The sequence below is a fragment of the Xenopus tropicalis genome, chromosome 7, assembly GCF_000004195.4.
Source record: "Xenopus tropicalis strain Nigerian chromosome 7, UCB_Xtro_10.0, whole genome shotgun sequence".
Lineage (NCBI taxonomy): Eukaryota > Metazoa > Chordata > Amphibia > Anura > Pipidae > Xenopus > Xenopus tropicalis.
In genome coordinates this window covers 49,904,930-50,013,518 of record NC_030683.2, presented here as the reverse complement: position 1 = coordinate 50,013,518, position 108,589 = coordinate 49,904,930, and the positions used below count along the sequence as shown (strand labels likewise).

General features: G+C 38.4%; 3 protein-coding genes and 1 long non-coding RNA gene across 10 annotated transcripts; 2 read left to right on the top strand and 2 right to left on the bottom strand.

Moving 5' to 3' along the window:
• Positions 1 to 224: 224 nt before the first annotated feature.
• Positions 225 to 22,654, bottom strand: bms1 (BMS1, ribosome biogenesis factor). Of its 3 annotated transcripts, XM_031905126.1 has the most exons (24): positions 22,543 to 22,654; positions 21,667 to 21,810; positions 21,285 to 21,466; positions 20,749 to 20,939; positions 19,619 to 19,698; positions 18,402 to 18,590; positions 18,119 to 18,261; positions 17,355 to 17,476; positions 17,045 to 17,241; positions 16,167 to 16,306; positions 15,311 to 15,975; positions 15,083 to 15,184; positions 14,096 to 14,256; positions 13,701 to 13,782; positions 12,492 to 12,574; positions 11,561 to 11,746; positions 10,240 to 10,428; positions 8,978 to 9,158; positions 7,412 to 7,470; positions 3,475 to 3,597; positions 3,146 to 3,293; positions 2,386 to 2,561; positions 1,937 to 2,098; positions 225 to 932 (listed from the first exon to the last, which is right to left on the bottom strand). In XM_031905126.1, the coding sequence occupies exons 3-24, from the start codon at positions 21,458 to 21,460 to the stop codon at positions 705 to 707; spliced, it is 3,783 nt and encodes a 1,260-aa protein (XP_031760986.1). In that variant the 5' UTR covers positions 21,461 to 21,466; positions 21,667 to 21,810; positions 22,543 to 22,654; the 3' UTR covers positions 225 to 704.
• Positions 22,655 to 28,240: 5,586 nt separating this feature from the next.
• Positions 28,241 to 32,001, bottom strand: homeobox100496651-provisional (pituitary homeobox 3-like [provisional]). The gene is made up of 3 exons (XM_002941764.5): positions 31,917 to 32,001; positions 30,804 to 30,988; positions 28,241 to 29,204 (listed from the first exon to the last, which is right to left on the bottom strand). Exons 1-3 carry the CDS (start codon positions 31,942 to 31,944, stop codon positions 28,650 to 28,652), a joined length of 768 nt encoding a protein of 255 aa, XP_002941810.1. The 5' UTR covers positions 31,945 to 32,001; the 3' UTR covers positions 28,241 to 28,649.
• Positions 32,002 to 43,797: 11,796 nt separating this feature from the next.
• On the top strand, positions 43,798 to 68,933 carry syt15 (synaptotagmin 15). Of its 5 annotated transcripts, none has more exons than XM_031906254.1 (8): positions 43,799 to 43,962; positions 49,297 to 49,498; positions 51,573 to 51,715; positions 53,243 to 53,538; positions 55,094 to 55,264; positions 57,701 to 57,821; positions 63,235 to 63,417; positions 68,572 to 68,933. In XM_031906254.1, exons 1-8 carry the CDS (start codon positions 43,956 to 43,958, stop codon positions 68,706 to 68,708), a joined length of 1,260 nt encoding a protein of 419 aa, XP_031762114.1. In that variant the 5' UTR covers positions 43,799 to 43,955; the 3' UTR covers positions 68,709 to 68,933. The 5 variants fall into 5 exon arrangements, with proteins under 5 accessions (XP_031762116.1, XP_031762114.1, XP_002941809.1 ...); XM_002941763.5 differs by having other exon boundaries at positions 49,294 to 49,498; XM_031906255.1 differs by lacking the exon at positions 68,572 to 68,933 and adding an exon at positions 63,676 to 63,828 and having other exon boundaries at positions 49,294 to 49,498.
• Positions 68,934 to 87,687: 18,754 nt separating this feature from the next.
• On the top strand, positions 87,688 to 98,874 carry LOC100496187. Its single transcript, XR_208801.2, has 3 exons — positions 87,688 to 87,896; positions 96,531 to 96,605; positions 97,733 to 98,874. It is a non-coding gene; the product is annotated as a potential lncRNA loc100496187 [provisional] (long non-coding RNA).
• The last annotated feature ends 9,715 nt before the right edge of the window (positions 98,875 to 108,589 follow it).

Below are 108,589 nucleotides of genomic sequence, written 5' to 3'. Positions count from 1 at the left end.
GGTGTTGTACCCCTAATACTGTAGGTGGAGTAGCATTTAGAAAATGGGGGGCGCTAAGAAGAAGAAGCGGAAGAATAAGCTGAAGTTGAACAGTAAGTTGGGTTTTTCAACCCAACATAATAAAGAGCTGTCACACAAACATTTATTAGTCTCTTTCACAAAGAAAATAATTAGATATGTTATTCTGCTCAGTAACTGGATAAAACCACAGGAAAGACTGCATGTGGAAGATAATAAAATAAATTTATTTAAGGGTTCTGTTCTGTACAAACTGTTTGCAGGTCCCTTAGCAAAGAGGATACTGGTAACACACACAATTCTTCACAGATTTCAGAAGTTGGTATTTTGCATGTATTTATTATAAAAAAAAATAAAATAAAATGATAGTACACAGTACTGGTACCCTCTCTCAATTTTCTTTCCACAACCTGCTATCCACAGGAAGGTTACACAGTAAGTTATTTACCTTGAAGATGGGAGCTGCTTTCTAGCATTCTATTAGTAAACAAAACTTAATCCTATTTGTAATACCCTGCTTTAGCATTACATATATCCTTTCTAAATATTGCAGTACTGCAGTGGGTCTGGGAAAATCTTCATAAAATTGGCAGTAACTGACATGAAGGCAGTAAAATTGTCTATAACCAGGGGATGTTAAAGCAGCCATATTTTCACATCACTGTGACAAATGAAGTTATAAGCAGTTATCTTGTTTCTTCGCTGCCCTTAAGACTTGACTTTTGTTTTTTCTTTTCCTTCTGTCCAATTGCTCTGAAAAGCTTCTTCTTGGCATCTTTTTGCCTTTTGATTTTTTCTTCTTCTTCTTTTTGTTTGTCCCGGAAGAAGTTTGTGCGCTGCTGCCGATGATTTTGCTTGGCCTTAGCTTTCTTGTAGTTATTAACTGTTCCAAGGGCATTCAGAAGAGCGGAAATCTATGGGATAAAACAACGTTAGCACTTGAGAAAACCCCAAAAGGCACACATTTTACTAATATATAACTGCCCTCATGCTTCCTTTGCATATCACAATTCTTAAGGTAACAAATGAATGATGGATTAGTTTGTATGTATGTTAAATGAATCTATAGCTCAAAATTTTAACAAAATGTTTTGCTGCAAGGCTCTACTTTTCATCCTACTTTTTCAATCAAACCCTAATAATGTATACTTTCCTCGCCTTTAGCTAGCTATTAACAAGTAATTATTTTTGTCTTTATTTGGAATTAAACAAAACTTCAAACAAGTGAATCACTGTCTAAGTTTGCCACACGTAAAGTGATAAATAGAAATAAATAGTAGCATAACATATTTTTTTTTATTTATATAGCACAGACATATTCCGTAGTACTTTACAGAGATTATATACCATTCACTCACTTTCCCAGTGGAGCTTATCTAAGGTCGCTATCACATTCATACACAATGGTACATTTTATCAGGAGCCAATAACCCATCTATAAAGGTGGCCATACACAACATCACCAAATAAGAGGCTCTTCTGCCAAAATGCCCATCTAAGGTGGCCAAATTATTGAATTAAAACAACAGGTCCTGGCTTGGAGTCAAGTTTTGGTTGCATAAAACCAGGTGTACTGTCAAACAGAGCCTTCTGTAAGCTGCTAGCCACATAGGGGTTACCAAACAGCCAATCACAGACCATATTTGGCATCCCAGGAACTTTTTTCAGCTTGTGTTGCTCCCCAAAGCTTTTTAAATTTGAGAGTGGCTTAAGAATAAAAAAGGTTGGGGACAACAGCTCCAGAGACTTGTTCTATTGCATTTTTGCAACCAGGAAGGATCTGTTTCCTTTCTGAGGCAAACTGGACAGATCAATATAATTTTTATTGATCAACTTATGAACTTATTATATTTTTTCAATGGCAACTCATATCTATAAATATGTATGTATATAGAATGCTGGAAGAACTGACACCCACCTTTCTCTCATGTGGCTCTCTTATGACAGCAGGCCGCACCTGGTCCCTTGTAACTTTACCCTTCTTTTCCATAAATTTGGGCTTGCTCTTGAATGGGAGTGCTTTCTGTAGAGCTTTGGGGATGTGGAGAGGGTTAAAGTGTCTTACTTGTCTTTTAATGGGCTGGAAAAGAGAATGAAATTGTTGGTTCAGTATACATACTTGCTGGCTTTCTCCTCTGTGCTGGGAATTACATAAAACCACAGATGTAAAAAAATAAAACGCACAAAATTAAAACTATTAATAAGCACTGCAGTATATTTTGCAACATGGTTTTAAGGTTATCCAGCTTTTATTGGTTTAACTTCAGCAACATCAGCTTACAATATCTAAAAGTATTTGTCCAGTAATATTAAACCACACACAAAAAAAAAAAAAAAAAAAAAAAAACATTCCGCCAAAATATACACCTTGTAAAGAGAATCCTTTCGAGGCTTCTGACGGACACCAAGTTCATGCTTTAACTGTCCAACTGTTTTCATACCAGTCCATGTATCTTTTTGTCCTACTGGCTTCAGCAGGGAGGTAACAGGGTTATAAAATGCTGGTACAGAAACTGGATACCATGTACGCAGAAAAACAATGTCTATAAAGAGACAAACACATTTTAGGATGAAGAAATTATGTTAGATATATAGATGATAATGAATTTATGTACATCTGGATTGCAATAATAAAAAGTCTATGTTGTAAATCTACTGGGCCTGATATTAGAAGTCTATTAAGATCTCAAAAGAAACAGAACCCTGAAACTGAGGTGGTTTCTGCAAAGCTGAACTAAATAGGCCTGGAAACCAAACTGGCATTATATGTGTGTACCACGGATAATTTCTTATAAAGACATTACAAGGATGAACATCTTACAAAACATGCAAGGGACTTATAATGTCACACCCAACAGATATTTGTGTGTATTATATCCCTCTGTATTTTATCCTATTTAACAAGGAACGTGACCGATAAACAATGTTCACAATGACAGGTTTTTCTATGTACTAACTTCTAGATACCAAATACTGCATGGAAAATGCTCCATGCAACGAGAAGTCACAAACAACTGAAAACATTTAGTTTCTTGTTTTCTTCTGTTTATGGTCCAAATAAGTACATAAAAAGAGTGAAAAGTGTAATTATCAAACATTTTAGTCCATGGTAACAGTCGTTGCTCACCACTCATGAGCAGCTTGTCTTCAAAGGTAGCCCGAAATGCTCCCTCAGGGGATCGCAGAGCCTTTTTAATCTGTCCTCTGATACCACTAACAGTCCGGACAGAGGCTCCTTCAAACTTTGCCACCTCAAGTGTGGAACTGAACATTCCCTGAAAGTAATAGACAAGGGTAAGCTGCTTTGTGATAGGTATGGTTCTGCAAATAAACATATACATTTGCTCTACCACAAAACTTATTACATATACAGACATGAATGAAATAAACTTTTTTTTTTTTTTCTTTTACAACGTTATTTGGCTGATGAAATTATCATTAAATAAAATGTCACACCTTGACAAAGGCTGTATTCTTGAATATTTTGCAAGGGTATCCAATCAACTTTAGCTTCTTCACTACTGTGATGGATTTATCTAGGTCAAGAACAACACCAGTAGCAGCTATTCGAAAATCCGCCTGTGAGAAGCAAAAACATTTTTTACTTTTAGTTTCTGCCTTAACAACAAAAAGAGACAGTTCATTAAACCTAACAAATGAGTAAAACTAAGAAATAGGAGCAAATAGAAGAGAAATAGGAGATTTTAGATTTGCTCTAATCTGAACATGCAAAATGCAGTTCAGATTTGGTTTAGTTATTTAGCCAATTTGGCATTTAGTGAGATCCAGATATTCTGGATTCTGTGCATACTTAACCTACATATTTTTCTTTAATAATATTACATCTTAATTCCCTTCAATAAAAATATACGTGGAGCTACGTTTAAACAGAACATTACACCATGTCAATAACTCTAGATGCAGTCACCAAACTGCAGAATTTAGAATGTCACGTCATTTAGGGGTATATTTAACATGTTGTGTAAAAAGTGGAGTAAAACATTACCAGTAATGTTGCTTACAGCAGCCAATCAGATGCTTTGCTTTGGTTTTCTAACTGTTGAAATCTAATTTCTGATTGGTTGCCCTGGGAAACTTCACCCCTAAGAATGGCTAGTCATGTGGTACAGGCACTTAGAAAAGACTAACAGGTTTGGTGTATCGGCAATTGTCTTAATCACAAAAGTGAAAGCTATTTGCAAAACTAAACATCTTAAACTGTAAATCAAAGGTTTCTTGAGTGTGTATCCACATAATTCAAGCAGACAGGAAAATAGATCCTCCGTTAAGTCATTTTTCTGCTAAAAAGTGCTACTTTCAATCAATTCTATCAGAATTCCAGCATTTAACAATGCATTTATAGAGGAACAGATAGTTTTAAGTGAGAGGCAAGGTCAACCAAAAAAGAGCAGTGTCACTTTCCCACCATTGCTAATTTGTAACCCTAGCAAAGTAAATTGAATTTTTCCTTAAATGCAGAATTAATTTGAGATTCTAGATGAATAAAGTAAACAAAGTGTAACTGGATAGACCAAGGGTGACTGGTTGGCCAGCAAAACCAAAATGCACAAACAGTCCATGTTTTTTTTAAAAACAATGTTGGCTTTTTAGCAGCTTGCTAAAGAAAATGTCTTAATATTCTTTAATATACTAAAGTGGGTGAGTAGAAAGGATCTATTTAATAGGATAAGTGTAGGACATATCCACTGATTTAAAAGTATGGGCATGCTATCAGTCTCACAAAACCATTTCAAGGAAAATAAGAGTAATAGCCTCTGAGCAAAGGTAGTCTGCCATAAATCAGAGCAGCTCTATTGTTTGTTTTCTTTACACCACCTTGCTATTTAACAAAACAATAGTATGCACTGTGGAGTATCTACTTCAGAAGCAGCCCAGCTAGTAAATGCCTACCTAAGGTACAAGTGATCAATTTATCTGTTGGTTGTTGGTGAGACCTCTCAATCAGTTCTATTGACTTTTGACTCTTTCCAAAACCACAAAATCTACACCACTGAATGTTCATCAGGACTAGCTTTTACAATGTTGCACATGTTGGCAGGGATGGGGTAGCATTTATGGGCCCAGCATATTATAATAAAAATGCAAAAAAGTCTGTCAAGAAAAAAAATTATGAATTTTCTAGCAGAGATATAACTCAGCCTAAAGTCGTAAATCATTAACAAGCAGAAACACTATGTATGTTACATTTACGTGTAAAAACTAAATCCTCCCTCCACAACTACTGACACATGGGTCACTCAGGAGGAAATTCAAAAGAGACTTGAACAGGTAAAGGTAAACAAAGGTCCAGGACCGGATGGGACTCATCCCAGGGTATTAAATGAGCTGAGCGCTGTGATTGCCAAGCCTCTTCACTTAATTTTTCAGGATACGTTGAGGTCTGGCATGGTACCGAGAGACTGGCGAATTTTTAATGTGGTGCCGTTATTTAAAAAGGGCTCCCATTCTCAGCCTGAAAACTATAGGCCTGTTAGTCTAACATCAGTAGCAGGAAAACTTTTGGAAGGGGTAATAAGGGATAGGGTACTTGAATACACTGCAGTTCACAGTTTGTGCCAGCATGGTTTTATGCGTAACAGATCTTGCCAGACTAATTTAGTCGCCTTTTATGAGGAGGTGAGTAGGAACCTTGATGCTGGAATGGCAGTTGATGTCATCTACTTGGACTTAGCTAAAGCGTTTGATACAGTACCTCACAGAAGGTTAATAATCAAATTAGGGAATATTGGCCTAGAACATAATATTTGTAATTGGATAGAGAACTGGCTGAAGGATAGATTACAAAGAGTGGTGGTAAATGGAACATTTTCTAATTGGACCAGTGTGGTTAGTGGAGTACCGCAGGGGTCAGTCCTTGGTCCTTTGCTTTTTAACTTGTTTATTAATGACCTGGAGGAGGGCATAGACAGTACTGTTTCTATTTTTGCTGATGACACAAAATTGTGCAAAACTATAAGTTCCATGCAGGATGCTGCCACTTTGCAGAGCGATTTGACAAAATTGAAAAACTGGGCAGCAAACTGGGAAATGAGGTTCAATGTTGATAAGTGCAAAGTTATGCATTTTGGTAGAAATAATATAAACACAAACTATCTACTGAATGGTAGTGTGTTGGGGGTATCCTTAATGGAGAAGGATCTAGGGGTTTTTGTAGATAACAAGTTGTCTAATTCCAGGCAGTGTCATTCTGTGGCTACTAAAGCAAATAAAGTGCTGTCTTGTATAAAAAAAAAAAGGCATTGACTCATGGGATGAGAACATAATTTTGCCTCTTTATAGGTCCCTGGTAAGGCCTCACCTTGAGTATGCAGTGCAGTTTTGGGCTCCAGTCCTTAAGAGGGATATTAATGAGCTGGAGAGAGTGCAGAGACGTGCAACTAAACTGGTTAAGGGGATGGAAGATTTAAACTATGAGGTTAGACTGTCGAGGTTGGGGTTGTTTTTTCTGGAAAAGAGGCGCTTGCGAGGGGACATGATTACTCTGTACAAGTACATTAGAGGGGATTATAGGCAGATGGGGGATGTTCTTTTTTCCCATAAAAACAATCAACGCGCCAGAGGTCACCCCTTTAGATTAGAGGAACGGAGCTTCCATTTGAAGCAGCGTAGGTGGTTTTTCACGGTGAGGGCAGTGAGGTTGTGGAATGCCCTTCCTAGAGATGTGGTAATGGCAGATTCTGTTAATGCCTTTAAGAGGGGCCTGGATGAGTTCTTGAACAAGCAGAATATCTAAGGCTATTGTGATACCAATATCTAGTTAGTATTAGTGGTTGTATATATAGTTTATGTATGCGAGTATATAGATTGGTAGGTGTGGGTTGTGTGTGCTGGGTTTACTTGGATGGGTTGAACTTTATGGTCTTTTTTCAACCCTATGTAACTGGTTCAGCCAAGAACAGAATTTAATAGATAAGGAGAAGGAAAGTCATATTGGCATTTTACTGCCAAAAGATTAGTCACATTAGTGCCACCTAGAATGCTATATGTATTCTGCAGAAAGCTTTATTATACCAGAGTAAATAGCCCTAGAAGCTACCTATGTTTGCTTCCATGCTATAGATCACACATTCTGGTGGAAGGGGGAGCAGGAGAAGGGAGAGAGTTGAGCAGACTCCAGCCCCCGGAATGAAGGATTTTTCTGAGAGAGGAAGTCTGATACTGAAGAACATGTTTACATAAAAGACAAGAAATCCTGTGTTTCTTTTGATAGAGAACTCAGTGCAGCTTTTCTGTGAGTGCTTATGGCTGTATTTACATAGGCCTTTCTGATAAAGCTTATTTAGTTTTTACCGTGCCGTCTCCTTTAAAAGACAATAATTTAAAAGTAAATTAATTTAGGAATGTATATTATATATGCAAACAAACAACTCACAGTGGTGCCACTAACAGACTGAACAGCGAGGAAACCAGTCCCTTGGGGTGTGATAGGACCTGGAGGGAAATAACATGATGAAATAGCATTATCTGATGAGAACCGCTGTTGTATATTTGTGGCATAATCACCTGTTGACTTGCACACAAAATAGCTACATAAAATATACAAAATAATAACACACAATAATATACCAGCACTGAAAGTAACATACTTTGTAATATTTTTTTATGTCTTCGTTATTGGTCTCTGTGGCTAAATACGAACAGGGAAACTTGCAATCCGGTAAAGAAGAACATTTTTTTAATAAAATGACTGGTCGCCAAAATAACATAATTCATGTGAAACACAGAACCTCATCACACAACAAATAGTGAAAATTATGTATGTAGGTAACATTATAAACAACATTTTTAAGCTGGCTTTGTTTGAGGAGTTGAAATGCTGTTGCCAATGTTTGTCAGGTGGTATCTGTCACCACAAAAGAAGTGACATGTGCGTAGGATGTATGACTGCCAGGGTTCTTCCTGAAATCATCATAGTGGTTGAGTATTCTTGAGCGCAATAGACCTAAGTGTCAGGTTTATGATAAAAAGGCACTAACAAAGTAAGAAGAGAAACCAAAACACAGCAGTTTTAGGTTATACAAATTGCATACCAGTATAGGTTTTCCTTTGTACTAGACCTCCTGCCTGACTCCTTTTGCACACTGCTTCTAATCGTGTTTCAGAGGGCAAGGACCCCTACAGTGAGAGATTACTAACAGGGACAATTGCTATTTAATCCAAAGGAAGGAAAAAACCCTTCTGAAGCCTCTCCAGTTTGCCTCAAAGAGGGAAAAAATCATTCCTAACTGCAAGATTGCAATCGTACTAGTTCAGGTATGGAACCGGTTTTCCAGAATGCTCGGGAGTCTATGGGAGATGGTCTTTCCGTAATTCTGAATTTTCTGGATAATGTGTTTCCGGATAAGGGATCCCATACATGTACTATACCAGATGAAAGAACAGGTGAGAAAATCAGGCCTGGCTAAAACTGAACTAATCTCTCTCAGTAAACGAAGGTGTATACCATCAGGTTCTGGTGCTTTGTTCACATTAATTTTCAGTAAACCTTTATGTACCACACAACCTGCATCAACCATTGACTAGATTGAGCTAAGCCATGAGTGTCCCTATCAGGCAGGTTTGGAAGCTCCGACACTTCTATTGTATACACTGAAGAACTGATTCCGTTATAACCATGTTACCCAAACTTTTTATTAAATTTTGTTCAGCAGCTATCGAGTTTATAGTTTCAGCAGCTAACTCCAAATTACCTTAGCAACCAGTGAGTGGTTTGAATGAGAGACTGGTATATGAATAGAAGGAAGGATAGTGCCACCCAGTGGTGAACCTGCTTATAAAACTTTTTTGTCTTGAGGAAAAATATACATGGTTTTCCTAGAAAAATTGCCCAGGAAATACAAAAAGTGTGACAGCACAAAATGTTCAAAAATCATCAGGCATTTCATGCAAATGAAGTCAGACTAAAAGATTAAAAGGATAAATCATTAATATTTCTTACCCCAAATTGTAGCCCCACAGTGCATGTGCTCAGGGGTGTACTTGAGCAGCCTGTGGCGTCCATTATGGTCTTCAATGTAATACAAAGGTATTGTCTGGAAGCGCCTCCACCCAAGAGAGAAGATCAAGGGATCTTTAGTCTTAAGTATCCTTTTGTGCCAGCGGTGCTTTTTCAAGCGCATCTAAGGGCACCAAAAATTAAATCCAAAGTGAAGATGATAAATATTTGCATACATAAAAAACACATACATAAACAAACACAGGTGTGTACACTTTTTATAATATATACATGCACACACACCCTACAAATAATTATTTCTATTATTATACTTTATTTATATACATACACACCATTCCTTTCAAGAAGGTCAATATCACAACTGCACACATACACAGTCATTTATTAATCAGGAGTCAGTTAACATTCTTTTATCTTCTTGGAGTGTTGGGAAGAAACCAAGTTACCACCCAAGCACTGGGAGAGCATACAAACGTGGAAGGTGTCAAACCTAGCCACCATGCTGCCCATACTGTGAAAAATTCCAGGGCTCAGAATTGCAGAAAACAAGGTAAATATTACTAACTGCAAATTGCCCAAGAATACTGCTGTCTATCCATACTAAAAGTTAATTTTAAAGGTAAGCAATCCAAAAATGGATTTAGTCTCATTTAATTTTCTATATAGGTTTCTGAGGTATCTGCATTATCATGCTAGTACCATGCTGAACCCTAGGATTAAGTGAATACAGGAAGCACATAGACAGGGTCACTGCCATTATGACCTTCAGAATCGAAAGCCTGATATTAGCAGTCTAAAACTGCTACTATCTCAGAAGCAATTAAGTTACTCGGAGGACCAACCTGAATAAGTTAGCAAATTAAATAATTTTTGTCAACTGCACTGTCATCTGGTTAGAACATGCTGGTATTGCTTATGTTTAGGTTTTCCAGTTTAAAGTGGACATAAAAAATGCATGGGAATTGACAAAATAAAAATCAGTAATATCTGTTTTTATAAATGTCCCCTTTAAAGTAGTTGAAAAGGAGAAGCCATTCAGTGCCTCCACTCTAACATAGATTTGCCTCTATTTAAAATAATATATGTTGTGTTAAAGCCCCTAGAAAATGCAGATTCACATCCATATACCAAATAATTAATAATAGGGTTCTATCACCAGAAGAAAATGTATATCCTTTTACGGGCGTAAAGCAAAGTCCTAATGCTGTGTCATAGGGTAGTAAAGTCAATCAAATGTAACATACCTGGATGTATCCAACATTTCCTTCACTGTTGCCAAGTCCACCAAGGATCAGCGGATAGCAAGGGTCAAAATTCACCACAAACTCACACGGAACATTTTCAATCTCAACTCGAACATACATGCCAGGCCGGAAACCTTCATACTGTACACGGATATCATCCTCCTGGTCTTCAAATTCTGCACGGTTTAACTAGAAGACAATAGAGTAGCTTAAAACAGTAAGATTATCAGATTCAGAAAAATAAGATGGCACAGGTAGAAAATAAACAGTAAGTAGACCAACTACTCCGTGTGTGGCCATGTGGGGAAAAAAAAAGCATTCCAACTTCATTTACACCCTGCACAATAACATCACCCAGGACTGACTTTCTATATATATATATATATATATATATATATATATATATATATATATATATATATATATATATATATATATATATATATATATATATAAAAGCTTAAAGGAGAAAGAAAGGTAAAAACTAAGTAAGCTTTACCAGAAAGGTCTACATGTAAATACAGCCATAAGCACTCACATAAATGCTGCACTGAGTTCTCTGTCAAAAGATTTGTTGTGTCTGTTTTCCTGTGCCAGAGACATGCAGCTCTCTCCTGCTCCCCCCTTCCTCAAGAATGCTAAGAACCCCTCCCCCACCTTAGGAATGTGGATCTGAGCCAATCAGCGGGAAGCTTCCTCATAGTCTTACAAACTGAGCATGTACACTGGTCTGGGTCTCGGTGCAGGAGCGAGGCATTATGGGAACTTTCTTTACACAGCTCAGCGTTTTCTTTTACGGTTTGGCTTCTGATCATCGGAACAGGTGAAATATGGGGAGACTTAAGGGCACTATTGAGAGAACTGAAGGTATGCTTACAGCTTGAGATTAACCCTTTATTAGCCTTTCCTTCTCCTTTAAATAGAAGTCAATCCAACATCATTATATATGTCCTCTCTTAATAACTCTATGAGAATGTAAAACCCACCAAACTCCCACAGCTTCCTAAATATCACATTGCAGAGATCACCAAAAAAGCAGATAACCAGTAAGCAAGTATACTATTTAAAATTCTAGTTCATGTTGTCATAGACTGTGCACAGGAATTCATCAGTATGTTGATGTTTAGAAGGCTCACATTTGGTTTACAGTAAACCAAAATACTTATATACAACCATATTAAATTCACTGGGAACATCATAGAAGTATCAACTGCAACAGAGGGGTTTTCCTTTAAAATATAAATCAGTTCATCAGTTCATGTATATATTTTAAAATAAGCTCACATTTTAAGCATGACCAATGCCTGCATTAGGTGCTTACCTCTGCTTGCTTCTGCATCTCTCCTTTCAAGTCATCAAAATATGTAGCATCTGCATCTCCCTCATCGTATTCAGAGTTAAATCTCTCCTTCAGCTTCCGTTTCTTTTCCAGACGCTGCTTTTTTTCATCTTCCTCTGCAGGTGACTGCGTAGTTTCTTTATTATTCTTTTCATCCATATCTTCCATCTGTGGATTAAGACAAAGTTTACTGCAGCCATAGCTTTGATTTTAGTCATGAATGACAGATTATCATAAAGTGTTTCTAGAGACAAACCAAGGTGGCAAACTGCTGGAAAAATACAGTGGTTGTGGTATAGTCTACTAAAGGTACAAAAATGCAGGGGCTCATTTATAAACATTGGGCACATTTCACCTGGGCAGTAATTCATAGCTTTTTATAGCTTTTCTTTCATAGAACAATGAATGCAAAAATCTGATTGCCATGGGTAACTGCCCTGGTGCAATTTTCCCCATGTTTATAAATGACCCCTGCAGTCACCAGCACTGCTGGGGAAATTTGTTCCATTCTGTTGAGGACAGAGGGAAGTTGTGAGCTGCAATGTCGGGGATTCTACTTTTCTGGACATTAGCTATGATCGAGGGTATACTGGGGTGATTTTGAACTAATCTACTCTAGAGACACAAAGATGATGTGATATAGTACAGTATAGTATAAAGAATGGGTATGGATAATGTTAACAGCAACAGATAAGACTAAGGTGTGACTGTTACAGCACTTAATATAAGTAAATCAGTTGTTAGAAAAGAATATCAGATGAAGTATGAGAAGATCATTCTCTTAGCAATCACATTCACCAAGTATTTGCCTTTCAACCAAGGTGTGGGGGAGAAAAAATGCAGAAAATAATCATTAACATTCAAACTGAAGCAAGAGATTGCCTTAACCAATATGCTGCAATATAATAAATACCTCCTCATCTTCAGATTCAGATTCAGGATTTCCTTTGTGCACTTCCCCTGTTTCCAGGTCTTCAAAGTCACCATATGCCTCCTCTATAGAATAATAAGAGATTATTTTTCCTGACAGAACCTCAAGAGAAAGAGCTCTGATTATATGTTGGGATATGTAACATTTGTATGTCGTACCTGCATTTTAACAGGGGTAAAAAAAAAAAAAAAAAGTATCCCAAGGAAAGATGTTACACCTTCCCTATGGATATTAAGAATGGGTGAATAAAACCTAGTTTATATTTAAAATATGGCATAAAATCTAATTTAGTTTAATATTATTATATGTCTAAAAACAATGCCATGGGATAGTATTAGGATAAACAGGCTATAAATAGGCCTTGTCAGTCACTAAAATATGTATGCATAAGTGTACATACTGTACTCTATCTAGAAGGAAGATGCAACATGTTTTTTCTTTGGGATACTCCTCTTTGGCCCTTCTACAGGACTTTTGCTGTCTGTACTCCTTTAGTAAAGCACAAGTGATATGGGCCTGTTATCACATTTTCCTGACCCCAAAACAAAAGTTTTTCCTTCTGCTATCAATTAGCTTGCATACATATAAAGAGTGACTACAATGTTATTGCACAAACAGTAGCACAAGTTACTGTTCCAACAACATTTATTTATAAGTTATACAAAAGGCAACTTGTAGTTTTATGGAAAAGTGCATGAGGATACCCTAAAGTTATTGTTTACCTACAACTCCCACATGACCTGCCAGCTCACTTGGCATGTATGTTTCAAATTGTTGGGGCTTTGTGCTAAATAACTTTATTGATGCTGCTCATAAAAAGCAAGTAATATGTGGCTTCTTTAATGATTTTCTCATTAGTGACTCAGGCGAGACAGAAAATGTCAGACAATGTAAGGGTTGATTGGGTTACATTTTTAGACCTTCTTAAGTCTTTTCCAGGTTTTCTTCGGGTAGGAAAGATGGGCAGGCGGGGGTTAAACATAAGATGTCAGTCAAAAATGGTTGGACCACTCCCACTCCTCAGAACACAAGCGGTCTGTCAGTACTGAGCCAAGTTAAGCAGATTCCCATTCATTATGGTTACCTTTTAAATTTGCCATGTATTTATATGTAGATGTCACACAATGTCTTTTAATATTTAAAACAATAAGCAAAGCAGTATCGGTTACTTTAGTATAAAGACACACATACCATCTTCCTGTAGCAATTTCTCTGCATCTTTATCTGCCTCCCATTTACCAGTAACAAAACAATCCCGGATACAGTCCATAACCTGGAAATTACACAGAATAAAAGTACAGAATTACAGAAAAGAGCAATCCCATATGATTAACATCTTGGGCCTGGTTGCTATAGGTGCTATATACTACACAAATTGGTAATTTTTCCAGATATTAGAGACTTTTTTTTGGTTCTTACACTATGTTAAGGGGAAATGAAAGCTTAATTAATTCTTAACACAGTAGAAATTATTATATATATATATCACGTAAGAAAAACTTCTCTTTTTGCTAGGGGGACAGGGTTATTTAGGAAATAAACACCATGCATGTTATGTACTTAAGGCAGAATCTGCTCTTACGTACCTCAGTATTATCCCAGTCTTGGGGATTGTCAACCAAGAATTTTGAGCAGTCCACTGAATTAGCAGCCTGTCTGGATTCTTTGTCAGGGCGACTGACATGGAACAAGCCACCTATTTGTTCTTCATCGTTTTCATCCTCCTTATCGTCTTGCACTTCAGCCACTGTTGAGAATACAGATGTCATTAAAAGAAAATAAGAGAGCCCGCTGGTACTTAAATAACCAAGTACAGTTCATACTAGTATATAACTGCACATTTATGCTGGAAACAGTTGTTCATATAATTTCCTGACAGTTCCATTACACGCTATGGTAGCATGCGCGTTACTGATAACAGAACAGCTACAAATTTCTGACACCAGCATATCCCTGTGATATTATAATTTATATAGTAAAGGAATTTGACAGTGAAGGCTAGGTAGGATGGGAATCCTTGCTGCAGTACACAACTGCTAAAGAGGGTACCAGAGAGGATTAGCTAAGTGGAGAATTGGAAGAGTGAAGAGTAGAAGTGACAAAGGGGGCAGAGAAAGGGAGAGTTGAGTAGAAAAATGGGAGTAGAGAAATGAAACAAAGGAAACAGTGCAAAGCCCTCTATTCTGATATTATAATTAGAGCAGTAGGAGTAAGCTTCTGCACCTATACCTAAGGATATTAAAAACTTTTGCGGGATGGCTGAATTCCTGTCAGTGAGACCATGAATTGTCAAACAATATAATATTCTGCTTTGAATATATAGGAAATCTGAACTGTAGAACTGGAACCTCAATAACTCTCCTCTATAACTTGAGTTCCACAGACTCTAAAATCTGTGGCAAGTAAAGGAGTGAACTTAAAAATAAAACTTAGTGAACTTAGAAAGACTTACAAAACAATTAAAACATTACATGGTGTGGGTACTTTCAGTTTAAGTTATACATCTTTTATTACTGAACATAAAACTGGAAAATCTTGGGTTGAAGCACACCTTACACATGATAACTACATACCTGTGCCATACACCAGCTTGCGGAGATTAGGAACAGATTGCTGTTGGCGTGAAAAAGCTTCTGCTGCTTTCTTTTTCAAATCATCCTTCCACTTTAAAGCACCTAAACAAAAGCATTAAAACAACTTATTATTACAAAATGTTCAGCAAACCTAGGCACCTGAAGGACATTTTTAACTCAGTGAATAGCACACACTAAGCAAAATAAGAACTGCTATACACTACTTACCCATTGTATTAGAGGCAATGTCTTCTTCAAACAATTCTTCATCCTCTTTTAGTAACTCTTCCTCATCACCAGTCTCTTCTTCACTTGTTTCCCCTGAATCTACAGCATTCTGTTCATCTTCGGAATCCATGTCCACGGCATCAGATGAATTGCCATTGTCATCTGTACAGTTACCGCTATCCAAAGTAGGGGTTGCTTTTCTTTCTTTGATCTTTGCCTGATTTGGTTTTGTGGAGGCCAGCTGAACTAGACTTGTATCATTTTCTTCTTCTTCTTCTTCACTTTCTGATGTCTCTTCCTCGCTTTCACTCTCTTCATCCTCGTCATCTTCTAAGCCACAATCTTCTTCTGAACTCTTTTCAAGTTCATCATCACTATCAGCAAATGCTGGCATCTCTACTGCAAGTGGTATATTAGTCTTTTCTAACTTTGGCCTTTTAGAAGCTTTTGGAATTTTTGATAAAGTATCTTCTTCCAGTTCACTTTCTATCAGCTCTTCTTCATCTTCTGACTCCTCATCTTTATTTTCATCAACTTCATTTTCCTCATCTTCCCCCTCATCATCTGAAGAAACTTCCTCACCCTTGTCACCTTTAAAAACTGCCTTGCGTCGAATCCTGCCAGTTTTAGTATCCAAAACTTTCTCCTCTGAGGGCATCACAAATCTTAATAAAAATACCAACAGATGGAGTAATGAAACCATCCATTTATTAATGGCAAGCAACACATACTGTATGTGCATATACAAAAAATATTACTTTAACTACAAAACATTTCCTTTTAGTAGAAGTCATTTATCCAATACTAGATGTTTGTTTGTGCATATAAGAAATTAACAGCATGAGACAAGACTTACTCTTTCTTTTCCACATCTTCCAGGCCCAGTGGTTTGGAGTCAGTAAACAGAGACACTTTGCTTGAGGACATTTTTGAATCAATTGTTGCATTTGTGGAAATAAGGCTCTGCACCAGCTCATGTGAGGGCTTTGCTGCACGCTGCAATCAGTAATAGTAAGAATGTAGTATGAACTAAATTTATATTAATGGATATATAATATATTATTGGTGACATAAACCTAGCTGAATTTCAAAGGAAAGCTTTCTGGAATCGAACATTTGTTACTGTGATAATTACTAAAAGCCTGCAACATACAAGTATTACAAGTATACACAAGAATATATTAATTTTGCAGACATTAAAGAAATCCCAAAACACACTTACTTACGTAAGTAACTGTGGCATTACACTGAAAACCGGAGTTTACCAAAGACCTGTGGTTCCCTGTGCCCCAAAATAAATTTTTCAAGAAAAGCTACAGATATTTTTAAACAAAAAGTAACATATTCTAAAGTTTAGACTAAGGTGTCAATTTATCAATTGCTGGTAACTTTTACTAAGCAGTATTGATACATCAATCAATATAACAATGTATTTATTCATTCCAGCACAGAAAATAATTGTCCTAATCTTTTCTTTGCTTTTCACTGGGGAATATGGACTGTTGATAGTAGATGGTGAAACTGAAAAATTACTACCTAGTCATTTGACTGATCAAAGCTTTGATCAAATTTTCCTGATGGTCCAAAAAAAGCAGGTGAGTGTTGAATGCAACAATGCAACATGTGGGTGAGGCACTGCTCTCATAGACTGTCGGTATTGGTATGTTTAGAGCATAAACTACATGCTGTCAGCACCACACAAAAGTAAAGTAAATCATTGCTTAATTTTGTTACCTGCTGAGCTTGTTGGACATGATGAGGTCCAAGGTCAATGTAAACAGCATCTTTATCATACAGAACTCCTCCCACTCCCGAAAGTGGTGCATATATCAGTTTCTCCTTCTCATTCAGAGATCGCTTTTTTTGCTGGTCAGGTAGTGGGCAAGGATCAGGTAGAAAATTCACTTCACTCAAGGCAAAATCTCCCACACCTGCAAAAAGATTATAGGATTTAAATCATCATTCTTTACTGATCTACAAATATTAAAGATTTGTTATTCTACTAAAAACAGCTGAAGCATAAACAATATTTTGTTAAATATACCTGGTATGTGAACTTGGCTTTTGTTCTTTAGATATGCTCCTCGCAGGTAGCCATAAAGCGTCACTTTCCTGTCACATTTTGGATCTTGTCTAATATCTTCTGGATTTGTCAGATCTTCCATTCTATTAGAAATTTATTTAAAAAAGTAAAACAGTTACAAATGAGCCAACAGTTATTGCAAGATTATTCTCACCATAGGTGGTACACCAGATAAGACCACACAAGAATACAGCGAAGACTAGAAATAGGCCAAATGGGAATGGCAATTTTTTTTTTTTTAAATCATCCTTAATAAATAATGAAGACCACTTGAAAAGTTGCTTAGAACACATTCTTGTATAACATACTTGTTAATATGAAGCTTAATCTCACCTTTAAAATGCTATAGAGAAAGTGATTGCAGCAAGTATCTATACAGCACTGTGCCTATAACTTTTAAATGAAGCGCAATATGCAGCCAGCACTGTTAAAAGCAAGCAATTCTTATACTTTACTGCATTAACCAGGTATAGTATTCAGGGCACTCTTTGCAGCCAGTGCCTTTTTTGTACAAGTAAAGCACAATAGTAAAGTGTGAAACAGTGTATAATAGTAGACCCATGCCTGCCCACCACAACTATAACAACATGAATGCATCTTCCATGGCATTTACAAATAATTTGGACACAAGTTAAAGTCTTGATGACAGCATTTGAAAAAGTCAGTATGAAATATATGTAATTAAATATTTGCATGGGTCAAAGCTTAATTAATTTGAGTCTTACCGGTCTGCAAGGATGTATGGATGGGAAGTTTGCCACAACAGAGGGCGGAATTTCATGACAGAAATAAACCTCCCCAGATTGCGGATTTCCTGTTTCTGGTACTCTGCGTACACCATGCCTGATAGGTAGAAAAGCTTTGCTCCCTGGAAAACATAATGTATTATTTAAAAACAACTGATAGCATACTTGGGGGGGGGTGGGGGAAGACATTTTTCTAATACATAATGAATTAATAGACCCCCATAATAGAATATTCAGATTAATTTGATTACATGCCACTCACTTGGTAAACTTCCGTCCAAAACCGATGTTTTAGTCTTTTCTTGACTTTGCGAAGTTGCTTATTGTTTTTGAATGAGTCAAGGTGAGTGAGAACCCCCATTATTTTGGGGAAACCATGAACCTGGCATATATTCAGGAATTCAAATGTTTCCATCTCAAAGCCAAAACTTGCATCTATCAGCATTAGCACCTGGATGACAGGCAGACAGGGAAGCAAATTACACAACAGCCATGAAGATCACATGACAATGAAACTTATGTATTATAATAAATAAAGCATCACCTGTTGTAAAAAACAAGCATATTAAAATATACCTTGTTCTATGGCCTGTATAACAACACTTGGCTTTGTGCCTTTATAAGATCACAGAACACCTTGGTGACATATCATTTTTACTGCCAAATTGTTTTGTAAATTAATATCCCAGGTCCTCTAGTCTATAAAACATACCTACCCCTACTGGAAACAACTTCTTTATATAAAACTTGTTCTCAATTCTCAATGAATGTACTTCCAATTTACTCACTGCTCTCTGTAATCTGTTCAGTAACTTACTTTTTACTTTAATCATCCCATCTGTTTAAAAAACAACTGTTTTATTTTCTCACTATTCATCCAACTCCTTTATGGTAGGCTACCTCTGCTTTAGTCCCTAATTTCCATTTACCCCTGGTGCAAATCTCTTCATCCCTTTGTATAAACCTTTGTTTTAAAATGTTGTCAAATTGAGTGAAAGAATAAACAGTGTCAAGGTAGAAATGCAAAAGCATAAAATAAGTCTTTATTTCTTAGAGCGCCAAAATGATGCTGTGCAGGCCACTGTAACCCTATTCTGTTAATGAAGGTGGTTTTACTTCAATTGATTCTGGTGGGAACAAAGGTGTTACATGTTCCTTGTTATTACACTATTACGCTTTTGTCCGATATAGTCTGATGTAGCATTATTTGATTTAGATTTAAATCGTGAAATCCATGCTCCTTATTATATTATTACTTTGGTCACCAGTAATTCCAGTTAAATTGGTTTTAGATTCCCTTTTAGAGTGCATACACATTTAAAAAATGAAAAAAAAAAGTTGAAGAACTGATTTCAGAGTGTCATGGCACAAAATCCAAACAGTGCCAATGTTTCTTTTGAGGAAATTGCAAAATAATTAAAATAAATATTTGATTGAACAATGAATGGGAACCCAAATCTCTTCATAACACTCCCTTACCAAGTCAGCAACTTTAGCCAGATCTATCATAGTGTTAATGTCACAGCCACATTCTATAATGGTTAGGCGGCGTTTCTTTCCTGAAAAAAAAAGGTTAAAAATTCTAAACAGACAAAAATAAGAGATAAAAGGAAGGCAAAATGATGGAACAAACTTGTATTATGGCAGGAACTCTAGGTACAGGATCCGAGTAAAAACTAGACAAGGCACACGCATATGTTTAACAGCTATATTCCGGTAAGTAACCGCCTAAGATGGTCCAGTATCACTGCTGCTTGCACACTGCATGCAATGTAAAGGCCCTTATATAAACCATTACAGCATGCCCTGCCCATTTATTTTTATTTTTTCACAGCAACATGTGGAAACATTTAAATAAAATTATATTTCCCGGATTTATTAAATCAGCCCTTTAGAGCTCATATATATATTTTACCCACCTGTAATGCCAAATATTAAATCTGTTAACAGATAACTCTCGCTAACGCTAAAATCATTGCATGACTACATAGCTGCAAACAATTCAGACAACAATGAAACTAGCACTCTTGGCATTCTTATAATTTCATTTTAAATGGAAGCATATTGCCTGCATAGACTTTAGGTTAGAATCAGACCAAAGGAGTCTATGACAAGAGCATGCTAGGATACTGCCCAAAAAGCCACTGGCATCAGGGTAATTTCTGGGATGAAAACACCTTTACCATAGCTTACTAGAGTACACTCTTTTTGCCATCAAGAATAATTAAAGGGAATGATCTATACAAAATAGGGACACTATTGATGTTTGCATGTGAAAAATTGCACTATTTATTGGGCCTTTATCTGTGAATTATTAATTATAATTCACATGCTTTAAAAGATTTTAAAATTCAGATGCACAGGTTCTATTTAAATTTACATGCCCTGTTTTTGCTAGGCAGCTGTATTATGCCAGCAGCACATGGGTAAGTGCCAAATTAAAGCCTCTGTGATACAGAAAGGTTCATTATTCTGGGTCTAGATTGTTTGTATCTTGTTGCATTTGTTGGGCCTAGGACTATGACACTTCCACACTGCATACAGATCACATTTGATTTTAAACTTAAGCTACTATTTAATGTTTAAAATGTTATACTTATGCCTCTAACCTGATACAATAGTGACAGGTCCACGTATCTCACTTAGCTTCTGTTTGGTAAAGTTCCTAATCAGGCAACGGATCAAGGTACTCTTCCCAACTTTAGGAGGTCCAACAACCACCACAACCACGGGAGGAGGCTCTAACGGTGTTCGGTCTACTACTGGAATATGATGCTTTTTGGTCTTGATATCCTGAGTCCTGGTTAAAACAAAACCATATATAATGAATGGGGAGAAAGAAAGCTACAAGCAAACTAACAAATTTATAACCCTGAATAAACAGAAAGGTGTGTGTAGAGCATGGTCCATTATCCCAAAAAAAGCCTTTTTCATTTTGTGAATTCCTGCTTACACAGGGAAGTTTAGCCCTACATAGAATGCAAAAGTATATTTACTACAGTGAATTACAAATAAAAAAACACAAATTAGTAGTAATTTTAACTATTTAATGCAAAGTAGTAAACTGTGGTAGCACAAAATACAAGGAAATGCACCAATATACAGAACAAGCATATTTAAATGTTTCACAAAAAACTGTTCCTACCTATGAAAAGTTCGTGCCATCCGCACAGCAGAGCGCACAGCAAAAGCTTTAGGGTTCCGTTTTCTGGCATCTTCCTCTGTACCAGCTGCTCCATCATTTTGTTGTTTTTGCTTCTTCTTGTTTGCCTTTGGCCCACTGTTTTTCTTACGGTGCTTCTTTTGATCTTTCTCCTCCATGTTTAACTTGAAATGGAATGAAAAATATCTGTTCTAAACTGGTGTTTGGGAGGCCTGCAAATGTACCCACATTTCTACTTTATTTGATAATCTATTTTTTCAATAATAAGACTCATGTACATCTGCAAGGATAGCTATGGTCCACACAACTTGAACCTAAAACCACTTTCACTGATGTACATTCACCCAAAGTTGTAACGTCATACTGTTGGCTGTGTGCCGCTCAGGTCCTTCCTGCCTTCTGTTTAGAATCAAGTGCTGCTGCCCTTAATGACACAGGGGAACTCTGGAGCATCAATAGGCACAATTGTCAAATGTGCCCAGCGTAAATAGGCACAGCACACTTGCACCTAAAGAATCAGAAGCAGACATCACTGGCATGCCAAACACCGCAAATGACACCAGATAGACTTTGGTGCAATATCAGCAGCTTTGCAAAAAAAAAAAAAAAAAAAAGTGCTCTCAGTTGCATTAATTTTGGCTAATCGGGCACAAATTGTGGTAGGCATAGATAATTTGCCAGAGTTTGGAATTCTGGGAAAAAAAACATGACTATTGTACTCAAAGATGTACTTAAACATGAATTGATTTATAATAACGGTACCCCTGTTTATGCCTTGTAAAGCACTGCATTCAATGATAGTGCTATAATAAAGACATACATACATGATACTACGCACTATTATAAAATTATTATTTAGCACAGACAATACCCACTATTATACAATTATTATTATTTAACACATTTAATACAGACTATTACATTTTAGCTTGGATACTACACACTATAACTATTTAGTGTGGATACTAGCAGATATTACACTATTAATGTTTTCATGGATATTACCCTCTGATACTCAGTTACTATTTATCATGGATACTACCCATTACTATACTATTATTGTTTAGCACGGCTAAAAACCACTGTTACCCCAGCTTAGAATGTATGTTGCCACTACTACACGATCGTTGCGAATACTGTTGTTGTGAGCGCCTTCTTATTAACTGTACTCAGCAAATGCTAAACAGCAATACAGAACTACTAACACTGTTCCACTACTTTCATTTAGCAAAATCATTACCTGATACAGCCCCACACTACAGTCAAATCATTTACTCCACATGGCACTCGGATCCGCCGGAAGTGTACAAGCCTAGCGCAATCCGTCAGGAAACAGAACAGAAGCGGAACCTAAAGTGCGCACGTAGTGGTTTATACTCCTTCCGGTACAGTTTAGCAGTGTGCCGATTCCGATGCTGCGCAAGTTATGCCATTACAACATGTTGAAAGGGTTAGCTTGTCACCCTTGCTGCGTCTGTCCATATCCCCTGTATTGGACTAAAATGAGAACAGTATATACATACACGATGACTTAAATCTATTGCAGAATGTTAATAAGAAAACCCAGTATTTTTTCTTCTTTTGCACAAAGTTTCGGAGTTTGGGACGTGTTGTATATTTAATGATGGGATCAGACGCTGCATTCTGTTTTTATAAGAAAAAAAGGTTTACTGGCAGCGCAGCCAGTCTATTCTGACGTTGAAAGATGATTTTTTAGATACTTGAGTGCAAAGCAAATGCAGAGGAAAAAGCTGCCTCATCCTTGCATTAAATGTATATATACAAGGGTGGCTGTTATTTACAGGCCCCCATCAGCCTCCTCCCCTGCTACTTATTTCTGATTTTGAAACCTGGCTCTCTTTTTTTCCTCTCTACTGACGGCCCTGCAATTATTCTTGGGGATTTCAACTCCCACATTGATGATCCCTCACAACCCTGGCCCTCACGTTTTCTCCGTCTAACCTCCTCCTTTGAACTCCAGCAGTGGACAAACGCTCCGACTCATAAGGATGGCCACTTTCTGGATTTAGTCTTTACCAAAAACCTGTCCCTTTCTGATTTTAACAGTGTCCCCTTCTCTGACCATCACCTGGATACATTTCTCTCACTCTTCCCCCGCTGTAATAATTCGAAATACACTTGATGTAGATCTCCCAGCCATAGCTCGCTCTTTCAGGTCCAGTCTCTCTTCCTTTAATGAGATTTCTGACCCTGATACCCTGGTTAGCGAGTACAACAGTATACTAGCCTCCACCATTGATTCATTTGCACCCCTTCAGCCTAAGCGTACTCGGGTTTAAAACCCCCGCCCCTGGCTGAATATACACACCAAATTCCTACACTCCTGTGCGAGTTCTGCGGAAAGTATGTGGAGGAAATCCCGTACACAAGCGGACTTTATTCATTATAAATTCCTATTGACCTGCCTCAACTCTGCCTTGTCGAGGCTAAACAGGAATACTACAATACCCTTATAAACAATAATAAATCCAACCCGCAACGCCTGTTTTCTATATTCAATACCCTTCTGCGTCCCTCGCAGACTCCATAAACTCACTTTATGCACTCTCCCTTGGACTTTGCTGATTTCATGAACAAAGTGGAGTCTATCCGCAATCAAATTCCACCCTCTATTAATACCAACCAGCTCCTCCTTCCTCTGCCCCCTTCTGCTTGTCTTAGCTCTTTTGGTCCTGTAACTGTCTCTGAAGTCTCCCGGCTTCTATTACCGGCTCCCCTCACCACTTGATCTCTAGACCGCATGCCTTCTCTGATTAAACACAGTGCTGCTGGCTCTTACTCACATCTTCAACTCTTCTCTGACTTCTGGAAGTTTCCCCTCCTCTTTCAAACAGGCCTGTGTCAAGTCTCTCCTTAAAAAGGCCACGCTGTACCCATCCTGCCTCTCTAACTACTGTCCTGTCTCGCTTCTACTGCTTGGCTCCAAAATCTTAGAGCGTATTGTAGTGCTGGGCGGTATGACCAAAAATTTATATCACGGTATTTTTCAAAATTATATCGGTATCACGGTATTTGACGGTATTTTTTTTCCCCCATGCATGATTAGGTGACCACCCCAAACACCCGCCACCCGCACCCCCCGCCACCCCAAACACCCCCCCATCCGCACGCACCCCCCCCACCCCCCCCATCCGCACGCACCCCCCCATCCGCACGCAACACCCCCACCCCCCATCCGCTCGCACCCCCCCACCCCAAACACCCCCCCATCCGCACACACCCCCCCACCCCAAACACCCCCCCATCCGCACACCCCCCCCACCCCAAACACCCCCCCATCCGCACACACCCCCCACCCCAAACACCCCCCATCCGCACACACCCCCCCCACCCCACCCCAAACACCCCCCCATCCCCTTCACATAAATATAACCCCCCATCCCACCCCCCCAAACACAACCCCATCTCCTTCACATAAGTATAACCCACCCACCCCCACCCCAAACACCCCCCCATCCCCTTCACATAAATATAACCCCCCATCCCACCCCCCCCCAAACACAACCCCATCCCCTTCACATAAGTATAACCCACCCACCCCCACCCCAAACACCCCCCATCCCCTTCACATAAATATAACCCCCCACCCCACCCCCCCAAACACAACCCCATCCCCTCCAAACACAACCCCATCCCCTTCACATAAAATATAATTACTGGCCAGGCACCCCCCCCCGACAGCTCACATTGGTATCCGACTCTGAATGCGTCCTAGCGATGGCGCTTTTGTAGAGTGTGCGCGCTGACGTCACGTGCGCGCTGACGTCACGTGCGCGCTGACGTCACGTGCGCACCCGGAAGTATTCAGCACACCGGTATGTAGAAAATTCATATCGGTTTCAAAAAAAAAAACGGTGATCGGTTTTTACCGGTATACCGCCCAGCACTAGCGTATTGTCTTCTCCCATATTACTAACTTTCTTAATGCCCATAATCTATTGGACCCGCTGCAATCTGGCTTTCGCCCTGCGCACTCTACTGAGACGGCCATGTGCAGAGTTACGAATGATCTCCAGGTTGCCAAAGCCAAAGGTCACTTTTCTATACTAATCCTCCTAGATCTATTTGATACGGTCGACCACTCCCTCCTGATGCAAATTCTGCATTCGATTGGTATCCGTAGTCAGGCTGCATCTTGGATCTCTTCTTACCTTTCTAACCGTTCATTCACTGCTATGCTAACAAAACCTCATCTCCAGTTCCTCTTAATGTGGGGGTACCCCAAGGCTCTGTACTTGAGCTGTTGTTGTTCTCCCTCTACACGCTATCTTTGGGAAATCTTATCTGTTCATTTGGCTTTAAATATCATCTGTATGCTGATGATATCCAAATTTACTTTTCGACCCCTTCGTTAACAGTTGAAACTGATACTCAAACTCAAACTGAACCTAACAAAAACTGAACTAATGATCTCTCTGCCTAAGCCTGGTCCTACCATCCCCCTTTTCTATCTCTATTCATGGCACCCTCATCAACCCCGTCGATTTGGTACATTGTTTGGGTGTGATCTTTGACTCCTGTCTCTCCTTCTCTGACCATATTAACACCACTGTCAAAACCTGTCACTTTTTCTTGCGCAATATTGCCAAAATCCGTCCCTTTCTTTCTACTGCAACAGCTAGGCTGCTCATGCATGCTCTCATACTATCCCGACTGGACTACTGTAACCTGCTACTAACCGGCCTCCCTAACTCCCATCTTTCCCCCTACAGTCTATATTAAATACTGCTGCCAGAATTCTCCTCCTCTCATCCAGCAGAGTTCAGGCCCTTCCCCTGCTAAAGTCCTTATCGTGGCTTCCTATTAAACAAAGAATATTTTACAAACTCCTTCTCTTAACCTTTAAAGCCCTCCATTCTTCTGCTCCTCACTACATCTCTTCTCTTGTGTCTCTGTACATTCCTGGCCGACTCCTTTGTTCCTCGCAGAGCAATCGTTTGTTTGCGCCCCCCGGTACTACTGCTGTTTCTCACCTTAAACCTTTTTGCCTTGCTGCCCCTTACATTTGGAATGCCCTCCCTGATTTCCTCCGAAGAGAATCCTCCCTCAGTCTTTTTAAAACTAAACTTAAAGACTACCTTTTGGAGCACTCACCCAGCACCTGATCTGGAAACTAGGACTTATATTGTAGTGTCACCCACTGTGACCTACAGCACTTATATTTGCCTACTTGTGTCTGTAAGTTACCCTCCCATATAGATTGTAAGCTCTATGGGGCAGGGACCTCCATCCTCTTGTGTCTTTAACTCTTATCTTATTGCAACTGTATCCTTTATTTATTTGTGTTTATTGTAATACTTTGTATTTATCTATTATCTTAATAACCTCATTTGTATTAATGTATTATTCTGTACAGCACTGCGTACATAAGTAGCGCTTTGTAAATCAAGATATACATACATACATAAAGTACTTTGAGCAAAACCAAGTAACATAATGTCTGCTTACTTAAAATATTCAGTTATTACCAGGTTGGCAAAATAAGATAGAGATGAAATACTGACAGAAACATGGTCTGCTGAGGCTATATCCATGCCAAGAAAGGCTGCTAAGCAAGTCCAGGCTAGTTCAAGCCTAAATGAATGGGAAGTGTATAATTTGTAGACAAGAATGGAGCTTTATTGGAATCTGATAACCTGAAAGCCCCTCTATCTGCATTTTAATTATCCTGATAAATAAATCAATTACATGTATTTCATGACTATATTTAAAAGTTATTTTACTTTAAATACTTTGCACAAAATATACTACTATTTGTGAGCGCAGATTATCTACTTTATTTGCTTGTATTGTGCTCTTTGTTTGAATTATGTGGTCATACCTTCATTTTACCCTTTAAAAATGTTTTGTTTAGTGATCACATTTTTCCTTTTAAAAGGCTTTTCATGCCAGCTTTTCCTCTACAGTAAAGGTAGTCCTACATGGACAGATCTGCTCATTTGCTCCTGGGCCTGATTTGGCCACCAATATGCTAGGCCTAGTCGGGCTAATAAAGTCAATTAAGTCACCTAATAGGTCATATGGAGGCCATAGCATGAGGACTGCATCTACACACCAACACAGCAGTGGTTAACCTGCAGAGCTGTGCACCCATTCAGAGGATAGTATGGTTTCAAGTTGCCCATGACATACTTCATGGGCAGTTTTAAGGTACCCTGCATTTCACAGTGCATCCTGAGCAATGGGTAATATTTTGCGGTCATACAGCCCAGCTGCAAGGACACAATCCTGAAACTCCTTTTTGATTCTCAAGACTTTGTTCTACCCCACAGTTAACTCCCTAAAACTCCCTTCTACAGAGCCTGCTACAACTATGTTTGTAAGAGGGTATAAAAACCCTCCAATCCTTATGTGCTTTATTCTGACTATCTTCTGTTCAGAATCCACATTCTGTATCAATAAACTTCAATTCTACCTCCAGAGAATTCCTGTCTTTTAAAATTCCACAACAGTATTCATTAGATGGGATTTTCAGATTGATATCTGCTCAATTTTTAGGCAGATTGCAGTTGGCCAGGTCCATCGATGGGCCCCATGTGTGGGCAAATAAGCTTCTGACTTGTATTGAAGGGGCCTAAATTGGCAGCTCAAATGTGCCCCTGTATGGCCATCTTAACATAAAACACCCTTTTTAGATCTGCAAATAAAATATTGATTGGTCTATAGGTGTTAGAGCACTATGAATTACATCTTACCCCTATTTATTTTTTTAATACTAAAACTATTATTTTAAACAATACATTTGCTATCTGCTATGTAAATGTGGGTCCAATAGCCCTAATGCTAAAGCTTTCTCCCATGGCTACAAAACAACTTGTTTAAATAAACTGAAATCTGGAACAAACATTTTTTCCCGTGCAAGGGATCTATATTATTATAGCACAGCAAAACTAATAGGGAGAAAAATTAGCAAAAAATGAATGTAAAAATATCTTTATTTATAAAACTTCAATATATTCTGCAGTATCACTATATGGGTAATACCACAGCCTTTTCTAAACTGTGACACCAGTTATTGTTAGATAATGTTCTTGCACTATAGACTGCAAAGTTTTGGTGCTATCAATAATATCTTTCAATATGAATAAGAGATTAGACACATACCTACCCCCATATGTAATAAAAGCCACAATGTCTACACAGGTGCATTAACCCTTAGCAACCAGTAAGATATTTGCTTTTAAACAGGTAACCAATGCTACCCACTGGTTGATTCGGGTGACTAGACCTGTACAAACCTTTTCACTTATTTGCACTAATGTTACTTTTACCTAACATACATTATTAGAATAAGCTCTAGGTGAAAAATTGTAAGTACTCTCTTCTTTATTGCACTGAATGACAGTTTTTATCACCAATTAAATCATCTGCCACCTCTGTCCAGCAAGGCTGAAATTCTTCCAACATCTGTTCCAAGGACCATTCTTGCATCATGCCATAAGAAACAGACTCTGCTGGACTGACAAACACTGACTTTTGTACATAATCTTTTGAATGCAGAAAGCTGGCAGAAGGTCTAGATATGTGCTGGATAAATACTTGACATTGCTGTGTTCTGCTATCAGATAATATTGGTGGATATACTGAGGACAGATGGTTCAATGGTGCCGGCACAGGTTTTGACCACTGAAGTGGAAGAGGCAAACCAAGTGCATTGGGTTTGGAGGAGCAGGTGTAAGCGTATGAGGTATCAGAGTAATCTCCAAAGCCAAATTCCTGCTTTTCATAATGTCCATTGTTCTTAGAAATCCACTCAGCCTGGGATGTTGTGTTGGTTTTAAAAATAGTATTGCATTGATGCCATTCATTTGTGCTATGTACATTTTCTCTTTCCTGTACACTTTTCTTGTTCTTCCTGGCTCTCCTGTTTTGGAACCAGACCTGAAATGCAAAAGTGGATCATGGTGTTACTATAGAATTTAATTTTCCAGCAACAATTGTTTATAGAATCCAAGAGACTTGTGATATTTCTCACAATTATACTGAATACAGTTTAATTATAATGTAGCAGGTCTGTCAGGTTTTGTCTGTATTCCTTGGTCTGGTTTTGCTGAATATAAAAGGGGATGATTTGTGTGTCTTTGTTCATTTGAAAAATATAAATTAGACACTTTTAAGATTAAGATTAATAAAGGGCAGTCCTTGGAAAAATCATTATATGTTATACATGCTGTGAATCCATGACATACATCAGTGCAAAATATCCTCTAGTGGCCAAAAAGGAAAATACAACAAAGAAAGTTCACCCAGCACACCATTACCTCCTCCAAAGATTCTTACTCGGTGCACAGCCCAGATAGTCGGCACTCCCAGCACAGTCCAGCAAAAAATAGTTGACTGGCACAACGAGTGTAATGCAAGCGGGGCTGCTATTTTTTGAATAAACACGCAGGGGCTAAGCCCCACTTGCATTACACTCGTTGTGCTGGTCAAAAAGGAAAATAACCATAACATATAATTCTGCACCAATGCTTTTTTAAGTTACATTTTTTTTCTTTATTACAATCCATTAAAACTACTGGTACCCACTAGGAAACTAGAAGAAATTACTGCCCTGATACACAATAAGGTTCATCAATACCATAACACTTGGAAACCATGGCTGAACCTGCTAAAATGAGAAAATAGAACTGAAACATGACAAACCCCTAAGATTAGGAACCAAAACACTGACAAAATGTATATGATGTAATGGTTATATATTGTACTTTAATACCTTTGCATAGCAAAACTTGCTGTTAACCCTGTCTAGAAGTACTTGACAATGAATATTGTAACAAAACGTTGAACCCCCCCTCCCTCTTCTCTTTTCTGTATCCCCCCCTCCTTTTTTTTGAAATGCAAAATCAATAAAAGAAAGAAACTACTGGTACCCAATGTATATAACGCGTTTCATGCTTACCCAGCATAGGCTCCAAGGAAAAAGAATCATTATATATATATATATATATATATATATATATATATATAGATATATAGATATACACAGTGCAAAATAAAATTCAATCAAGAGTTTATGAACAATACATATCACATGGTTAATCATAGTATACAAATAATCCAGTACTTAACTTGCATTGGTGCAGAATTATGTGTAACTTGTAATTTAGTGCATTCTAGCTTTCTGTGCAGCCTTTGGTCTAATCATGTTTACTTTATTTGCTTTGGTCTAATCATGTTTACTTTTATCTCCGAGATCATTAAGAAATAATTAAAGGATATTATCAATAATTATAAATTGTTTTAAACTATGGGATTATATATATATATATATGCATTATATATGGAATTATATATTTAAACATGGACCTGGAACACATATATTTTTAATTATCATACACAGAGGAACAAGGAAGAGTCATTTTGCATGCTACATCTAGTAGAGCAGTATGTTTTAAGCATCTTAGCTTTCTAAAAATTTGTAAATGGCTACAGGTCTCATAACTATTACTTATTTCACATTCCAGCGCCATAACATACCTGGATTCGGGATTCATGTATGCCAGTTATTTGTGACAGTCTTTCTCTTACTGTGATTCCAGGATATGGGTCTTTATTAAATGTGCTAAGCAAGAGGTCAAGGTGGGTTTGGCTGTATACAGTCCTTCTCCTTCTTGTCTTTCCATGGAGGCGGTTGAAACTACCTCTTTCTTGGGTATCATTGTCTGCAAAATAATAGGACTTTTGTCACAAAATATATATTCTTTTGTAATTATCTGTCTGGCTGCTTGTCTGAACCTTACAGAAGGGCATTAACATTTGTGAAGGATGTGTAGTAACGTGGAAATATTTTGCCCATTCCAGAAATCCATAGCAATAAACTAAGCTTTTTTTTTATAAAGTTGGTGGAATGATGGATGGTTGCACTGGGTGCTATAGCTTACTGATAAGAAGCATATTTTGCCCTTGTAGCCACATTAATTATGGATTAGAACACCACACAGCTATTGCTGTCAGCAAGCAGGCCGTGCTGTGAAACATTTAAAAAAATAAGAAAACAAATAAAATACTACCAAAATTACATGATCTGCACTCCTTATGCCCCAAAAGTCATCATTTACATAATAATTAGTAACGGTCTCACTAGTCGGTACTATACAGTAGTTATGTGTATCTCTTTAAATTCTATTACTAGTTGTATTATGATGCGGAGTAAATGTAATGTTAATATTTGTAGCCATACATCATATATCTTGTATTAACTATTAACTGCAAAAAAAACATTAAAAGATCAAACAATATTAATAAGCCATTACACCCCTTTATAACTAGTATTTAGCTTCCAGTAAACTGACAGTGACCAGACCTTCATTTCCAGTTTACATATAGAATCTGTGGTGCATGCCTATACTTTGCAATACAACAATGCAATTCATTTGCAACAGATGTATTTATTTGTGCCTTAGCAGAGGTAGGTGATATACAGAGAAAGAATGTTTTGGGCACACAAAAATTGATAAATGGAAGATAATCACAGCTTATAAATAAGTTAAGTTTACATTTTAAATATCCCTATCAGTCTAGGTCTCCAACAAAGGAAATATCTGCATACATAATGCCATCAAGTTATATAGAATATGTTTGGCTTTTTACCTTGGATTTTCTCTCTGCCCACATCCATCTCCAGCTTCTTCGCCAAGCTTTCTGTGTAAATGCTCTTCAATGGTAACCTTTCAGTACTGACATGTGGAACATGATGCTGCTTTTATAGCCATTAGACTCCAGGGTCTCCACTATGCAAATGTATTATATGTGTAAAAGTGAAATGTGTCTGCTCCTGTATTATTCTAATGGACTGCAATCTTACCAAGTGACATTGACACTGAGCCCCCAAATGCCTTTTGTTCCTTAAGTTAGTCAATACACAATTTGGACTCTTTGAAATGCCCAGCACTGTACAATCCTGCAGACATTTATATTGTAATACACATCACCATTGTCTTAAAAAGAAAACAACAACAACTCATCTTGCAGATGCTTATTTTGTTATACTTATTTTTTACTGGTGAATCCAGCTTTTTTTCCGTAAAACCCCAAATTACCACAATGGCAGTTGTGATTAATCAATACATCTATGTTGCTTATTATTAAAATGCTACTTATAATTTAGAAGAAATAAACAGAAAATGCAAATAAAAAGTGACATTAATAAATAAATAGTGACATTGCACTACTTGTATTAATTATGTTTTTAGACAATTGTAGAGCTTTACTGAGAGAAATATGTTAATGTGATATAGTATGTTTCAAAGCCGGAGAAACAAAAAAACACTACTGTGCACTGTGTGCTGCAGGTGTGTCTCAATGTAGTCTGGGGCTGCAAGTTTGGGCTTGCGTGCAGGTTTACATGGCAGACACAAAATAATTATATAATACTTTTATATTATTTTAATTAGTTTCTTAAATGGTGCACTTAGGAGCAGCACAAGGCTGCTTTTGCTAATATCAAATTCTGACAACAAAACAAAAAACTAAATTACACAGGATATTCTGTAGGATGGAGTTGGATCACAATGCACCCTTTTCTTTTCATAGAAATACAGTGAATGTCGGATGCAGGAACAAAAATCACCATCTTATTTGAATTACAGCTGTAGGGATGTAAGGTCATACAAAATCTTGTGCTGTTGAATGACAAGGTTTTTATCTGACCCACCCAAGTACATGTGGTTTTAGATAATTTGCCTGCACCATTTTTTCCATACTAAAAATGCCTCCTTGGAATGTCTAAGGTCATTCCATAGCTTCCTAGGAAAATAGCAGGAAATGCCAGCTCAAGTAATTTTCACCTAAAAACACACTCAAGTCTTTTATACAATTCCCATATACAGCAAATGGGGCAACTAGATCTTATTTTTAAACATTTTTAGAATGCACAAATATTGTGAGGAAATATATCTTATCTGATCATTAGATCTTAAAGTGAGCAACTTGCCTGCTCTTAATCAGATATTGCTATACTGGAAAAAAAATTGCCTGGTCTCCTTCAACAGTCCCAGCTGTCCTCCTATGAGAGCCTATGCAAACTGCCTGAAACAATTTTGTGTGGCTCCTCAGTGAATGAGGACTGCTGCGTCAGGCCTAAACATAAGCTTTCAGGTAGAAGATTATACTTTTCACACTAACATCATTTTTTTATATTAACATCTAAAGTATTTCTGAAAAGACAAAATACTGACAATATTGCAGACATCACAACCAATTCAGCAGGAAGTGTGTAAGAAAAATTGACAAATGTGCATTTTTAAAATCAAAAGTATGAATTTGTCACTGTGGAAAGAAAAGTCTGACACTTACTTGACAGAGACCTCTAGGGCAATAGGGGCAATTTTGTTCACTTTAGCATCTGCAATATTGGGGGCTTTGCTTGGGGTCTTTGCCACAGTAGTCTGCAGATTTAAATGTTTTCCTTTTTCCTTTGCAAGATTAGTTTTAGAATAAGGGTGGTGTGTGCTTAATGCAAAAAACAGATGCAAAAGTGGCTTATTTTTTGCCAGCTATGCATCTTGTTAGCCCTGATTTGTGGCTGCTGCTCACAGAATCGTATTGCACTGCCTCATTGGGTCACAAAGACTGTCTGCATACAAGTGGAGTGTGACATAGAATCCCCTGGCAATTTTTTTGCATGTGAACCTTGGATACTAGGGAAACATTTGAGCCCTGTATTTCTTTCCTGCATAGAGTATATGTTAAATACAAAGCTGCCTTGCAATAAATGTGTAACCAGGAGACATGGCAAAAGTATGTAGCATTCCTGCAGAAATTTAGGTCTAATGATTAGGTGTCTAGTCTTTTTTATTTCCTTATAGTTTATGTTACAGTTTTGTTTATTAATGCATATATGGACCTATTTCTAAAACTCATGAAAATAAATTGCATGTTTATTAAGCTGTACATGTTCTATTTTCTGGTATCTTTTCAAAATCAACCCCATATTGCATTAGTCTGACAAATGCTACTTAGTTTGTTAATTCCTGTATCTTAGCATTATTATTCAAATGCACAAAAACCCTGTCACACTTGAAAACCCCAAAGAAAATGTACCACCTCTAATGAGGTAATTAAAAATAACAATAAATGATTGGGAACAATAACAGAGGTGATTTAAATCTGAGACTTTTTTGATACAAGTCTCAACTTGCCTTCCAGTAAAGTCTATGGGAATACTAGTAAGTAAGACAGATGAAGAAAACTGTAATTTATTGAGGTTGGCGATCTATTAGAGACCTGCCCCCGTGAATACAATCACTAACCTCTGAGCCGAACTATGTTTCTAATAGTGCTGTGTTGACATATTAGGGCAGATTTATCAAAATGTGAGTTTAGAGCTTAATACATAAAAATTTGCCCACATTCTATTCATTCCTATGGGATTTTTAGAAGCTTATTAATCAAATCATGAGTTATAACTTTCACCCATTGATAAATACCCTTCTAAAAATCCCATAGGAATGAATAGAACATGGGTGAGTTTTGATGAATTAAGCTCTAAACTTGCATTTTGATAAATCTACCCCATTGTGTCTCTTAGCTTTGTCTGTCCAGGACTGTGTGCATTTGCAATAGAGTGTATCCTGACTCATTAGGGCTCATTTACAATGCCCCACTCAGTGTGCAAAGTGCAAAAAAAAAAGCTATTTTTGCACTTTGCACATAGTGTGGGGAATAGTGGAAATAGACATAGGACTCTATGCTCTGTTTAGGAGAGCAAAGGCCTGTGGAATGTTGCCTGAATAAAGTACTGCCTTTATTCAAAATTAGTTCAAAATTAATAAAAGAAATTGGCTATCCAATATCTGTATTAAGTAAGGTCTTTTCTAGTTTAGGATGAAGAGCAGTGCATTCTTCTATTCTATGTGACATCTGGGGACAGTGCAAAACATCATATTGGGGCCTAGTGTTTTTTTATGAGAAATAACCATCTGCATTGTGTAAATAGGCACAGGTCTCTGGCCTTGGATCAAGCACCTTCAAGAGGGAGGATGGGGGGGGGGGAGGCATGTAAGCCCAGAGACAGGCGGTAAGAAAAAGGGCTAGCTGTGCCTGCAGAGCGCAGCTTACCCCAGGCTCTAGCACTTGTGCCCTGAGATAAAGTAAATGGCCCCTAAAATTCAGAAGATTTGTTTGTAGAAGTAAGTCAGTAAATACCCAGTTGTTCGGTCAAGTATAATTAAAAACTCTTATACAGCAGAACCACAATTTTACATACCAAGATTTACGAAATTCCGGATTCCTGGAATTGTTTTTTCATGGTCTCATACAGACAAGCAGCGTATTTTTCGTATTTTATGTTTGCACACAATTTACGCCATTTTAATTCTGCCCCCGCTACCCCCCAGAAATATAAAATTGGGGGTTCTACTGTACCTTTGATCCATCATCATTTATGGTATGATTGTGTTCATATGTGTTGACCACAAGATGGTGCTGTTTTGTATAAAATCATTGTGAATTGAGCGTTGTACTTTCTGTCCTCTATTAAAATCTGTACATAAACTAATTAAATATAATATAGTATTTATTTGGTTCTTTAAAAATTTAGAGCTACATTTACAAAATATTATTGGATTTACCATGACGTGGTATGGTGGCTTGGCAATTTTAGCACAACTTGAAAACTGACAGAACACAATTGTTTAGGGCACTTCCCTTAAATGAGCAGATCTTTCCGTGATATGCCCTTCTTGCATCTGCAATACTGAATTGATCTGATTGTTTATGCGCCAATGCACTCCTCATCCCAACAGGATTTTTAAACCCGTGCAATCAACATCTAGCCCATTTTCAGCCAGACAGGCCTATTGGAGGGCCCCATACATGTGCTGATAAGACCATTGGCAGCTTTTATAGACCCGTGTATAGCCACCTTTAGTCATTAAGGGGCATATTTATTATGCTGTGTAAAACTAATTCTCCGAAAAAAACGGAGTAAAAAGCTGTGTAAAATAAATAAGATAAATAAGGAAAAGATCGCCATCTGAATGCCAGATATTACGCCAGATATTACGTTTTCAACAGAGCTCTTAAAGCAGCAGTGATTGCAGCTATATACACAAAATTTAAAAATGCAATAGTTTACAGTATGGTGTATGTCTACCTACATTGTTACATAGTTACATAGGGTTGAAAAAAGACCATCAAGTTCAACCCATCCAAGTAAACCCAGCACCCACAAACCTATACTTACCAATCTATACACTCACATACATAAACCATATATACCAACATCAGTACTAACTGTAGATTTTACAATAGCATTGGATACTATGCTTGTTCAAGAAATCATCCAGGCCCCTCTTATATGCATTAACAGAATCTGCCATTATAACATCACTAGGAAGGGCATTCTCCAACCTCACTGCCCTCACCGTGAAAAACCACTTACACTGCTTCAAATTAAAGTTCTGTTCCTCCAATCTAAAGGGGTGGCCTCTGGTGCACTGATTGTTTTTATGGGAATAAAAAACATCCCCATCTGTCTATAATCCCCTCTAATGTACAGAGTAATCATGTCCCTTAGCAAGCACCGTATTTCCAGAGAAAACAACCTCATTTAGCATTTACTTCAGCATGCCACCAGTCTGTAGTCAGATTTATTATTCAATGACCCTTTTTCTCTTACGTCTAGGGGGACACAGGAACAGTGGGGTAAAGGGCCCCTCCTACCAGGAGGCAGGACACTGCAGTGATGTCAGAACTGTTGCTTCTCCCTCTCTCCTTTTACCCCCTTGCTTAGCCAATAGGACTAGGAATAGTTTTTCAAGTGTCCTCATCACAGGAGGTTAGGACTAGCCTCTACAGAGGTTCTGCACAAGGACCACATCGATCAGCGAATAGCGCTGACAACAGGGGTGAGACCAAAGCCAGTAACACTTCTTTACTGTATGTGTCAGCCCACTCCGTGGGACATCCCTCTCTGTATAACCACAAAATTCTAAGGTTACCGGACGTCTGTCCAGGCAGTTCCATTTAGCAGAGCTAGGTGTCCCTAACAAGCCGAGGAGACAAGTGCCATACACCAGCTTTCCTCCATGAGGTAAGCAGGCTTCTCCCTAGCTTCCCGGTCTTCATCCATTACACGGCGCCCGGTAGTTTGCGCATGCACACCTATGACGTCACAAGTTCGCGCCTCACTGGGTGTGCACTCATGTCGGAAGGGGGGGGACTGCAATTTCGCGCCTCACTGACACGCTGCTACTCTCCATTTGGCGCGCTCTATCCTCCAACTACCATGACCGTTTATTAGCAGACAAACAGTCCTTGCTAATAACTTTAGGAGATTTTTTTTAGAAGTCCCCTAAACTGATTAACATAATAAGTTCACTCCCAAATAACAAGGTGCCTCTGCCCTTTTCTTTCTGACTTGGCAATTTTATTATCATAACCTTGTAACTGAAAAAGCTTGTTTTTTTTAAATGTGTGCACTTGCACAGACAAATGAAACAGAGTACCTAGACATGTGCCTGCACCTGAGCGTATTTCATTCATTCGGGCGCGGGTGCAGGCACAGGTAGGAGGCGTATGGCGCTATTTTTGGCAAGCGATTATCGGCTTTCCGAAAATATACACCAAACGCCACATCTGGCATTAGCCTAAAGCAATCCCCTCTTTTGTAGTAGAAGTGGCCAGATTAGTCACACTTCCATTCTGCTTATATTTTAGTTTGCTTTGGTGTGCTACCAAAACTCCCCACTTTGAAAACTTTAAATAATGAAAAAAAAATTAATTCTGATCCATTTTCCAATGTTGAACACAATTTCAGTGATTTCAGTGTTATTTTTAGATGTACTGGCTACTAAATGCAGTTTATGTCCAGATATGTCCATGCTATTCTCTCCAATGCTGGAGACTTTAGACTTAATTCTACTAGATACTGTATATCATGACCTGGATGAATGAGAATCTTCATAGACATACTGGCTCCAGCTGTTTTACAGAAGCATGCAATTAAAATAGCTGTGATCCACGAGGGACAAACAGATACTGCTTTTAAGCATTTAGAAATTACATTTACAAATGTAAAATCATGAAATATGTGTTATTAATGTATAATGGAAAGTTGCTTAAATTTTATTTGCTTTCTCTAGAAAAACATTTTTTTTTTTTTTACTGTGAAGATTTTCATTCATCCAGGTCCTGATATTGCTCACATGCTGAGTAATCATTGCAGACATTTCATTACTTACTACTGAAGAAGCTGCTCGGATGAGTACTGTAACATCTTCATGATTACTCGGCAAGTCCAGTTGCTCCTTATTTACTTATACAGGTATGGGACCTGTTATCCAGAATGCTCGGGACCTGGGGTTTTCCAGATAATGGATCTTTCCGTAATTTGGATCTCTATAACTTAAGTCTGCTGTAAATCATTTAAATATTGAATAAACCCACTAGGATTGTTTTGCCTCCAATAAGGATTCATTATGTCTTATTTTGGATCAAGTACAGGGTACTGTTTTATTATTACAGAGAAAATTTTTTTTTTTTTTTTAAATTAGAATTATTTGCTTATAATGGAGTCTATGGGAGATTGCCTTTCCGTAATTAGGAACTTTCTGGATAACGGGTTTCCGGGTAAGGGATCCCATACCTGTACTAGATATTTGTTTTTTTTGTTTTCCTAAATCTAATAAATTTGCATATCGAATGCTTGTTTATTTGTTAATGTGGTAAACTTGTGTGATTAAAAGAACTTTAATACCTCAAATTTTCTAGTTTACAAACTCAAATAAAACTCGAATATCTCAAATTGAAAATATGGCTTGATTTTGCCTCGGACAACTCCTATTGACTTTTTATAGAAACTCACAAGCTTTACATTCTAGTTTGTCTTAATAAATACCAGACATTCACGTTTTTGAATCATAACTAAAATTCAAGTTTTTTTAGGACACATGGGAATATTAGTCACTGGCGGTTAAATCTCAGCTACCACCAGGGGTGATTCTGGGCATATCGCGCTCTCTGCACTAGAAGTGCCGAATTTCCGGTTTAAAAAACGGAAATTCGGCTCTAAAAGTTACCAGGAGCGGCTTTTTGCCGCCCCTGGTAACTGGGGTGCTTCTGCCGCCTGAGGCGAGTTTCTCAACTCGCCTAATGGCAGAAGCGCCCCTGGCTACCACTGGCGACTAATCTTCCCAAAATGCCTTCCCACCGGCAATAAAGTGAACCAACGGTGGGAAGGCACACACGTCACTTTGTTTTCCGAGTTGCACAAAGATTGTGAAACTGAGAAGCTGATTTAACCATCCCAGGTTCATCTAATTTACTAGTTATATATCAGACTATAGATTATTAGTTGGAATCTTGAGCTCCTATTAAAGAATGTTCTATGCACTGTTCCATTCAGACACCTATATTTAGCCAGGTACAAATCACTTCCTTGTAGAATTCCTCTCATTAGTAGAAAGTTTCCATGCTGCATGTGAAACCAGAGCTTTGAAGGCTTTTTGTTGTGTAAAATGCCTCCTAGCACTCATCTGTCAAGACTTTTTGATTTGGATTAGGCACAAAAGAATATTGATGAGAGCATACAGGTGAGCATAACTGAGACAACAGAGCCATAAAAAATTCAGTATGGCATTTTAACTGCATCATGTAAATTGCCTGTCTAAACAGGTGCGGCTGAGACAAGAGGCTCCTAAAGAGACAGCGGAAGTAAGGCTAGCGCCACATGGGGCTGATTCTTGTCCTGTGGATAAACTAGGGTTGCCACCCTTATTTTTGCTATAAATACTGGCCTTTAGGTTGAGGGCGGGTGACATCACCTTGCATGAAGAAATGAGTGAGCTAGGCAGGGAAATAGGTGAAAAGGGCAGGGGAATGGTAACATGGGGTGGGGAAATGGGCGGGGCAGAGGTTGACCTCTATATAAAAGGGGGTGATCTGCTGTGGAAAGAGTCAGGGAAGGGAGGGATTATAGGTAGGGTTTCTGGCATTTATATTGCCGGTGAATTTGTAATGCCGGCACTGGCCGTAGCTGGTTTCCTGTGCCTACACCCAGGGCCATTGTGTTGGCCCTGGTACAAGCACATAGAGTGGGTTTTGGCCCAAAATGCATACTTTGTGTTCTGTACCATAATCCACTTCATGTGGCTGCACCAGGGTTGACGTATTGGTTCCGGTGCAAGCACAGAAAAAGGCTTATACCAGTGTAGAGGCTGATTCTTGGCATGTGTTTATCCACAGGCCTAGAGTCTGCCCCATGGGCATTAGCCTAAAAGAACATGGATTCCTTGTGGCTTGAATAAAAATAAGTAAAGAAATGCTTTTTTTGTGAACACACTTACCGGGCTCAATATAAAAATCAAGAACCATAATTGATCTGTTTATTGGTTGCTGGCTGCTGGACTTTGCTGAAACCAGCAAGTAGATTGCATTTTACATTTACTGATAGAGAGAGGCACTTAAGAAACAAAAAATACAAGAAATTGAAAAACAATGCTAGATGCAAACTGTTAATTTTAAGATAAACAGCCCATTGGATAGCATAAAGGGATACTGATTGAGGCATTATGTGCCTGAGCATTATAAGGGTAAGAACCCACGGAGCATGTTACTCGCCAGCCACAGATCTCTGCCATCACAGGTGAGTAACCGCTAAGAAAAGGCTTTCCACTGGCAACATAGAAGTTGCAGATGGAAAGCCCTTTGCATTGCTTCGGTTTCTGAAGTTGCGTGAAGTTGCCTGCAGGAGGACACTTCTTCACAACTTTGGAAACCGAAGCGATGTGAAGGGATTTCCATTGGTGACTTCTATTGTTGCAGATGGAAAGCCTTTTTCGGAGCGGTTACTCGCCCGCGATAGCATAGATCTATCACCTGCCAGTAACTTGCTCAGTAGGTTCTTACCCTAAGAAATTATAGAAAGGTGTGCCTGCCTATGGCTGCCTTGTATCAGATGGCTAAAGAACAAATTCTACAGGTGCTCAGTGAATGAATCCTAACATGCACATGAATCCTAACATGCACATCCTAAAACGCTTGCCGAAAATACCGCCATATGCCTCCTACCTGTGCCTGCACCCGAATGAATGAGATACGCTCGGGTGCAGGCACATGTAGCTGAAATATGCATAAAAAAGCAAGACTTTGCATTCTCTTGTGTTTTTATGTGGATAACGGCTACATGTGCCTGCAGTCGAGTGTATCTCATTCGTTCGAGTGCAAGCACAGGTAGGAGATGTATGGCGGTATTTTCGGCAAGCGGTTTTCCGCTTGCCGAAAATATACGCCCTACGCCTGGTGTGACATTAGCCTTATGGCTCCATCACTTGCATTTGTGCAATTAATAAATAAGGCCCCGGGTGCACTTATTCTATTTCTCTGGATGGAGGTTATTGTAAGCTTTCTAAATGCAAGTCAATCTGTATGTTAGCAAGTGGCTTCTGTGGAACTGTAAGCCACCATTACTGATAATCTTGTAAGTTCACAACTATTTGCATCTCAAGCATTTTGCCACACTACTCCTAGGGGCACATTTACTAATCCACGAACGTCCGAAAAGCGTCCGAATGCGTTTTTTTCGTAATGATCGTTATTTTGCGTTTTTTTCGGAAATTGTCGCGACTTTTTCGTAGCCGTTACAACTTTTTCGCAAATTGTCGCGACTTTTTCGTAGCCATCGCACCGAGTACGAAAGTTTCGGATTCATTCAAGCTTCAGTATCGTGACTTTCCTTGGGCCAGGTTGGAGCTGCAGAGTGCCATTGAGCCCTATGGGAGACTTTCCTTGGGCCAGGTTGGAGCTGCAGAGTGCCATTGAGTCCTATGGGAGGCTTCCAAAATCATGCAAAGTCTGAAAGTTTTGCCGCCATTTACGAGCGTAATCGTAACGGCTACGAAAAAGTCAAGACAATTCGCGCAAGTCGTAACAGCTACGAAAAAGTTGCGACAATTTATGATAAGAAAATCGCAAAAAATACGAAAAAGTCGCAAAATGTTTGTTTCCAATCCGAATTTTTCCCATTCGGATTCGTGGATTAGTAAATCAGCCCCATAGTATTCTCTTTAGAACTCAAATTTGTTTTAGTCGCACTTTAAGTCACAATAGGATAAGAAGACCCTGCAGCTGGAGTGGATGTATATGTACTGGGAATGTGCATTAGGCTGGTGGAGAAGAGGTCCCAGATTTATTTATTTATTTTGGTGGGGTCCCTGGGAGGTTAATTTACTCTTCTGCTTTGATCCCATTTTTATAAAAAATAATTACAGAAAGGTTTTCAAATGTTTAACTAAAATTTTCTCCAGTTTGTAATACATGTGTGACCTCCTCCTGCTTGCTTGCATGTTTTATAGATGTTTTGCCCTTAATCTTGTATGCCCAACACCTAACCCTGTTCTCCCTGGCCTTCTTATTGTGACATTCTCCTACTTTATCCAAATTGCCATCTGGAAAGTCATTCTCTAAATGTCACTTTTTTCTTATCTCTCCATTAAATGGACAATCAAAACAATACACTCAAAATTAATTTATTTTCCCATTAAAAATATACTAAGGTTTACGGTATATAAAGATGTGGTCAATGCTTTTACTAAAACTGTTTAATACAGTGTGATACATTTCATTACCCAAGTACCGTAATCTGAATATTTTTAGTTCTTTGCAATAGTTACTTTTTATTTGTAGCATTGAGGGCTCTTAGGGTTTTCAACTGTCTAAAGTTCTCTTGATGATGATAGGGAAGAAATCCTGTGAGTGCCGTCAATTTTGCCTTTGCTATATATATTTCTGTATATGTAAGTTTATCAATAGGTCTGTTTATGTATGTATATATATCTCTGTATATTTGATTGTATTGATAGGTGCGTTATGTATACATAAGGTATATATATATGCACTGGAGGTCATTTTAAGGGGTTAAACTTGATGGACTATTGTCTTTTTTCAACCCAAATTAACTAACTGTGTAACTATACAGCTTGGATAATATGTGTATTGTAGAAATGCCCTGGCATTTCAAATACACAGAATCCCCAACAGCTCACCACCAGTCTAATAAAAACTGATCCTCTATAGTCTATAGCATCTTACAGCAGGCATTTGCCAAAATCCACAGGTTGCCAGTCTGGACCTGGAAAGAATATGTATAAAATGTGGTGCCAGTATCCACTTCCTCTCACTGTATATAATCTACACCCCCTTCTGACATCAACACCCACCTTGTGACATCACTACCCTGCCTCCCTGTCTGACTTTTGGAATGGTAAAAGTGTCACCCCTAGTTTTCAGTGTCAGTACACATTGATTCGATCTATCAGCACCGGGCCCCCTGAATAATGACTATGTAAATGAATTATCTGAAGCTGCATATAAATGTGAGACGGCAGCTTACCTCTGAAATAAAAAACCTTATTGCATTTAGTACAGGCTGTCATTTCAGTCAACTGGTCAATGTGAAATGTAAAAAAGCTTCTTTGCTTTGAAAGGGCGGGGCTTCCCCAGCACAGTGTATTTGATTTCTGGAGGAGGTGAGTGGCTGCAGTGTGTCTGAAGCGCTGCCTCTAACACTCTCATGAATTTTGGAGCAAGGGTGAGGAAGGAACAAAGAGTTTTTAATGGAATGACACACTGAGTTCTCCTAAATAACATTTACAGAAGAGAATATTCAGCTTCTCACTGTGGGATCCAGTCATGTCTGGTGAGTTATAGCTTTCACCTGAGGGAAAGGCAGCTTTTTGGCTTCAGGGTACTGGGAGTTGTAGTGCTGTAACAGCTGGAGTGTCTCTTATATCCCACCTTGATAGCAGGGCAGTTGTGGGGGTTAGATCTGTCTCAACAAATAGATATTTTGTGTAAATTCTAATTTCAGAATTATGTTATATTTTCAGTATTGTGCTATATTTCAATTGTTCATTAGTTAGATTTCCAGGAATAGCTTAGAACTTGCACATATGGGTATAAGGGTGTAATGAGAGCTGCATTCCTATGTGTTATGGCATGTATCACATTTCTGTACTGTATTGTCCTGTGCTGCTGCACTTGTTTGGTGACATTGTCAAAATTGTGGGGAAAAAATCTACTTTTTCTGTAATAACTTCAGGGCTAGTAAAATGTTCATTTGCTTGAATTGGCAGATTTGTATATTTTTGTAGAGCAAATTATCATTTTAGAAATGAACCATGAAAATGACAGCAATATCGCAAACATTAAGCATAGTTTTCCATTTTTATCATATGAGATACATAACTGTAAAATGAGGAAAGCAATGTGTAGGGGTATTTTGCTTAAGGTATGAACCAACCATTATTATTAGTTAATTTATATGTATGATGTACAGTGTAAAAGGCAAAGCTCACCTTCATATTAACTTTTATGGGGAAATGTAATAAAAGTCATAAATAGTTAAAATTTGCATTAATAAGAAAATGTGCATTTTGCAATGTACCATTCTTCATTATACAGTTACTTCATTTCAAATTTTTTTACACATAAGGTATTTTTTAGACTGGCACTTTTTTTGGTTCAAAAATACCACTTGTAGTTAGAACATTTGCAGTGTTTTTGTACTTTTGGAGGGGTCACTAAATGTTGACAAAAGATATTTATTAAATTCATTCAAAAGAAAAATGTTTGCACATTGAAAATATTGAGTGAGTGTAATAAATGGCACTACTAAAGCAATAAACATTATTTACTGTTATTTACAGTAATTTTCTTTTCCTGAATAGCAACACGACTGTGTGCACAAAAGGGCAGCAAATGACAATAGCCACTTAAAAAACATTTTCCTTACTAGCTTCCCCTGTGAATGTCTTGGATAAAAGGAAGACTCCCCTGTAATTAAGAGCAGGGAAAATTTAAAATTATGCTTACTGCTATGTTACAGTCCAGGAAAAGAAAACTATGGTAAGGAAAACAGGACTTTCCCTTTTCCTGTTCTTTTACATGGTAGTAGGACCAGAGGAACCTAACTCAACTGTCCCTCATCTAGAAAAAGAGCGCCAATAATTTATCTAGACACAGCAGCCTAAAACACAGATTTTTCCAAAAGCTGCTTGGTTTGCAAAAAAAACTTGATGAAGGTAGGTATGGACCAGGCAGTTGCTTTGCATAGTTCCTCTAGTGAAGTCTGAGCCATTTATGTCCAGGACTTTGCCAGCATCCTGGTAGAATGAGCCTAGTATAGGTATAGGATCCCTTATCTGGAAACCTATTATCCAGAAAGCTCAGAATAACAGGAACGCCATCTCCCATAGACTCCATTTAAAGTAAATAATTCTGATATTCATTTCCTCTGTAATAATAAAATAGCACATTGTACTTGATCCTAAATTAGCTACATAACCCCATATTGGTGCAATACAATCCTGTTGGGTTTATTTAATGTTTAAATTATTTTTAGCAGACTTAAGATATGGGGATCCAAATTATGGAAAGATCCCTTATTTACAAAACCACAAGTCGCAAGCATATCAGATATTGGATTCTCTAAACGAGCTAACACTGCACTAACCTTATAAATGTCTCCAATACTAACCTTAGGCTAAAGTCAGATAAGAAAATACCGCCATCCGCCTCCTACCTGTGCCTGCACCGGAATGAATAAGATACGCTCCGGTGCAGACACATGTAGACGAAGTATGCATAAAGACGCAAGACTTTTCAGCTAGTCATTTTGGATGTCTAAAAGCACACCTTAAGACCTATGTCACACGGGGGTGATTCTCTGCAAGCTTGCTGAGAATCAACCCTTCCACTTGAAAAAGTTGTGTCTGCACCCACAAAGCATTAAATCCGCATAGGTGCAGAAACACGCTGCATATTTCTGCCTGAAACTGCATACTCGGGTAGTTTCAAGCAGAAATACGCTGCGTGTGCCTGCACACTGACACAAGCTTTTCAAAGCCAAGAAGCAGCCCCCGTGTGGCATAGCCCTTAGTCCGGTGAAATGATTAAAAGAGTTTCTGACAAATTTTGACTCTCTCTAAATAATCTTTGATCCAACATCCAACTTGTGCCATCTTTCTCCCACCAGTCACTGAGGGGATGCAGATAGAGATAGCTCTTGAGTTCTATGAAAACCTGATACCAGCTTTGGTAAATGAATCATCTAGTAAACTCATAGTTATGTGGAGAAAGCAAATTAGTACAAGAACTGTATAAAGCCTGGTCTCCCAAACCCTGTTGCTGAAGAAGTAATTGTCAACCAACAGAAACTTTCAGCTTAATTCTTAACTTAGTATTTAATCCTTTTTAAATTTGAAAAAATCTTACAAATTAGGGTTTTGTGCTAGTATTACTCTAATTGCTGCTATAGCTGAACTGAAATCCTTTTTGAATCCTTCCAGTAAGAATCCCTCTGTAGCTTGAGATCTCCATGGAGGTAAAATTATATTTGTTTACACCATTTATTCCAAACTTTAAACTATACATTTTCTCGGTCTCTGTCCATTTCCCTCTTAATCCCCCCCCACAGGGGCCCCCCTAACCCCTCACAGGGTCCCCCACCCGATGTCCTCCCCTGAGTTCGTGTAAATTTAATGCATCAGGGGAGGAACGGTCGAGCAAGATGGAGCACCGGCAAGGGTCGGGTCTGGGCCGCCGGGGCCCACCGGGATTTTTCCCAGTGTCCCGGTGGCTCAGTCCGACCCTGGATCTACTTTGGAACCACTGAAGATCTCGCTTGCAACAATTTCTTAGGCTGCAACCACCATCTTAGGTTAGCCCCTTTTGCACCCTGTGGCCACCGCTAACTCCATCTCTGCCTCTGCAGATTTAAAATCCTCCCCGCCTGCCTGACCTCTGTTTCTAAAGCACAGTGCTATTAATAGCGACAATAGTAGGGACTGGGACGGCAGGAAAGTAAAATGTCTGTTGAGACCTTCTATTTGCCCAGTCACCATTGCAGGTGTGGCACAGGTGGCATGTCGCCCCTACAATCCCGCCGCCCTAGGCCTCGGCCTTTTTGGCCTTTCCACAAATCCAGGCCTGTGTTTTCCTGGAGACTGTACATTATTTGGCATATTATGTATGGTTGTGATACTGCTGCCAAAAAAAAAAAACAGACGAGCCTTAGTGTTTTGTTGGAGTTGACCATCCAGTTATGCTCTCAAGTATTTTTCTGCACCTCTTATCACAGGTTTTGGTTATTCTGCTTAAATTAGAACAATTACTGTATATACTCAAGTATAAGCCTAGTTTTTCAGCACCCAAAATGTGCTGAAAAAAGTAACCCTGGGCTTATACTCGAGTCGGGTGCCATGGTTCCCTCTAGACTAGCACCCTCTCTCCTTTGTGTGCAAATAAGGCCACCCGCAACCAGACCCTCCAGTGCCCTGGCCTAGGCTCCCACTAGCAATATGTATTTCCCCTTACATCTCCTCCGGGACCGGGTCTGCTGCCAGTTTGCCAATGTGCAATGAGCGTGGGGTAGTACTCATATTGTTTTTGTTGACCCTCTTCTCCGCTTACAGAGCTAGTTTACTGTTTTTATTTTTTTAAATAAATATTGAATAACATATACCCCACTGATGCCTCAATTAATGTAATTTTATTGGTATTTATTTTGATTATTAAAACTTAGCAGTAGCTGCTGAATTTCCCGCCCTAGGCTTATACTCGAGTCAATAAGTTTTTCCAGTTTTCTTAGGTAAAATTAGGTACCTCGGCTTATATTCGGATCGGCTTATATTCGAGTATATACGGTAATAGGAAGCTGGCTTGGACCTTTGTAAAGGTTCTGGGGGATAGCACAATCATAAAAAAAATGCAATTGATGTTTTTTACTTTGAATTGTGTGAACTCCAGGTATGACTAATAAGAAATCTGCCCAGTGTATTGTTCACCTAAAGATAAGTCATCTCCACTTCTGACTGGGGTTCTAAATTTGATTCTGGTCTGAGCATTACATGCAAGGCATTTGTATTTTTTCCCATGCTTGTCTGTGTTTCCTCCATGCAGACATACAGGCATATTGTCTTCTGATGAAATTGGCAAATTGGGACTTGTATTAGTAGTTGTATACTGCTAAATCTGTAAGCAGTAACCTAGACCTTCAACAGAAATGACCCTGGTGTGTGTCAATATGATTGAGACCTTAGATTGTAAGCTTAACTTGGGACAGGGACACATAATAAATAATAAAATACTCTGTTGCATGCTACATACTCTGTATAGTTGCAGTGCGCTACTGTGCTACTGATAATCTGTGTGGCATTTTGTTACCTACTCCAGTAATTTGCACCCTATGACTTGAACCATTGAAATTTAGAAACAGACAGGCCAAGACACACTCAGAACTTAACCACATGGAATCTCTGTTTTAGAACAGAACTTGCAATTTCTATCCCTAATCTAGTCACAGATTAATCTCCAATCTACACTTTAGTGTTATTATTATTTCTTGTTATTCACATCTTTCCAATACACTAAGGGGGTGATTTATCAATGGTCAAGCTTGATTCTTTTTCTCAATTTGAATTTTATTGCACTTAAAAAACTCAAACTCGAATGTCTAGTATTTATTAGGTGCAAAAAACATGAAAACTCGAATGTAAAAATTTGCCATTTAAAAGCTTGTGAGTTTCTATAGAAATCAATGGGAATTGTCATAGGCCAAGTCAAGCCATATTCTCAACCTCAAAAATTTTCCTTATTAATAAATATGCAACCTCTTGATATGCCAATTTATTCGATTTAGAAAGACAAACTCAAATTCACAAACTTAAAAACTGATAAATAAGCCCATTCATTTTTCAGTATGCCGCCTCCAAGCAACCAGAATTTAAAAAACCAAAAAGAATAAAAAGACACCTTGCATATTGTTTTAAAATACCTCTGCCTACATCATACTAAAAGTTATTTTTAAGATGACCTTCCCTTTTAAATTATGTTTTAGCAATTCCTTTTCTTTGGGGTGGGGGAAATTTTGAAAATACTTCCTTCTCTACAAAAGAAACCTTAACCTGCCTAAAATATTGAGCAACTTATGAGTGTAACTATGTTCTCCTGTGCCTGTTTCTTATATTAGAAGAAGTGGCTGCAGTGGCTGGAGGAGTCATTGGTGTTGTTGCCATTTTGCTTCTCATCGGAATAGGAGTATATATTTTAAGGAAAAGATTTTGCTTCTCCAGTCAATATGAAGAGTTTTTCAATCAAGTTCCACCTACACACACAGAAGTTATTGCAGTGGACAAGGATTCTATGTCGTTGGGGACCCATAACAAAGATGCTGTGTAAGAAGTTCCCAATAATCCAATTGTAATGTGAGAATAATGTATGTATTGTACTAGCAAACATGGTTACAAAAATTCTGAATAGTACACTAATATATTACAGTCCCGTGTAATATATTCCAAATCACCTGCATACAAGTTTAACTAAAATAAAAGCACTATTATCTAAGTATTAAGGTAGAACTAAAACAGGATACATATTAAATGGCCCATATGAACTTAGTTGAGAAGCAAATTTTCTCTTACAGAATTAAATATTCACACTGTTAAATGAAAAACAGCAGATAGTGGTCTGCAGCAATGACACCTGTAATGCGTCCATAGCACACTCATTAGTTTTTTATACTGCGTACCTGGGATTGTACAGTAGCACCAGGTACAGGCCAGTGACAATGAAGCACTGAATATAAAAAGGACACCTTTAAGAAGAGAGCATGGGCTTGCCTTGCTGACTAGTAGTAAAGAGATCCAAGTGAGGTATGAGTGGAACCATCTAGGTGCCAGCTGCCAAGTTAAAAACTTTAAATGTTTTCAGTAATAACTCCCTAATGTTGGAGATTAAAGAATGAATGCATCAGACTGCCAGGCTGGGTGCAAAACCAGGAGACTCCCTGTAAATTAGACAGTTGACATTTCTGCATACTACTTTATACCAGAAGTTTGAAACTCAAAGTTATTTTGGGGCTCCTGACTTTGCTCCTGATCTCACTGCCATTTGTCTCTTGGTTTTATATTGTACTATTTGTAGAAAATATGTTACTATCCATAGGGGGGTTGGGGGAGGCAGTATCAACCATTTTGTTGGAGGTCAGAACCAAAATCAAATCTCTTCCTACTTCAGAAGTTACAGAATTGGAACATGTTTTTATTTTGTTATAATCTGTAGGTCCAGTGGCTACTATTGTGTCATTCAAAGCTAATATCTTCTACAATGTGTAAAGGTCCCATACACGGGATGATTCTAGCTGCCGATATTGGTCGGCCGTGTATGAGCACTAACGACGGACCTGCCCGACCGACATCTGGCCTGAAATTGGCCAGATCTCGATCAGACAGGTTAAAAAATCTAGTCGGATCGGGGACCGCATGGGCTCGTTGATGCGGTCCCCGGACCGACTTTGCCTATACCCGTCGCTATAATTTGATCGTTTGGCACCAGGGCCAAACCGCAGGTGGGGGATATCGGGAGAAGATCTGCTTGCTTGGCGACATCGCCAAGCGAGCAGATCTGAAGGTGTATGGGCACCTTAAGTCACCCTTTCAGATTATTTTCATCAGACAAAGAACAGAGTTCCACTAGCAACTGACAGTTGTACACTTCCTTTAAAGTGATCACTGTTCCTATCACTCCCTTTGTCTCACATTCACTCGAGAACCCTCTGGGAAACCATAGAAATGCAGATCTTTTTATAAAGTCCAGCTGTAATTTATTAACTGTGTGTAGTTCTTATCTGGAAATAAGTATAAGATTAGAAATCAGGGCTTTTCAACTGCAAGATAAGCTTTATTAAGGATAACGGCAGAACAGCATTTTCTTGCTTCATGGGAGGGGGACAAAACACTAGGAAATGACCCTCTATTCAAAGTCAGTAGTAAAAGTCTGAACTGAGTGACATGTCTATGTTTATGACAGATGTATATCACTTGAAAATACAGCATCTATCAATAAACATGACCCAGTACTTGGCAGCAATTCCACATTACTTTAAATTAAGTGGGCTTGTTTAAATTTGTAGTAATATTCTCGGTAAAAAAAATGCTAGAAATCACCTTTCTGGTACAAAACTCTAAAACTAAATCATTGCCCCCTTAGTCCCTATGTTATCAGTGTTGGACTCTTACTTCCTTTCTTCCATGGCTTCTGCACTTTGTTGGTGAAAGATTTTTCTTCCACTCAAAGTCTTAACACTTGTGGCATTTGCAATTGCAAAAAACTGTACAATTATTGACCCTTTATTTTTGTAAATATATAGACCTCTCTAAGCATCTTTAAAATCTGGTGCTCTTGGACAGAAAATCTATACTTACTATCCTGTTACCTATCCTGTTTGACCATTGTATTTTTTTTCCTTAGAATGAAACATGTGCCTTTCATTGTGCCACCCAAGTTCCGCGGCCGAGACTGGATTGGTTTGGGAAATGGAGAACGTATTCAGGATGACAGTGAGCCTTATACTGCACCTGATTTCCTCCCACGTTCATCCTTTTGCTCTTTGGGTAATGAATGCATACACTCAATTGTAAAAGTTGCCTGTTCCTTGTTACCTCTAATGATTGTGAACTAGCATTGGGGAAGACCAATGAAAAGCTTAAAAGATTAATTTCATTCCTTCCAGTGTTTGATGTTGATAGGGTTGTCCCAATGGAAATTTGCACTTGGTTTCATTAACACTTCTGTGTCTGAGATTTTTTTTTTAAAGTTATTTTGAAATAACACATAACAAAATAACAATTTCTTAAAAATCAAGTTTAGCCGCTGGAGTCACAGTATTAGTGTATTCTGAAGGCTTTCCTGAGCAGGATTAAGTAGAATATTAGGGTCATTGGTGTAATAAAGCTTAGCAAATTAAAAGATACAACTTCATTAAAGTTTAGACTCCATAGCAGTTTAAGGGCAATAGCACATGAGACAATTTTGAGCAATTAGTCACTTGGGTGTTATGTAGATCTGTGGGAGAAGGACTATTCCCCCAGAGCTACAGAATTCGCAAATGAAAAAATGGATTCTCAAAAAATTGCAAAAAATGTACTACGTACTAAACTGAACTATTTCAGAAATGAAAAATTTTAAATGAATGTAATATAGTTTGGAAGTTAATGCAAAGCCAATTCTCCACACAGGATATCACACAGGGAGAAAACAACCAGTAAAATTGTATGACACTGCTGGTACTCTATTTATTTCTGCATGTTTTGTAGACTGCAGCTGCTCATTGAGTTACCCAGAGACTGCAGAATATAAATCACAGAAGAGCAGGTCATCCAAAGGGATTTAGAAGTATGTATTGCAAATTTTATAAAGGCAAAATCCCATAACTTTGACTAAAGCCTGATAGATAGATAGATAGATAGATAGATAGATAGATAGATAGATAGATGATAGATAGATAGATATAATTTGCAGTATATTTATACAGGTATCGAACCCCTTTTTCGGAAACCCATTATCCAAAAAGTTCTGAATTATGGAAAGGTCATCTCCCATAGACTTCATAATAAGCAAATAATTCACATTTTTAAAAATGATTTCCTTTTTCTCTGTAATAATAAAACTGTACCTCTACTTGATCCCAACTAAGATATAATTAACCCTTATTGGGGACAAAACAATCTTATTGGGTTTAATTACTGTTTAAAACATTTTTTAAATAGACTAAAGGTAGGAGATCCGAATTACAGAAAGATCCCCTTATCCTGAAAACCCCCAGGTCCCGAGCATTCTGGATAACGGGTCCCATACCTGTACTGTGCCTTGGTGCCAACAAAACTTTTAATTTACAAAAATAGAAAAAAAACTAAAAACTTTTATATAAATAAATATACACACACATACACACACACACAAACATATGCAGTTTAAATATTTATTCATAGTTATGTTTCTGACAAAGACACTAAGTTCATGGGAATTTTACAGTCTGCTACACATGCTGATGTTTATAGATAAATCAAGTAAATGCAAAGTAAACTGGGGAAATCCCTTTTGCATAAAAAATTTATATACCGGTATCTTTTTTTTTACAGGAGGGGCATACGTTGTTGGTTCCATTAACCCTGCTTTGTACAAATTCCCAGAAGAAAATGAAGAAACTGATTTTCCAGAAGGAAACATTGGGCGTATTTGGTTTGCGGTAGAATATGAACTAGAGACAGAGAGGCTTGTGGTGTCCCTCATGAAAGTGAGAAATTTACAGTTTGGGTCAGATTCCTGTAATCCGTTTGTGAAGATCCATCTGCTTCCTGATGAGAGGCGCCATCTGCAGTCTAAAACAAAGCGTAAAACTGTGAACCCACAATTTGATGAAACGTTTGTCTTTCAGGTAAGGAAAGGTCTCAGGCACAAATGCAGTGTGCTTCTTATAATAATTTGCAGTTTCATCTCAGAATGACCTGGTCATGGGTGACAATTGCCCTTAGGCCTTTACCACCCCCTCTCATTGCCATGTAAATTGGCACACATTCAATTTAATAACCTTTAATAACCTTTTAAATGTACCAATTAAAAGGAGATTGATAACGTGTTTACAATAATGTTCGTATTAGCTACCTAGAAATACAGTCGGTCAGGACTGAAAAGGATATTAATAAATAGAAAAAGTGATAATTGATTATTTGTATTGCTCCTAAGAGCAGTTATCATGGAAATAAACAAAAATTTAACTGGCATTGTTCATAAAAAGCTCTCTGTGTTGGTAGCTGAAGCCTCCCACTATCAACCAGCTTCAAGGGGCCGAAAACTTTTCTGAAAGTAAAAAAATTATCTACACTGTGCTTAATGTTTTTTTCAGTCCTATGGGTGAGAAATTCCCAGCTGTTCATATTTGCTTATCTTTTGCTTGATAGGACCAGTAAAATATAACTAGTCATTCATTTTTTCCATGAAGCTACTTGGGTAAAGCAGTCCATATAGTTGGAACTGGGTTGTATGTGCCATGTACAGGTATGGGATCCCTTATTCGGAAACCCGTTATCCAGAAAGCTCTGAATTACGGAAAGCCCGTCTCCCATAGACTCCATTTTAATCAAATAATTCAGAATTTTAAAACTGATTTCCTTTTTCTCTGTAATAATAAAACAGTACCTTGTAATTGATCTCAACTAAGATATAAATAATCCTTATTGGATGCAAAACAATCCTATTGGGTTTAATTAATGTTTTATTGATTTTTTAGTAGACTTAAGGTATGGAGATCCAAATTACAGAAAGACCCCTTATCCAGAATACCCTTGGTCCCGAGCATTCTGGATAACGGGTCCTATACCTGTACTAGCTTGTCTGCTACAGCTTATTATATAATCAATGGAAAAGTAGGTAAAGTTAAACAGCTAATGTTTATTGTCAAACAAGCGATTGTTTTTGTCAGCAGCCTTCACCCTGAGTTATGGGACCTCCAAGTGTTGTTTTTATGGTAAAAGTATGTTTTAGCTGTTAATGCCAATGTGCTTAAGCCTGTAGAAACCACTCCATGCTGTTCACCCTCTAATAATTGTGCAGGTTAATATTGAAAGTCAGCATGTCTCTTCTTCCCACAAACCATGTATATTTATATTGTACATGACTTGTACATTACTCTTATTACTTTTTAGCAATGTAATTCCATCATGATTCTTTGTAAGCAGATAGTCCTGAAGACCCAATGGTCATATTACATGTACAACTGTATATTCTATGCTACATCCTTATTACCCTAATATGTTGACAAAACAGTGTGATAAACAGGTTGGACCAGTATCTAAGTTAAGCTGACATTATTTTAAGGGTTTTAACTATATTTTTAACCAAAATATGTATTCTGTCCAGAAAGAAAGTTCTCATATGTCATTATTGTGTGTGCCTACATATCAAAGTTTGATGTAACGCGTGACTTTGTGCAGGTTTCAGGTAAAACTGTACATCAGAGGACTTTGAGATTTTCCATTTATCATGTGGATAAAATAAAGAAACACCACCTTCTTGGACAGGTGGTCTTTCCCTTGAAAAATGAGTCATTAACAGATGATGAGAATGTGGTAATCTGGAGAGATCTGGAACTTGAAAACCTGGAGGTGAGAAAATAATATTGTATGCTATACTCTATATATTTTCCATTAAAAAAAAAAACTAATTTCCTGAAAGACATGTATTTAGAAGGAAGGGGCCCAATAGTTTGTAATAGTCCTTTAAAAGTCTTGTTTTTTCCCTGCACCTAGGTGCAGTAACCTATAGCAACCAATAGAATGTTTTTCTTTGTTATACAGGTTACCAGCAATTGATACCTGCTCATGGGTTTCTATAGGTGACGGGCTGTGGTCAACTGTAACAAGCCCCTCAACCCTCATTAAAAAATAATTGAGAATAGCTGTTATATCTGGCATTTGTAATACTTATACGGTAAATAGAAAAGATAAAAGAGTTATGGTTAAGGGTGGTGGAACCTGAAATGCATAAGGCATTAGAGCTAAAGGTTCCCAGCTTCATATCACTATAGCAACTATATTGCTTTACCATACGGGTGCTCAGCAACTAGAAAGTGGTTCTCTATGTACACAAGTGGAGTCATAATAAGTACAAAATTATGTGTTTCCCCAGAACATTCTTCTGCTCTCCATAATTTGTTGTGTGTGTTTGCCTAAAAATTTGTGTGCACAATATCTCTTTCTTTATTTTGTGGGTGGAACAACATTTTTGGAGCTCTCCACAGCACTATAAATTTTTATTTTATAGCTTATCTTTTTATTTAGCTTCCATTATGACAACTGTCTTGTTAGCCCATGATGTTTAAAATGGGTTCCCATCACCCTCCCTCCCTTAAGTACATTAACATTGCTTCTCACATATCTAATTCTAAACCAATTTGTCAGTCACCAGGATGATTTTCATACTTAAGGGCCGATTCACTAAAGGTCCATAAAACGAGCAATATTTATAGCATGAATTAAAAATTTTATCACTTCTTATTTTTTGCGACCTAATGCTCAATTCACTAATTAAGAAGCGATGTTCTTGACGTTATTTATCTTGCGATGACATATTTTCAAGCGATATATTACGCTGCGTGCGATATTTTACGCAGCACGCAATATATTACGCACGCAACCATTACTTTCTGAAAATGACCATTTCCCTGAAAACTGGAGGATGCATCACTCTAGGGCCAACACATACTTGAAAAAATACGACTGCAAACTCCATGTTGTGTTTCCAAAAGCTCATGAACTGCAATTTTCTTTAAGCACCGCCTACCCCAAGTAGGTGTTAATATTCGCACAGATTAACGCAATATTTTGCGCGTTTAATGCTTCATATGTATTTGTGAATCATGCGTCAGTACTATTTCTATTCGCTAATTAATGCAATGCGTTAGAAATAACGCATTGCGATGATGCGTTTTTTTGCTTATGCGATATGTGGATTAAAGCATGTGAAATGACTTTGATGAATCAAAGTAATTATTGCATGCTTTTTAACGGAAAAAACGATGCAATAAGCGTTATTGACCTTTAGTGAATCGCCCCCTTAGTCGGGTTTCCCAGAGAAAAAAGTTAAGAAACACTAGACTACATAATAGTAAAAGTTAATTTTAAGGTGAACAATCCCCTTTACCTCCCCCAGTTCAGGTATGGGACCTGTTATCCAGAATGCTCAGGACATAAGGGATCTTTCCATAATTTGGACCTCCATACCTTAAGGCTACCAACAAATCATTTAAACATTAAACAGACTCACTAGTTTTGTTTTGCCTTCATTAAGGATCCGAATGACAGGATTCCGAATAACAGATCCTATACCTGAACTTTAGCCTCCCCGAAACCCTAATGCCCAAGGTCTGACACACAAATATAGATTTCCCTGGAATTTTGTTGCCAGTCAAGGGAGATTCAAAACAACCATTTTGAATCTCTGTCTGTATTGCCAAAGATGTTATTTAATGGAGCTAAACTGCACAAAGCCTAGTTGAAAAGTATAATCTTAAGTAACTATTAATATATGTGATATTTCTTCTTTTTGCAGATGTTTAGCTGATGAAATGACTACAGTGTACACAAGTCCATAGCTTTTATCAATATCATGTTTATTATCTTTGTTTTCGTATAGCACCACTTTATTGGTACTGTCTGTCTGACATAAAGAGAGATAAGATAACCTGCCAACGTGCTCTTGATTGTACATTTGTAAAATACAGCCTCTCTAGAACTACTGGCTCTGCTTCATAAAAATTGTTCTGGGCAGATCAGATATTATTATGTTAGATTGCATGCACACACTTTTACCATAGAGCAAGACAAGCTACCTTGTAATATACATTTTCTATTTTTTCTGTACTGAGAGCATACATCATTTTATTTTTTAAAATTGGTGGTCAGACCTGGGCTACACCACCAGTCTATCCCAAGTTTAAGATGTAGTTTCAAATATGTGTTCTGCCAAATGAGTGGTAGCTACAGACTTATAGCAGGACATAGAAATTTCTAATTAGTTCTGTTCTAATTATTTTTGCTAAGCCACCATCAGAATATGGAAACATCCAGTTCTCTCTTAGCTACAATGATTACCTGGGTCGCCTGACTGTTGTGCTGCTTCGAGCAAAGGGCTTACAGTTTCTGGAAGAACGTGGCGTAATAAGTAAGGGATTTTTAATATTACTCCGCAATAGTGGCTATTTATTAACATATCATGAGCTGTGTGTTCAAAAAAAAGCAAATTAACTTTTTATGAATAATATTATATAGAGATCTGTATCATTTTTAGCAGTTATAGAACTATAAAATATAAAATTAATAGTTTTGTCACTTGCAGTTTTACCTTTCACCTGTTTTGCCTGAACAGCCAATTTTATGCACACTTCGCTGGAATGATTGCAGGAGTTGTATTTGCTTTGGCTATAAATATTCCAGAAGTAGCATTTTTTGAAACGGCAGTGCTGACAGAAAGATGTCAGATATTTGGCTTTTTTTTCTATAGATGGCGATAAAACAGTCCTGTAGTTAAGATTTCCTCTGTGGATAAAACATTATTAGAAATGAAATAATTCTTAAATAGAAGTAATTTTACTTTAATCAAGTTAACACAAAAATTGTTGGAAGAAGGAAAAGCATGGGGGGGGAGATATTCATAGGGAACTAATGTTTGCTGTGCAAGGAGACCTCAGAGTTGCAGAGACTTGCAAATTTGCAGATAGTATAGTCCAAATCAGAATTCTTTATGCTCTGTGTGCAGGACCAAGCAGCTGGCTTGCGTGCAACAAATGGGGGTGCTAATTTGTATCTATATCATAAGCAAATGACATTGCAATTAAATTAGAATGAAAAAAACTGAATTGAGAATAAAAAACATGGAGATTTGCACCAGCAGGGGGAGCATTTTGCCACCTGTTCACAGAGTTTGAAATGTGCCATTGTGTACTGCAATTGTAAAAAAAATTCATTTTGAAGGTTTATAAAAATAGAGAGTAGATAGTTAATTTGTGATACATAAATACAGCAGACAAAACTTGACAGAAACATGTTTTTTCGGTTCCAGTATTTTGCTGAAACTCAAGCCTTTGGGAAACTCACTCAGGGTTTTGGGGAAAAAAACAGTGTTAGTTGAGTTTTTTTTCCCTGAGTGGGCTTTCTTAAATTGGAAAAAGTTTAGCAGCTTTTAGGTGCCAAACTTTTTCTTATGTAAGAAAGCCCGGGGGGAAAAAAAGTGCTGCACTTTTTGTGATTCAAGAATACCTGCTCGGGGGGAAAAAACCTCAACTAACAAGGTCTTTTTGCCTGAAACGTTGTGTGAGTTCCTTAACTAACCTGGGGTTTCCTATAACAATGCTCAATCCCAAAGGCAATTATACATCTAGCCCCTTTCTAAACATGAACAAGAATACTTATCCCTAATATTCTGTATAGATTATAATAATACAACAGTAAAGTTATTATAGGGATACAAGACTAGGCATTACTGGATCATCATACACCAGTAGCCATTAGTCATTTCAGGTACAGCAAGTTCCTACCTTGTAGAGCCTACAGGCCAATAATTTTAGTTCACCTACAGGACAACAAAATAGTGGTTATAGCAAGGATAGCAATCTGTCTTTCATTAAATTCTGCAATACACTAATGATATTTACACAATAATAATATAACTTATGTACATAGATGTTAAAAAGAACAGGTGAGAATGCACTTATCTCTAGGTACCAGAAGGCAGTAGGGCTCATCTGAGACTGCTGCTAAGTGCAGGGGTACTTAGGAGCACAAAAGCACCTTATACAAGATTTTTTATTTTTTGTCCTTTACACAGTGCCATTGCCTGTTGCTCAATTGCTGTTTTAGATTTGTGGCTGCTCCAATGCATATGTGTTTGACAGTGTTAAGGGCTGGAAGGTGGTATGTAGGCACTCGAGTGCAACATCAGGGGGTTTCAGGCCAGTTCTATACTGATCCTCTGCCACAGAACCTTCATCAGTTTTGCAACAAGGAAAGGTAGTTATGGCACTTTGCACACTACATTGGAGCTGAAGTAGTTGAGATAACAAGGTAAGCTTATGATAATGCTTGTTAACATCCTTTTATGGGTGTTTCACAGGTACTTAAAGTGCCAGTACTGCATGTGGGGTATGGCTAATCTATTGTGGATCATACGGAGAGGAAAAAAAAAAGATGGAAGGTCTAAAATAATTATTGGAAGGAGAGGTGGAAAAAGAACTCAAAAGAAAGAGTGGAGGGGTGGGGGGAAACACAGAGGGGAGGATAGTCTCTTTGTAAGGGGTCTCTTTGTAATCCCTTTATTCAAGAGGAGAGGAGCATGTGCTGCCCATACTTTTTACATAATAATGAGAAAAATCAATGGATTTTTTTATTTCTTAAAGGAGAAGGAAAGGCTAAGTCACTTGGGGGTGCCAAAATGTTAGGCACCCCCAAGTGACTTGGCTTACCTTGTACCCTGGGCTGGTGCCCCTGTTAGGAGAAAAAAGCACCAGCCCGGGGTACCTGTAGGTCCTCTCTCTTCTCCCGGCGAAATCCGTCGGCCGGCGCATGCGCAGTAGAGTAAAAAGCCGACTTTGTTTTTTAAGTTCGGCTTTTCACTCTACTGCGCATGCGCACGTGGCGCTACAGGAAGGAGGAAGCGATCGCTGCTACCCCGGGCTGGTGCTGTTCTCTCCGTACAGGGGCACCAGCCCGGGGTATGAGGTGAGCGATCTAAGTCACTTGGGGGTGCTTAACATTTTGGCACCCCCAAGTGACTTAGCCTTTCCTTCTCCTTTAAACTAATAACACAAACAGGGAAATTGAAGCTACTACATATTTAGGGCTCTGGCACACGGGGAGATTAGTTGCCCGCAGCAAAACTCCCTGCTTAAGGTGGCCATACACGTGGCGATCCGACGATGTTTCGTACGACCATCGGTCGCACGAAACATCGTAAGATCCGCCACACACCATTCAGGGCTGAATCGGCAGGTAAGGAGGTAGAAACAATAGGATTTCTACCTCCTTCTGCCGATTCAGCTCTGAAGGGAGAATTTTGGTCAGGCGCCTTCTATGGCGCCCGATCAAAATTTTCAAACTTGTCCGATCGGCGAGTCGTCCGATATCGGCAGCTTCCTGCGATATCGGTCGACTCGCCGACATGCCATACACGCACCGATTATCGTACGAAACGAGGTTTCGTACGATAATATCGGTGCGTGTATGGCCACCTTTAGTCCTTGCGCTTATCTATGCACTAGTAATCCAATTATTTACCTTACAAGAAACAAACAGGGAAGAGCTTTGATTTCCCAATGGGCTAAAAACAACATTTAAAACAATAGACAAAAAGTGCATTCCCTATTCATTGAACTCATGTTGAACAAAGTGGTATACAGTCCCCAATTTAAATACAGTGACCAGATCACTTGAAAATTCAGGGACAAGTCTAGCAGGGCTGATTGCAATTGTTTTAAAATGCAATCAGTACTGCCCTGCAACATGTATTTATTAGATGTGTCCCTGAATTTTAAGTGATCTGGTCACCCTAAATTAAAAAATGTATTTTATTTTACTGTCTCTTTAAGGGACATACATTTCTACAGTGGAAAATATAATATAGCATTTGGAGTGAGAACACTCTAAAAAAAAAAGTGTGTTCAATCTCTGATTCCCACACAGTAAAAATGGTAAAGGCTGCTGATATTTGCCCTAATATAATTGAATCCATTTAGTGTTTAGTGATCATTAGCCATCATTCTGTAAGGCCATCCTTTCATTGCTTGGTCTGGTTTTACTGTGATTTGATTAAACACACACAAGGGAAATGTAGCAGATAAGCAGGAGGAAGGAAGAGGTCTGGTTATTAAGACCATTTGCTTCAAATTGTTTTTATATGCAAAACAGAAAAGGAAAGCATTTTCTTTCATGATTTTCTGTGCATCATATATCAGTTCAAGTTTATTGTCATATACACAGAGTACAATGTACAAAGTCTAAGGAAATCCTTACTCAAATGCCTTTTTCACAGACTAAAAAATACCAGTATGTTATTAGAATTTCTAGGATACCTTGAATAAAATGAATAACCAGGAAATATAATCAGTCTTGAGTTTTGCAATGTATTTCGGGGGATTGCAGAGTATGTTTTTTGCAGTTCCAGAGACACAGGGTCGTATTTATATATACACACCTCCGGCCTGTGCCTTGGGCGGCAACTTTAAGGTGTAATCCACCAGTACCTATATATGAGAAAAAAAAATATTTTGTCTGAAATTGAGGTTAAATGCAGAGGTGGGAGAACCTTATTCTTTGTTGATCAGCATGGAAATTTTACCATCAATTTTCAAAGGACAGGGGGCATTCCTATAGCTCCAGGATGTTTGTGAATAGCTTGGTTTAGTGAATAGCCACCTTTACCAGCCATAACATAAACTTTATTCCACCCCACAATCAGTCTATCTCCAATTTTCTACATTAATTGGTAGATAAAAGGTTAATACACTAAAATCTTAATAAGAAAAATTAACTAGTCTAAAATGACTGCAAACTCTGGGCATTTCGGAGAGTAGTAAACAAGTGCTAGTGGGATAAGAGTGAATAAATGCCACCGGAAAAAGCTGTTAAAGGAACAGTAACGCCAAAAAATGAAAGTGTATAAAAGTAATAACAATATAATGTACTGCTGCCCTGCATTGCTACAACTGGTGTGTTTGCCTCAGAAAGACTACTATAGTTTATATAAGTAAGCTGCTGTGTAGCCATCGGGGCAGCCATTCAAAGGAGAAAAGGCACAGGTTACTTAGCAGATAACAGATAAACCCCCATTATATGGGGCTTATCTACTAGTTATCTGCTATGTAACCTGTGCCTTTTCTCCTTTTTTCCAGCTTGAATGGCTGCCCCCATGGCTATACAGCAGCTTATTTATATAGTAGCTTTTCTGTAGCAAAAACACCAGTTTTTTGCAGAGCAACAGCACATTATATTTTAATTACTTTAAAACACTTTAATTTTTTGATGTTACTGTTCCTTTAATATAAATCAATTAGAAAATGCAGTTATTGAAATGTAAGAATATACAACATGTAAGTATCTGTTATGCAGAATGTTTGGGACTTCGGGTTTTCAGGACAAAGCATCTTTGCATAATGGGGAGCACCATTTTGGTAAGACTACAAAAAACAGTAAAAAAAAATTTTTAAAAAAATCCAATAAGATTGTTTCCCATTAATTCATAGTAGCTTTGTTACCTTTAAGTATAAGTTACTGTCTTAGACCAGAAATTAGTAAAAATTAAGTATTATTTGTTTAAATTGGACACTGTGGATGGGAAATGGCATTAATATACTTTATAGCTTTCATAATAATTAACTTCCAGATAAATGATCCTATACCTTTAATGCCTTGTCTGCTTGCCATGGGACTCGTTAGCCTAAAATTTAAAATATACATAAAGTAATATGAAAACAAGGATTATCAAATATAAAATAAAACATTTCAGGAAAAATGGGTTAACATACCTATTTTTATCTAAGAATTCTATGGTACTCAACTCACTTTGTAATTTTGTGTTACTTCAGGTTCAGCTTTTGTCAAAGTCTCTTTCATGAATCACAACAAACTTGTCAAATGCAAGAAGACAGCCGCAATCTGTGGGACAGCAAACCCAGTTTACAATGAAACCTTCAGTTTCAAGGTGGAGCACATAGGGCTGGATACAGCAAGCTTGAGTCTGGCTGTTTATCAGAATGCGCAAGGAGAAAGTAAGATGCCAAAATGAATCTGACATTTAGAATTATTTTGCTGTGTATGCCTAGCAATTCTTTTTTTCTAAAATGTTACCAGCGATACCCACCAACACAATTTAGAAGAGATTAAATATACATCATGTTACTCTTACGCACCATGTTGTAGGAACATAAGGAATTGCCAGGTAAAGAAGTGGTGCAGTGGGACACAACACCATCACAGTATATGGCTAACCATACAATTTCTGTTCCTTCTGTCTTTGGTTCTATCAGACTAATACCTTGAAGATTGGCTCGATAACCCACAATGCAAATCTTTTCTGCTTGGCTTTTTTAAATGCTCTGAAGGGAAAGGTCTGAATGTACTGTAGTACATTAACACTCTTATCCAGATATTGTGATCCAATAAATTTTGTTGGGAAATCAGCTCGGTTGGCTTTTATTTTCTCTACTGTGTGCAGAGGGAGCCAGTTGGCACCTAAGACTAAAGACCCTGCTAGGTCCCATGTGTACTTGTTTCAGATTAGCTTCTATAGCAGAGAGCACAGCATACATTAATTAGTGCTGAATTTCAGAGGATTGGAGGCTGGGCCTGTCAAATGTGACTGCTAGAACTAGACCTTATTTCTACTACGCAACAAAAAATTTAAATAAATGTATACTGTATTATAGCTTCTTTTAAGGGATTCAAAAAATGGCTTGGACTAGGATTTAAAATGTGCCCTGGCATTTCAAGTACACAGAGGCACAAACACACCAGCCCACTAAATAGTGACTGTCTATGGCATCTTACAGCAGCACCTCTAGCATTTGCCAGAACCCACAGATTGCCAGTCTGGGCCTGATACATACATTTTGTGGGAAGCCATTACATTCCATTTAAACAAGTCATAGTAATAACATTGTAAAATGTAAAGTAGTAAATGTATTGCATTGAAACTTGACCTAATAGCAGGTTTGACTCCCTGTCACTGGCTCTTTAGCAGTAACCATTGACCAGGAGCCTGAACAAAGGCGATCAGGTACTGGTTTCAACTGTGCATGCTCCTGGTATGTGAGCTAAAGCACAAGCCATGTCCTTTATATATTTTCCAGATAACTATGCCAGCTATGTCTAGTGCATGGGGTCTGCACTCTGCACCCTGTGTTGATTTAAAAATTCAGTAAAGTGCAGTGCTGTTAGGCTCAAGGCAACCCTTACATAATCCCAGTGGCACACCTTAGTTTGCACTGCAATGGAACTGCATTATTTGGACATCACAATGTATGGCCAACCATACAATATCCAACAATTCTGCCTGTGGACAAATCAGTTTAATAACTCGATGACTGTCCAGCAAATGGTCACCTCAACTGGTAAACCAAATATTTACCTGGCTCAACTCTGTTTTAAAGAAAGAGAAACATCAAATGAGAATTATTTTTCTTTTTGCAATTAAAACTTGACCTGATATTTAATAAATGGAAGAAAAATGTAAATACCGGTAATGTTTATTGGACAGTTGTTGCTTTTAACCAGTCTAAGTGCTAATTGCGACTGCCATATATCATAGATGTAGACATTCTAGATTTAAAAGGTCTAGGAGTGAAGGGTCGACTTTTATAGCCACTGCTTCACTCCCCCATCATTCGCCCACCCTAGGCAATGAGCAGAGGGGGAATTATAAAGTTTCCTGTGGCATTTTTGGCCTTGTATTCTAAATTATGCTGGAGATGATTGCTATTTAACTAGCCTTCATGTATTTGCAGGATCTACTTCACAAAAATTGCATTGCAGTGCCAGGGCAGTACACTAGGGTTGATTCACTAAAGGTCGATAAGTTTTATTGCACACTTTTTTGCGTTAAAATTGATGCGAAAAAAATGCGCATTTCGCTAAAGTATTAACACATGCGTTAAGTTGCTACCGCATACGTTAATTTGCATGCCTAGAGTGATGTAGCCTCCAGTTTGCATTTCATAAAAGTAGTTTTACGAAAGTAATGGCGTGTATGGCTAATATGGCGTGTGTTTTTTCGCATGCGGCGACTTTGTGCGCGATGCGTTAATTTGCGTGCGTTCCTTCAATTACTGCACGAAAATAGTCTTTGCGACTTAAATAACGCAAACAGCATTGCGTCTAAATTAACGCAAATATACTTTTAGTGAATCGTGCGTTAAAACGCGAAAAATTAGATGCGATAAAATTTTTAACGCATGCTATAAATAGCGCACGTTTTAACGAAGTTTAGTGAATCAACCCTACTATGTGTAGTGGCTGGTCAGAGTTATACTTTTTTAGGCAGAACAGTTTCTTCCTCAAATTTAGGCAGGTATTCTACCAAACATTTGAGCGTTAGTGCCTGGATCTAGGTAAGCAGGCTCTAAATCCTTCAATATTCCAACCAACAGGGCAGTTCAGACTAAAAGGAGCGGATCTTTTGGCTTTTAAACACAATCAGAAAGCCCTGTGTTTATTCTTCTGTGCCTGCACAGTGGAGGCAGTTGATGATCTAATTGTACCAACAGAGTTGTAGCTGGTGTTCACTAGTTATTCTAATTGGCCCTGCATGGCCCAGCTTTCCATAGATCGGTGACATAGCTAAAGCGGTATGCCCAATTTCCCTAGGATCTAAACCACCTAAATGAGAGTAAAATACTCCACAGAAAGGGCTTTAATATTAAAGCTATTAAGACAATAATCAAAATCAGGAAGACATAATTAAGGAATGACACAAGTTGTGGCTGGTATATTAGAATTTGTGACTTCAAGGTGGTGCAGTTTCCAGTACCTGGAATGCTCTGTTTTCAGCAGTGAGATCTGTATTTACAGTATATCCATGCCTTGCATCACTTAAGGTTCAAGTGTTGGCCACATCAGTACTTTTGTAATCCTGACCAGTGCTCCATTTGGTCATTTCTCCAGTGGGTGGGCCAGTTAGCTCCCTTTTTTACATTTGACCCCTCCATGGAATTTAAACTTAATTCTAAAGGGCTCTTTAGTGTCCTCTCTTCAGTCCTCTAGGGATAGTTGCTCTTGACTGGTTTATATGAAAGAAGACTTTCTGTCTGGCCATCTGGATTTCTGTAGTTTTCCCTACCTGTTTATTCATTTACACAATGCAGTGCTTAGGAGGTTTCACCTGGTTATTTCACTTTAAACGGGAACACATTATTCTTTTATTTTTTGAGCAGCCATGGAAGTCTGGGAAGCCACAACTACACAATCTGGATGTGGCAGGATCCCTTGAATATATTACGTGGCCTGCACAAATGATTTCTGTGCATCAGATTCTTTTTTGATTCTGTAATCGTATAGACCAACATTTAAGAAAGCACAAGGTACCCTATCTCAAATTATAGCCCATTCTACTCATTCAATGAACCCCTTCATAGTTTGCTGGAACCAAATGTCTACTGAACAACTTATACAAATGGCCACCTGGTCAGTTCACACAGAAATTTAATACTTTTAATATTTTTGTATCCTTTAAAAAAGAGGTACTAACATGAGTTAGAGAATGAGAGGAGGCCTTCTTCTCCTTTCTTTTCTAGTTGTATGGAGAGGGAACTGCTTTGGAATATCCCTATTTTTCCTTTGTCTAAACAGTAAATTCCAGAGAAAAGGAGATTTATGTTACTTGCTTAAATTGTATTTAATAGCTTAAGGGACGAAGGATGTCCTTAAAGGGAAACGAAAGTCAAAGTCACTTGGGGGTGCCAAAATGTTAGGCACCCCCAAGTGACTTTAACCGCTTACCTCGTACCCCGGGCTGGTGCCCCTGTTAGGAGAAAACAGCACCAGCCCGGGGCACCTGGAGCGCAGCGCTTCCGTCTTCCTCGCTTCCTTTTCCTGAGTGCCAGCGGTGGGCGCATGCGCAGTAGAGTGAAAAGCCGACTTTAACATTTAAGTTCGGCTTTTCACTCTACTGCGCATGCGCGCGCAGCGAATCAGCAGCAAGGAAGCGCCGGCAGCTACCCCGGGCTGGTGCTGTTCCTTCCTCACAGGGGCACCAGCCCGGGGTAAAAGGTAGGCGGTCAAAGTCACTTGGGGGTGCCTAACATTTTGGCACCCCCAAGTGACTTTGACTTTATTTTTCCTTTAATCCGAAACATAAAATACATCCCCTGCCTTTATTAAGGTTTGGAACCCCTTTGTACCTTTTTCCTGTATAATTCAGATACAGGTTTTTCTTTTGGGATGTCTGGTTTGTTAAACTGGGGTATAGTCTGTGTGGGAAGAATTGAGTCAGTCCTTCTGGTGGTGAGCGCTAGTAAGAACATTAGTTACCTTTTTCTGTCAAGGGATGCTGACTGTTCTACAGTTTGAGTTTTAATACCTTGCTGTAAGAGGTTCAACCCCGATACACAGTAGCTCTTACCAAATATGTATATGTATATAATGTGAACAAAGCCAGTGCAATTTGCTATAATAGCGTATATCTATTTTCTGCTGCCATTACATTCTAGCATGAAAATTTTTTAAAAACAGCAGGAAAATGATTACAGAATTATAGTAAAAAACAGTTGAGACTTTTGAGAAAGATTTAAATGAAATATGCAACCATTCTGATCTTGGAGCTTCTTAAGTTTGAAGTGGGAAGAATGCAGGCCTATTTATACATTAATAGCTAAGAAGAACACATATTCAATTCAATAATTTGCACGATAATTAATCGTATAGGGTTGATAGAAAAGGTATCACAGCTATTCACTGTTGCTCTGTACATGCTATTATGAGTAAAATGGTAAATACATTTAGTATTTATATATTCTGTTAAAATGACTACTTAGGGGCTGATTTACTAATCCACGAATCCGAATCCGAATGGGAAAAATTCGGATTGGAAAAGGAACAATTTGCGTCTTTTTCCTATTTTTTGCGACTTTTTCGTAGCCGTTGCGACTTGCGCGAATTGTCGCAACTTTTTCATAGCCATTACAAATTTTGTGAATTGTCGCGACTTTTTCATAGCCATTATGACTTTCGTGAATTGTCGCGACTTTTTCATAGCCATTACGACTTTCGCGAATTGTCGCGACTTTTTCGTATTGAGCGCTCGAAAAAGTTGCAAAATACCGATCATTACGAAAAAACGCATTCAGACGCTTTTTGGACGTTCGTGGATTAGTAACTTTGCCCCTTAGCCTAAGACATACTTGATTGATGTTTCTCTCTTCCATTTACAGAGAGCCACTTGCTGGGCCGAGTTGTAGTTGGACCGTATATGTATACTAGAGGGAGAGAACTAGAACACTGGAATGAAATGCTTAACAAGCCAAAAGACCTGGTGAAGCGATGGCATGCTCTGTGCATTAACACTTGAAAGTCATGTAACAAATCAAGTGAAAATGGAAGCTTACTTATCATCAGGTGAAGTTCTTTACCCAATGGTTGGGTATCACAGGGTATTACAGTGCAAACTAGGACTGAGAAAGAAACAAGAAACCTTTGAATATAGTCCATTTGCTGGGACTGCAAAGAGGTCTTCTGCTGCTACATTTCAGTGTTATTAAATTGTGCAACAATGAGCAATCTGTTTTCCAACTTCTACTGTTCTGTTAAAGAGTTTTTTTTTTAAATACAGTATAATGTATTCAAAAGTTTAAAGGACATGTTAACCCCACACACAAAAATTTAATCAGTGAACAGCCTCTTTGAAATCTTTCAATACCTGCCACACTGGTTGTACAGAGGTTAATAGTAAGGCTGCAACATCTCCTTAATCACTTAGCTTTCCTTCTCCTCCTGTAACCCACTCGGCCCCCTCCCTCAGGAATTTGCTTTGACTTCTGGCTGGTGGGCATGCTCAGTTGTTCTAAGCTCAGATTACTAAACACCCCCCCCCAGTCTAGCAGCCAGTGAAGAGATGCCATTTCTGGTTCCCATAGAAACTCAGCTCTAGCTGTCTGCTTCAATTTTTTTCTCCCAACCAACTCTCCTGAGCTCAGCTCAAACAAAGCAGAACTTTTATCAGACAGTTGTGCCTGTGTGAGCCTGTATTCTTGATGAAATGTATGCTGAATAAGGGTCTGTGTGTGTGTAGGCTGTTTTAAATGTATCCAATTATTTATCAGAGGAGAAATGGCCACCAAGTGAAAGCTGCTATTTGGTTTAGGAAAATGTGATGGTGCTGGCAAACGGAGGGGATATATGCAGCACAAATGATGCCATTTGGGTGGAGGAGACGTGCCCAACTGATATGCATTGTAGGAAAATGTAGGCTTTACATGTCCTTTAAGCCCAAAACAGTTTAAAGGTTTGTGGTTTGAATCAATTTTCTGTGTTACAGAAATAGAAGAAAAATATCTGGCAATGCATTCTTATGTACTCACTTATCCTTCTCATTCAGAATACATTATTATAAACCTCTAAGACACAACAATAACTGTACATACTGTATTTAGATCTCCCATGTTTGGATACCTAATAACTAAATAGAATTCTTGGACAGAGTGGGTATAATGTATGCAGAGGCCAATGAAGGTCAGGAAACCAATGTTGGAATGATAACTTTAAATATCTAGTAATTATCTACAACACCTTGCTGAGGCATCACATTTGCAATAGTTATAACAGTACCATCCAATCAAGGATTATTAGAAATGGTGTCTAACATACAGTGCCCTTAGAGTACTGTTATGCAGGGGCCCAAATGTGCTGTTATACAAAGTCTCAAAGTTACTATACAAGTAACCCCCCTAAACACTTCTTCTAAGACAAGCCAGGAATAGGAAACGTTGGCTAAATTAGATGTCATGTGACACTTCTTATTTACTACATTTGATACAAACAGAGAAAGAACCACTGTGTCCCATGAACAGACTCTCACTATGCTTGCTAAGCTGATGGGATCACATTCTGTTATTTATTTCATTGTGATGATGCACTTCACCTAATCTGTCTGAAATATACAGTGTATTAGATATAATTAAATTCCATTCTCTAATGCTAATATTTTGTTTGTCGGTATTTCTTAAACTTGGCCACATAGCTCAGTCTCCATTGTCTTAAAAAGTTACCTTTACATATTACAATATAACCTGTTGGCTTGCAGAGCAGAACCTTTCAGTGACGTGTCATGTGCATTCAAGTCCAACCAATTTAATGATCCCAGTAAGGGCTAACACTTTGCCACATATCACTTATGCAGTGGCATAACCATAGAGGGGGCAGATCCCACTGAGGGCCTGGGATTTTGTATATTTTACAGTTCACCTGTGATTTTGTGCAGGGGTGTCAATAAAATGTTTTTTGGGGGGAGCCCAGGCCCCCAAAGTTACACTACTGCTCTTACATTCTTTCTCCTGCATGGAAACCAGTAAACCATGCATTTACACAAACATTGACACACGTACAACACACATTTTATATTTTATTCTTCACCTTTTTTCCCCTTTTTTATTTACACACAAACACGTATTTTTTTCTTTATTAAGTATATCATTTTGTCTATTGTTTTTCCCATTAAAACTGTTTATTTTGCTGTGTAAATAGAGGATTAGGTGTTTTGACCACTTTTCACACTGATCAATTACTTTGCTATTTCACCGATTTGCCTATTCAGGATGTTTAATATTTGTATGTAAGGAAGTATGGGACGTAAGATACAGTTAATTACAAAGTCATTTTCAGAAATGTAAAAAAAAATTAGCATAGCTTTGCAGTTTGGGGTAGAAATATATATTTACCCATTTGGATTTGTTAGAATGTACTGTATGCTTTCCAAAAATATATGTCTTTTAGGGGGGTCTGCATACTCTTGGTGGGTCTTATGACAGATAAAATACATCTGTATGCATTATCTTCATTTTGGGGCATCTACAGGGCAGATTATTTGGTAAAGCTATGTACAACTGGGCATCAAACTGTTTTTTATAGGCTGTTTCCATTTCTGCATGACTGCAACTGTGGCTGCAGTGGTAAATGAGCTGCCTTGTGATATCATAATGGCATTATTATCATGTAATATTCTCAATATCTCCCATGAGGCAACAATAAAAGACCCCAACCCACAGCAAGCTAAAAAGGGAGTACACTGTGTTCAATCAACCAGCTTGTTCTGTCACTATCAAAAAAGAGCAAGAACCAAATATACCTGGCACATCCTCCATGAAATTGAATTACCAGGAAAAAGACAGAACACTGTGTCCTGAATCCATAGCTGGCTGTTTCTGCCCTGGAAATAGGACAAGAGAGAGGGATCTTGCAGTCCAGAGAGAGCAGATAGAATAGAATAGAATAGAATATATCTTTATTGTCATTGTCACATAGTAAACAACGAGATTTAAAAGAAGCAAGCAACAACTCAAAGCAGTGGCATAGTAAAAGATAATATAGTGCCAATATTGTGATCAGCCGCAAATAAAAGATGAAATTAACTTCCTGCTTTACTGCAGATAATAAATACAATTTAAATAAGTGAGCATTGGTAACTAAGGGTTGTCCTGGTTGACAAAGAACTCTAACTCTGATTTTTAAACTTTTTGGTTCAGGCCCTCTTTTTGGTCGAACACTTACTCGAGCTCCACTGAAGCTTATAACAAGGGGGGCAATGACACAGTTTGCTCTAATGACTGGGGGAGTTCTGCCCATATCCATATACCTACCCATACTGTCATTCTTGCATGAAACCTGCTCTGTAAAAAGCATTATAGTCAATATAATCATTCTGTTTTGCCACTAACACACATTGCCTCCTGTTTGTCTGGTTATCAGGTACAGATATGGGATCCGTTATCCGGAAACCCATTATTCCAAAAGTTCAGAATTACGGGAAGATCATCTCCCATAGACTCCATTTTAATAAAATAATTCTCAATTTTAAAACATATTTCCTTTTTCTTATTGTATAAAACAGTACTTTGTATTTGATCCCAACTAAGATATAATTAATTCCTATTGGAGGCAAAACAGTCCTATTGGGTTTATGTAATGTTTAATTGATTTTTAGCAGACCTAAAGTATGGAGATCCAAATTATGGAAAGATTCCTTATCCAGAAAACCCCAGGTCCCAAGCATTCTTGATAACAGGTCCTGGTCCCATACCTGTATTTGAAATCTGAACAGCCATTCCACAGTATATATGTATTTATGTGTAATAGGATTATACTAGGCTTGCCACTTTTTTATATAAACTATACCGGCCAGGAAGGGGGGGGTCCATTGGGGGATGTAAATGGGCAGGCCTGTGATGGGGTGGAGTAATGGCATAAAGAGGGTGGGGTCGAGCATGGAATCATGAGATTATATGGTAAGTATTCTAGCTAGGAACTGGAAAAAGGGGTAGGGTTGAGGCATGCTGGTGGCAGATATTTTACTGACTAGGCTGGCAACATAGGTGACAACCTTAGCTTATAGTGAACACTGGGGGGGGGGGGCTATTTATTAAGCTGTGTAAAAAGAAATTCAACAAAAAACTGTGTAAAAATAAATGGCAAATTTAACAAAGTGTGTTTTATTTTAAGACATCTGAATGCCATCTGAATTTGATGCTGTTATTCCCGACAGAAGACGCTGTAAGAAAGACATGTAAAAAACTAGAAAGGGAAGTTTGAGAACAAACTTCATGTTGAGTTGAACAACGTGAAGTCACTGAATGAAATCTGATGTGTAGTTGGCTCCGCCCACTTTTTCTTTTTCTAAGCTTGGACCACAATTATATAGTAAAAACCACTGTGCAAAGTTTGGGGCCCCTGGTTTTAATAGTGTCTGAATGGCAGCAATTTAAATTTCCCCACTGAAAGTCAACGAGTGACATCTGATTGGTGGCTCCACCCACTTTTTCTAACCTGGAACTGAAGTTACCCAGTGACCCTAGGATTAATAGTTAAATAATGGCAGCAGTTTAAATTTAAACCAATAAAAGTCAATAGGTAAATTGTGGTTGGTGGGTGTGCCCACTTTTTCTAACATGGAGTCGAAGTCACCGAGTGGGCACCCTGGCATAAATAGTGTGAGAATGGCAGCATTTTAAATTTAAACCAATAAAATTCAATGGATGAAAGCTGATTGGCTGTTAGTGGCCCAACCCACTTTTCCTATTTTTGAACTGCAGTGCCCCAGTGACCAACTGTGCAAAGTTTGGGGACTCAGGCATAAAAATTGTGAGACTGACAGCATTTTACACTTCACCATTGAAAGTAAATAGGTGAAATGTGATTGGCTGTTGGTGGCTCTACCCACTTTTTTCTAACTTTGAACGGCAAATACCCAGTGACTAACTCTGAAAAGTTTAACAACCATGGAATTAATACTTAATAAATGGCATCAATTTAAATATAAACCAATGAAATTTAATGGGTGGAAATGGATTGGCTGTTGGTGGCTCCGCCCACTTGTTCTAACCCTGAATATGTAGTCATCCAGTGACTGACTGTGCAAAGTTGGGGAACCCTGACATAAATAGTGTGAGAAAAAAATAAAAAATCAATAGGTGAAGTCTCATTGGCTGTTGGTGGCCCCACCCACTTTTAAAAACCTAAAAATGCAGTCCCCTAGTGACCCTGGTATTAATACTGTGAGAATGGCAGCAGGCTGAATTTCCCCATTGAAAATCAATAGTTAAAATCTGATTGGCTGTTGGTGGCTCCCTCCGAATCGCAGTTACCTGGTGACTAGCTCTGCAAAGTTTAGGGACCTTAGTACTAATACTAATGGCAGCAGTTTAAATTTAAACATACAGTATGAAGTCTATAGGTGAAATCTGATTGGCTGTTGTTGGCCCCGCCCACTTTTCCAAACTTGGAACATAGTCACCCAGTGACAAATTGTGCAAAGTTTGGGGACCCTGACATTAAACATGTGAGAATGGCAGCAGTTAAAATTTTCCCCACTGAAAAAAACAAAAGAAATGTGATTGGCTTATGGAGGCCCTGCCTACTTTTTCTAACCTTGAGTGCGTAGTCACCCACTGACTCGCTGTGCAAAGTTTGGGAACCCTGGCATTAAACCAATACAATTTAATAGGTGAAATCTTAACACTGCAGCCCCCTAGTGACCAACTGTGAAAAGTTTGGGGACCCTCGTGTTAATACTGTGAGAATGGCAGCAGGTTAAATTTCCCCATTAAAAGTCAATAGGTAAAATCTGATTGGCTGTTGGTTGCTCTGCCCACTGTAAAGAAAAAAAAAAACTTCAATACGTAATCACCCAGTGACTGACTGTGCAAAGTTTGGGAACCCTGGCATCAAACCAATAAAATTCAATAGGTAAAATTTGATTGGCTGTTGGTGGCTCCGCCCACTTTTCAAAACTAAAACTGCAGTCCCCTAGTGACCAACTGTGAAAAGTTTGGGGACCCTGGTGTTAATACTGTAAGAATGGCAGCAGGTTGGATTTCCCCATTGAAAGTCAATAAGTAAATTCTGATTGGCTGTTGGTGACTCCGCCCACTTTTATTTAAAAAAAAAACAACAAAAAACTTGAATGCGTAGTCACCCAGTGACAAACTGTGCAAAGTTTGGGGACCCTGACATTAAACATGTGAGAATGGCAGCAGTTAAAATTTCCCCACTGAAAACAATGAAAGAAATGGGATTGGCTTTTGGCAGCCCCGCCCACTTTTTCTAACCTTGAGTACAAAGTCACGCAGTGACTGACTGTGCAAAGTTTGCGAACCATGGCTAACCAAAAAAATTCAATAGGTGAAATCTGATTGGCTGTTGGTGGCCCCGCCCAATTTTTCAAACCTAAAACTGCAGTCCTCTAGTGACCAACTGTGAAAAGCTTGGGGACTCTGGTGTTAATACTGTGAGAATGGCAGCAGGTTGAATTTCCCCATTTAAAGTCAATAGGTAAAATCTGATTGGCTGTTGGTGGCTCCACCCACTTAAATGCGTAGTCACCCAGTGACTGACTATGCAAAGTTTGGTAACCCTGGCAACAAACCAATAAAAATCAATAGGTGAAATCTGATTGGCTGTTGGTGGCTCTGCCCACTTTTTCTTACCCCTGGTGTTATTACTGTGAGAATAGCAGCAGGTTGAATTTCCCCACTGAAAGTCAATAGGTAAAATCTGATTATGTTATTACTGTGAGAATGGCAAGTAATAGGTAAAATCTGATTGGCTGTTCACAGCTCCGCCCACTTTGGGGCATCCAACAATCATCATATTTTCATTCAGGCTGAACCCATGACTGTGTGATTCAAGTTTGGGGAGTGTAGCCTCAAAGCTATAAGATTGCATCAGTTTCAATTTCCCCATAAAAGTCAATGGGTAAAATTTGATTGGCTATTGTTGGCCCCTCCCACTTTATGGTTTAAAAAAAAAAAAAAAAAAAACTTGAATGCGTAGTCACCCAGTGACTGACTGCAAAGTTTGGGAACCTGGCATCAAACCAATAAAAATCAATAGGTGAAATTTGATTGGCTGTTGGTGGCTGTGCCCACTTTTCAAATCTAAAACTGCAGTCCCCTAGTGACCAAGTGTAAAAAGTTTGGGGGCCCTGGTCTTAATGCTGTGAAAATGGCAGCAGGTTAAATTTCTGCCAAATCGATAGGTAAAATCTGATTGGCTGTTCACAGCTCCGCCCACTTTTGGGCATCCAGCAATCATCATATTTTCATTCAGGCTGAGCCCATGACTGTGTGATTCAAGTTTGGGGAGTGTAACCTCAAAGCTGTAAGATTGGCAGCAGTTTCAATTTCCCCATTAAAGTCAATTGGTGAAATCTGATTTTACTGTTGTTGGCCCCTCCCACTTTGGGGTCATCCAACAAATGTCGCTGTTTCATTCAGGGTGACCCCATGATTATGTTGTTCAAGTTTAGGGGGTGTAGCTTCAAAGCTGTAATTGTGGCAGCAGTTTGAAAATCTTCCCTGTCAAAGTCAATGGAAAAATTGGGGGGTTCGGAGCGGCGCCACAAAAAGACGGGGGGCCGAATCGCTTAGAAAAGCACAAGCAACCTGCTCCGCTATAGGGCGAAGAAGTGTGGGGAGTTTGGGTGTTGTACCCCTAAAACTGTAGGAGGAGTAGTGTTTAGAAAATGGGGGGGCGCTAAGAATAATAAAAAGAAGCGGAAGAATAAGCCAAAGTGGAAGAACAGTATGTTGGGGTTTTCAACCCAACACAATTATACTGTTTTACATGGAGAAGCCTGGCAATGTGTGGCAATTTGGGTTGGCTTTTTTGTTCACATTGCAAAATAAATCTGCCCCTAGGTATATAATATGAGTATTCTGTAATCAAATGTCTGTACAGTGCTAGGTGGCTTTGTTTGAAAAGTAAATTGTTAATTGTGCATTCATTGTAGGGCAATACCCTATTAAATTATTATTATGTGCACAATATAAATCTAATACAGTAGGGCCCCTATTTTACGTTTTTCAGGGGACCTTAAAAATATGGTGCAAAATCCAGGAAAATGTAAAATCAGGGAAGTTTGCTATGTGTTATATATTAGTGGGACCACAAAACAATGGTGTAAAATGCAGGAAAACATAAAATCGGGGGATGTAAAATTGAGGTTTCACTGTAATGATATTAATCATGAATAAAACTTTAGAAAGGCCATTTAACACTGATAAAATTTCACTGCTCATTTACTGGTCAGTTGTGTCCAGGGTATATAGTGCATGCTGGAATGAAAATATGAAGATTCTTGGCATGCAGTGCTTGCCAACTTACATTAAATGTTGCACAATTTAGGGGGCAGCTGGGTAGGGGGCAAGAGGCAGGGTGTCTATGTGCCTCTCTTACTCAAACGCTGTGGTTTCTGTAAGAAAGATGGAAGGGTATAAGGGTTGTAAAAACACCCAGTGAGGATCAAATGATTACTTAGATGAAGCCACAGCCTTTTATAAACACACCTTAACATATCACAGGTAGGAGCACAATCACCAGCTTTATAGGGCAGAGAAAAACAAATAAGTCGTGGGAAGGTTATTAAGCACTCACATGAAGTAAACTGTACGCTATGTAGAACTACCAGTTCAACTGGGTATAATCCATAGATGGTACCCAATGACCTGCACTTGTAGTAGTTCAAGTGTTCTCTTGTGCACCTGTGTGTAGCTCATTAGAGCAGACTGAAAAAGGAAAGAAATTTATAAAATGAAATAATGAGGTCGCTGAGGTTGCTGGCTAATAATTAGTTCATTGCATGCTGTTCCTTATCATTTGGGAAACAAGTTAGAGATTAGAGACAGCCAAATTTCGATTTATTAAACAATTTAAAATGTTAATCCAAGGTCATAGCAAACGCCATCTTTTAAAGGAAATGTTAACCTTTAAAATAAATGAATGTAGAAAGTGCTATACTAAGTTTTTATGGAATTTCCATCCCCTATTATTTTTTGTGAAGATTCCAAGATATTAAGAAAAATATATTCTGCTTCTATCTTCAGCAAAAAAAGTACATAGATACTAAATAGTAATGAAACAGAGGGCCAGGAAATGTCCATTGATCAACTTCCTATTATTTTTATGCTTGTAGCTTATTTAGTCAGATCAGTTGCACTTCCATTGTACTTGTATAGTTAACTTAGCAGAGTTAAGGTGGCCATACTAATTCTAGCTGTCGTTATCGATCCCGACTCGGCAGCTTATGGGCCCGTGTATGGGCACTAACGACAGGCCTGCCCAACCGGTATCTGGCCTGAAATCGGGCAGATATCGATCAGGAAGGTTTAAAAATGTAGTCGGATCGGGGAACACATCGGCTCGTTGATGCGGTCCCCGAACCAACTTCACCTATACCGTTGTTCTAATTCAATCGTTTTAGCCTGAATTAGCCCAATATCGCCCACCTGTAGGTGGGGATATCGGAAGAAGATCTCAGCATGCATGGCCACCTTTATTCTGCGGGAAGAATTGGCAAACTGGCAAATTGGTACACGCTTACCTTTAATGGTGGCCTTAGGCCTTTAAAAATGGGCGTTGGTTTATTTTGTTGGTCTTTCTCCTTCGAAAGATGCAATCTGGAAAAGATTCAGCCTGTGTAACCAATCCTCTGGTCTTGGCAATCTCTTTCCTTTAAAAGCTAATAGCAGGGGAGGACTAAGCCCTGTGACTGAAACCAATGCCCAAGTCAGAAGACGCTTATCTCAAGAAATGCTAACATGCAGGGAGGTGACAGCCTATCAGAAATGAGTTAAATATTTAGGACCACCATATGGGCTTTACTATGACGTCATATGGCCATTTTTATAATCATAATTTTCTAACTAAACACCCCTGTTTTTGAAAGTATATGACCTTGCATAGGCATTTCTCTTCCAACTCTGCCAAAGTTAGATGTATTTTAACAACAACATTGCATATTTATTTAAAATCATACGCATGCTGTTGTGAGCGTAATGTGACAAAATGTTGCTGTCCAAAATTCTATGTGAAAATTCCCCAGGGTGAGCTAAAAGTTAAAACAATATGGGGGTTTAGTTTAGCTTTAAGCATTAAAGATTCTGGATATATGAATTAGATCATGGTTAACCTGGTGCTTAAATGCACAGTTAAAGTTAAGTTTTGGACGAGAATTGATTCTAGCTGCCGATATCGGTCCCTTAGACCGACTCGGCAGCTAATTGGCCCGTGTATGGGCACTACCGACAGGCCTGCCCGACCGATATCTGGCCTGAAATCGGCCGGATCTCGATCGGGCAGGTTAAAAAATCTAGTCGGATCGGGGACCGCATTGGCTCGTTGATGTGGTCCCCGGACCGACTTTGCCTATACCCACCTGAGGACCTGGACCGTTACTGTGTCTGCTGGGGCAGTTTGATGTACTTGCCCTTGTGATGTTAAATCTCCTGCAGCCCTACTATCAGAGCTGGGTGTAGGGAAGAGGAGGCCTGCAAGCTGGGCTGTTGTCAGCGCCATCTTGGATTTCCTGCTGCATGGGCACCGGAGTTTTTTGTAACATCGTGCCTGCCTGCTCTCTGGTTCTACATTTCCCCATAGTCAGGATGATATGCCACCCGGTGTGGAAGCTGTGAGAAGCGGATTATGGTGTTAATCAGCCCCTCTGACTCTGAGTTCCGTTTAGGTGCGTCTGCTCTACTCCATGTCGCGCATGTGCCCACCCAACTATCTTTTAGTTCCTCCCTGAATTACTATTGCTGCAGGTGATATCACTAATGAATATATTAAATAGAACATGACTCAGCATGAAGTAACAGTTGTCACCTAATATCTTATTTGCGCTTACTTCATTAACTATAGCACTCTACCTCCTTTGATTGCAATTATAAATGTCACAGCTTCTGCATTTTAGGGATGGTTTCAGAAGTAATGCTAAAGGCCAATTATAATTATCCAGAAAATCCATTTTAGATAAAAAGCAGAAAAAAGTGCTATTGGTCTAGGGGTCATTTACTATGACCGGGAAAGAAGTGCAAGAGCACTAAGGCTGATGCCACACATGGCGTTTTTACGCTGCGTAATTCTCTCGGCGGCTGAAAAACGCCCGATATCATCATCCATAGAAATAGCTTGAAAAGACGCGAAGCAAACCACACAATGCGGAAATACGCTAGAAAACGCCTTAGCACGGATTTCTCAAGCGTAGGCCGAAATACGTCAGTACTTGCAAAGCAAGCTATTCCTATGTATATGCAAAGGCAGCTGCCAGACCTAGCGGAAATACGCTGCATTTTTTGCTATTTCGCACTATTAGCACCATGGCAACGGAATTTGCTTACATCACCAGTACTAGGCTGAAAAACGCCATGTGTGGCTTGTGCGGCGTTTTTAGGCCGAGAAAAAACGCTGCGTAAAAACGCAACGTGTGGCATCAGCCTAAGGGCACAAGAGTTCCTATTCTGCAATCACTTTTTCTCCCAGTCTGGCTACAGGCAGCACCTCGCATTGGATATATAATTTACTTATCGACTATGGACTTTTCAAATGTACAATGGTGACACCTTGTGGACTGTATAATGAAATACATTGTAGACTGAACACTATACTTATTTGTATACAATATTTGTTTCCATTAATTTAATTAACCAGGGGCCTAAAAAATGCTTTGTTCATGAAACTGAAGTGAGGCTTTTGTGTATTTGATTTTCTCTCTAGAGTTCCCAAGTAAAGGTTAAATGATCACAGTTTTACTGCTCAGCTACACATTATTTTAAGTGCAACGTAGATTTAGTCAGGTAGTTTAGGAATTGCATATAATGATGACAAGGCATCCTGATAGCCAAAGACTGCCAGCCCACAGCACTTAATCTTATTGCTACAGGCTGTGATAGGTATCCTTGAGGAGGAACTTGCACCCATAGGGGCTGATTTACTAATCCACAAATCCGAATCCCGAATGGGAAAAAATTGGATTGGAAACGAACGTGTTGCGACTTTTTCGTATTTTTTGCGATTTTTCCGTCGTCGTTGCGACTTTTTCGTAGCCATTACGACTTGCGTGAATTGTCACGACTTTTTCGTAGCCGTTATGACTTGCGCGAATTGTCGAAACTTTTTCGTATTGAGCGCAAGTAAACGGCAGGCATTTTTTTGCGACGGCTACGAAAAAGTCGCAACAATTCGCTCAAGTCATAACGGCTACGAAAAAGTCGCGACAATTTACGAAAAAAGTCGCGACGGTGACAGCAAAAACGCAAAATACCGATCATTACGAAAAAATGCATTCGGACGCTTTCGATCCGTTCGTGGATTAGTAAATCGGCCCCATAGTCTTGAGCATTCTCCTCAAACAGGGAAAGGGCCACTGGTTCCTATAATAGTGTTAAAACATCTAATAGACCCAACAACTGCTGATTCTCTGCTTCTCTCTTTGTATCTACATTTCTTGTTTTTAATATAAACAATCAGAAATATAACATAAACAAGGAATTACTATGCAACATTCCACAATGCATTTATATATGAATATACTGTAGCAAAATAACAGGCCATGGAGCAGCCAGTCTGTTTCTTGTTACTTTGTTTTTTCCCACCTATGACAGTCTGACCAACATAATGGTGGGAGCCAGGTCTGCATATTTATTTGCAGTCCATTCCTATTTGACTGTCCTGCTTCTAAAGAGCTTCAATAAATCACTACAGAATGCCAATATAATATTTATTAATCATGTAATATATTAAGAAAAGTGCATAGCTACATGCATTTTCTTATATATGGGATTTCTTACTTTATATTAGTTCCAGCTGGGATATCCTAATAAATGTATCTTTGCTTCTTAAGACATATACAAGAGGGAGATTTATCAACGTTCGTGTGTGTGTGTGTTTTTTTTTTCACAATTACAGTTTTTTAGCCCTAAAACTCACACAATTTGATTTATAGTTCAAAAAATTAAATGTCTGATATTTATTAATTGCAAAAAAAACAAAAACTCGAATGTAAAACTTCAAGTTTGTAAACCCGAAAATTTGAGGTATTCAAAAAACAATTTCAAATTCACAAACTCAAAAATTCATAAATAAGCTTATTAGTATTGGAATTTTAATAACTTAGAGATTTTTATATTGTGTATGTATTCTTTAACTATATTGAGGTATACCCTGATACTATAAAAAAAAAAAAAAAGTCTGGCCAGCCATTATTTATACCATATATTATATAATTAATAAATGTTATATTAATGTCTCAGTATTTTCCTTTTCCTAAATGGTTTGAATGTTGTAGAGATTGTTTGTTTTCTGCCCATTAAAACCACTGATGACTGTCTATAAAGCTGTATATACAAAGCTGGCTTGAGACTGGCTTGTCTAGGTACCAAGGCTGTCTGCAAGCACAGTGAGCTGGATCTCTCTTCTCTGCGTTCTCCAGCCAAAGACACCCATAAGTCACACTGTGACCCCAAAAATAAATGTAAACTCTCAAAACATAAAGTAAATGTAATACGTAATACGTAAATGTTTACGTAATGTAAAATTTCTAAGACTGCTCTTTAAGGGCTTGTGCAGTTTATATTTTTCTAGTTTTCAAGACATTGAAGGCAATTGTTAGTAGTTTTTTTACATTGCTTATCTAATGGATTTAAAACAACAGCTCCACCTGATAGTCATTACTACCAAGTGTCTACAGTTGGGGAAAAAAGTAAACTTAAGAAACAATGTTAATCAGCACTTTACAGTGGATCTTACAGTCTAAGGTAACTACCATGGCAAAATACAATATGTCCATTTAAACTGCCTATCTGTTGCGGGAAGAAACCAAAGCAAAAACTTAATACAATGTACCAAAAACGTACTTGTACTCAACTGTGCTCTAACCTCTGGCCTGAGTGGATTTGCAGCATGCATATCAGAGTTATATTGCATATCATAGTCTTTAGAAATAAGTCAAAGAAATACAACAGTTTCCATCTGGAATGTCTGTCCCTCCTGGTCTGGGGCTAACGGGACTATTCATAAGCAGAACAGACTTAAATGCCTGCATTAAAGAGGTAAAATAATTACATATTGTAGAGAGTGGGGATTCCAGTATCTTGCTCAATGAAAACCTGCATATACTGTACTGTACATTACATGCTGCGCATAAATTTTGATTGTGGGTGTTGGTTTGCCTGTTTTTCCTGTATTTTAGCAAAATGACAAAAGGCACTTTCTATAAAGCAGCAGGGTGATTCAGAGCAGAGGAATTTGGCAGCTTGTTTTCATTGTGAAGCTGCAAGGGCATAAGCTAATTGGCAGCACCAAGAGCCAGAAATTATTTCGCCTGACTAACCCCTTTCTGCAAATACATTTTTTTGGAGATTTAGAAATACTAGGGTAAATGACAAATGCCTTACAAATCAAAACAAAGAAAATAAATATTATTAGATGTTATAGGTCCTCCTTTGTTTTGTTATATATATATATACTGTACATAGAGAGCAAAAATGAACCCAGCAAAAAAAAAGAAAAAGATTTTAAATATTATTTAAGTTCTGTATGTGTTGGGTTAATTTTTGCTCTGTTTTCTACATTCACCACACGTCACCCAGGCATAGAACTTTTATGGTGTGTGCCCTTTTCCTAGTATAATATATATAGTAGTTATATATATATATATATTTTATTTTTTTTTTATTTTTTTTACAGGAAGTAATAGTATAGTAGTAAAGGTACTAAGAAATGGCTGTGAATAAACTTCAGCTGCAAGAACCATGCAGATTTTAGAAACCTCCACTTGTGTTGGCAACGTAATTCACCAAATCTGCTTGCAAGTACCATTTTCTTCTCTCCAAACCTCTGCGAAAATATGCATTGTATAGGAAATATATAATATTCACCTTTAAATCATTATTTAAATCGTATAATGAGCTGGGGCTTAAAAGCTCCCTGCTTTTCCACTAGAGCCTTTTTGAGCTATAGGTAGGTGCAATAGGTCTTACTACTCAGTCACATTGTTTTCTGGGGGACTTTATTTTAATTGCATCACAGACTCAAAGTCATTAGACAGTGTAGGACTCACGTACAATGAGGGGCCTTGACGTGGCACGTGAGCTTACATATTTTGGCCAAAATGTGGTACTAACACCTCATTTTTTTAAAAAATTATTTTTAAAGGCAAACTAAGCGCTGGCAAACTTTCTTTCTCTTTGTGTATAATTAATAGCTTTTTATCGTTTATAGCAGCTGGTCAACTCCAGATTGTGGGTTAGACCGAGCGCTGGCACAATAATGTGTTTCTAGCAGCTGGTCAACACTACAGCGTGGGATAGACCGAGCGCTGGCGATTTCTTTCTGTGTTTTGTGTACAAATTGTAGCCAAATTTTGCTTCTAGCTGCTATGTAGCCTTTAAACCAATGAATCACTTTCATGTGTGTGCTAATGAGCTGGGGCTTAAAAGCTCCCTGCTTTTCCACTAGAGCCTTTTTGAGCTAAAGGTAGGTGCAATAGGTCTTACTACTCAGTCACATTGTTTTCTGGGGGACTTTATTTTAATTGCATCACAGACTCAAAGTCATTAGACAGTGTAGGACTCACGTACAATGAGGGGCCTTGACGTGGCACGTGAGCTTACATATTTTGGCCAAAGTGTGGTACTAACACCTCATTTTTTGTAAAAATTATTTTTAAAGGCAAACTAAATGCTGGCAAACTTTCTTTCTCTTTGTATAATAATCACCTTTAAAATCATCTGCCATTTTTCATAATAGTTCTAGTGGCAGCAGTGCCGTAATATTCTAATTGCAGACTGAGGGATTTATAGCAAGTTGTTATGTTTATGTCTCCATGAAATGTATGGGTGTGCTAACCATACTTTGGGTTATTTACTATGGTCTGGAATGGTGCCCATTCTCTGTTTTAGAACTCACCCATAGCTAGATAATTAATCTGCGCCTCATAGTAAGCTGTAAATTGCTGATGTTTTCATTCTATTTTAGAGAGAGAACCCCATGTGATACAGTTCCCTATAAATGCATTTACTGGTTAGGTCTTGGAAAGGTTGCTAGGCTCAGGTCCGGATTTGTGGCGAGGCCACAAAGGCCCGGGCCTAGGGCGGCAAACATCTAGGGGCGGCATGCCACCCCGCCGCACCTAAGTTCTACTCCCATACGGAGCAGTGGGGACCTCTCCGCTCTGTATGAGTTTATATCGGCTCCCGCGCAAATGCTCTGGGGGGGTGAGTTGCAAACACGCATGCGCGAATGGGTGGGGCGGCCAGATTTGAAATCCGGCGCTGGCTAGGCTTGAATAAATTATAGCTATATTACATTACCAATTATCTTATTTACTTAGTATTTACCTAGTTTTGCAACAATAAAAGAGATCGTTGTATTGTATGTATATGTACATTATTGCAGAGGTCTACAATGGAAAGCCCTGTGGGCTGCACTGCCCCTGCTACTAGCACCCATGTTATTAATGTCATGAAGTGCAAATAGTATTCCTTTACTGCTTGTTTTCACTGGGGCAAAACTGGTATAGAAAGATTTCCTCTTGTAAATACAGAGGTCAGTAGATTCTCAAGTAGTATTAGGTCTTTTTACTGGCAGGATGTTCCTTATCTTTCACCTTATAGCCATGTTTAAATTAGTTAAGGCTGATGGAGAGGTTCAGTCGCCCATGATAGAACTCTGCTACCGTGGGTGACTAATCTTTCCAAAATGCCTTTTCACTAGGACATGGGACACCAGACCAAAGGGGTCGTCCCCCTTTACTTTTACTATGTTATAGAATGGTCTAGTCTTGGCAACTTTTCATCTAATTTCATCTATTTGTTTTCCTTTTCTATCCATATTTCAGTTTCTCATTCTAACCACTGCCTGATTGCTAGGGTAAAGTAATTATATATATATATGTGCAAATTAATATACCACCGCACTATAGTAATAAAATAGTCCAGCAACACCAGCAAAACATGGATCCACTCCTCCACTTAAACTCAGTACAAATCCTTCAAAGGTGCGCTTATAGAATAAATCAATCCTCATTCCAGGGCACTCTGCAAGTAAAATATAAAGACCACAATGGTGCAATACTAATAATAAACACATTCAGATCCTACTAGTAGAATTGAAGCGTTATTGTACTCTCCTGTCTATACACACTTCACTATCAGCATTTAACTGTCTAGGTGCTGGAGTGTGGAGAGGGAAGGCACGCTGCTGCAAACTAACTGTGACATGCACATGTAGAAGATATACACATGCTTTGTAAGTAGGATCTGAATGTGTGCGGCCATTTATAATTAGTATTGCACCATTATGGTCTCTATATTTTACTTGCAGAGTGCCCGTGGAACGAGGATTGATTTTTTCTATAAGCGCACCTTTGAAAATTTTTTACTGAAATTCCAAAATGGAGAGCTTCTAAACAAAAAGGTTAATAATGAAATACAACAGAAAATAAAAATTGAATACCAACTGCAAACTGTCTCAAGATCTTGCAGTCTACATTATACTAAGGGGGTGATTTATCAACGTTCAAATTTGATTTTTTTTTTTTCACTATTTGAGTTGTTTTGCTCTAAAAGACCTTGAATTCAAAAAACTTGGATGTCTGGTATTTATTAAGTGCAAAGAACCTGAAAATTCGAATGTAAAAATTCACCATTTAAAAGCTGGCGAGTTTCTATAGAAGTCAATGAGAGCTGTCCTAAGCAAAGTCAATCCATATTTTCAGAAAATTTGAGGTATTTCAGTTCTTTTGTAGCTCATTAATAAATAAGCGAGTATTCAATATATGAGTTCATTCAGTTTAGAAAAACAAAATTTATTTAAAAAGTTAATTAAAGGTGAACTACCGCTTTAATTTTCTATGCTTTAGAAATTCTCATGTGTTTTTAATTTTGTTTGTAAATGAGAGAAGAAATATGCTAAATATAACTTGGTTTTTTTTTACTATATTGATCTTTTACTTTGGATAGCTCTTTTAGCTATTAGCAAGAAACCCTTAGGGCTCTGGCACACGGGGAGATTAGTCGCGAACAGGGAGTTTTGCCGCGGGCGACTAATCTCCCCGAGTTGCCTACCCCTGCCATCCCACCGGCGAACATGTAAGTCGCCAGCGGGATGGCAGACGTGGCGGCGCAATTTCGCGCAAATCGCCGATTCCTGAAATCGCCCCGCCGCGTCTGCCATCCCGCCGGCGACTTAAATGTTTGCCGGTGGGATGGCAGGGGTAGGCAACTCGGGGAGATTAGTCGCCCGCGAACAGGGAGTTTTGCCACGGGCGACTAATCTCCCCGTGTGCCAGAGCCCTTAGGTCTTCCTCAGTGTTACACAAGGCCACTTCCTACAGAAGCACAAGGATTCACTTCCAGTTGGCTTTGCAGACTTGCTGCATTGCAGATTGAAGTTGTCACATTTTCCAATGGCATGCCTTTTCCGCAGTCAGCAAAGGTAGTTATATTTACATAATCTCTTTTTGGGAGCCTAAACTTTAACAATGCAATTTTTTTGTTTTACTGTTTCTGCAAAATGTATATTCTTCCAGTGCTGTATAAAACAAACTAGCATGGTTTCAACTCTCTGCTTATGCGGTGAAATTATTTTTCTGCAGATGGTATTATGTAATAAGCTGCAGTAATTACTTTATTATATAGCCATAGGGTATCGTTAACCATACTTAAAGCACTGACTATACTTTAATGCTATCAAAATAGCGTTTTGATAAGAAATGGACCTAAAGTTAAATGTATAAAGATGTGTGAGATATAATAGGAAAGGCTTTATAGTTTTCTCTTTGAGGAAGACTTTTACTACTGCTGCAAAAAACAACAAAAAAATGAACCTTTTAGGGTATTTGTTCCAGAAATGTACAAAACTGTATAACTCTGCCAAAAGCATTTTCTACCAGGCTGGAAAATTCCAATAAGTCTAGCCCACCCTGTCTGCTGGGGATAAAACAAAGCTGTTCAAAAATTAATTCCACATTTGTAGACATCACACTGACAATAGGCTGCTATTGTGGTGACCAATGGAAATGTTGTGCCAGAGGACACAAGGAGGGGCACTTTCATGCACATAAAAACATTAAACCAGAGGCTTTGCTAACAGTTTATCTTTGCTAACAGTCGGTCTACCAGTTACTTTCCTGAAGCCATTTTATCTAAAGAAGTCGGCTGCACCATGTCTTTTTTAAAGAAAGGACTTGGAGATATAAAAACCGATGAGATTGGTAAGAAATGCAATATTGTACTCAAATAAAGTGTATTAATTAGGAACCAGTAGTGCTTAAAATGCTGGCATCTTATACAGAGTAAAATTACATTTTGGCATGTAAATCAGCCTAGTTGTGTGTTTGCAGTAAAAAAGGCAGCTATTTTAATAACCAGTTAATATAAATAGTCCCCTGACCTCTCAAAGAGTGACTGGAGGGTTTACTTACAGGACATGGGAATGGCCAGTATCAGGACACCAGTGAAGAATATATTTTCTTAAATATCTCAATGTTTTATGTTAGAAATTTTTTTAAAGGTGAAATCAACTTAAATAATGAAAAAAATACATATTGTATAGTGAATCAAAAGTGTCAATATTTTCAAAATACATAATTGGTATATTTTTCTGTCCTATTCACTGCTTGTTCTGACTCTTGAAATGCAGCAGAAGACAGCTTCTCTCCTGCTGAGACTCCAACTTCCTCAGTATCATCTGTAAAGTAGTCATTTTTACTAATTTTTTTAGACAGGGTAACCTGTATATCTTCTACTTTTTATGTCATACTTGTGAATGTTTGTTTACTCCACTTGGATTTATTGTATATTTATGGAAACAAGGAAACCTATTATAGACAGCTACAAGTAGCAGATGCAACTTACCTCTTGTTAAAATGTGCACAGGGGTGCACAAAGGCAAAGCATGTGTACAGAATAAAGCATTTCTGTACCCAACTGCCATTTTTGTGTTAAACTCAACAGGCTAATAGAAACTAAACAGACATATTTTACATATATATATATATATATATATATATATATATATATATATATATATATATATATTTCAGAATATACTGTAAAATACATTATTCTTTAGGCTTTAGTTCTCATAATGTATAGCTTAGAATTTTTAAACATTATATATATTTTAGTGCAGGAATGTCCAATGTTATTATTTGGCTAAATAAAGATAAGCAATAAATGGAGTGCATTGGATCCCAGGCCTGTCCTTGGGGCTCAGAAACCATCTGTGTCAGTTATCTGCCTAGTTTTTAGTAAGCTGCATGCACAAACCTGTTCTTTTCTCTGCATGTATTATACATTGTGTGAATAGCAAGGCTGGTTGTTTATGTGTGTTGATGTCAGAACATTTATGAGGTGTACTTATTAACTTTGGCGATAAACGTCACCGGTGATGTCGTCCATAATAACCAATCCGAAAATAGTTTGGAACAGTCATCTACAATCTAGAAAACAAAGATCACCCATGTTGTTTGTCTCCAATATCAATAAATACACCTCATTTGTGTGCATAGCTTTAGCATTGATCAATGTATTCTGAATATCAAAAGAGTAGCACAGGGTAATCAGTCATTAACTTGGGTATATGCATTATATGCAGTAGGTAAAAAGTATTTACAAAAATGAATTATAAAGCATCCTTTATAGTTCTGATGCATGTCTAAATCAATGACAGTTCCCCTTTAAGAACTTATAGCCAAGTGATTGCTCAATGTATTGTTATAAATTATCTTTATCATGTAAACTTGCCACTCATATCTGGGGAAAACTACTCACAGGCATGACATTGTTTTAGGCCTATGTATCACACAGAATTAACTGGAGTCACCAAACTGTATTCTTTATTGCAGTTCTGTTTCACATCCTTGGTACATTATATAATTTCAGCTTGTCTCTGCATGCATGTACAGCTTCCCTTCCCTTCTGAAACCAGCAGTGCCTCAGCAGATCCAGCCTGACTAGACTAGAATAACATAACATCCTCATGGCAGAGTAGCTTGTAGTAACAAGTTGGGGGATTAAATGGAAACTAGTGAGATATGGCTGTGGGCTTAAAACAGGGTCACTAGGGGGGCCATTTACTAACCATTGATTCATTTTTAATCTCAAATCAAATTTTAGTGCAAAAAGTCACAGACTTTACTATTCCGAGATTTACTATACAAGTTCATGTAGAAGTTGAATTTGAAAATTTAAAAATTTGAGAAATTATGGAATTTTAGTGATAGCCTTTTTTAGGAGGACAGAGGGAATAAGTAGTTTGTCAAAATGTCAATAAAGCCATGCACTAAAGAAATTACCAATGACAGCACTGCTGGGGGGAAGAGACTCCAAAACAGAAGAGGCTTTACACCTAGGGGGAGATTTATTAAGACATGAATGCTCAGAGCGTTGATTCAAACACTCTGAGCGTAATTTCGCCGTTTTTTTGCGCTTGTGTGACTTTTTTGTACGCCTGCGCAACTTTTTCGTACGTCCGCGCAACTTTTTCGTACGCTTGGGCTAAAAATTCGGAAAGGTTCTGCCACTGTTTACAATCGTTCAGTAGGAAAATTTCGTGACTTTCGCATTGCCAATACGATATTATCGTGACTAATACGATTTTTTCGTAAGCATTTTCGTGATATTTGCGATCTTCAAAAATTATCGTATCCAATCCGAATTTTTCCCATTCAGGATTCGAACTCGTGTTTTAATGAATTGGCCCCCTAGATCAAGTTGTAATTATGGGTAGGTCTGTACAGGGATTCAATATAGTTGGGGATCTTACTTTTGCATGGAAAAGAACAAAGAGCAAGAGGCCATACCCAGAGCATGATTTAAAGAAATGAACTAAAGCAGCGCAACTAACAGGCACTGCTGCCACTTCAGACAATAGCCTCTTGCAGGTTACAGGGGCAAAAAAAATGCTCCTGGTAATTTTTAAGAGCTACCTGGACTGCCACACTGCCCAGCACAGTACCTGGATAACAAGAGTTTTGAAGCAGTGAGAGACAGTCTCAACAAATTGCAACAATTCTACCTGACAAGTGCAGCGTCAAATATGTGGCCCTCTTTCCAACCCCTTAAACTTACCCCTTTAACCCCGGCAAGCACAATCACACAACTACTTTGTGGACAGAAAAGGCCGCAGCCTGTTTATTTGCAACAATGTAACATTTTCATTATTCCATACAACCCTATTTAACAATAACATATTAAAATAAATAACATCTTAATCTCTTGATAACAGCATAACATTAAGCCGCTGAAGGCTGCTTTGTGGAGGCTGTACCTGCCCCCCACCGCAATCATTTCCTTGAGGTTAAAACCCCTTTTCTCTAACCCCACATCCTCATTTACCACCGACCTATGGCTGTCATATCTAGCCTCAGGCCTAACCTTCCGCTTACCTCTCCTTGGGCTCCGTAATCCTCGGCTGCGACTGTGATTCACTAATTCACCTCTTCCTTATTGCTACCCCTTTATCTCCTCAAATCCAGGGAGGGCGGGTGGGAGCTTGTTGCTCCCAAAATGGCCACTCTCCCCTATGCTCCTCCCCACTTGTCCCTTCTCAGTTCCCTTTTGGCCCAATCCCAGTAGGGACTACATTACCCATCTTCCCTAGCACCAAACACATTCCCAGGGCCTTTTCCTATCCTTGTCATGGCCCCGTGCCCTCAACTCCTTCCTCGTTCTATTCCGGGGCCCCCTTCTGTCTAGCGCAGCAAAACAGCATCCATCGTCAGTTTTAAATACTGGCAGCATTTTGTTACTGATAGTCGATATTTGTCTCTTTTCTGTTCATTATATTCCGTCTAATGTATTATGCAGGACATTTTTTTCCCTCTCTTTCATCCTCCACCCTTGTCGTGCAGAGAAACAGTGCCAAAGGCACCACACCCAGTTATTAATATAACCAGCTCATCTGCTCTGATCTTGCTGACAGTAAATGCTTTACAGTAACATGAATGCCTATTGATACTGTATATGAATAGAAATGTGAAAATAATATATATAAAAAAGTTACAGTTTTCAAATGTCATCTTTATTATTATTAATGTTTTTAACACTATATTATTTCATTCTGCATGTCCCTGAGCATTCCTACCCTCACACACAGCCTTTTGGCTCACTGTTGAAAAACAAGCGTTACGCTTCCTACCCCTGCCACTCAAAATTGTGTCCTCAGTGAATGACTTTCACCCCATAGTCTCGGGGGTACTGGGTTACAGGGGGACCCAGACCATAGGGTCTGCTTCCTCTATTGCTGCATATAAATGCAAGCTACCCACCAGCTCTCAGGCAGGGGATTTATAAGCAAGCAGGAAAGGGGGCCAGGTAGGGTACGCTACTGGGTGGGGGGTATACTATGAATACATTAGTATATGTAATATTATTCATTTTAAGGTAAATAAATAGGACTTTATCTCTTGGTATGCTGTCAAAAACAACGCCATCTTAAACAATAATCCTTACAAGAGTATACCTTATATCAGTGCTGTCCAACTGGCGGCCCGCGGGCCGCATGCGGCCCGCGACCCCCCTCTGTGTGGCCCCCCACCTGTCTGGCTGCTTTGATGGCTTACTCTTGTGTAAGATCTAAATGGTATCAGTACTGTGATTAACTGCCCCCCCTGCATGGTTCTCACCTCAGATTCAGGCTGTAATCCCTCTGTATTGTTTAAATATGTAATCCCTTGTGTTGTTCACACCTTTTAATCTCTGCATTGTTCACCCCCTGCAGTGTTCCCACCTCAGGCTCAGGCTGTAATCACCCCCATTGTTCCCCTGTTCACACCTCAGGAAGAGTAGAAACCCACAAATAATCCCTGCACACTACAAAAAGAACATATACTGAGGTGGTACTTCGATTAAAAAGTTTTTTAATATATAGTTATTGTGCAGACTGTAGCAGTCTGTGTGTGCCATACACACAAGCATCATAGGGCAAGCAGAGTATGGCACACACAGGCAGGGTAGGGAAGGCAGAGTATGGCACACACAGGCAGAGTATGGCACACACAGGCAGAGTATGGCACACACAGGCAGAGTATGGCACAAACCAGCCAAGAATGGCAAACACAGTGAAAGTATGGCACATGCAGGCAGGGAAGGCAGAGTATGGCACACACAGGCAGAGTATGGCACACACAGGCCAAGTATGGCACAAACCAGCCAAGAATGGCACACACAGTGAAAGCATGGCACACAGGCAGGGTAGGGAAGGCAGAGTATGGCACACACAGGCAGGGTATGGAAGGCAGAGTATGGCACACACAGACAGGGTAGGGCAGGCAGAGTATGGCACACACAGACAGGGTAGGGCAGGCAGAGTATGGCACACACAGACAGGGTAGTGAAGGCAGAGTATGGCACACACAGGCAGGGTAGGGCAGGCAGAGTATGGCAGGTTTTTGCTGTACTACAACCATTAATATGGGTATGGTCATGTGATAACATGGGTGTGGTTTCAAGTGGGTGCGGTTTCAAAAAGGGGAGTGGTCAAAACTGGCTTCCATTATCGGCCCTCCACCACGTAGGTCGGAAAAATTCCGGCCCTCGGTACAACAGAAGTTGGACAGCACTGCCTTATATATTTAAGAATGGGCTTGCACTCAAAGAAAATAAACTCAGGCAAGGTGGTATTATTAGGAAGGTATCTTGGCTTGTTTGTTTGCAGTGTCAAACCCATGATACCAAGAGGCGGCCCTTAATTCTTAAAATGGCAATTTTCTATTTAGGAGTACCCAATAGCACACACTACTAACAAAGTATATTTTTATAAAAATTGTTTTTTTTAGATGAAGCAGGGTTTTATATATGAACTTGCTTATGCAATATATTTTTATAATGAGCTAAATTGTTTGGGGGTATAGTTTTTCTTGAACTAGATTCAAATCTAAATTCAAGGAAAAAACACTTCTCTCCTAATTAAATTCCAGATTTTCCTATAGACTTCAATGGAGTTATCATTTGATAAACCATGATATAAGTTTTTCTCATTTAATTGAATCTGGCTTATTCTTTGGTAAAAAAGTTTCACTTCATTTAAAAATAGTTTAGAAACAAAATGGCACGTGGGGCAGTTTTATTATTGTATTTTTTATAAATTGTTTTATAATTGTTTTCAGGTCCCACTAAAGTTTTTAAGTTTCTATTTCTACAATACTCATAGCTACATAAGGGCACGACAAAGTCCCTACAAACAAGGATGGCATGACAGAGACAGGCCATAGCCAACTTATGCAGGGCGCCAGCTCTTGACAGATGTGGCAGAGTTTATTGTGTTATTATAGCTTTTTGTTTATACAGATATCATGTACTCTGCTGCACAATGAACAAGCTTGCCACTAATTACAGATGACTCATAATTATAAACTTGAATATAATAAAAGATGCAGTGATCATTTTTCTATAGCACAAAACTTTATATAACCTCATGTTACAATTCACATAAAGTACATATGACAGATAAACTAAACAAATAGAAATGTAGAATCAAAGAAGGACTATTCCATAATTAGTCATCCTTTGGTTATTAAGAGGAACAGTAAATGACAATACAGATAAACATAAGCCTTCCTTGATTCGGTTCATAATTAATGTACAATATATTAAATCCTAGTGCCTACTGTCTGTATCTTTGGCAAATCACTTTAACCTCTCTGCAAAGGTTACTAAATTTCAGTGTAATCTATATGGGGCAAAGATAATTTAATAGAAACATGTAATTTTAAAATGGGTAAGAGATGAGGGGTGGGTAAATACAAATCTGTGTCCACTACTGACTGCCTGTACATCTGTCTTCCTGATATTCCCATCACTAGTACTGAAGTCTAACATATAGTTTTTCATCTAAAATAAAACAATGCCCTGATTTGTCCTGTTTAAATGTTAGTACCCTAAACTTAAAATCAGCCATTACTTGCATATTATCACACATGACAGCATAAACACATTTTCAATGCACATAAGGGCTCATTTACTAATGGTAGAGGTGCAAGTACTCAAGCGCTAAGGAAACAATACAGTAAATTTTAGTGCCTGTCCATGAGGCACTTGTGCATTTTGACACTATTTTAGACATATTTAGGCAAATATTAAATACAGGACACCCCGTAACAGCCTTACCTTGCATATATCCATGCATAACAATATAAACAAATTGCACTTTGAATTTAAAATGTGAAGACTCATTTACTACTGGCACAGGTGCAAGTACTGAAGGGTTGAAGGTTGTAAAATTATGACTTTTGCTGCCCCACCAATTTCAATTAAGTCTTGAATGCATGGACTTCTTTCCAGGAGACTACTACAGATCAGGGAATCAATCCTGTATAGCCTGAATGTTAGCACAACCTCCCTGAATCTCCCACTCCCACTGTCCTTTTCTCTCCCTACCCCCACCCCTCTTTTGATGTTAACTTTTTGTTTTGCTATTTTCTTATTTACTGAAGATGCAAAAATAAAGCCTTTAAAAAAATTGTGCCCTTTAGCGTGCATCCATGAATACTTGTACTTAATCATGTGGGGTGTGAACTGTGCTCTGCCCAGGCCAGATTAAAATTCCTTTGCAAAAAGCAGAACACACCAGTTTCATGTGCAAGGGAATATATAACCATGGGTGCTAATGACTTTTGTAGTAAATGGCTGAATTAAGAAATACACCACTGCTTCATGGGAGTGGGAGACTTGTAGTTAAAAGCTTACGGCAGTGACACATGGAAATACTTGTAGCCAGCTACTTGTTGTGGCTACAAAATAGACAGTACTGATAATTATCTATTATTATGTGTGTTTTAGCAGAGACATTTCTCTGTACTGTCTATGGCAGGGTATTTTCTGTCATTTTGTAGCCACTACATGTAGCTGGCTACAAGTAGCTCCAGGTGTCATTGCCCTTAGAGTTAAGCACACACACAGTTTTATTCACAAGCACAGCTTCTCACTAGCACAGCTTCTCCAGTCTCAGTTGTTCAAACAATTCCCAATATCATCAAATACAGTTTAAGGATTCCCAGGTGGCTCTTTATGCTACTTCTCTTTCTGATACTATTCCTTCACATCAGGTGGCTCTACAGCTCTTCTAGCACAGGATAAAATTGCATTAGAGATGCCCTCAATGTGACAACAGGACCTACCTAGACCCAGCTCCCTAAACACTGGGTCCCTGGCTGGTCAGGTACCACCTCCGAACAAACAGACCTCAAGCTCCCAGACATCATCCACTCTTCTTTATCTTCTTCTCTATCTATCTTCTTTATATCAGCCAAAGAGGAAATGGCCCATTGCTCTCTCATTTGATATACTACCTAGGGCAGGGGTCCCCAAACTTTCTTACTCTTGGGCCACAGTCAAATGTAAAAAGACTTGGAGAGCAACACAAGCATTATAAAAGTTCATAGAGGTGCCAAATAATGGCTAAGATTGGCTGTTAGGCAGCCTCTGTGCACACTATCAGCTTACAGGGGGCTTTATTTGGTAGTAAATCTTGTTTGTATCCAACCAAAACTTGCCACCATGTCAGGAATTCAAAAATAACTACCTGGTTTGGGGGCACTGAGAGCAACATCCAAGGGGTTGGTGAGCAACATGTTTCTCACGAGCCACTGGTTGGGGGTCACTGACCTAGGGTAATCACCACAATGGGCCACAGAGTAGTACAAGGTGCTGTTTTATTATTACAGAGAAAAAGGAAATCATTTTTAAAAATGTGAATTATTTGATTAAAATGGAATCAATGGGAGATGGCCTTTCTGTAATTTGGAACTTTCCGGATAATGGGTTTCCGGATAAGGGGTCCAATACCTGTATATGAATACATAAAAACCAAAACACAATAACAACAGTTCTTATTTCTATTACAGTAAAACAAGGAAAGGAAGCTGTGGAGGAGTCTGTAAATCAGTGCATTCAAGAAGGGCAAAAATTTGTTCAAGAAGGTAAAATATACTTAAGAAAAGGGGTATATTTTCAAAAACAGAGATATACTAGGACGTTGAAGTTGAGTTTTGTGAATCCAAGTGTTTAAACGTGGAGCAATTTAATCAACTAATGATTGAAATAAGAATCGATGTTTTGTTTGCTGGTTGTCACCATGATCAGTGCTATGGTTAAAGAATCCTCATTATGGTTTCATGACCTGTGTTTGCATATTTAGATGAACTGTACTTTTCTGTGGACCCAGACTGAATCTGTGCTAATTATATGACTATGAAGATTGTCATTCATCCAGGTCATGGTATATCTAGTATAAATAAATCTAAAGCAACTGGACTTGTTAAGTAATCATTGAAGACGTTTCACTACTCATCCGAGCAGTTGAACTGAAGAAGCAGCCTTGAGAGGAAACTTCTGTGATTTCGGCATATGCCATCCCACCACCGATTTACATTATGGCATTTCAGGGAGATTAGTCACCCGCGACAAGGGAGATTTGTCGTGGGCGACTAGTCTCCCCGTGTGCCAGAGCCCTAATAGTAAGGCTGCAGCATCCCCTTAATCACTTAGATTTCCTTCTCCTCTTGTAACCCACTCGGCCCCTCCCTCAGGAATTTGCTTTGACTTCTGGCTTGTGGGCATGCTTAGTTGTTCTCAGCTGAGATTACTTAACACGCCCTCTAGTCTAGCAGCCAGTAAAGAGATGGCATTGCTGGTTACCATAGAAATTCAGCTCTAGCTGCCTACTTCAATTGTTTTCTCCTAACCTCCTCTCCTGAGGTTAGGAGAAAAGACAGTTCTGCCGGTGTGAGGCTGCATTCTTGATGAAATGTATGCTGAATAAGGGTCTGTGTGTGTGTGTGTATCTGATTATGTATCAGAGGAAAAATGGGCACAATGTGATGGTGCTGGCAAACGGAGGCAGTACAAATGATGGCATTTGGGTGGGGGAGATGTGCCCGAGTGATATACATTGTAAGCAAAAAAGCTTTACATGTCCTTTAATCTAAATGTATATCTAAAGCAATGACTATATATATTTCTTCAATGTCTTGTGACAATAGCATTTAGAGAAAAACAGGAGCCTACTGAAGTTTGCTAACTTTTTTTGCTTTTTACTTTCTTTCAGTGGTTGACAAAGGCACTGAAGCTACTAAAGATGCTGCAAACAAGGCAGTGACTGATATTAAAGCTGGCTTCAAGCAGAAGTGAAAGTCATTTACTCTTACCTAATCTATTGGATCTGGTTTAAGCAGTATTTACTCCTTGCATTTTTATTTTTCCTATCATAGGAGCATAATTAAATCATTCTGCCACACATATGATTGGTTTTTTTTTTATAATGGGTATATAATAATTTGTTTTATATTTGTTTCTCTAATGCCAGTTGTACAGCTAAATGTTAGACAAGTTTATGAGAGAATAAAAGGTAAAGGTCAAGTAGAAAATATCTCTTGAAAATAATCATTGGATTACTAGATACATGTTGTGTGGCTGACAAATAGTGTATGCATGACATTGCATTTGCTTATAAACAGTGATCAGTTCATACTGCAGCATACTGCACTTGCTTTAGTCCAACCATATGGCACATATAATCAATCATGCAATTTATGCAAGGATAATAGATCATTTTAAAAACATAAGACGTCAATCTCCTTATTTTATTCAGTGATACAGTATCCCAAGAACTTGTTAATCTTCTTAAACATGATCTTGCCATCCTAGTAAACCATAGAGCTAGCCTAGAGTAAGATGTAATGTTGACCTAAGGTAGATGGAAAGCAAAGCTTAAGATAAGAAGCAAAGAGGACCTTAGGATAAAAAAATGTAAGGTGTAAGGTAGAATTGGGCAAAGGTGCAAGATTTAAGGCAGGCCTAAAGTAAAACACCTAAAGTATAAGGTAGACAAGAGCAAAAATGTAACGTCTTTAAATATGAAATCAAACATATTACAACAATAAGGTAGTCCACAGTGTACCCAGAATCCATAAAACCTGATGCAAATGTTGGTACTATACTTCCTCCCTTGAATCCCAGCCAAAAAGCACTACCTGTGCATGATTTGACTTGGCATTACCCCAACTCCATTATATAAAATCCTCCTAAAAAAAAGTCATTTTGTTTCCGTTGCATGTATGTTTCTTTCAGATGAAAAAATAGTAACACTTTATTATAATGTCTATAATTGATAGCATTTCTAAAAATATCCATAATGTAACATACAGGTGTATGTGGGTTTATGATCTAATAAACTAAGCTCTAAACTGACACGTGACAGTTTGATTGTTGTATATAACATTAATTTGTTATTTAAATTTATTGCACCTCCCAGGTGCTATAGTTATAACTGATGCAGATTTATGAATATCAGCTATATCTCTCATTCTGTAAGTTAGAATTATTCAAAAAGAGCAGTTATAGTAATTTATAATGGATGTTAAGTATAATGGCCATGGTGCACCCTGCTTTATTACAGAATGCTTGACACAACAGCTCAGCAGCAGTGTCTCTTAACATCAATTTCAAATGTCAGTTCTGAATAATACATATACTGCCTTACAAAGGCAAGGCAGCAGGCAATAGAATACTGCTTCCAGTTTTAGAAAAAGGGGACTGGTCTACTGGTTGTGGGTGTCGTGGGGTTGGGACAGAGCGGCAGTAGGATCATTGTGTGGTTGAAAATATCCAGTTTGTAACTGTTGTAAGAAATAGAAATAGGGGAACATGTAACAACATGTCTTACTCTCAACCACCTGCTCTAAGAATGAAACATGCTAGATTTATTGTGGGGATCAACCTGCTCATATAAAAAAAGATATAGCATGACAGCCTCATAGGAATTTTATTCATTTATTTTGAACATATAAAACATGCTTTTCTACAAAACAACAATATGCACTGTAACATTAATGTACTCTGCACATACTGACAATATAACAGATGGAAGGGTGCTAACTCATATTGGCGTTTACACATTTAAACAACTCTTCACTGGGTTAAAGTGTTTGCATTATGAATTGTGCAAAAACTAATACAAATAAAATGTAAAGCCAAAGCTTTTTCTACAGTGTTAACTTAATCATTCAAACAAATATGCATGGCTGGTAAGATTTATTGGAACCTTTGAAATGTTCTCACATTCTTTTTGCAATTCTAAATTTTTTCATGCAAAGGTTACTTTTAAAGAATGCAATGTACAGATAGAATACTCAGTTCTGCATACTTGGCACACCACTCATTTCAGTGGAAAAGGCTTGTCACCATGTAATCTAGAATCAGAACCCTACTAGTTCAACAGTATTCCATTCCCTGGGCATACGTGAATATTGCAGAATAGTTTGTGTGGTGAAAGTCGCAAACTGTAACACAGTCAGGCCCGGATTTGTGGAGAGGCCACAAAGGCCCGGGCCTAGGGCGGCAGAAACCTGGGGGTGGCATGCCGCCCCGCCGCACTAAAATCTGTTAAAATTTTTGTTCACATACGGAGCAATGGGGACTTCTCCCCACTGCTCCGTATGCAACCTTGGCCGACCGCGCATGCGTGCGCACAACCCTACCCCCCCCACGCTCTTCGCACATTGCACATGCGCACGCAACCCTCCTGTTCGCGCATGCGCACTCGGGGGGAGGGGGCATGCGACTGGGGGGCGGCCGGTTTAGAAATCCGGCCCTGAACACAGTGCCAGAAATGGGAATGAGCTGAGGTACCAAACCGAATCCTGGATTTGGTGCAACCCTAAAAGAAAGAGACAGAAAAAGGAGAGGATATACTACTCAGTATTAGGAGACAGAAGAAGCTCATACAAGTGGTAGGAAATGAAAGACAAAAAGAAAATGAGAAGCAAAGCAAAAAGATGGCAAAGAAGAGAATCAAAGGTAGATAAAAAAGTGAAACAGCAATAAAGATAAACAGGCTGTGCTAGCAAAACCAAAACTCCATTTGGCAGATATACTCAAGAACAGATTCAATACACTTCCCTTTATTGAATTTGGCTGCAGGACATGGTTTCCACAGACTATACTTATAATGAAGAACACTGAGTAGAGCTTGACTAGGATATAGACTGTGTTACCATAGAGCTCTTCAGTTAAATAGATGGTAGTAAATACAGGGGGAGGGCAAAAGCAATTGTGATTATAGTCCTAGTATCACTGCAAGCCACTGTTCTTTGGGGTCACTTAATCAGTTGGGCAAGTAGGTACTTGTTTCACATCCTTAATTTGTTTGTTCAGAGCTCATTATTTCCCTTTAAACGGGGGAGTAGGGGCAATGAAAATAATTGAGTTTTAAATGGCAAATAATAGGAAAATAAGGATTTTAAGACTAGACAGTCCTATTTACTGTGCCTATTTTTTTTAGCAAAGGCATAGGGAGGCACTGCTTCTTTAAAATGGGGGCAGCAACATTTCTACTGCCCCAAATACAGCAAATCTTCTGCATTTGGACACACTTATGCCTTTATTCTGATCACCCAAATCTTTGCTATGCCAGTTTTGTGACCATAACAAAAAAGAATGGCCATACACCAACTACTTTCATCCTAGAAGTACAGTATTCCAATATATATTTACACATGATGCGTAACATATTTTTCACGGAAATAAAAATACAAAATAAAAGTGTCTTCGTGTGGAAAAGTACTGGAGAATGTCAGTAGTTTGCCCTTGGGGTAGAAAGATAAAAAAATGATGACAATGTTAGTCTTCATCTGAGGCTGTTATTAACACAAGCAGACATGTATTGCTCATACTCAAAACATTGGCAGCAAGATATAGTTTGCCCATGTGCTACTGGGAGGAGCTCTTGCATTTAAATAGAAGTGCTTATGGCACTAGCTAAGCCATATATTACACAGAACCCAGGTTGCCTGTCTGCCTCATTCAGAGCCAAAGATAATCATTATGTCTGGTATCAAAGGTCTACAAGGTCTACAGAGCCAAGCTCAGCAAAAATCACAGGATGCAGGTAGGAAAGGCAAAAATGCTTCAATATGAAATAAGACAATTGGTTTCTAAACAGGTAAATATATTACATAATTTCTAGATATATTTCAACAAAATGTATGTTAAGTCAGTCCCTGGTAACCCCAGGTAACTTTGCATCTTACATCTTACTTTTTCTCCAGTCTGCCAAGGAAGGTAATGAAAACTGTTAGTGTCAGATTTTCTGCCAAATATAAAATAGTTGCAATCAATACTTTAAAGCTATACTTCTATGAAATTCAAATGCATGAATGGGTGGTAGTTGTATGCCACAATATAGCACATATACACATTGATTTCTAAGTAGCTATACAACATGTGTATTTTTTAGGTGTCCATTTTTAACCCAAGGACCAGTTCTTTTTCGTCTTTCAGTGCCACATGTTCCCAGTAAACACATTGTGTGGCAAAGAACAACATGTAGAATCCACAGCATTAATCGTGTATATTCTTAATAAACTGGGCAATGAGACATGTGAACTGTGTTCTGCCCATTTAGAAACAACAATGGTATGGGATATATTATATGGAAACCTGCTATCCATAAATCTCCAAATTTTCGAAGTTTTTGACATCAACAGTTTACAAATACATGTCCTTCATGAGCAAAAAGCAGTATAAATGCAGCTGCAACTTCCCTTTTTAATATGCCAAAACACATCATAATAAACATGAGTTTGGCATGCGATTATACTTCTACATGTTCTGGCGACATTATGTGTGGCTCTGTATTTATATTGCCATGCATTCCAAGTTAACATGTCCTTGTAATACAGCGATCCCCAACCTTTTTTTACTTGTGAGCCTCACTCATATGAAAAAGGTGTTGGTGAGCCAAACAAGCATGAAAAAAAAAATTTGGTGATGCCAAATAAGAATTGTGATTGACTATTTGATAGCCCTATGTGGACTGTTAGCCTGCACTCTGCTTATAATGAAACAATGTCTCTGTGCTTCCAAACCTGACCTCCAAGCCAGATATTTAAAAAGGGGCACCTACTTTGAGGCACTGGGAGAAACAGGTGAGCTATATGTTACTCACAAGACACAGGTTGGGGATTACTGTTGTAATACATAGCAGAATAAATGCAAATCCAACTTTAGTACACATGACAGTATAAATCTTTTAAATATTTTTTTCTATCAAAAGTCTTTTCTCTTCTCTATAAGAAAGCCTCTCCCCGGAAAACAATGCAAATTGAGGCTCTATAAGAAAAGGGTGTTACAACTGGCACATGAATAGTTAAATACCCAGCTTCCCCCCAACTAGTTTTCTGGTTTGGGAATGTGCTAGTCTAATTACTTGTTCCATGGTGCTACAGCATAGACAGACAAAATCTGCACATTTCAGCAGCTTTAGAACTAAATATTCTACAACCCCACCCATAAGCACCCATAAGCTCTGCTGCTGGTAGTTATAGGTTATGTAACAATGATGACGGTTGCCTGTTGCTGAGCTATTTCATTAAATTCCCAAAGCTTGGTAGATGCTAAACCGAGCCCACATTATAGTATATTTTGTTGTCTAAACAGGTATAAATCTTGCAGAACATGCCCACGGGAAGGGTTAAACACAAAGATACATTCATCATATTTGCACAGCAGTTGGAAAAACAATTTGGATCTCTATTATTTGTGCATCCTGTTAACTTGCCAAAACAGACCTTTCCGGCATCAAACACCCTACAGCAACTGACTCATACAGACTACGCCTATTTTCCCTGTATCACCATTGTTATGGGGTATTACATGCAATGTGACAAAGAGTTGCTGTCAAGGTGTTTATACGTGTTTATTTTCCATTTTATAAAAAAATATTGCTACTCTGCAAGGGTAGCAGAGTACATTGCAATATGCATATATACAATGAATTAGAGCTTTGCGTATTTAGACTTAGGAAACAATTGCTTTGACATTTTCTGTTTAATTGCTTGCAATCCAAAAACAAATCCTTTATTTATTTCAGTGAACCAAGGAAAACATGCAGTGGAAGACTGTTTTGATAAAGGGAAACACGCGGGACAAGACTATGTTGAAAAAGGGAAACATTTGGGGCAAGAATGTGTTGATAAAGGGAAACAAGTGGTGCAAGACTGCGTCGATCAAGGAAAAAAAGCAGGGCAGCAAGGTATATGCTATTATTATTATGTTTTATAAATAGCCAACATGTTCTGCATTGCTGTACAGCAGGCTATAAAAGTAGCTCTAGTAGCCCTAGTAAAAAATTTAAATCACTTCTGAAGGTATCTAGTCGAAACAACATAAGTAGATTGGATTCATTACGATGCATGTTTTCATGCTTTAGTCTATATCAGTTTTTGCCGTATGAAAAGCCACAGAAGGTGGAAAAGAAAAAGAAGGGCACAGTAAGGTCTGATGACCAGTTTTAAGATATGTTGGTGAGAAAGATCATCTTTCAGAAATTACAAAATTTTGCCCTGGAACCTTTGTTAGAGCAGTCTAGTGACACATTTCAGACTCATGATTAACCTTCTGCTAACACCAAATTGCTTTTTATATTTGCCAGTTGTTGACCAAGGATGCCAAGCTGCTCAACAAGCAAGTGACCAAGTGGCTGGACAGGTTAAGGATAAACTGCCTAGAGGATTGCTGAAATAAAATCTAGAATATACACCAGTGATAACTGCAGCACATAATGTATTGCTGATGATACTTATACAATAAATATTACTCTTTGAAACAGAACAGCCCTTTTCAGACTTTAATTTTATAACTTAGATTTTATATTAAAAAAAGCAAAATGTCTGCAATTTAAGGGGGTTATGTACTCAACATTTCAATTTGCTGATTATCTAGTAACTTGTAGCAACCAAGTAGCATTGACTGGTGAGCTGAAAACATACATTTGATAGGTGGCTTGATGTGGGCAAATTACAAATATATATATATATATGTATGACAATTTCAAGGTGAGGTGCATTAAACAAAGCTGTTTTGCATTCTATAAATAAATAGAGAACAGCTGAGTTAAAATAAATGCAGTCAGCAAAACTAGCGTCTAAACAGCTAGACCTCCGGGAAGATAAGCGAGCCTGCAAAAAGCTAACCCTGGTTGTTTTTAAAAGCAGAATTTTAGTTATGAGTTCTGCTATTTTTTCTGTAGGAGATTGCAATTGTGCCCTCAACATGTCTGAGTGCAGGAGAGGTAAGCAGCATTGGGGAGTGCCTCATCCTGTAAAAAACATCTGTTGCTAATCATCCCACTTGTGGATTTCATATATTAATACAATTATCCACTGTACATAGTATACACAATATGTACTATGCCCTTTTAAAAGAATATATTATTCGGGATATGTTTAACTCCATCCACCCTTGCATTAAGCATTATTCTTAAGTCCACAATTCCAAATAATCTTCTAAATGCAGTTGCAGATACTAGCTGAGGTGCCTGTGTACTCTAACATCTAATATAGCCCCCTCTCCTGTTGGATTAGGGACTTCCCATCGTTTGGCCCTTAAACCAAACAATCCAATTACTCCAATATCATCCACCTTAGGTGGGCATATCAGTGGCAAGATCCTCTCGTTTGGTGACCTTGCCAAAGGAGCGGATCTTATAGTGTATGGCCAACTTTACATGGGTATGGGATCTCTTATTTGGAAACCCAATAATCGTGGGAAAGAGCATCTCCCATAGAGTCCTTTATAAGTAAACAATTATTTTCTAAAATGATTTCATTTTCTGTTTAATAACAAAACAGTACCTTGTACTTGATGGAATCTGCATAAATCCATTTTGGTGGCAAAACAATCTTTTGGGGATTATTTAATTTTTTTGTAGATTTATAGTGATCCGGTGGGTGTTAGGATCACTTTTATGTACCATTTCATGTAACATTATTATTGGAGTTTGCTATCTCATAGGCTCATCATTGTTTGCATTGCCATATTGATTCACTGGATCAGAGGGGTTACATGAGCAGATTGTTACTTCCCTTTACCCTGTGTTTATGGAGCAGATGGTGTTTATGACTCAAACAAGGCTGCTCTGTCAGATGCAGCACACTTTTGCATACCTCCCAATGGTCCCAAAGTCCCGAATCATGGACCCTTAATGGGGACATATTGTGTGCAAGTCAATATTGTGCCAGTGAATTGTGCTCATCTAAACATAGAAGGAATGTGCTTTAAAAAGTAGTGTTTTAGGCTGGTTTACTGAAAATGTATCTAGAAACACTACTGTTCCACTTCCTGTTGCATCCTATCCCAAGCTATGTAAGGGGGCCAATGACACTCAGCACACTGCACTGTAGAACAGGAACCAATCAGCAGCTAGGCTGACCTAATAGGGATCTAAAATCAGTCTCTGCTTTTGTGCTGCAGGGCTGTTATTGGCTACTCCCCTCCTACTGTGCTTCTGCCAGGAACTGTTAGGACATGCCCACCCCTTATTTTAAAAGCAGACAGGGACCGGAGAGAATCTACAGGGAGGTCCAATAACAGGGCCATTTTTACAGATAGTATTAATTTTTAGACCACAGTAAAAACCAGCATAATTTATTATTCATAATTGCCTACAAGATAAGAGGGTTTTTTGTTTATCCTATAAAAGGCAAGGGGCTTACTTAAAAGGGGGCAAAGTTTCAGGCACATGTAGACATGATTAGTTGTTGCAGATAGATTAGGGGCATGGCCCATAATTCATTCTTTTTATATGCACATTAAGGCTTGTGCCAATCAGGGCTGCTTGTCATGCCCATGTGTCAAATTGATTACTGGCTCATACTTGGGCATCTAGAATATTTAACAACAAATGCAACAGTTGGAGAGCTATGGCAAACACACCCGTTATCTGGATTTTAGCATGCTTTTTTTTATAACACCTTATAAGCAGACACAAAAAATGAATTAGCTTTAGGGTGTTGACACAGCATGCATGTTCTCATGCTGAAATCCAGTTTCGCCCTGTACCTGCCTTTTCTCTGCCGGCAGTTTTCTGCCAGCAGAGAAAATGCTTAAAATGTCATTACCCTTAGGCTACTGTATCATGAGAAAAATTGCATTTATCAGAAGTGCCTCGCATTCCTCAAATGATCAGTAAACTGTAAACAAACTATCCAATAACAGACCGCTCCCACAGTGGAATACACTTAAATAAAAGTTTGGTACAGCCTTGATACATGTCCCACTGTTTCTTAAACTGGCCATACAGGTTTAGATTTTAGTCGTCAAACATTTGGGAATTTATTGCACGTTTTAATACAACAATCTAAAACTAGATTCAAAGTATCTACCTTTACAAGTAGTGCTGCATAAAGCTTTGGGTCTCTTTGCTCTGCCAGCCAGGGGGCTTCTGATGTAGTCAGCAGATGTTTTTAGAACTTTAATCCTACAATTTCATTGTCCTGACCATTTGCAGACAACAATCTTATAAAGGTTATGTCTAGGAAATACATTGTGGGTCAGCCATGGATATCGTCAGACAAACAATACACGGACAGATATTATCCTTATCTGACTTGTCAGATCGACGAAATGACTGATCGGCCATAGAATGAAAATTGTTGGGACAATAATTCGGAGACCACACACTATCTGAAAATTGTACTTTGTTTTGTATGATTATCAGTGCATGTATAGCCAGCTTTACACTATGCATTTATTGTAGCATGGCAGGTCTTATGTATTGATTTAATGTTAAGGCCGTGGGCACACCAAGCATAGGGTCTGATTCTCTCTGATTAAGAGAAGTGAATCCATAGTTCAGCATAACTGCACCGGCAGTCACAGCTTTGGCCTGAGCACAGCTACAAGGAAGGGAAATTGGTCTGAAAATTCCTGCTTTCACATTTTTTGGGCTGATCTCCACTCTGCGTAGCTGCACTCAGGCCAAAGCTGTGCCCGTCAGTGTAGTTACATGGAGCTGTGGATAAGAGCAGGATCACTTCTCTAAGCCACTTAAAGAATATTAAAAAAAATAGATCTTTTTTTTTTTTTTTATGTAAGAACTAAATCCGTAGGTCTCTTTGGTCTCCCGAAACCAGGGGACACCATGGCTGTGACCATCAATGTCTGAATGAGGTTAAAAGCAGAAAGGAGGAAGTGCCGTTTTTGACCACTACTGCACTTGAATTTGCATTTCCATGAATGGATGGCTTGATTCAGCCAAATCTGATCAATGACTAGCAGGCAAAAAAGAGGCTTGCACATTAGAGAGCTTTGATTGACCAAATATAAAACAGGTTGGCACTGATCTGAACCACAGAGTAGAAACTAGAAGCAGCTAGTTATTTTGAAAGAATTATTTTAAAATAACTAACTGCTTCTAGTTTCTAATATTTGTTCTGTACGAGCTCCAGCCAGTTTCATATTTGGCAAGTACTACTCCCCCTGCTGAAAGTCTTCGGCATGAGCACCCAGGCCCACCGTTAATAGTAGTAAACATACAACCACTCCTTACTGTATTGGATCTCTACAAATGTGTCAACTAGAGAGTGCTGCCTGCACCTCCCTGTGTTGGGACTACATCAGAAGCCCCCTGGCTGGCAGAGCGAAGAGACTCAAAGCTTTATGCAGCACTAACTGTAAAGGTAGGTACTTAAAAAAAAAAACCCACTTATTAAAAATGATTCCGAATTGTAAATAATGTTTAAATAGCCAAATATGTTTATTTTAAAAGTGAACATACCCTTTAAGTGTTATTATATAATTAGGGGCACATTTACTAAAATTCGTTTTTGTCTGGCCTTGAAAGTCGTATAAACTCGATATAGTATAAATTTGAATTAAACTTGATCATTGTTGTATTTATTAAAATGTCACGATAATGCTTGAATAGTTTGAATGAAAATTTCGGGTTTACATTCAAAAATTCCAAATTTTTCGAGTTGAAAGCATTGTTAAAACTCGAATGGGAGTTATTTTCAAAACTAATATTTTTCTGGGAATAACGAAAAAAAAAAACAAGTTCTAGTGAAAACCCACTTGTTAATCTCGAAATTATCTAGTGTTTATAAACAGTTTAGTAGTGAAAGAT

Bases quoted from the DNA above. Each gene is read 5' to 3' on its own strand.
- bms1 (XM_031905126.1), bottom strand. From the start codon at position 21,460: ATGGAGGAGAAAGATCAAAAGAAGCACCGTAAGAAAAACAGTGGGCCA. The intron at 18,262-18,401 runs GTGAGTGGCATG...TATGTTTTCCAG, and splicing joins TTTGGACGGAAGTTTACCAA to GGAGCAAAGCTTTTCTACCT. The intron at 14,257-15,082 runs GTATGTAGTTAT...TATTCTCAACAG, and splicing joins CAAGCTGGTGTATGGCACAG to TGGCTGAAGTGCAAGACGAT.
- syt15 (XM_002941763.5), top strand. The intron at 49,499-51,572 runs GTAAGAAGTTCC...TTTTTTCCTTAG, and splicing joins ACCCATAACAAAGATGCTGT to AATGAAACATGTGCCTTTCA. The intron at 55,265-57,700 runs GTGAGAAAATAA...ATTTTTGCTAAG, and splicing joins TGGAACTTGAAAACCTGGAG to CCACCATCAGAATATGGAAA.
- homeobox100496651-provisional (XM_002941764.5), bottom strand. From the start codon at position 31,944: ATGGATGTGGGCAGAGAGAAAATCCAAG. The intron at 30,989-31,916 runs GTAAAAAGCCAA...ATTATTTTGCAG, and splicing joins GGGCAGAGAGAAAATCCAAG to ACAATGATACCCAAGAAAGA. The intron at 29,205-30,803 runs GTATGTTATGGC...TTTGCATTTCAG, and splicing joins TACATGAATCCCGAATCCAG to GTCTGGTTCCAAAACAGGAG.